The sequence below is a fragment of the Dreissena polymorpha genome, chromosome 2 (assembly GCF_020536995.1).
Source record: "Dreissena polymorpha isolate Duluth1 chromosome 2, UMN_Dpol_1.0, whole genome shotgun sequence".
Taxonomy (NCBI): Eukaryota; Metazoa; Mollusca; class Bivalvia; order Myida; family Dreissenidae; genus Dreissena; species Dreissena polymorpha.
Window position 1 is genome coordinate 4,424,811 of NC_068356.1, and position 125,545 is coordinate 4,550,355.

The 125,545-nt window shown below is 36.9% G+C and overlaps 2 protein-coding genes, 1 long non-coding RNA gene and 1 other non-coding gene across 5 annotated transcripts; 2 read left to right on the forward strand and 2 right to left on the reverse strand.

Moving 5' to 3' along the window:
• Positions 1 to 1,450: 1,450 nt before the first annotated feature.
• Positions 1,451 to 9,634, forward strand: LOC127865670 (uncharacterized). Of its 2 annotated transcripts, XR_008042727.1 has the most exons (3): positions 1,451 to 1,758; positions 2,806 to 3,852; positions 4,337 to 9,634. It is a non-coding gene; the product is annotated as an uncharacterized LOC127865670 (long non-coding RNA). The 2 variants fall into 2 exon arrangements; XR_008042726.1 differs by having other exon boundaries at positions 1,451 to 3,852.
• Positions 9,635 to 10,545: 911 nt separating this feature from the next.
• Positions 10,546 to 43,076, reverse strand: LOC127865532 (mucin-like protein). Its single transcript, XM_052405378.1, has 35 exons — positions 42,933 to 43,076; positions 41,788 to 42,452; positions 41,359 to 41,525; positions 40,569 to 40,805; positions 39,458 to 39,673; positions 35,439 to 35,558; positions 34,779 to 35,072; positions 34,282 to 34,565; positions 33,749 to 33,884; positions 32,341 to 32,448; positions 30,541 to 30,666; positions 30,211 to 30,339; positions 29,361 to 29,489; positions 28,616 to 28,735; positions 28,093 to 28,233; positions 27,397 to 27,525; positions 26,947 to 27,069; positions 26,254 to 26,382; positions 24,933 to 25,055; positions 23,761 to 23,892; positions 23,231 to 23,350; positions 21,934 to 22,071; positions 20,508 to 20,624; positions 20,058 to 20,183; positions 19,812 to 19,943; positions 19,022 to 19,144; positions 18,371 to 18,496; positions 17,914 to 18,039; positions 17,307 to 17,480; positions 16,946 to 17,007; positions 13,617 to 13,729; positions 13,129 to 13,359; positions 12,640 to 12,757; positions 11,701 to 11,807; positions 10,546 to 11,474 (listed from the first exon to the last, which is right to left on the reverse strand). The coding sequence occupies exons 1-35, from the start codon at positions 43,074 to 43,076 to the stop codon at positions 11,234 to 11,236; spliced, it is 5,706 nt and encodes a 1,901-aa protein (XP_052261338.1). The 3' UTR covers positions 10,546 to 11,233.
• Positions 15,142 to 15,213, forward strand: Trnat-cgu (transfer RNA threonine (anticodon CGU)). The gene has a single exon. It is a non-coding gene; the product is annotated as a tRNA-Thr (tRNA).
• Positions 43,077 to 43,221: 145 nt separating the features above from the next.
• LOC127865533 (serine-rich adhesin for platelets-like) lies at positions 43,222 to 49,132 on the reverse strand. The gene is made up of 3 exons (XM_052405379.1): positions 44,993 to 49,132; positions 43,639 to 43,815; positions 43,222 to 43,248 (listed from the first exon to the last, which is right to left on the reverse strand). Exons 1-3 carry the CDS (start codon positions 49,130 to 49,132, stop codon positions 43,222 to 43,224), a joined length of 4,344 nt encoding a protein of 1,447 aa, XP_052261339.1.
• Between the last annotated feature and the right edge of the window lie 76,413 nt (positions 49,133 to 125,545).

Genomic DNA, 125,545 nt, shown 5'->3' on the forward strand with positions numbered 1-125,545 from the left:
CGGATGACTTTGTAGTGGACAAGGTAAATCCTGATAAGACTACGCGGATGACTTTGTAGTGGACAGGGTTAATCCTGACAAGGATGCACAGATGACTTTGTAGTGGACAGGGTAAATCCTGACAAGACTACGCGGATGACTTTGTAGTGGACAGGGTTAATCCTGACAAGACTACGCGGATGACTGTAGTGGACAGGGTAAATCCTGACAAGACTACGTGGATGACTTTGTATTGGAAAAGGTAAATCCTGACAAGACTACCCGGATGACTTTGTAGTGGACAGGGTAAATCCTGACAAGACTACGTGGATGACTGTAGTGGACAGGGTTAATCCTGACAAGACTACGCAGATGACTGTAGTGGACAGGGTAAATCCTGACAAGACTATGCGGATGACTGTAGTGGACAGGGTAAATCCTGACAAGACTACGCGGATGACTTTGTAGTGGACAGGGTAAATCCTTATAAGACTATGCGGATTACTGTAGTGGACAAGGTTAATCCTGACAATACTACGCAGATGACTGTGTAGTGGACAGGGTAAATCCTGACAAGACTGTGTGGGTGACTTTGTAGTGGACAGGGACAGGGTTAATCCTGACAAGACTACATGGATGACTTTGTAGTGGACAAGGTAAATCATGACAAGACTATGGGATGACTTTGTAGTGGACAAGGTAAATCCTGACAAGACTATGCGGATGACTTTGTTGTGGACAGGGTAAATCCTGACAAGACTACGCAGATGTCTTTGTAGTGGACAGGGTTAATCCTGACAAGGATGCACGGATGACTTTGTAGTGGACAAGGTAAATCCTGACAAAACTATGTGGATGACTTTGTTGTGGGCAGGGTAAATCCTGACAAGACTTTGCGGATTACTGTAGAGGACAAGGTTAATCCTGACAAGACTACACGAATGACTGTAGTGGACAAGGTTAATCCTGACAAGACTACGTGCATGACTTTGTAGTGGACAAGGTTAATCCTGACAAGACTACGCAGATGACTGTAGTGGACAGGGTAAATCCTGACAAGACTGCGTGGATGACTTTGTAGTGGACAAGGTTAATCCTGACAAGGATGCACGGATGACTTTGTAGTGGACAGGGTAAATCCTGACAAGACTACGCGGATGACTTTGTAGTGGACAGGGTTAATCCTGACAAGACTTTGCGGATGACTTTGTAGTGGACAAGGTAAATCCTGACAAGACTACACGGATGACTTTGTAGTGGACAAGGTTAATCCTGACGAGACTATGCTGATGACTTTGTAGTGGACAAGGTAAATCCTGACAAGACTACCCGGATGACTTTGTAGTGGACAGGGTAAATCCTGACAAGACTACGTGGATGACTGTAGTGGACAGGGTTCATCCTGACAAGACTACGCAGATGACTGTAGTGGACAGGGTAAATCCTGACAAGACTACGCGGATGACTGTAGTGGACAGGGTAAATCCTGACAAGACTACGTGGATGACTTTGTATTGGAAAAGGTAAATCCTGACAAGACTACCCGGATGACTTTGTAGTGGACAGGGTAAATCCTGACAAGACTACGTGGATGACTGTAGTGGACAGGGTTAATCCTGACAAGACTACGCAGATGACTGTAGTGGACAGGGTAAATCCTGACAAGACTATGCGGATGACTGTAGTGGACAGGGTAAATCCTGACAAGACTACGCGGATGACTTTGTAGTGGACAGAGTAAATCCTTACAAGACTATGCGGATTACTGTAGTGGACAAGGTTAATCCTGACAATACTACGCAGATGACTGTGTAGTGGACAGGGTAAATCCTGACAAGACTGTGTGGGTGACTTTGTAGTGGACAGGGACAGGGTTAATCCTGACAAGACTACATGGATGACTTTGTAGTGGACAAGGTAAATCATGACAAGACTATGGGATGACTTTGTAGTGGACAAGGTAAATCCTGACAAGACTATGCGGATGACTTTGTTGTGGACAGGGTAAATCCTGACAAGACTACGCAGATGTCTTTGTAGTGGACAGGGTTAATCCTGACAAGGATGCACGGATGACTTTGTAGTGGACAAGGTAAATCCTGACAAAACTATGTGGATGACTTTGTTGTGGGCAGGGTAAATCCTGACAAGACTTTGCGGATTACTGTAGAGGACAAGGTTAATCCTGACAAGACTACACGAATGACTGTAGTGGACAAGGTTAATCCTGACAAGACTACGTGCATGACTTTGTAGTGGACAAGGTTAATCCTGACAAGACTACGCAGATGACTGTAGTGGACAGGGTAAATCCTGACAAGACTGCGTGGATGACTTTGTAGTGGACAAGGTTAATCCTGACAAGGATGCACGGATGACTTTGTAGTGGACAGGGTAAATCCTGACAAGACTACGCGGATGACTTTGTAGTGGACAGGGTTAATCCTGACAAGACTTTGCGGATGACTTTGTAGTGGACAAGGTAAATCCTGACAAGACTACACGGATGACTTTGTAGTGGACAAGGTTAATCCTGACGAGACTATGCTGATGACTTTGTAGTGGACAAGGTAAATCCTGACAAGACTACCCGGATGACTTTGTAGTGGACAGGGTAAATCCTGACAAGACTACGTGGATGACTGTAGTGGACAGGGTTCATCCTGACAAGACTACGCAGATGACTGTAGTGGACAGGGTAAATCCTGACAAGACTACGCGGATGACTGTAGTGGACAGGGTAAATCCTGACAAGACTACGCGGATGACTTTGTAGTGGACAGGGTAAATCCTTACAAGACTATGCGGATTACTGTAGTTGACAAGGTTAATCCTGACAATACTACGCAGATGACTGTGTAGTGGACAGGGTAAATCCTGACAAGACTGTGTGGATGACTTTGTAGTGGACAGGGACAGGGTAAATCCTGACAAGACTACATGGATGACTTTGTAGTGGACAAGGTAAATCATGACAAGACTATGGGATGACTTTGTAGTGGACAAGGTAAATCCTGACAAGACTATGCGGATGACTTAGTAGTGGACAGGGTAAATCCTGACAAGACTACACAGATGTCTTTGTAGTGGACAGGGTTAATCCTGACAAGGATGCACGGATGACTTTGTAGTGGACAAGGTAAATCCTGACAAAACTATGTGGATGACTTTGTTGTGGGCAGGGTAAATCCTGACAAGACTTTGCGGATTACTGTAGAGGACAAGGTTAATCCTGACAAGACTACACGAATGACTGTAGTGGACAAGGTTAATCCTGACAAGACTACGTGCATGACTTTGTAGTGGACAAGGTTAATCCTGACAAGACTACGCAGATGACTGTAGTGGACAGGGTAAATCCTGACAAGACTGCGTGGATGACTTTGTAGTGGACAAGGTTAATCCTGACAAGGATGCACGGATGACTTTGTAGTGGACAGGGTAAATCCTGACAAGACTACGCGGATGACTTTGTAGTGGACAGGGTTAATCCTGACAAGACTTTGCGGATGACTTTGTAGTGGACAAGGTAAATCCTGACAAGACTACACGGATGACTTTGTAGTGGACAAGGTTAATCCTGACGAGACTATGCTGATGACTTTGTAGTGGACAAGGTAAATCCTGACAAGACTACCCGGATGACTTTGTAGTGGACAGGGTAAATCCTGACAAGACTACGTGGATGACTGTAGTGGACAGGGTTCATCCTGACAAGACTACGCAGATGACTGTAGTGGACAGGGTAAATCCTGACAAGACTACGCGGATGACTGTAGTGGACAGGGTAAATCCTGACAAGACTACGCGGATGACTTTGTAGTGGACAGGGTAAATCCTTACAAGACTATGCGGATTACTGTAGTTGACAAGGTTAATCCTGACAATACTACGCAGATGACTGTGTAGTGGACAGGGTAAATCCTGACAATACTGTGTGGATGACTTTGTAGTGGACAGGGACAGGGTAAATCCTGACAAGACTACATGGATGACTTTGTAGTGGACAAGGTAAATCATGACAAGACTATGGGATGACTTTGTAGTGGACAAGGTAAATCCTGACAAGACTATGCGGATAACTTAGTAGTGGACAGGGTAAATCCTGACAAGACTACACAGATGACTTTGTAGTGGACAGGGTTAATCCTGACAAGGATGCACGGATGACTTTGTAGTGGACAAGGTAAATCCTGACAAAACTATGTGGATGACTTTGTAGTGGGCAGGGTAAATCCTTACAAGACTATGCGGATTACTGTAGTGGACAAGGTTAATCCTGACAAGACTACGCGGATGACTGTAGTGGACAAGGTTAATCCTGACAAGACTACGTGGATGACTTTGTATTGGCAAGGTTAATCCTGACAAGACTACGCAGATGACTGTAGTGGACAGGGTAAATCCTGACAAGACTGCGTGGATGACTTTGTAGTGGAAAGGGACAGGGTAAATCCTGACAAGACTACGTGGATGACTTTGTATTTGACAAGGTTAATCCTGACAATACTACGCAGATGACTGTAGTTGACAGGGTAAATCTGTAAAAGACTACGTGGATGACTTTGTAGTGGACAGGGTAAATCCTGACAAGACTATGCAGATGACTTTGTAGTGGACAGGGTTAATCCTGACAAGACTACGCGGATGGCTGTAGTGGACAGAGTAAATCCTGACAAGACTATGTGGATGACTTTGTAGTGGACAAGGTAAATCCTGACAAGACTACCCGGATGACTTTGTAGTGGACAAGGTTAATCCTGACAAGACTAGGCAGATGACTAGTGGACAGGGTAAATCCTGACAAGACTATGTGGATGACTTTGTAGTGGACAAGGTAAATCCTGACAAGACTACCCGGATGACTTTGTAGTGGACAGGGTAAATCCTGACAAGACTACGTGGATGACTGTAGTGGACAGGGTTAATCCTGACAAGACTACGCGGATGACTGTAGTGGACAGGGTAAATCCTGACAAGACTACGTGGATGACTGTAGTGGACAGGGTAAATCCTGACAAGACTACGCGGATGACTTTGTAGTGGACAGGGTAAATCCTTACAAGACTATGCGGATTACTGTAGTGGACAAGGTTAATCCTGACATTACTACGCAGATGACTGTGTAGTGGACATGGTAAATCCTGACAAGACTGCGTGGATGACTTTGTAGTGGACAGGGACAGGGTAAATCCTGACAAGACCACGTGGATAACTTTGTAGTGGACAAGGTAAATCCTGACAAGACTATGGGATGACTTTGTAGTGGACAAGGTAAATCCTGACAAGACTATGCAGATGACTGTAGTGGACAGGGTAAGTCCTGACAAGACTGCGTGGATGACTTTGTAGTGGACAGGGACAGGGTAAATCCTGACAAGACTACGTGGATGACTTTGTAGTGGACAAGGTTAATCCTGACAATACTACGCAGATGACTGTAGTGGACAGGGTAAATCTGTACAAGACTACGTGGATGACTTTGTTGTGGACAGGGTAAATCCTGACAAGACTATGCAGATGACTTTGTAGTGGACAAGGTAAATCATGACAAGACTTCGGGATGACTTTGTAGTGGAGAAGGTAAATCCTGACAAGACTATGCGGATGACTTTGTAGTGGACAGGGTAAATCTTGACAAGACTACACGGATGACTTTGTAGTGGACAGGGTAAATCCTGACGAGACTATGTGGATGACTTTGACGTGGAAAAGGTTAATCCTGACAAGACTACGCGGATGACTTTGAAGTGGACACGGTTGGTTAATCCTGACAAGACTAGGCGGATGACTTTGTAGTGGACAAGGTAAATCCTGACGACTACGGGGATTACTCTGTAGTGGACAGGGTAAATCCTGACAAGACTACGCGGATGACTTTGTAGTGGACAGGGTTAATCCTGACAAGACTACGTGGATGACTTTGTAGTGGACAGGGTTAATCCTGACAAGACTACATGGATGACTTTGTAGTGGACAGGGTAAATCCTGACAAGACTACGTGGATGACTTTGTAGTTGACAAGGTAAATCCTGACAAGGCGACGAGGATGACTTTGTAGTGGACAAGGTTAATCCTGACAAGACTAGGCAGATGACTAGTGGACAGGGTAAATCCTGACAAGACTATGTGGATGACTTTGTAGTTGACAAGGTAAATCCTGACAAGGCGACGAGGATGACTTTGTAGTGGACAGGGTTAATCCTGACAAGACTACATGGATGACTTTGTAGTGGACAGGGTAAATCCTGACAAGACTACGTGGATGACTTTGTAGTTGACAAGGTAAATCCTGACAAGGCGACGAGGATGACTTTGTAGTGGACAAGGTTAATCCTGACAAGACTAGGCAGATGACTAGTGGACAAGGTAAATCCTGACAAGACTACCCGGATGACTTTGTAGTGGACAGGGTAAATCCTGACAAGACTATGTGAATGACTGTAGTGGACAGGGTTAATCCTGACAAGACTACGCGGATGACTGTAGTGGACAGGGTAAATCCTGACAAGACTACGTGGATGACTGTAGTGGACAGGGTAAATCCTGACAAGACTACGCGGATGACTTTGTAGTGGACAGGGTAAATCCTTACAAGACTATGCGGATTACTGTAGTGGACAAGGTTAATCCTGACATTACTACGCAGATGACTGTGTAGTGGACATGGTAAATCCTGACAAGACTGCATGGATGACTTTGTAGTGGACAGGGACAGGGTAAATCCTGACAAGACCACATGGATAACTTTGTAGTGGACAAGGTAAATCCTGACAAGACTATGGGATGACTTTGTAGTGGACAAGGTAAATCCTGACAAGACTATGCAGATGACTGTAGTGGACAGGGTAAGTCCTGACAAGACTGCGTGGATGACTTTGTAGTGGACAGGGACAGGGTAAATCCTGACAAGACTACGTGGATGACTTTGTAGTGGACAAGGTTAATCCTGACAATACTACGCAGATGACTGTAGTGGACAGGGTAAATCTGTACAAGACTACGTGGATGACTTTGTTGTGGACAGGGTAAATCCTGACAAGACTATGCAGATGACTTTGTAGTGGACAAGGTAAATCATGACAAGACTTCGGGATGACTTTGTAGTGGAGAAGGTAAATCCTGACAAGACTATGCGGATGACTTTGTAGTGGACAGGGTAAATCTTGACAAGACTACACGGATGACTTTGTAGTGGACAGGGTAAATCCTGACGAGACTATGTGGATGACTTTGACGTGGAAAAGGTTAATCCTGACAAGACTACGCGGATGACTTTGAAGTGGACACGGTTGGTTAATCCTGACAAGACTAGGCAGATGACTTTGTAGTGGACAAGGTAAATCCTGACGACTACGGGGATTACTCTGTAGTGGACAGGGTAAATCCTGACAAGACTACGCGGATGACTTTGTAGTGGACAGGGTTAATCCTGACAAGACTACGTGGATGACTTTGTAGTGGACAGGGTTAATCCTGACAAGACTACATGGATGACTTTGTAGTGGACAGGGTAAATCCTGACAAGACTACGTGGATGACTGTAGTTGACAAGGTAAATCCTGACAAGGCGACGAGGATGACTTTGTAGTGGACAGGGTTAATCCTGACAAGACTAGGCGGATGACTGTAGTGGACAGGGTAAATCCTGACAAGACAACGTGGATGACTTTGTAGTTGACAAGGTAAATCCTGACAAGACTACGTGGATGACTTTGTTGTGGACAGGGTAAATCCTGACAAGACTATGCAGATGACTTTGTAGTGGACAGGGTAAATCCTGACAAGACTACGTGGATGACTCTGTAGTTGACAAGGTAAATCCTGACAAGACTACGGGGATTACTCTGTAGTGGACAGGGTAAATCCTGACAAGACTACATGGATGACTGTAGTGAACAAGGTAAATCCTGACAAGACTACGGGGATTACTCTGTAGTGGACATGTTAAATCTTGACAAGACTACGTGGATGACTGTGTAGTGGACAGGGTTTATCCTGACAAGACTACGCGGATGACTGTATTGGACAGGGTAAATCCTGACAAGACTACGCGGATGACTGTTTAGTGGACAGGGTTAATCCTGACAAGACTACGCGGATGACTGTAGTGGACAAGGTAAATCCTGGCAAGACTACACAGATGACTTTGTAGTGGACAAGGTTAATCCTGACAAGACTATGCGGATGACTTTGTAGTGGAGAAGGTTAATCCTGACAAGACTAGGCGGATGACTAGTGGACAGGGTATATCCTGACAAGACTACCTGGATGACTTTGTAGTGGACAGGGAAAATCCTGACAAGACTACGCGGATGACTTTGACGTGGACAAGGTAAATCCTGACAAGACTACGTGGATGGCTTTGTAGTGGACTGGGTAAATCCTGACAAGACTACGTGGATGACTTTGTAGTGGACAAGGTTAATCCTGACAAGACTACGTGGATGACTTTGTAGTGGACAAGGTTAATCCTGACAAGACTGTGCGGATGACTTTGTAGTGGACAAGGTAAATCCTGACAAGACTATGCAGATGACTTTGTAGTGGACTGGGTAAATCCTGACAAGACTATGCAGATGACTTTGTAGTGGACAAGGTTAATCCTGACAAGACTATGCGGATGACTTTGTAGTGGACAAGGTAAATCCTGACAAGACTATGTGGATTACTTTGTAGTGGACAAGGTTAATCCTGACAAGACTATGCGGATGACTTTGTAGTGGACAAGGTAAATCCTGACAATACTATGTGGATTACTTTGTAGTGGACAAGGTAAATCCTGACAAGACTATGTGGATTACTTTGTAGTGAACACGATTAATGCTGACAAGACTTTGTGGATTACTTTGTAGTGGACAAGATTAATGCTGACAAGGATGCGCAGACCTGGTGGGTCTGGAGCTACACTGGCCGCATATGGGGTATAAAACATATTTTGTCATGATTTATATATTTTAAAATACTAATGTGATTTGTATGTGTGCAGTATGGAATTCAATCAAAGAAAATAATGGTTTACAATATGTATGCTGTACATTTAAAGTATTTCATAAGGAATGACAAGAAACTCTTTATTATTTATTTTGAAATTTATTGTACCAAATATTATTTATAAACAAATTATTTTATACATTTTAAACTTAAACAGAAAAGTAAATTAGATTTGTGTTCATGCAACTTTGGGTCGTAAAATTATGCAAACTGTTTTTTTTAATGTATTGATATTCAAATACACATTGATTACTGGTAGATACATGCAACAACAATGGACGGACCTGCAATATATCACTTGTTTTGATTAGGTAACAAACAATACTGGTATATAAAATACAACAATCATTATAAAAAATCAAAAGCATACAAAGAATCCAGTATTAACAAGAGATTTCCAAGCAATATTGTCCCCTACCGGTGAAACTCCACCATTGTCAGATTTTTTTTTATCTTTTTATATGTGTTGCCATAGCAACCACAATTCTTGACGTATGAACAAAATGAAATGGTGTGCATAATTTCCATATTGCCATCTATCCATGTTTCAAGTTTCATGAAATAATATGAAGAACTTTTAAAGTTATCGCAGAATCAAGAAAAGTGTGACAGACAGACTGACTGACTGACAGACGGAGTGCAAACCATACAAGTCCCCTCCGGTGAAGGGGACAAAAAGATATGTTATATTTAAATATCACAATAAAGGTTACAGTTAAGGCCATGTCACAAACATCACCCAGGTATAAGAACGAAATGATATACCTGTAGATTGGGATGTACAGATGTAAGTTAAATGTTATTGATCACGCTTGTCAAACATAATACATGAGATATGTTGTTGAAGACGATTTTGATATCATTAATTGCAAATGCATCAACTGAAACTTAGTTGTCTTAGTTTTTAAATCAGGCATGGTGGCCTTTTTATCCTTTGTTTACCATCACAATGCTCAGCGTTCCATAATCAAAGCACTAAAAAAACATGATCTACATATGTATATACACTAGGTCACTCTGCAACACAATCACCATTTTTCTATTGCCCTTACCTATTTGCTTCATTATTTATGTCAGTACTTCTTACAAGCACATTTACAGATTTTTCAACTTTAAATTAGTTTTTTTTTTAAATCCACGATTTTTCCGTTTGTGTTTTTTTTTTTATTCCGTGCTTTTGACCTTCAAACCCACTTAAATAATCCCCAGATCTGTAGTTGCCCTATTCACACACCCATACTACTTACCAATGAATATAATATATGCATAATTTGACAAATCAATGTAAGGCTTCTGAAAACGGTTCTTTGTTGCTTGGATGGATTAGAGTTGCAGTTATTTGTTAGTTTGTAGTAGTTTCGGTGAATGGCCTTAAAGTGACGGTAACTATACTTATTCGCATGCGAAATATTAAGAAAAAAACATAACATCTATTTTGTGCAAAAATGCACTTGTCATTCGCTAAGTATTACAAAATGTACAGAAGACAAGAGATGTATTTGTCAGAAACACAATGCCCCCTTCTGCGCCGCTTTGAAGCCATATATTTGACCTTGAAGGATGACCATGACCTTTCATCACCCAAAATGTGTAACTCCATGAGATATACATGCATGTCAAACATCAAGTTGCTATCTGAAGCGACATAGAAGTTATGAGCATTTTTCGAAACCTAAATGCAAAGTGTGACGGAAAGACAGACGGACGGTCCGATCACTATATGCCCTCGTTCGGGGCATAAACATAGGGGAAGTTTGTAAACCTCTACGACGTAGCACTTGATTCAACGTTATTAAATGACATTACGAAACTTTTAACGTTTACAAAGATCACGCATACCCCAGGTTTTTAAATGTGCAAAATTTAATGTTTTACGTAATGAGACGTTCTCAATTCAAATCCATTATGTTTGTCAAGGTGTCCCCATTCGATTGCGTTTGATGTTTGTTTAGTGTTTTCAATAACGATTGATTCGCAGAATAATGCATGCGTTCTTCCTAAGGATGATATGATTATATCGTTTTAGCAGTATTGCACATATTTAATATATCATTTGATTATATTATTGCACACGTCGAAATATTCCATACACATTGATTGTACAATATCATATAACACTCGTGACATTACCACGTTAGTTTTTAAAATTGCAAGTTGCGTAGCTTAGCTGATCTTATAATCATACACATATGTGTTACATCGACTATGGCCCTCCAGACATTTTTGGTTGGACCGCGGATAAATTGCATTTTCCCGCGGTCTACACGTGCGACAAGTAGGGGTCGTCAACCGGCGCTATTGTCAGCACTCGGTTATCCGGCGGATTCTGACTGCGCCGCCTATTTTCGAAGTCTGCCTTACCCCTCATCGCGCCCTCGTCGCCGATATATCCGATCACCTGGGGTGGCGGCGGCGTTCGAGTCTGGTGCCCGTTTGGATGGTTGTTTAATGAGGCCGCTTGCACGCTGACGGGATTGACTCGGTTTTGGTCGGCCTTTTGACTAAATACAAAAAAACGTTCTTCAAGCATGTATGTTTGTGGTTTTTTATGTTTTTGTAAACGAACATTTCCATCACCACATGCTTTTTTCTGACAAACGAGTGCTTATAAAACCAAGAAACAAACGAACGTCTTTAGGGCTTTTGATATAATCATGCCAATAAACTGATAATACATGTAATTTAAGATACATAAAATGTGAAGTATCCAACGGAGATTCAACGTACGCTTTGATGACCAGGACAACTATAAGCACAATTAGTGCGGCACCGATGACCGATCCCACCACGGCTAACACTATCACCAAGTCCGATGGCCGCTTCGACCCGTCTCCCTGTAAGAGAGCATCAGATTCTTTCAGAATTTCAGAGGTAACTATTTTCAAAAAGTTCGTTATAAAGGTGTTGCACGGGGTATCGCGAATTGTCGTTTTGTAAGAAAACATGTTAGGGTTTGAATCGGCTATTGCCAATGTTTATAGTAGCACCATAAATGGCGTCTATATTTTGTAACAATTAAAGTTGTTAACTGTTTGAATTTTTAGACGAGTATTAATACTTTAATTTACTGCGTTCACTCCCATTGCGACTGTAAGACAGAGTATATAGAGAGTTATAACGACACGTCAATGTAAGTCACGGAAGTTGGAATCTTTTCCTCTAACTATTTATTAAAAGAAGAACTGTTTTCACGAATCTTTTATTATTATATACGTGTCTAACATATATATAAGCGCCGCGCTCGATCAAAGTTATGTTTGTATACATTATATAAAATATATCATCTTATGAATTTCGTATTCCATTATTCTACAACAACACAAACATAAAAACGCAAATTTATCAATGCCTTCACAAACAATGCGCTCGCATAAACACAATAATATGAGCCGCGTTCTGAGAAAACTGGGCATAATGCATGTGCGTAAAGTGTCGTCCTAGATTAGCCTGTGCAGTCCGCACAGGCTTATCAGGGACGACACTTTCCGCCTTAATTGTATTTTTGCTAAGAAGAGACTTCATTAAAACGAAAAATGTCATAAAAGTGGAAAGTGTCGTCCCTGATTAGCCTGTGCGGACTGCACAGGCCAATCTGGGACGACACTTTACGCACATGCATTATGCCCAGTTTTCTCAGAACACGGCCCATATATGCAAGTATCTCACCTTTGAATCTGGTTGACCATCGTCTATGACAGCAACCGCCACGAACGTAATGCTTGATGACGCCGTACCCAGCATAACTGTCGCTTGCGTTATGAAAGTGCTCAGGATAACACTTTGCCTAGGAAATGTGAAAGAAAAGTGTAATAATTGTATGAACATCATTTATAATCACTGGTTTCATCATAGTTTCGTAATGGTAATATACCGAAATTTTCACAGTATAATAAGTGCTACGTATCTATATGAGTTCGTAACGGGATTAATGGCTCATTGTTAAAATATATATATAGGGCTAACACATTGCATAATTTGCAAACTCGCTACACATTAATAAGTCAGACTTCCCATGGACAGAAGCGCTTTCATTCCGGTGTCACAGAGAGCTGCTTTTTGGTACTATGATAAAATGAGAAGCGCTTATTAAAAAGGGGGCTTTAACTCGCTCGATTGTTATATTACTACTAACTGATGCACCTGTAATTTACTTACTGCGCCTGGAACAATGACAGAAGTGTAGCCTGTGACATGAGGCTCTCTATGCTGTTCAGCGTGATCTGCCGTCGCTTCCTACCTCCGGCACTGCCGCTGGCGCACAGGGAATTGTTTGAGGAGTATTTGGCGACGAAGTACACGATCAGGTTGTTGTCGCCGTCGAGCGTCGGGTAGCCATTGCTGATTATGACGTCTTTGTCGCTCATGAATAGCATGCTTGAAGTAGGGCTAGAACAGACAGCACGAATATTTAGTTGTTTGTTTGTCTTCAGTGTATGGAATTGTATTACTAAATTTTGAAATTATAAAGGTAATGTAGACACAGCCACAGGAACTTTTTTCATTACTTATTATGTGAGACTCGTGGCACGTATGTGTTCAGATGTGATTGATGCAGTAGCGCACCTTGAAATATTTTGTTGGTGGTGCAGGTTTACGTAAACAAGCCGCTATACTCAAACATCGATTCATCGTATAGAACTCACGTATATCTTAACGTGTTTTGGCAACAGACTCTCGCATTAGTCTCGCTCGCCCTGCAAAACGTGTTCAGACCCGAGGCAACGCTATCTTGGAATTGGACCTTCAGGTTGTTGAACTGAAATTTAAATAGAAAATTATAATCATTCTATTAACCCGTGTATGCCTAGTGGACTCTCCCATCCTTCTAGATTGAATCATTTTATTTCCAAAATTAGGGATGTCTAGTATATTTATTTCTATATTTATAATATTTCTTACAGAAATTCCTTTGAGCAAACAGCGCAGACCCTGATGAGACGCCGCATCATGCGGCGTCTCATCTGGGTATACGCTGTTTGCTAAGGCCTTTTTTCTAGACGTTATGCATAAATGGGTTACACATTCACGCGTCAGAAGCGCGTATATAGCTATTATAACAAATACTGAGGATAAACTTGTAGTGACAAGTTTTCAAGAAAATGACACACTTTTCTAAACACACGTTGTTTTTTTACTATAGTCATAAATAAATTATATGTTGTTTTTGTTTTATACAAAGTCTTGTTGGACTGAAATTTCCACTCAAAATATTACCATAACAGTGCAACATTCACAAGCGGCTATCGCGTAGCCATGGTAACATTTACTGAACCCCATAATTCTTCTTGAATGATTTGATCTTTTATGAGTACATACGACCTAGAGGGTAAGTAATTAACTCACTGTAACTAGGAGTCTGATTATTGCAAATAACCTTTATTCGAATTACCAATACATTTAATTTATTCCATTTTATATTGAATTAAAACAGAACTTTCATTAACTTTTGAAAACTAGAAATGAATGTTTAATATGGCTATGATTATGATTTTGATAAGTTTGTACTTAAACATGCACATTAAAATGCTTATAACATTTATCATTACAGGCAATAATATAATTTCGGTCATGATTTCACTGAAAAGTTGTGTTTTTTTTCAAACCTACTAGTTAAAAGTAAATTTCCAGAAGACATCATATACTGTAATAGCCCAAAGACCTTTAAATACATTTATTTTATAGATCATTGAATAGCCTGATAGCAATATCGCATACATTTATTGTCATTAAATCTACTTTAATGCATCAGAAATTTCACATAAGCAATCAATTAAATAATGAGAAAGCATATATTATATTCATCAGCTGTAACATGTGGTTAAAAAACAAAACATTAATAATTTAAATAATTTGCGAGCAAATTTTCTGTTTTTCACTTTCGATTTTCAACTACATGCATATTTAGATAAATGACGTAATTTCCGGTATCGGTGTTAATTGATGACAAACGTAAGTCCTAATTGAAGTGATTTACGTGTATGTTGTAAGCAGGTACATAGGCAGGCAGGTAAGTAAGAAAGCAAGTTGTTGTTTAAACAACCATTTAACCAATAATAGTAATCATACAGGAACAACACATCTACACATTTTCCGAAATCAAAACAGCGTATTGGAAAATTTATAAAGCAAGCAGGAATAAGTATTTACTATCTTCGTCGCACATTGACAGCCTCTATAGCTCAGTGGTAGAGCACTGGTCTCGTAAACCAGGGGTCGTGAGTTCAAACCTCACTGGAGGCACAAGGTTTTCCCATCCTTTTCTTTTGAAGCACATTTTAAACTTAATGCCAATTAATTAATCAATATGCATTTCACACAGTTCTGTAATTATGCGCGTTTCAGATAATTCTATTTTACGCCACCTTCTTTAATTCTACACAATGAAAATTTATCGCATGCGATATTATTTCCACTAAGTAGTTTTTAGCGATAGATGCATAGTCTTCAAAATGTAATGACCAATATTTGAAAAGATGATATTCTGTTTGACTTATCATTAATATATGCTTAAAACATTTTAATTGTTATGCAGTTTAAGTATTAATATAGTAACAAACAAAAAAATCCGGTAGTTTTCTGCATAAGTTTCGTTGAAATTATTTAATAAAGCTAATTGGCAATGAAACACTTGGGGTTTAATGGTCAGTAATCATAAAGTGAAATGAAATTAAACATGTTTGTAAAAGGAAATGGACTGAGTGGTGTCATAACTAACGAGCAATTGAAACATGTCTTCAAAATAGTTTTTGACATTCCACCATTAACCTGCATACCATGCATACAGTGGGTTTCAACTAGAAGTAGAATATTGTGTACAGACTCACTTATGTATCAAATGAAACCGTTAAAGAGTAATATGTGTACTTTTGGCCATTAGTTCGAATAAACTATTTCTCATCATTTCTTACTGTGCAAAATTGGTCCAAGCTTGATTTAGATATTTAAAGAAGCCTTATTTTATTAATAATAGTTATGCAACATAAATTGATTAGAAGGCATTGATATTGGGTAACGAATTCTTTAATGTCTCGAATTTGAAAAGTACATATTCACGTGTAAAAAAGGTAACAGAATACTAATCTACACTGGTCATGTAAATTATGTTACTGTTGTATACAAAATATACGACTTATTTAAACTTTCAGAAAAGGAAACGACCGATTTGTCGCTGGTAAAATTAATACAGCCACTAGATGCGAATGCACGCTTGTCTTGAAAATAAAAAGAGATTAAAAAAAACTAGTTCTACATAAACAGTGCATGGTAAAGTGTCATATGTGTGTATCAAAACGCAGGTCTGTTAACATTCGGAGTCAGGTCGCCGCTGTTGTATTCGCCATAAGTTTTGCGTTGGCCACAGTCATACCTACCAATACATTACTTTTCTCCACCATGACGCGACTTTTCTCCACAATAATTGCGGTTATCAAAATATTTTGATATGTTATGCGAAAAAAGCGCTATCAAGCTAATTTACTACCAGTCTTGCAAACATATTTACTACTTCTAGTTTCTGGTAAAATAAACACATGATGCGGTATCAAGCATCGACACAGTCTAATCACGGCGCCTTCAGAAAAGCACCTGATACAAAATAAAGACGTTGGTCGATCTGATTGGATATCTAGTTCTTATCGAATGCTTTTAGCTTTTGTGAGAACACACGTACATCTCAAACCCCGGAGGGTCAATAGCTGGGAGTTGATTTATTGCAACTAATTCAAGTAAGTGGGTATCATTGGGTATGAATTTTACCGGGATGCCTCTGTAGAAAGACAAACACAATATCGAATACACATACCTGCTAATTTATAATGCGTTTGATGCTCAAAAGAACTACTTTGCAACATATTTAACCGTGCGGATAGGTCACAGGTATTGTAGCATGCTTTTATGTCATTATTTTCATTACTTTTTTTTAAATGAAAGCAATTGATCAATTTAAATTAGCGGTATAACACTGGACCCTTACCTGGTCGATGGTAAGCCCTTTTATTGTCAAATCGAGGCCGTGTTGTTGTTCTTGTACGGAAACTAAAATTATATATAAGTATATATAAAGATCCTTAGTTGAAACAATATGTAAATAAAATATGATTCTGCACAAACCGGTGTACATAAGTTTCAAATATAATAGACAATGAAACAGACACAAATGCTAAATGTCGTATGTATAACGAAAAAATCCGAGTTGATGAAATATCACACAAGCGAATACAAACAATTCCTTTTAGTGTGTAACAACTTTTGCCGACCGTATATGCACAGACACGTATGTGATACTTACTTGCGCAGGGATCGAATGTGCACACACACACATATGTGATACTTACTTGCGCAAGGATCCAATGTGCATGTCTTAGTTTCCGAAGTGTCTCCAGTACAGGGAGCCCCGCTCCCCTCCCGGGTGGGATTTGTGCACGTGCGCGTTCGTGACGTCACACCTGAGCCGCACGTGACTGAGCATATGTTCCACAAGGACCACTGGGTGAAGCCGCCGTTCCGATCTGTGAAAACATTTATTTTCCTCTTTATACACTTTGCTCGAAATATGTAAGTAAAAGCTCGACTAAAACTTTTGATAAGAAAACAACATTAAACATTTAATCCTAATTAAACATTAATTGCTTTTCCCTAACTTTTAGATTAGTTTAACTATAAAGTTTGATTAAAGGTTAGGTGACGGAACAAACGCGCACATGATTTGTTTTGTGCATTTGATTAAAATTATCATATATAAAATATTTTCACATTTTTTTATGATTGTACAACGTCTATGAAAATTCTAGCTTTGAAAGTTAAAATTATTTCAAAATATTGATCAATAATAATGGGCGTTACATTCGATCCGTGATGGTCATTTGCTTAGTATATTAGATCACGACGTTATAACTAAAATTTAGCTTAAATGTTTGCAGTCATGAAGCCGGTTTAACTTACCGACGCATTCGTTGTTGGCGCCCTTGGTATAACCGTCGGAACATGAGCACATATAGCCACCGGCGGTGTTGGTGCAGACGCTGTGGTTGCTGCCACACGGGTTTGAAGGCGAGCACTCATTCACGTCTATAATGCACAGGGTAAAGGGTGATACAATGGTTGCATTTCAACAGCGATAAAGCAGCAACTATCACCAACAAATGAAATTCCTTCGTTATCATGCAGCGTAATTTGACATATAAATCATACATGTAAGAGAACCTAGTTTAACTTTTTTCGATCCGTAAATATAAAGTTAATTTATCGTGATATTTCAGGCGTTTACGGATAATCTATTATATGACAAACGATTATAATGTTAAATTAAGGTAGAATGTCATACGCATATATCTTATTGCCCGATATATTTAAGGAAATTATTTAAAAATGAAACATCTATCCCCGTTGTAATACCTACCGACACACGTATATCCATTTGCGGCCAGTACGTAGCCACCCACACAGACGCACGTGTCATTGCCCGAGACCTTGGCGCAGGATTGCGAACAAAGGGTCGTTAAGTTGCTAGAACACGCAACCTCCACTGGAAGAGATGATCATGGTTGGCAATAGGCGTTCAAATTAACCCATTTATGCCTAGTGGACTCTCCCATCCTTCTAAATTGGACCAATTTATTTCCAAAATTAGGGCTGTCTAGTATATTTATTTCTATATTTAGAATATTTCTTACATAAATTCCCTTAAGCAAACAGCGCAGACCCTGATGAGACGCCGCATCATGCGGCGTCTCATCTGGGTCTACGCTGTTTGCCAAGGCCTTTTTTCTAGACGCTAGTCATAAATGGGTTAAGCTTAGTTTCAAAATAATTACATACAAGTATTGGTTTAGACAGTCATTTTTCAAGCGTAACACAGCGAGGCATTTATACGTGATATGCACGACAGTGATGTAACGTTATTCACATCAATGTTAGTCCTATACTAGGTTTTTAATTACATGATAAGATATAATATATCCTCTACAGTAACATGAAAAGGAAAGTACAATATTCACAGATTGCCATAAATGTGCAAGGATTACGCTTTGTGCCCGTGTGTAGACCTTACCTATACAGGAACGCTGGTCCCCTGCTAACCGGAAGCCAGACTTACACGTGCAGGTAAAACTCCCTGCAGTGTTTGTGCACGAGTGCCCACATCCGTGCGTTCCCGTCGTACATTCGTTAACATCTGAAAGGGTCAAATTTATTTAAATAACACTAACAATGAAAAAGGTCACTCCTTAATTGGTATTTTCTAACAAAATTGTAATTATAAGTATGGCTCGATTGGTCATTGTCGTCTCGGGTACTACTTACATGTACCCAGGGTACTCTTAATTATACTTACATGTACCCCGGGTACGGTAAATATACTTAAACGTACCCGGGAATTTTAACGCTAACTCGGTCGTTGTCGGCTATTTTTCACTATCGTAACTCATACTCAAAAGTATGTGTATGCATTTTTTAAAAGAGAAGTTTGTTTATGATATGCAAAACCGTCTAACGGTAATACGTAGCGCGGTTTACGACATCGGATTTTTTAAGGACTACAACTCGGGTACAGTCTAATATCGACCGGGTACTTTCAAGTATATTTACCGTACCCGGGGTACATGTAAGTATAGTTAAGAGTACCTGGGGTACGTGTAAGTAGTACCCGAGCCGACAATGACCAATCTAGCATAAGTATGCCCTTTACATTTATTAGATGTTTTGTTTGCAGAACAGATTCGATATACACGAATGAGCAAAAAATTTAATTCTTTCTTTTCATAGATTTTTAGTCAGAAATCAATACAGAAAATCAAAATCAAGAAAGCCCTTCACAAAAATACAAATCTGCTGATACCTACCAACACACGATTGCTGATTGGGTCCCAGCGCAAACCCAACTGCGCATGCGCACGTGTAACTTCCCGCAGTGTTGGTGCAAGTGCCGACGCTGGTATCACACGCATGCGTGCCGAGAGCACATTCGTTAATCTCTGTCAATTGAAACAAAATGAATATATGAACCTTTTTAATCGTTTTACTACCTCAAACATGATTACCTTTGATATCCATTGATGAATTAAAAACTGTAATCTTTGTACAGTTACCTGTGCACGTTTCACCGTTTCCTTGGTAGCCAGGCTTGCACTGACACGAGTATGAACCCTGTGTATTCGTGCACGTGGCAAATGTTGCGTGACACGCGTGTGTCCCAGCAGTACACTCGTTGATGTCTGAAAAATTAACGTCACGTGGACATTAAGTGTAAAGCTGCAAAAGACCTACTTGTATAACTTATATAAATAATGGTACAAGAATGATGTAGCATTGAGCTTTCTCTTGAATTTTAAACTATACATTCACTGACCCTTTTCTTGTTTATATTTAAACAGTTTGCTATCGTTTGCTATCGTTAGGAAAACTCGTTAAAATAATCACAATAAATGTTTCAGCGTGACGATAATCGATTTAAGAATAAACCAATTAATGAAAAAATAAAATTATTTAATGTAATGACATTTAAAGAGACTATAACATGTGTCTATGACTTCACTCACCCGTGCACGTGCCCGCAACGCTGGTGAAGCCAGTCTTACACGTGCATGTGTACCCAGGGTCTTGGTCTTGACAGTCGGCGTTTACGGCGCACGGGCTGTTCAAGCACTCGTCTATATCTACAGAACAACAACAACAACTCATCCCGTAAAGAGTAGTGTGAAACAGGTAAAAAACAATAGATGTACTCATGATTGCAAGATTTAGTTAAAAAGCATTCCAGCTATTGTTTACGGATTAATTTCCGTTCAGCTAAAAACGCAATACGCATGATATTGTGTGTAAATTTGTTTAACCACAAAGCAAACAAGCAAATTCGTTGAATTAATATCCCCCGCCAATATGCTTCTGGACACAATAGTGTTATATTTGACACTCAAAAAAGCATTTTTTCAAGATACAAAGGGCCATCACTCCGTTATTAACAGATGGTGTACAATGCCATTTGGCGTGCATCATCCTCTTATCCATATATATACTCATACCAAGTTTCAATGAAATCAGCTAAAGCACTTACAAGATATGGCTCCGGACACACAAAAAAGCATTTTTTCAAGATACAAAGGGCCATAACTCCGCTATTAACAGACGGTGTACAATGCCATTTGGCGTGCATCATCCTCTTATCAATTAATATACTCATACCAAGTTTCAATGAAATCCGCCAAAGCACTTCCAAGATATGTCCGGACACATAAGTGCCGGACGGACGGAAAGACGGACGGAAGGACGGGCAACGCCAAAACAATATCCCTCCGCCTATGGCGGGGGATAATAATATCCAATTGTCATGATGTGATAAAATTGGCGACTTATTTAAATATGTATTTGTATTGCAGACGTATTTGACTGTGTCCGACAAGCATATTTAGGCATATTGTAAATGAGTAATACATTTTAGGCAGGTCACAGGTGGTATTGGCCTAGTGGGCGATAATACGCTAATGTGAGGTAGGAAAACATAAATGTCTTGTTTAACATAAAAACATAAATACGCACAAGTAAGCAATCTTATAAGTCGATGATTAAAAAAAAATAATTTAGTTCTATTTTCAAAGCGTTTACGGTCTCATTCACATTTATTTTGTTTCTAAGTGATAAGTAAAGATAGCATCACTAAACATAACTCTTTAGATTAAGATTACATAAGCATATCGTGCTTTCGGTGTATTTTTGTCTCGTTATCTACTGTGTGAATGCTGTACATCAAAATTTCATGCCACCCTCAATTATGAGCTGGTCATTTGTAAAACCGGGGTCAATGCATGTGCGTAACGTGTCCGCACAAGCTAATCTGGGAAGACACTTCCGCCAATGGGGGTTTTTCACTCGGAACATAATTCCTTTAAACGAAAAATGAAAAGCGGCAAGTGTAGTTCCAGAATAGACTGTGTTGATTGATCAAATGGTGAAACTTATAACGCTTACTGACGCATCTGGCTTCCTCAACCTTGCGGTACTTGTCGCTTTTACAGACGCACGTGTAACCCCCGACTGTGTTCTGACAGATGACGTTGTTTGAGACAGGGCACAGCGTCGAGCCGGAGACGGCACATTCGTTGATATCTTAAACACGAGAAATGAGATATTTAGTTTTAAACTTTAACCCATTAATGCCTAGCGTCTATAAAAAGGCCTTGGCAAACAGCGTAGACCCAGATGAGACGCCGCATGATGCGGCGTCTCATCAGGGTCTGCGCTGTTTGCTTAACGGTATTTCGGTAAGAAATATTCTAAATATAGAAATATACTAGACATCCCTAATTTTGGAAATTAATTGATCCAATTTAGAAAGATGGGGGAGTCCATAGGCACAAATGGGTTAAACATATGGATTTCTAGAACTATTTCATAGAATGCATTACCTGCGTAGAACCATTACTTGGTATCTTACGAAAGGATAATAGAAACGCTTTCCGAGTGAGTACCTCCTGATTGCTAGGCCGACACCATGTCTACAGGTAAAATTATTTGGATGTCTGGCGAATTACTGCTAAGGTTTACAAGAGTGTTTTTTTATGTCACTAACATAAAAACAGAGAAAAATAAGGGTTAAACATGTCAAAAATCGTGTTTACGAAGAGGAGCTATTTAGTATCACTTCAATAGGATTTCAAATGACAGAATTCTTTAAAAGTTCTTCAGTCGACGTGTGAAGCAAATATGATATAATATCAGCATGGAATACCAAAATAGAAGGTTTGCGTCGGAACGAAAAAATAGGGTCCATTCGGGTCAGGAGAAACACACGTTTTGGCCCCTAAGAGGGAAAACTATTTGAGCGTGATATTGTTTTTTTTCCCCGCGTCAATTGCTTGTACTAGTATTGGGAATTAGTCACACGTCACAAAATATTGAAGATACTAAATTTGACCCGAGGACAATTTTCGCTCGTTGTTGTCAACCTGAGAAGTGACGATGAACAATTCAAACGAGTGGTTCTACGAAAATGGCGTGTATCCGGACAGCTCTATGGAATGATATAACTAAATTTCAATCCGAACCAAAAATGTGTAAAAACGAGTATGCGTTATTGTTGTACGTTCTTATATGGAACATAAACGCACCATACACTACCATGAGGTAGCTATTTGTTTCCTTAATAAATTGTTGACTCTACATGTATATATCCACGTGTTGTTTTTGAACTGCTCAATCGGATAACGTTTATTTACTAGGCCGAGACAAGATCATCAAATTAAAGATATAAGCGAGCCATGTTTACCTGAGCACATGGCCCCATCCGTGTTCAGCTGGTAACCCTTCTCACACGTGCACGTGTCAATTCCGCCAATCCGGTTACACGTGTATGCGCACTCGTTGCTTGAGGCACACACGTGGATCGCTAATACACAAACATTTCACTGAATTCACTCGAACATAAACATTCCGAAGCATATACGTCAACATAATTTTGTAAACCACATCAACAACAGAACACGAATTTTAATTCAATTTAGATTTAGTTTTACAAATATGTTACAAATATGATATTGCAATGTTTCGGTGTGAGGCAATACAAAAAGAAAATATACTTCCTTCACATATATCGTTCTAGACATAATTATTGATGACACAAAATACCAAAGAATAAATTAAAATATAACTTTTGAAAGAAAAAAACAAACCACGAAAACAAAATAAAACAACATTAACGCATAGTATTGATGTTTGTCTGTATTAAATAAATACCATATACACGAATTTTCTAGCCTGAAATGCATGCGCAGTTTTGAATATCACAGCAGGTCTTACATTGACAAGTGAAGCCATCCGCCTTGAGTTCGAAGTCCATCGGGCACGTGCACGTGAACTTTCCCGCGGTGTTCGTGCAGTAGGTGTTGTTATAGCATCCGTTGGTAGAGGAGGAGGCGCACTCGTTCACGTCTGTTACGTGAAAATGAGAGTCGCTCTTAGAAAAGGGGGTTAAAGGCATGTGCGAAACGTGTCGTCCCAGGTTATCCTGTGTATTCGACACAGGCTTATCAAGGACGACACTTTTCGCCTTGATTTTCGTCTGGAAAAGTATTACTTTAAACGAAAAAAAACACGGAAAGTGTCATCCCTGATAAGCATGTCGAACTCACAGACAAAGCTGGGACGACACTTTACGCACATGCATTAAACCCCTTTTCAAAGAGCGCGGCTCAAATGTTATGGGAAAGTGTCACGTTGTATATAGCAGGAGAACAACGATTGCAAATATACTAGTATATCAAAAACATATCATTTAAATTCAAACACGGCATGCGGGTTGTTTTCTTGTGCAATATCGACTTCATGAATTTATTCCATAGAAAAAAAAATTGATTTAAAACAAATAATACTCAAATGCTTGGACGTAAAAAATATGTCCTTTTGAGCTCAGCTTTAAGTAATGCCGATATATCCTTTTGAGATCACCTTTGAGTAATGCCGATAAACATATGTCCTTTTGAGCTCAGCTTTAAGTAATGCCGATTTAACCAAAATAAAAAAGAAATAATTTTTTTTTTTTAGAGTAGCTTTCTCAATGAGATTTTAACCTTTAACGAATGCTGAATATTTTACCATTACATATAACACAATTATTAAATCTTAACACTGAATTGTCTTATTTGAGAGATATCAAATCAAACACTGGCTACCTGTCTAATTTTAGAAATGCATGGGATACGTTTTGTAAGTTCGATATATTTCTTAAATTCGTTTACTGTTATTTACCTTTTAAACTTTAAATGCGCATTTTTTTATTAAACCAAATTACTCTCTTAACACGTATATCCTTTAAAAGAGTTATTTTCCATAATATTATACCAGGCTAAGTTCAAGGAATGCAGGAAATCACATAGCATATCATAACATATGATGTCACGTAAAACTATTGCTGCGCTCATTTGTAACGCATGTAGTGAATTTAACGTCTCGCCTAAACAATTAAAACGTACCGTTACACGCACGTCCGTCTGCGTTAAGCACGTAACCTTGACCACAGTAACACGAGTGCCCGCCGATGGTGTTTGTGCAGCCCTGGGCGCACCCGCCATTGGTCGTGTCGCACTCGTTTAAGTCTACAATCACAAGAACGGTTAGTCACGTATACTTAACCACCTGCTTCTTCTCCGGGCAAAAAAGAAATGTTCAGTTGTTTCCACTAGACTTGCCAGAAAAAGGTAGAAGGTCGTCTAAATTTTTCTAACGTTACATTTTTTTTACGATTCCCCACTTAAATACGAATATGCATCGGCATGCAGAATTTTTTCAGATCTGTATTTACAATCTTTTTTTAATTGTTTTTTTTTTATTCATAGCTAATTAAACAAATAAGACTGAGTGTACCAGAAATTATCAGAAACGTTAACTTAGTGAATATTATCCAATTTAGTTAAAATGATCCATATGATCCACTCAACCAGGAAAAAAAGTTTAGGGTTATAACCAAAAATAAGGTCGGTCATCGGTCGGTAAGTGAAAACAAACTACCGGGACTTATTTAACGCCCAAACAATGACCGATATGTGTAACTAGATATCTTTATGAGTCACTAGGTATCTATGAGGAACTAGATATCTATATGAGTCACTAAATATCTTTATGAGTCACTAGATATCTGTATGAGACACACGATATCTATATGAGTCACTATATATCTATATGAGTCAACATATATCTAAATGAGTCACTAGATATCAATATGCGTAACTAGATATCTATATGAGTCACACTATATCTATATGAGTCACTATGTATCTGTATAAGTAACTAGATATCTGTATGAGTCACTAGGTATCTTTAAGAGTCACTAGATATCTGTATGAGTCACTAGATATCTAACTGAGTTACTAGATATCTATATGAGTCACTATATATCTATGAGTTACTAAATATCTATATAAGTCACTATATATCGATATGAGTCACTAGATATCTATATGAGTCACTAGATTTCTTTTGGGTCACTAGATTTCTTATGGATCACTAGATATCTATATGAGTCATTAATATCTTATTGGTCACTAGATATTTGTATGATTTCGCCACTAACTTCAACACCGTGTACATTTAAAACGCAAAATAAACATTGTATCAAAAATGAGGACAATTAAACTATAAGTACATTTATTTGAACTCCAGCCGTTACTAGCCACTTAGCATTGTAGATACATATGCGAAATAAAGAGACTTCTGTGCAAAAACGAAACGCGTGTAATTTAATAAATATCGATCTTGTGTGGTGTTTTATCGAAAGTTGAATGTTGTCTTGCTTACCGACGCACGTATACCCGTTCCCGGTGTAACCAGCAGCGCACGCACATGTGTAACCCCCGTCCGTGTCCGTACATACACCGTATTTAACGTCACAGTTGTTTGTGGAGTTGTTGGAACACTCGTTGATGTCTAAAACCGAGAACACCGTGGTTGAAAATGCACCACTTTATTCAAGTAGCGGTTTTGCAAACCTGAATGAGATAAGCGCATTGTTGCTAAGTATTGCTCTCTTCACATAACATACGTTAAAACACGTGGCACAGATTATAATACTTAAACGTAATTGTTATAGTTTTTTTTCAAGTTATCACTAAGCTATTGCCTTTCACATGTTTCATTATTGGATTCAAACAATAAGTAGAATATCCATACACGTATAAAATTTAATTCAATACGATATGAATAACAGACAGGCAATTCCCTTAGTTCTTGGATATGGAGAGATTTTATTGCAACAACTAATATGCAGTTAACAGTCAAATGTTAACCGATAAGAGTGGAAACCGCTGCTGGATATTATTTTGCTGGAACCGTTAAGTTTAATGTCTGAACACTTAATCAGGCCAATTACACGAACATAAAATATACATAAATACATTTCAAATACTAAAAATTGAGATATCATTTAACTTACTGTATATTTGTTTGAGATTGCGCCGAGTTTACTTTATCGTAATCCTTAATGATACTCACTCAGACATCCGGTTCCATTGAAAAACAGAAAGCCTGTCGAGCACGTGCAGGCGAAACTTCCGGGATTGTTGACGCACGTGGCATTACCACAGCTATGCGTGCCTGTCGTGCATTCGTTGATGTCTGGAAAAGTCGGTGTTCACAAATATAGATTGTCTAATATTTGCATGTACGCTAACGGTCAATCAGTTTTTAAAAATAAGTTGCTGTGCTTTTGTTAAAGCCTGTATATGTTTTCATTCGTTTTGTCGTGTCGATTAGCATCACGTCGTATCATATTTTTTATTGAGTAACATCTAAGTCATTTATTGCTTACAATAGGTAGAAACATGTTATTTTTATATATCAAACAAACACAAATAAAAACACAAAATTGTTGCACTCGATATTGCCCTAGATATTCTTACGAATGTATTTCTTTTCCAAACTTCATTTACATTCGCCGTTTACCTTCACAGACACGTGTAGATCCTGACGAGAACTTGAACCCAGCCTTGCACGTGCACGTGTATCCGCCTACAGTGTTAGCACACGTGGCACTCTGACACGCATGCGTGCCAGTTGTGCACTCGTTGATATCTGCAAGGTTGGACATGAACACATCATCGATCAGATGAAATTCGTCCGAATGGGTTTAGTCCGAAAGCGATATAAATTGGTGACCTGTATTTGTCTCTACAATTTCCTTGCGGAATTGTCGCGCACTGCTCTCATCGTACATACATACACCGATACAGATGAGACAGAGATTTACTGGAACAACATTAACCCATTAATGCCTAGTGGACTCTCCCATCCTTCTAAATTGGATCAATTTATTTCCAAAATTAGGGATGTCTAGTATATTTATTTCTATATTTATAATATTTCTTACAGAAATTCCTTTAAGCAAACAGCGCAGACCCCGATGAGACGCCGCATCATGCGGCGTCTCATCAGGGTCTACGCTTTTTGCCGAGGCCTTTTTTCTAGACGCTAGGCATAAATGTGTTAATTTTAAGACTTTATGAGATTCCACATGCATTAAATAGTTTTTCTACATGCCGAGCGAGTAAATTAAGTTCTTGAATACGATATAATACTCGTTATTTTCAGCTAACATATACTGATATTGAGCATTTGTTAAAATATACATGAGGTATCTACCTTCGCACATTTTCTGTGCGTTGAGCGAATATCCGGTGTGACATACGCAGACGACCTCGCCGTTGTTAACCGCGCACGTGGATATGGAGCTGTTACCGCCGTTACAGTTGTTCGCCTGCTCAGTGGAACAAGCGGTGGACGCTAAAGAATTTATAGTAGGTGTAGACCAAATAAGACATTTTTTCAAACGGCTATTTAATAATTGAATCAGCAAAATGTAAGTAATATTTTTACTGTTGTTACTGTATCTTACACTACTTTTATTTAACCTTTGTGTAGACACTTTGCGATTCATGCAATATTTGAAAACACAGTGAAGAAGTGTTAAATGCGGTCACAGCATCCATCTTATTTCAATTCTATAGAAGTTAAACTACAAAAAGCTCATTGATACGAAAAGTTTATCTGTTTTTAGCAAATGGCGAAAAGAGTGGCGAAAGCCAACCATTTTTCTAGCAGTGACCTTGTGATAATCAGTTGGGGAGAATTTAAACGCCGACCACTATCCAGCAGAGCAACTCACGTGCACACGTTTTTTGGTCGCTATTGAGCACGAAGCCCGCCTGACAGGAGCACATGAATGTGTTCAGTCCGTCGACGCAGACCTGGGAGCAGTCTCCGGACAGCTTGCAGTCGTCAATATCTGGAACAGCGTGGTGAACGTTAGTTAAGGTTTCTATCAGAGGTCTTTCGTTAACGTTAATGATTGAGCAAACATGGCGAGTAACAGGTATGTAACGATTTAACAGTGTTCACATTCTAAATTTGACAACATATTATAAGTGTTCTACGAATAAGATCAAATTGGACAGTTTCTAAACGTCATGTGGCCTTCTTTCTGACATATGTATTGAATGCTCTTCGAGTGTACAAACAACGTGCTTTTTACGGGTCTTCGTCAGAATAGGCAATTATAAATCAAACATCTTTATTTTCGGGATTTTCAAATAGAAGTACGTTTGTCATCAGATTTTTGTACAGATTTATGTATCGTAATTTGAATATTAACTTATTATGTTGTCCCAAAATAGCATTTTGATGGATACTCAAGCGTATGTAGAACAGCGCGAAATAGACGCTGCAACTTTTTATAATACTAAACTTTCCTCTTTCAGCGGGGTTTAAGTCTCGCGGAATACGAACTCATACGACTGGGACCGAGACAGCCGTGCGTGTGTGTTGCATATTAAGAAGAAAAATATGTATGAATTAGTGTATGTTACATGTACAGTTAATTTTAAATGATGTACGCAACTATGTATACTCACTTTCGCATTTGCCGGATACGCTGTTGTACTGGTACCCGGCGTCACACGGGCACGTGAAAGATCCCTCGTTGTTCGTGCATGTACTGTTATCGGGGCACGGTTTCGAGAGGCTCGTGCACTCGTTTACATCTGCAAGCAGAAGGCTCCGGGGTAGAAGGAAAACGAAATTCACAATACTTGTGACACAGATGACTGATCAAACTTGACGTAAATAAAAATCGCATTTGCAATAAAATGAAATACGAATGATATTTGTCATGCATTAATGCGTGCAAACGCTAAATGTCGTACTATTCTTTCAATAGCATGCTTAAAGGCCCTGATCGGATGTTATTAACCCATGTATGCCTAGCGTCTAGAAAAAAGGCATTGGCAAACAGCGTCTCATGAGGGCCTGCGTTGTTTGCTTAAAGGAATTGCTGTAAGAAATATTCTTAATATAGAAATAAATATACTAGACATCCCTAATTTTGGAAATAAATTGATCCAATTTAGAAGGATGGGAGATCCACCAGGCATAAATGGGTTAAAATATTGTTTCGTAACCATTTTTTCATAATCTACACGTAGATTTTTCACCGCGCAGACTGTTATTATTTCGGTTTTTGTGTATAAGAAATCGATCGATTTTATGAGTGATCGTATGTGTTCCCGAGAATTCAGTTTTTGTCGTTAAGGAAAACAAATGACACAAAGTGTTTCAACCTTTTCAAAAAGGGATGACAGTTTCTGACGTAAATAGTATTTTTATGTACAAAAATGGCGATTTTCTGTTTAAAAAATGCCGTAAAAAGATGAAGTTCACACCAGTTCAACTGTTGTGTTATGACCGAAATAAGTATCCGTATACCTGCACACTCCCCAGAGATCCCGGTGCCAGAATATCCGGTTTTACACGTGCAATTGAAGCTCCCCACGGTGTTCGTACACGTGGCGGCGCTGTCACAGTCGTCCTCGTTCAGGGCGCATTCATCATAATCTGTAAAATAGACGTTCATTTGAATTATTTTGAGAGTTACACATTAATTAAAAATGTTTTTTTTAGTTCGATTGCATGTAGACAAAACTTTTTAGTCCGTTTCACGCGAAATACCAGTACCGGTACTTGGTAGTGTCTCTTCATCAACTTTCTTGGTTGCTCGATATCTAGCTCGAATTACACACTGTCTCAGTCTCTTACCCAGGCATGTTTTCAGGTCCGGCTGCAGCATGTATCCCGAGTTACACGAGCACGTGTAGCTACCCACTTTGTTCGTGCAGATCTGATCACACACTTTCGGCGTTGTTTGCAAGCATTCGTCGACATCTGAAATAGCATTATCGTGTTCATGACATATACAAAAACAAATAATATCATCGTCATAAGCGCAGCCGTCATGTCGAACGCTACCATCATTTCAAACACATCATCATCATCATCATCATCATCATCATCATCATCATCATCATCAAAATCATCATCATCATCATCATCATCATCAAAATCATCATCATCATCATCATCATCATCATCATCATCATCTCCATCGTCATCATCATCAGCAACAGCAGCAGCAGCATCGAATATATCATCATCTTCAAAGCTACTCCAAAATGCATGTTGTTGAGTAATCGGTTCAGGGAAAATGCCATTTTGTCATTAGAGCTCATCTTTAATTATTGAAAAGCAAACTAACCAATGTGTTTCCACGAATGATGTTCTACAAATTGTTATATAGCTAGCATTACCTAAAATTCAGTAATCTTCTTGAAAGATAGCGTAAGTTAACGAGACAACAGGCAACTGCTTTAAAACACGTATACCTTATAATCTACCGAATGGTACAATTCTACCAGAATCGACTGACAATCGATCCTTTCAATTAAACATAACCCTAAACCTAGGTAGTTACAAGTCCCAAGTGGATGGATAATTTGTGTTCACGAGTCCTCACTGTACGCAATTAGGCCTTACAACATCGGCAGCGAGATTTCAAACGGTTTGTTCGTCTGTAAAGGCTACACCTCACTAAGTTATCGAAAGCGCCCCTATTATTTACGGGAAGTCTCGTCACGAAATGAGGAGATAGGAACGACCGTTTCCCGATATCAATGGGGTATTTTATTAAATCATTTATCATGATACGAATCTGCTATCAACGGTTATGAACACGCACTTTTTTCTGTCTTGCGACAAATGCAGAATTGTCGTTCCACACAGAACCCGCATAGTGAGCGTTACAAGATAATGCGAGTAGAACATTTAATTATTAAAAAACATTACAAACAAAAATTGTACCCAACGTGAATCATTTCTTTTATTCAGAGCAGAAACCTACACGGTCGAACATTTAAAGTACCGAAACACCGATTCTTTGACAGTACAAGTGCAGTTCAGTCAGCAACATTTTTTTCTGCATGTTTATCTTTGATAATAAGATGATTTAACAATTGTATCAGCACTCGAACCAACTACAGCATCACGTTGAATAAACTGTTTAAGTATCGTTTCTATGAACTAACGCATCAGCTTAACCGAACCGATGGTCATTTACGCTGATTGTTGGACACAGGCTGGCCCGTGTGTTCCTGTTACCGCGGTGACATCTATTTTTAACTGTTGGCGTATATGTACACATTTATTTACTCAAACCGATAAGTGTGACAAACTAAAAAACATATGAATAAACTTATCAACTATCCTTATTCATCCGTATTGATGTTATTTTAAACTATTATTAAATATTTAATTATTTTCTTGAAAAAAATCTTGGTTTGTTACGTGGAAAATGATTGGTTGAAAATTGACCCAAACAAATAAATGTAACGGCAGGCATAAAATATACCAACAGTCATAATTTGTCATCGCTTTGACAAAATTGTTACCGCAGTGACAAAATAGATATCAGTTACAATTTTGTCACCGCGGTGATATTTATTTTTAGCTGTTGGCGTATTTGTACTTTTGACCCAAATGGTACGGCATATACCAAACCCTTACCCTGACAGTCCTGCCCGTTCCCTTGCAGTCCCAGGGGACACGAGTCGCACTTGAAACCCGCAGGCTGGGAGCTCAGGAGACCTGCCGGCACGTCCGTGCACTTCACACCTACAATATAACAGGGCTGCACATTCTTCAGGGTACAGGATCACGTGACTTTGTGGGGTTCCCAATTGAACTTTAATGGATGTAAACACCGGTAGGTGTGCTTTTTTTCCAAATAACTTTTTTAACATTTTTCTCAAGAATTTAACTTCCGGGGGAAGGGCTTAAAAGACGACAGCTTTTATGGTGCTCATGGCAATGAGAAATACATTAACATTACTTGATAAGACTGTGTTGTTTGCCAAAAATTCAATGTGCACAGCATTGAAGTACACGGCTATGCAGCACGCGACGCGAAATTTTGGCACCTATTTCAGACGTATAAAAGGATTTATTCTTAAATCTTAAGATATCGAGACAAACTGCAAGAAAAACTGTCGTTTATGAACTTAACATTTTTTCAAATGTATTTCAATAACTTGAGATTGTGTCTACATTCTTTCCAGCCCGTCTGTGAACCACTGAAAACCCCGTTAATCCTGCACCCTGTAAGTGATCATCATGTTTTACTTTGCTGCATTCAGGATCTGGGTTTCTGTTTGCGTGACATATTTCGAAGTTTAAACATAACTAATAGAATTTTGTATTATCAATAAAACTGTAATCATCAGGATGTGTATTTACGTGTAGATTTTTTTAAATTTTCTTTAAGGAGTGAGATACATTTCGAACCAACACTTCTCTTTTTCTAACATTTTTTACGAGGACGATCGGTCAATACACAGTATAGATAACGGATAGAAATATTGATTGAATCCTGCGGAAAACAAATGCTACAGCACTGTTATATTTTAATCAAAGCTGGTGCATTTCACAGAGTGTTTTGATCGAAAACAGAATTAAATTCAGAAATCACAAACAACAATTTGTTTTAAAGCACACATAACGCCGCACTGATTTTTTACAGGCGGCTTAATTGTACATGTGTGTAACACGAATTTTTAAAACAAACACTGGAAAGTTAGATATTAAACAATTATCAGATAATATTTAAATGAGTGTTTGCACTGCGAAAACCAATTTTTCTTGTTCTTGTGTATAAACGTTATTTCGTATGCGTCTATCCCCATCTATTTATGCACACATCTACTCTCATCTAGTAAAAAATAGTCATATTAAAACAGTATATATACCGAACGCAACAAAGCACAATTTCACTTTTACATAGACATACATCGTTAACCCTCACAAGTGCTATCGCCCTCGCTAGGAGGCGAGAAAACTTCCCCACTCGAACACGAAAAGCCCCGCGTACCCCACGCCTACCCCGCCTACCCATCGTCTGATAAGTCACACCATTCACCTGTATAGCACGGGTTCTCCTTGCAACCGTCTTTGTCCTTCTCACAGAAGGCTCCCTCCCAGGCGGCCGGGCAGTTGCACGGCACCACGGTGAACTGGGTGGTGGTAGTAACGTTAAAGTCACAAACGCCGGCGTTCTGGAAATGTAAAGTAACAGCATTATTAAGACTTCACTTTTTAATGACTTTTCGTGTTATGTTTGATAAAACGCGTAAATTATGTGATTCCAAGCTCGCATAACTACTGTTACTGCTGTGAATGATGATGCTATTGGTGTGGGTGATCATAATCATAGTGGGGTGATGATGTATGGTGATGATGATTGTCAATATGGTTGTGATGCAAATGATAAAGAAAACGGTATTGTTATTTTTGGTGATGTTATACATTTTACGTGCATCTCAACGTAACATCGATGCCGCATGTGTGTCTTTGTAGTTATTCAATATAATACTGTTCCTTTTACACATGTTTGTATATAAGTATATAATATAGGTGGTAAGATTGTTAACTGTGAGTGCGAGTGATTCATACCTTACAAGCGCAGTATTTTATTTTCGGTTCCCAAAGTGTTATAGCGGTGCCGTCAGAAGCTGAAATCGTTATCGAAAATGGGTGAGTAGCCGGTACAGAGGCTAACGTGACGGCGCCTGTACTAGAATTAACAGCCAGACCGGCGACACTTCCGTTTACTACCGCGAACGTGACAGCGTCGCCGTTGCTATCAATGACGTTGAGTGTTCTGATCGCTACTGCCAACGCGCCTTCCGTAAGTTCTAGCGTTACGTCACCGTTGGTTATTTGTGGCGGGAAATTGGCTGAATCGGAAAGGTAAATACAAAATGACTAATTTATAAAATCCAAGGATAATAGGGCAGGGTATTTTATTGATATTAAGCGTAATATTATAAATGCACGAACATTATCTTGGTATGTTGTACTGTCTTTTACGAGTATATGAAGTTATACACTATAAATCATAATACATGTTTACATGTTATAATTTCAACCCGTGAGTTGAAACTGCATACCCAACGCTGTTTGCTCCTCCGTCACCTTCTGGATATTGTTCGCCGTGTTCTGTGCAAGGGTCGCGTCTTTCAGCACGGCGAAATCGAAGTAGCATTCCCGCCTTGCCGACGGGTCAGGGTCGGTCTGCGCTGTCTTGTAGCAAATGTTCTGAGCGTTAGTGCGCTCGGTCGCGTTTGGAAACATGATTTCGAGGTTGGGGTTGAAGAACTTTGGTGTGAAACTGTCGTCTTTCATGCTGGCCCACGTCTCGCCCGTTTTGTAAGTGAACAGAGATTCTGCCTCCGAAATTTTCCCTAGACGTAAAGAAGGATGAGGTATTGATACAGATACAATTCATCAAATCAATATGTTCTGAGTAATTATGTCGAGGTTACACAATTGTACGCGTTTTTATGCCGAGAACACAAATTGCACGAGTTATTATGAGTGTAACACAAATTGTTCGAATTATTCTGTCGAGGACACGAACTGCAAGAGGTGTTCTTTAGAGACTATGAAATGCAATTGCAATAATATCAATTCCACTAGTAACATGAGTTATTATTTGAAGGTTACGATAGCACGAGTTAATTTGTCAGAACCACATAATGCTCGAGTTTCCAGGTTACTTATTATTGCGTGGCAACAGGTTTCGCTAGCTTTTGTATTGTTGCACTTACATAGGTTTCCGTATTGTTCGAAGATCTGCTGTTCGGTGAAGGCGGATGAGTTACCCAGACTGGTACCATCCGGTTTGATGAACTCGTCATTCTTGTTTCCGTTGAAGTTGCCCATAAGACCTGTGATTTAAACCCATTTAATATACTACTACATTGAAATAGAAAGTCAACGTGATCATATCAGATTTTTGGGCTCTGCCTCAAAACTAGTCACGGCTGTAAAATATTGACCAACGAGCATGTTTGATGGACTTAAAATTTGATCGTAATTCACAAATTATTTTAATTGATCCGCATCATGCGAAAATGGACGTTGTGCGTTTTGTGGCCAAATAAGCTCAGGATTGTCAAGTCTGTGCATTAGCTCAGTCTAATCAGGACCTACCCGGTCCGCTGAGACCACGAAACCTTACCTGAGTTATGCACAAGCTTGTCTGAAGTTACACAGGCCGCATATTAGTCCAAATAATTAGACGTAAGCTACCCCGCTTACGTCTAAACGGCTACCGTCGTTTTCCTATAGCAAATTGAGTTCACTTTAAACTTCAGTTTTTCTCGTTAAATCTTTGCTAATGCATAAAATTATCATTAATTAGAGATAAATGTGTGCGAATACCTCTTAAATGTGTAAAAATTGTGCTTTAAACCACTTGTGTACATTTTTAAAAATAAACATACACAACACACGAAATGTGTTTGTCGTTTATAGAATTACATTGAATTATCTTGAACGAAATTATTTTTTGAATAGGTTACACATAACCAATTGTTGTTGTACAACAAACCACATCACTTTTTAGCTTTCTGTACTCTTTAATTAAATGGAACCTATATGTGTGTGTTAAAACTACCAGTTGTATCACGGGGTGTATATTGTTAGGAGATGAATCGAGTATTTGACCCTTACTGTAGTAAATTCAATCTTATGCAAAAACTATTCATCCGATTTTATTGTTTTATACGTTATCTTGGTGCTTATTGATTCCTCTTTCAAAAAATATACGTTTTAGTATATTCCCGTTGTTATTATTGGATTTATAGCGAGATAAACTCAAGAAATACACATTTTATGTTTTACCAACGCGCGTTTTACCGTATTGTGGCTATCGATCTTGTACAATTAGCGTACAGCGAAGCGCCGAGGTTATACATTTTGATGTACCCACTCACGTCTTTTGTTGAATTATAGTTTCATTTCTCAGCCGATTTTGACAAATTATATATCATTAGAAAGCTTACGTTACGTAGTAAACAGATATATAAATATATATTAAGTTTTTCTTCTGATTTCGACAGCCCGGCGAGTTATAACTTTAACTTTTGCAAATATCATACCGTTTTGGAGTTTTAGAATCTAGATTTACGGTTGACATGTTCGTACTTAATACCAATTTGTAGCGTTCTTCTGATTTCGACAGCCCGGCGAGTTATAACTTTAACTTTTGCAAATATCATACCGTTTTGGAGTTTTAGAATCTAGATTTACGGTTGATATGTTCGTACTTACCAATTTGTAGCGTTTATATTTGGAGTTCAGTTTTAAAAATTACATCTTGCTCAGAAGAATAGAATTCTGTATACGATAGAAAAAAAATTGTTTAAAAACGAAAGAAATTAAGGAATGAAGGCGGAAGAAAGTAGCGCGCGTTCCTAACGCACTGAACTGATGCTACGGTCTTGGCGATTATGCTTTTGTTTAGAAAACGGCCATTGCATTTCCTTTGCCATGATTATTATATTTTTTATGGAATATATTGTAGTATTTTGTTCACGAAACATATCAATAAAGCTTATTATAAATAAATCTTAATAAATTAACGATTTCAGCTCTTGTTTATAACACAGAAAGGGTGTTAAATTTATGATGAAACAGCGTATATAGCGGACCCTCTCGATTTTATTCGGCTTTGCATGCATACTTGAAATAAAATGGGTGTCAAAAACATTCATCGTTTGCTGTTAATTATCAACGAGGGAATTATGTATAATTATATGCAATGTTATTTACCTTAAATTATCAATTTATTAAAGATTCTTGAAAATCACGGTCGGTGTTACGCGGGTCATTTCGTATTTTGACATCAGGGCATCATGTCCAACTATTCAAAATCAGATTTTTTTTCACTGGGACGATGACGGCTTAGATTTAGACAGGCAGACAGATAGTTTATTCAGACTTATACAACAGTACATCGTCTTCAACTCAAATATATAAATTATTTTTAGACGAATTGTTAGGTGATTACACATATAGCAGTGATGATTCTGAGAATGTTGCCATGTTTCTTATCCGTGTAATCTAGAGTCCGTGGTTTGAGCATTTTTATCGCGGTGTTCAATAAAAGATATCTCAATAATCTTGTTTATTGATAGATCTGTGGTTTTATTGCCCCTGTGTTCAGCACAAACCAATAAATTGTCTCGTTATGATCAGATACTGTGCCGACCAATACTAAATAACACTATGGTGTCATACGCCACAGCAGGGACCTATACTTGTGATCATGGAGTCTAAGTGCAAGACTTAAAAAAGTATGTAGTTTTGCTTGCGGTTGTTAAAGCCAAAACGGGGCTTCCCAGCTGGCACAGCTGCTGATATTCAGATCTGAATACTTAAACTAATTAAGACCTTATTCTTAACCGTTGCGCGTTTTACGATATCGGATTTTAGGCGGGAATACAACTTAGTGAAACTATTCAATTTCTTATACAACATTAAGCATATTAACAGTTATTGAAATTAACAATATCAGCGACATATTTTTAAAGACTAAACACCTTTTCAAGTATCGAATTTAACATGTCAATAAAATATATTAATACCAAAAAAGGTTTCATTTAATATTATTCACATTAAACCTTAAAATGAAAGTGTCGCTTTAACTATTTTCCGTGTCTTATTAAGCCGCGAATCGTTTGCTAAAAACAGTTAACAAAAAGGGCTACACGTTCTAATTCTTAATGAAATACAAAAATAAGTATAACATAATTAATAACGTCCATAAACACACACAGCAAGATCAAAGTTTTAATGAGAAACTAATATGACATTCCACGTAAATTATTATTTTCGTCTAAATCGAATACTATATATTGAAAAACAATGTATTTATAACCGACCAATGAGGTAACATTATGCAACTTTCAATTTACACAGTGCTATATGGCAACAATATGGAATTTGAACAGTGGTAGTGTTTTAAGGACTGGACTATCATTACTTGTAAGTTTGTATAAACATTTTTCTAATGCAATTAGTAAAATAATGTTTATATTTTATGTTTAATAATTTATTGCATGATTATTCTGTGCTGTTATATGAATTTGATGCCGTTAAAGCTTCCGACATGAATTCATGTCGGAACGATGCTATTGCAAAATGACGTTAAACGATATGAGATCGATGTTAATCGACCTCATATTTATAGGAGTAGCCGCATATAGCATAATACCCAATATTGCATCGCGCGGCTCTTATATAAGGTTAAGACAAAGATGAATCTAAAGAATGATTGCAGTCTGATATTTGATGGTACCCAATGCTATTGAGTACAATGTAGCCATTGGTTTATAGGTAGATTTGTCACAATTGACTTTTTTCGTCACAAAAACGTAGTTGTTTATATAATGACATTTATCACAATCGCAATAACCCAGGTATCGCAATCAAAACGAACATAAATATCCGTGAGACCATATGTTTACGTGTCGAAACAATTAGTTTTATGGGTGTAATTTGCATGATAATCAGAAAGGTTTGAACAAAGGTTATCGATGTATTGATGAATCTTTTTAAATAGTCGTCTCGATAAATTGAATTATTCAGAAGCATCAAAGGATTGTGAAGATGTATCTGCTGTAAAACAAGGTTTTCGGTTGCATGCAACTTAAGGAAAAGCAGACTATCAAACCGGACGTACTACACCCCATTAAAATGGACTGGTCACATCGATTTTTTTTTATAAATAAAATGCAAAGATCACACTAAACCTCGCTATAACAGCTAACTGTGCTCTAACCTTTCACTTTGCCGCTCCAGTCTGACGTGAGAGCCATGGAGAGGCTGAGGAGACCGGAAGTAGGATTTGCGTTCACGACAATGCCGGAGTAGAACACCATCCGGAACGTATCGGTGCCGTCGACAATGGCCTTCTCCAGGATGACTTGCGCATATCCCTTGCCGTTGGGGTACTGCGAAAAATCTATGGTCTCCTCCGAGCCGTTTATGTAAATGACTGTAATGTTAAAAAAAATGATTAAATTGAATACAGTTCCTATATTCTACCGTCTTGTTTCATTATATGCTTTCAAACCCAGTGTAACACAATGTTTTATTAAAATTAGCTTCCCAACTTGTGTGAGTATTTAGTAAGAAAATTATTAAAATCACTGGGGCGAATCTCTGTTTAATAAATAACACTCAGGCGCGGTAGGGCCACATTTGAATTGTCAGTTTTAGTCCAAAATGATCGATTCTTAAAGGGTCCTTTTCACAGATTTTGGCATTTTTTAACTTATTCATTAAATGCTTTATATCGATAAATGTAAACATTGGATCGTAAAAGCTCCAGTAAAAAATCAAGAATAAAATTAAAAAAAGGAAAAGAACATTGCCCGGACCAGGTTTCGAACCAGTGACCCCTGGAGTCCTGCCAGAGTACTGAAGTAAAAACGCTCTAGCCTACTGAGCTATTCCGCCGAGTACATACATGTGAAGTATTTTATACCTTATATAAGCAATCTTCGTAGTTTCACAAAATTTAACGACAAAAACAGAACTCTCCAAATTATTCAATCGTTTCGCGTTGCAACGCTTTATAATTTTGAGGTTTTAAAATCGTCAAAAGATGCATATAATGGCTATATTAGACCATGGTAAATGTTCATTATTACTGTTTCCTCACAAATATCATAACTAAAACGAAAATTTGCGAATCTGAAACAACTTTTTTCAATTTTGTCAATTTACCAAAGCGTGAAAAGATCCCTTTAATGATTAATGGGAAAATTACAAACGATATCGTAACGCATAACAAACGGTCAGCGTAGCACTCAAGATGGACGATAAAAACACAAAAGCTACCTTGTTTTTATATGAAAAGTTGTCGTTAATTGTGTACGTGTACCGACCTATGCCTGTTCCGTCTTCGTTCACTCGGAACTCCACCCTTGTGCCATCGGGCTTCTGTTTTGCAGCCACGGAAACTATGATGGTAGCGTCGCTCTCCGCGCCGTCGACGACAGCCCGGGCGGCGCGCCCTTGAAGCTCGAACATGTCGCCGCGCAAGAGAACGTATTCCCCATGACCATTAAACGTGTACTTGAAGCCGTCTAGCGTGGTGATATGGGGGTCGCCTTCACCGCCGCCTAAATGACGGTTTAGTGAAATACTCATTGGTCAGTAAGATACGATATGATATTCACACGTACACTTGTTTGCCGTTATTTTTCATGGCATGTTAAACATTTAGTGTTTTCTAGTTTTCTATAGAAATTTGTGAGTTTATAATAATAAAAAAAAAACGTGGACTCACACTTCACCTCGGACAACACGTATTAGAGATTACTTAAACACGTCTAAGCGCATAAGGATTTGCGATACATGTTTAGGAATCCCAGAATGAAAATTAAATTAAAAATCGTAGCTTGATAAAGGACAAACACTCGGGTATATATGAGCCTCGCTCTGTGAAAATGGTGTCTTTCCAGATTATGCTGTAGATACCGCACAGGCGAATCAGGGACGACACTTTCCGCCTTAACTGGATTTTTGCTTAGAAGAGACTTTCTTTAAACGAAAAATATTTTAAAAGCAGAAAGTGTTGTCCCTGATTAGCCGGTGCAGGACGACACTACATAACACGCATTAAACCCCATTTAGACAGAGTGAGGCTCATATGTAATGTTGGCCAATCCTTACCTGCCCCTCCGGCGACGAACGTTGACCCGTCACACGGTGGCCTCTTAGCGAGATACATGTCGCAGACCTTCTGCGTGGTCAGCCCGTCACCCGTGCGGCAACAGTCGCTATATGCTGCCTGCTCCGCAACGTAGTCGGCGTCGGAACTGGAGCGGCCTCGGTACAGGCTGTGACAACAAGGCGGTGGAATTGGGTAAAGGTTTAAGTTGCGGTTTCACTAACGTTTTTATAAATTTTTATCATTAAGCTGTTAAGTGGAATCGTGTAGTTTCAAACTCAGTCAACGTACAATGGGATAGACTTCGATTTATTATGCTTAGTGAAATCTACTATTTTGTTCGTCATAATTCTTGATGAACTTGGAAAATAATAATATCCTTATACCGATTTTACAAAAATGTGTTTGGTATACACAAGGCTACGACATACCTGTACAGATTACTTCCGTTCACCAGTTTATACAAGGACTTGTCAATCAAGGTGCCTGCGTTTGCCTTTCCGGGTAATAAGTACCCGCAGTTCATTCCTTCGTGTGACTTTGTTCCAGGCATGAAGAAAAACTCATAATCTCCTACCACCGTTCGCGTGAATCTCGACGGGGCTACCATCTGGGCTTTTGTAGCAGGGCATCTTTGCGCCAATTTACTATCGTTTATTGCCGCAGCAGAAGACAGCCACGATTTGCAGCTCAAGGCCGGATGAAACGTCACAGTGTTCAAAACAAACACAAAAATGCCACGACGCCCGTATGCCGGAACACTTCCGTCTGCATCGCCATATGATATGGACCCTGATGCTTTGCGCATTTGGAAGAGCGCAGCGGCATCGGTGCCAAAACCGCTGTAAATCTGGTAAACGTTTTGAATCCTCTCGATTTTGCTCTTGTTGCTGATCTGACCGTACGATAGCTGTGAGTAATCGTACGTGTACTTATCAGTCGGCCCGCAATACATGGCAACACGCGCCACGTACTCGTTGTTACTTCCAGGAACGCCGGACATCGGCACGGTCCACTGCATGCCGTCGTCTTCATACACTGTGACGTAATACGTCGTTTTGTAGTCCGTGGCTAGAATTGCTTGAAACGTCACAGTCTGAAATAAAATGTAAATCACATAGCATACATAGCATCATTTAAAATTATTATGACTTTAGAAAGACATTTCTAACGTTGACGGACACATTTATTTAAACATATATTTTATGAATATGACGTTTGCGCAGACTACGATTGAGAGATGGTTTTATTTAAACATACCATTATGTAGTGCTATACTGTTGATGAATTGTCCTACCGGTACTTTATAACGTAATCGATACACGCTTCCATTTAAAGTAGTAGTGTTTGCGCAGGTACAGTAATTCAGATGTTCACGATATGTTCTACTAAACAGGTAACCAGTAAATACTAATACCAATATAATTTTAATATAACTATAGATAATCCACCTGAATTGCGGTTTCGTAGAATACAACATCCAACAGTCAACTCATGTGATACAACCGAACGGAATACCACGGCCATGTTATATTCCCCCATTTATTTTAATCTTAAATGTTCACTGTAACCCTACCTCTGGGCTAGACGTTGAGTACTTGAGCTTGTTCCACGTGGCGATGAACGCGTACTGAGGACTGAACGACGCCGGGTAGTATTTGGCGAATACTGACTTGACGGTGTTTAGGATCGCAACGTCCGTCGCTGACCCCGACGCCATTACGGCTTTGGTGTATACCCCGGAGTCCTGTTAGAGAAATAACGGACAAGTAATGTGAAGGTTGTGGATCAGTAGAGAATATAACTGTATGTTCTGCTTTACCCCGCCAAGAAAACTTGACAGTTGAGTTTATGAGGATTGTGCGTCATACATTGGATGAGCCTTTCCAGGACTGCATCATATTGGCAGGTGTGACACTATAAACATTTCACTGTCAGTCTCTTGTGAAAGCGACGAGGTTATTAGTGAATATGTAGATAGGGCTCGAACTGACCAGCCTGTACTGTTAAGAAAGTGTTACATTTTGACCCGAACCCGGTGTATATAGATTTTTTATGAACGGATGTCCATCGCTAAACATAATACATGGATATTAAATGTAGCAATTGATTTGAAAAGTGATGTTCTGTTACTAAACACAACTGACAAATGAAACATCACTATACTTTACCATAAACAAGTAGAAGTGTTTTCAATAATAATTGCCGAACATACCAAATCACAGGTAAGAATTGATTCTCACAATATATCCTTAATAACTCGGACTGATAATATTACTCACGGTATCAGCAGTTGAGATTTTCATGTTGGCCCAGTACGGCGACAGGACACACAGGTCGTAGGCGCCTAGAATCGGCGCTGTCCCCGCAGCCGGCGGGTTGGTGTACCGGTACCTGACTCCGCTGTCGGCGGTCTCCTCAGTGATGGTCGACAAGACCACATTGCCAGACTTCGTGACCTTAATCGAGGATAAAATTTATAACAAAACACGTATTTTTGTTTGGTAGATCGGTATTGTTTATACTATATGCTCATTGGTGTTTTAACCCATTTATGCCTAGTGGACTCTCCCATCCTTGTAAATTGGATCAATTCATTTCCAACTTAAGGGATGTCTAGTATATTTATTTCTATATTGAGAATATTTCTTACAGAAATTCCTTTAAGCAAACAGCGCCGACCCTGATGAGACGCCGCATTATGCGGCGTCTCATCTGGGTCTACGCTGTTTGCCAAGGCCTTTTTTTTCTAGACGCTATGCATAAATGGATTAACTTTAACACACTATGCATTTGCACTTACTGGCCAAGAGATTGACATGGAGGCTTATGCTCATCGCTTTATGTCTTTCCATAAACTGTAACCTGTTAATGATAAGGTGAAATCCCCAATATTATCATAAAATAGTGTTAAACTTTTGATTTATAACCTAAATATGATTATTTTTATCACCAACAACGAATATTGTTTAATTTTTATATACATGTTTAAGACAATCTGACATTTTGTTCAGTCTGGCTGTATACATAATCCTTAATAACCCTCTGTACTCGACTAAAGCTACTGTAAGGCCGACAACGGTTACCGGGTCATTTGAAGAACCGACAACGAGATAAACTATAATATATATTTTAAGATTGTAAAAACATTTTGCTTGTCAAAAGATACAATTTTTTTTAAATATCTTCATATTTGACAACATTGTGTGCTTTTGATTCAACGATTTAAAAAGCAATGAACAAATGGACGATAACCGCTGTAGACCTTGCCCTCCCTTGCCGTAGACATTTCCATAATATTTGTATAATCCATGTTGACCTCATCTTTTTCATGACCATACCCCTAGAAACTAAGATATACAGAGTCAATACGTAAGTATTTATCGTTAAATAAATCTGAATGGGAAATCCCAATGCTTATTTTATATTTAATTCGCCTTTGTGCACAAGAACAGTAAACATGCTCCAAAAACCAAAACAATAACGCTCCTTGACGAATTTCTGCTAGAATACGATGGGGGGGGGGGGTTGTTAATAGGTAAATTTAGTTAATGTGTAATAAACGAATTCACACGATACCGTCATAGTAAGCAATAACACATTCTCACACGCACTCAACACAGATCCGGTACTTACGTATACAGATTGAGCGTAGGAACCTCCTTCGAGGGGCACAGCAATCTCCAAGTAGTTGTAGGAGCTGTAGTTGGCCGTGTTGGAAACTTTAGTGTGTGTATCGAACGGAATGAGTCTTATCTCTGTATGAGCGGCTGTAGTTGTGGCGGTCGCTGTAGTTGTAGCGGCTGGTGTAGTTGTCGCGGCTGATGTAGTTGTAGCGGCTGATGTAGTTGTAACGGCTGCTGTAGTTGTAGCGGCTGCTGTAGTTGTAGCGGCTGCTGTAGTTGTAGCGGCTGCTGTAGTTGTAGCGGCTGCTGTAGTTGTAGCGGCTGCTGTAGTTGTAGCACCTGTGGTTGTAGTAGCGGTTGCAGTTGTAGTGACGTCGGTAGTTGATGAAGCAGTAGCTGTTGTAGAGGCGGCTGTACTTGTAGGTACGGCTGTAGTTGTAGTATCGGCTACTGTCGTAGTAGTGGTAGCAGCTGGTGTAGTTGTGGTATCGGCTGTAATTGTAGTAATGGCTATAGTTGTGGTATCTGCTGCTGTTGTAGTAGCGGCTGTAGTTGTTGCTGCAGTCGTGGCATCGGCTGCGGTTGTAGTAGCAGCTGCAGTTGTGGCTGTAGTTGATGTATCGACTGCTGTTGTTGTAGCGGCTGTAGTTGTAGTATCGGCAACTGTTGTAGAAGCGGTGGTAGTTGTGGTATCAGCTGCTGTTGTAGAAGCGTAGGTAGATGTGGTATCGGCTGCTGTTAAAGAAGCGGTGGTAGTTGTGGTATCGGCTACTGTTGTAGAAACGATGGTAGTTGCGGTATCGGCTACTGTTGTAGAAGCGGTGGTAGTTGTGGTATCGGCTGCTGTTGAAGAAGCGGTGGTAGGTGTGGTATCGGCTACTGTTGTAGAAGCGGTGGTTATTGTGGAATCGGCTACTGTTGTAGAAGCGGTGGAGGTTGTGGTATCGGCTACCGTTGTAGAAGCGGTGGTAGTTGTGGTATCGGCTACTGTTGTAGAAGCGGTGGTAGTTGTGGTATCGGCTACTGTTGTAGAAGCGGTGGTAGTTGTGGTATCGGCTGTTGTTGTAGAAGCGATGGTAGTTGTGGTATCGGCTGCTGTTGTAGAAGCGGTGGAAGTTGTGGTATCGGCTACTGTTGTAGAAGCGGTTGTAGTTGTGGTATCGGCTGCTGTTGTAGAAGCGGTGGTAGTTGTGGTATCGGCTACTGGTGTAGAAGCGGTGGAAGTTGTTGTATCGGCTACTGTTGTAGAAGCGGTGGTAGTTGTGGTATCGACTGCTGTTGTAGAAGCGGTGGTAGTTGTGATATCGGCTACTGTTGTAGAAGCGGTGGTAGTTGTGGTATCGGCTACTGTTGTAGAAGCGGTGGTAGTTGTGGTATCGGCTACTGTTGTAGAAGCGGTGGTAGTTGTGGTATCGGCTACTGTTGTAGAAGCGGTGGTAGTTGTGGTATCGGCTACTGTTGTAGTAGCCGCTGTAGTTGTGGTATCGGCTATTGTTGTAGAAGCGGTGGTAGTTGTGGTATCGGCTGCTGTTGTAGTAGCCGCTGTAGTTGTGGTATCGGCTACTGTTGTAGAAGCGGTGGTAGTTGTGGTATCGGCTGCTGTTGTAGAAGCGGCGGTAGTTGTGGTATCGGCTACTGCTGTAGAAGCGGCTATAGTTGTGCTATCGGCTGCTGTTGTAGAAGCGGTGGTAGGTGTGGTATCGGCTACTGTTGTAGAAGCGGTGGTAGTCGTGGTATCGGCTACTGTTGTAAAAGCGGTGGTAGTTGTGGTATCGGCTGTTGTTGTAGAAGCGATGGTAGTTGTGGTATCGGCTGCTGTTGTAGAAGCGGTGGAAGTCGTGGTATCGGCTACTGTTGTAGAAGCGGTGGTAGATGTGGTATCGGCTGCTATTGTAGAAGCGGTGGTTGTTGTGGTATCGGCTACCGTTGTAGAAGCGGTTGAAGTTGTGGTATCGGCTACTGTTGTAGAAGCGGTGGTAGTTGTGGTATCGGCTACTGTTGTAGAAGCGGTGGTAGTTGTGATATCGGCTACTGTTGTAGAAGCGGTGGTAGTTGTGGTATCGGCTACTGTTGTAGAAGCGGTGGTAGTTGTGGTTTCGGCTACTGTTGTAGAAGCGGTGGTAGTTGTGGTATCGGCTACTGTTGTAGTAGCCGCTGTAGTTGTGGTATCGGCTACTGTTGTAGAAGCGGTGGTTGTTGTGGTATCGGCTGCTGTTGTAGTAGCCGCTGTAGTTGTGGTATCGGCTACTGTTGTAGAAGCGGGGGTAGTTGTGGTATCGGCTGCTGTTGTAGAAGCGGCGGTAGTTGTGGTATCGGCTACTGCTGTAGAAGCGGCTATAGTTGTGCTATCGGCTACTGTTGTAGAAGCGGTGGTAGTTGTGGTATCGGCTGCTGTTGTTGAAGCGGTGGAAGTTGTGGTATCGGCTACTGTTGTCGAAGCGGTGGTAGTTGTGGTATCGGCTACTGTTGTAGAAGCGGTGGTAGTAGTGATATCGGCTACTGTTGTAGAAGTGGTGGTAGTTGTGGTATCGGCTACTGTTGTAGAAGCGGTGGTAGTTGTGGTTTCGGCTACTGTTGTAGAAGCGGTGGTAGTTGTGGTATCGGCTACTGTTGTAGTAGCCGCTGTAGTTGTGGTATCGGCTTCTGTTGTAGAAGCGGTGGTTGTTGTGGTATCGGCTGATGTTGTAGTAGCCGCTGTAGTTGTGGTATCGGCTACTGTTGTAGAAGCGGGGGTAGTTGTGGTATCGGCTGCTGTTGTAGAAGCGGCGGTAGTTGTGGTATCGGCTACTGCTGTAGAAGCGGCTATAGTTGTGCTATCGGCTACTGTTGTAGAAGCGGTGGTAGTTGTGGTATCGGCTGCTGTTGTAGAAGCGGTGGTAATTGTGGTATCGGCTGCTGTTGTTGAAGCGGTGGAAGTTGTGGTATCGGCTACTGTTGTCGAAGCGGTGGTAGTTGTGGTATCGGCTACTGTTGTAGAAGCGGTGGTAGTAGTGATATCGGCTACTGTTGTAGAAGTGGTGGTAGTTGTGGTATCGGCTACTGTTGTAGAAGCGGTGGTAGTTGTGGTATCGGCTACTGTTGTAGAAGCGGTGGTAGTTGTGGTATCGGCTACTGTTGTAGAAGCGGTGGTAGTTGTGGTATCGGCTACTGTTGTAGAAGCGATGGTAGTTGTTGTTTCGGCTACTTGTGTAGTAACGGCTGTAGTTGTGGTATCGGCTACTGTTGTAGAAGCGGTGGTAGTTGTGGTATCGGCTACTGTTGTAGAAGCGGTGGTAGTTGTGGTATCTGCTGCTGTTGTAGTAGCCGCTGTAGTTGTGGTATCGGATACTGTTGTAGAAGCGGTGGTAGTTGTGGTATCGGCTGCTGTTGTAGAAACGGCTATAGTTGTGGTATCGGCTACTGTTGAAGAAGCGGCTATAGTCGTGGTATCGGCTTCTGTTGTCGAAGCGGTGGTTGTTGTATCGGCTGCTGTTGTAGATGCGGTGGTAGTTGTGATATCGGCTACTGTTGTAGAAGCGGTGGTAGTTGTGGTATCGGCTACTGTTGTAGAAGCGGTGGTAGTTGTGGTATCGGCTGCTGTTGTAGAAGCGGTGGAAGTTGTGGTATCGGCTATTGTTGTAGAAGCGGTGGTAGTTGTGGTATCGGCTACTGTTGTAGAAGCGGTGGTAGTTGGGGTATCGGCTACTGGTGTAGTAACGGCTGCAGTTGTGGTATCGGCTGCTGTTGTAGAAGCGGTGGTAGTTGTGGTATCGGCTAATGTTGTAGAAGCGGTGGTAGTTGTGGTATCGGCTGCTGTTGTAGAAGCGGTGGTAGTTGTGGTATCGGCTATTGTTGAAGAAGCTGTTGTAGTTGTGGCATCGGCTACTGTTGTAGAAGCGGTGACAGTTGTGGTATCGGCTGCTGTTGTAGTAGCCGCTGTAGTTGTGGTATCGGTTACTGTTGAAGAAGCCGCTGTAGTTGTGGTAGCCGCTGTGGTTGTGGTATCGGCTACTGTTGTAGAAGCCGCTGTAGTTGTGGTAGCCGCTGTAGTTGTGGTATCGGTTGCTGTTGTGGTAGCGGCTTCTGTTGTAGTATCGGCTGTATTTGTTGTAGCAGTTGTTGTTGCGGCTATTAGACAACTTTGTAGACCACTAAGTATGCCTAGTGCCATCAGTATTTTCTATAAAAGTAAGTGATTAAATGCGATTTTGAAATGCATGTTGAAGTTAGGGTTTATTGTTAAAATGTATTTGAAAACATACATTTATGGTACAATTCACAATAATTTCGATTGTCAGGCATAGCGTTTTATGAAATAGTACTGTCTTAGACTCGTTATTTTGGCAATATAAGAGAAACTGATTAAAAATAGATATTAATTTTATAAATAAATTACAAACTAAAGTTAAACACAATGTTTTTGGAACGAGCTATAATCGATGAACCGCATAAACATTTTACTGAACGGTAATAATTCTACCCATCATCGTTTTAAAATAGTGCGATTTCGATCTTATAAGTTTTCTAAAGAGCAGACTGTACTTATAGCTAAAACGACACATTATTATTTTTTACTGATAGTTTAAGGCGCCAAACTTACAGAAAACATCCCATGTAAAGATAATACACTCATGTTAATAGAATTAACCAGTAGCATTAGCAAATCTCATTTGAAAACTGGAGTTTATTTTTTCTGTTCAGGTGTATGTGTGAATAAACACGATGGAACATGGATTGTTGTTTGTCATCCATCCGGTTTCTTTCGTGTACATGTTTTTTTTTATAGAAAGCACCGTGTATTTGTTTACCCGTATCGAAAACAAAGTCCGTGTGTCAACAGATTAAATATTCTTCGTACGTAAGTAACATGTGGAGATCATTCTCCTCTATGTTAATTATGCATGACCTATTTCGGGAAGCACCTTATTGTTGATCATTTGATTTGCTCCAGCACGCGATAAACGGGATGTGCCTTGCACGCTAAAGCAATTAAGGACATTGTTACGGGAAAGCAGATAGCAACTTGTTGGTTAATTACAAACACCTTATTTTGACATCAGCACATTCCTATATCACACGAGTATTTGCATTTTGACAAAAAAGTGACAACTTTATTTTTCATGACAATTAGAAAGGGAAAACCCATTACACCTCATTGATGATTGATCACTACATACGATGGGTTTACACATGGGCTGGAGCGTTAAGATTTTTTTTCAAATATCTCAAGTTATTGAAATACATTTGCAAAAATCTTAAGTGCATAAAAGACAGTTTTGTTTGCAGTTTGTGCCGAAATCTTAACGTATAAAATAATCATTGAGTACGTCTGTAATCAGTGACAAAATTTCAAGTTGCTTGAAGAATAACCGAGCAGTACACAATGAATTTTTTAACAAGAGCACAGGCTAAGTAAATAAAGTAATTCTGATGCATTTAACATGGCCGTAAGCAGAATACAAATCTGTCTTTATGCACTCGTTGCGTCTTTATGCACTCGTTGCGATTCGTAAGAATTTGTTTTAAAAGTTATTTGAAATAAAGCACCACTTACAGGTGTGTTTTCATACATTAACGCTGAATTGGAGACCCCACACAGTCACGCGATCCTGCACCATGCATTATGTCATCGCCAAACATACATTGCGTGTGTTTTGCTACTGTTTCTATTTTCGTTTGCAAATATGCTGATTATCATTTGGCAAAAAGCAATGTGTAAACAATGTGTGTATTGATGTTGACGTAATTTTGAACATAATTTTGGATACAAATGGAGCTAGTTAAACAATATAAGCTTACTTATACAACATAAAGTGCATTGAAATTGAATTCTGCCCAAATGTTCATGCTAAACAATAAGGAATAAAAACTGTATAATCCAGACAGTCGTCAAAAATGAAGCTTAAATACTCATGATATCACTGTCGATAAAAAAGTATATTCTTGCGTCAACGAAACACCTTTTCTGCTGTAAATCATAATCTACATCACATTTCAAGAGTTACTACAAAATTAAACAGTCCAATCGATACCTAGTGATTAATAATGTATTGTGTTTGATACCATAGTAACTAGCAGATTTCTTTCCGCATACTATTTAGCTTAGTCGTCGTGCCAACGACCAATACAGAAAATTGGTGGGTTTTCTGTTGGTCTAACGAATATATTAAGGACAGTGCACGACCGTAAATATGCCCCGAGATAAAGTCATATGTTTATGAATTTATAAATTCCGTATTATTGAATAAAACTACAATAATACTACCATAAACATATATTCGCATTTAGACCATGTTTGGACTAATTGAAAAATCAGCAACAAAAAAACAGTAACATGTATTAAAAAGTAAAAACAAAAACCTCATAAATATTAGAAAATTACATTAAAAATTGCGAGTGGCTTTTAACGTTGGTTCAACGTTAGTTGTAGGATAGAACTTAATTACATAAGTATGCCAGCTAAACGATTTCGTACAATATGAAAATGACTTATTTACTTATATGTTTTTTTTTTCACTTGTCCCATGTCCGGACAGAGTACCAAGAGCTTTTTGAAGCATGCCTCATATATAAGGCTCATCTATTATTTTCCAACCCTTGACAGCGTTCCAAACGAATGCTAATTGGTGTCAGCTAATCTTTTGTCAGATTTACAACTTTCCTAGACTTAACCCTTTGCATGCTGGGAAATTTGTCGCCTGCTAAAATGTCTTCTGCTGAATTTCTAAAATCAGCATTTTCTTCGTGTTTTTTTTTAAAGAATACTATCAGAATAGCAATGGCGTCTCATCTGGATCCAAACTGTTTTGCAAAGGCCCTCAAAATTTGGTTCCAGCACTGAAATAGTTAATATGATGATTGATGTGAAGTTAACACTTTGGAGTGGTTTGACAACGAATGTTCTGAATAGCGCATCCGCTATTTACAAATGCTGAACATATTTAATTACAAGAAATATGTAACAATCGTCTTCAATTCCTGAACTGTAAAAGCTATAACGAAACGCTCGTAATTAATTAGAAACAAAGTTTATAAACAAAAATTATATAAGCCGTTTATTCTTGGGGAGATTAATTTAACAATGAAATCATTAAAGTGTAATATTGATTCTATCTTAAATGAATTAATTGTTGAATACCTTAATATTTTAGGGTTTCAAATAAACGATTTTTTAAAAACCGTATCCTTAGCTCTGGCTTTAATTTGTAAAATGGACCGAGTATATTATTATTTCCATTCACGTCCTTTAGAAATTAACTATTATCGGGCTGTTACAATTTTAAGTTGTTTGAGTAAATTCTCTCCATAGTGGACGCTATGTCTGTATGTATGACATTAGTTCATAAATATCTTAGCCATTATAAAAGGTTGTATGCTGTTTATGTGGAAATGACGCAATACTTTGATACAATTTACAAAATGTTTGTGCTTGAATTTTTTAATGTTGGATTGATAGTAAATTTATTAAAATTATCAACGACAAGAAACTTTTAAATAATCTTAATGTTGCAGTTTTGTTTAGGCAGGGTCAGATAATGTCACCGTAATTATTTTCTTTGTTTATTGAAAATTTAGAATGGTTTTTACTCGAAAGTTTATTATCAGTATTGAATATTGATGCGTATTGATGACGTTGCACACATTGTATTGCTGTTTTCTAATAAAATGGTCATCACAGGCAAATTCCTTCCCGAAGTACCGGTACACAGATTATTTGTATCTTGTATTTAGTCGCTATTATTTTTGAAGATTGAGCGTCAACATTGACGCTATAGACCACACTCGTACGAACAATTGACGGACATTGACGGGCAATCGATAGAAGTAGCTGAGAATTGTGATAACTTAGGAACGTTTTTTGTTATACTGGTAATTATAGTCTTAACCAAGATGATATATTTGGGAAGGCGGCCATTTATTGGCTTTTTTCCATCAGTTGTATCTTGTAGTAAATAGTTGAATTATTTAAAGCTTAACAACATGTTAGAGCGACCAAAAACTTTGTTCAAGTGTTTTTTTTTCCAGTTACCGGATGTTCCCGCCTCTTCTAGCTATGTTTACCTGCGTGGCTTACTCACACATATGAGTCTTGTTCTGAGAAAACTGCATGTGCGTAAAGTGTCATCCCAGATTAGCATGTGCAGTCCGCACAGGCTAATCAGGAACGACACTTTCCGCCTAAACTTGATTTTCGGTAAGGAAGGACTTCATTGAAACTAAAAATACAATAAAAGCGGAAAGTGTCGTCCCTGATTAACCTGTGCGGACTGCACATGCTATTCTGGGACGACACTTTACGCACATGCATTAAGCCAAGTTTTCTCAGAACATGGCTCATATATTTGGTAAGGCGGCCATCCATTGGTCTTTTCCATCAGTTGTATATTGTAGTAAATAGTTGAATAATTTAAAGCTTTGCAACATGTTAAAGCGACCAAAAACCTTGTTCAAGTGTTTTTTTCCAGTTACCGGATGTTCCCGCCTCTTCTAGCTATGTTTCCCTGCATGGCTTACTCACACATATGAAAGCGATTTCCTACATGAGTTCAACTAAACAGTTTTCCAGTTGAGTGTTACGACATATTTTAATTAGTTTTGTGTTTTCAATGACATCACCCTTATGATTGCACCATGACCGAATAGTGTGACGCCTGTTGGGTGAGACAAATGTAACTTTTTGTGAATGGTAATTTATTCTCTTTAAACTTCTGCCATTAAGGAAGGTCTTGGAACGTAACAATTTATTTCCGTTCAGTTCATTAACTACATCATGTTCGTGAGAAAAGCAATAAAACGCCTCTGGTTGACAACGGATCCTTTGGAACGTTTTGTTTGATACTAAGACAATTACATGTTAATTTAAATTCCTCCTATAATTGCTCTCTGTAATAATTATTTAATGTGTAGCTGGCCCTCCCGTCGAGCTCTACTTTATATCACAAGATACATAGTTGACAATGATCTGTCTAACATAGGAAAATACATTCAATTCAGGAATCGTTTAAGAATACACTATTTGTTACTTTTCGGATTGGTGTTAAGCAAGCATCCCGGAAAAAATGTTTTTCTTTAATGTATTTTAAGAACTTGTGCAAGATTGCATGCAATATTCAAAGCGCTGAAGGCACTGTAGGTGTTCGCTGTTGTAAAATATCGTCCTTGATTAGCTTGTGCGCATTGCACAGGCTAATCAGTATGCACAGGCTAATCTTATTTGACATGCATTAAGCCCCGTTTTCCCTGAAATCAACCAATGTGTACAGATTTCAATGATACACACTAGACTGGCCAATCTTGTCTTACAAGCTGTGAAACACTATTAGTCCTCTATATAAACCCTCTGCAGTGTATCAGTGGTGAACTATAAACAGGCAAATGTGGTGGTTATCTTTTCTAAAAGACGCTTTATATAGCATTTGTCGTCTGCTGCAACAGGCGGTGGTTGTCTTTCCATTACGTACCTAAGGCTTCTAAGCACATACTAATTTGCACAATATGGTCTGTAACATTAATGTGAGCTAATGCTCACACTAAAAACGCACATTACCATTACTTATTAAAATTAATAGGGTGCACATGAACCTTTTTGTGGGAAAGAGCAATGAATATCCGATGGGAATGGTGAAAGAAAAATATCATTTTTAACACGCCTTTTCTTTTAAGAGAACTCTGGTTTAAAAAAAGAGAAGAAACAAGACAAGACCTACTTTGCAAAACGTGATTGTTTAATACCCATTAGAAGCACTCCACAGAACATAATCCAAATGTACATACCGGTATATGTTAAGCATGATCTAAAGTGTGATATGTATTCTGTTAGATATGTAGATATTGCCAACTTATCACATATTGTTTGATCATATGGCATAAGAGTGTTATAATTTAAAGTTATACTCAAAGTGGTGTATTTCATAACAACGCAGAATACATTAAAAATGACACAAACGTGATATGAACACACGAATATAGCATTTGTTATCGTGCAAACGTTTTTATTCGGATTTACTGTTATTGTTTTTTCATATTTTAAGAGCAATATCAATATATACCCATCAGATGCTTTCATGACTTGAACAACAGTATTTCCAGTAAAAAATCGATTTGATTGTACAACTGTTTTGTATTCCTTTCATGTTAACAAGCAATTGCCATCCTCTTTCAATTGTCTCTCGATCGGGTTGCTATGGAAATTAGAAGCGGGTGCTAAAACACCTGGTCGCCAGTGTAATTGGAAATTGGGTGGACTATATTAACTAAGAAGAGATATAGAATATCAATAAAGATATTGAGGTCATTAAAAGCCGGCGCTTGTCACGTACATTGATGTAGTAGTGTCGCAATTCTTTGATCTTCAATATCGACGTTTTTGTTATGACGTTCTATAGTAATCATTCGGGAAGAGAAATGCGGCCCCTGTGCCTATAACACAACTTTCACATTGCAAGCCATCTATCCTTTTTTCTCCGCATTGCTCCGATTTATGACATTTGTTTGTTTGTTATTAGGAAAGTTGGTTTTCAATAAAGTCCTCGTCGCACTTCCAAAATAAAATTGTGAGTTTCAATCCTTTATCTTTGCAAAATAGCATCCTGACTTAGAGACGTGAGAAATTCTTACCTATTAATTAGCATAGGTTTAAGAAACCTACACTAACCGATTGCAATTATTTATATATTATCGCCTGTGTGTGATGTCAAGCTATAAAGCAGATATTTTAAATTTATAATTGAATTATCATGACCTTTTTTTACTATTTTTTTCTTCAATCTATTAAATTAAATTAAAAGATATTGGTAAAAAGTAAACCAATGAATATATATGAGTCGCGTTCTGAGAAAACTGGGCTTAATGCATGTGCGTAAAGTGCCGTTCCAGATTAGCCTATGCAGTCCACACAGGCTGATCAAGAACCACACTTTCCGCTTGTATGACATTTTTCGTTTAAATAAAGTCTCTTTTTAGCAAAAATCAAACTTAGGCGGAAAGTGTCGTCCCTGATTAGCCTGTGCGGACTGCATAGGCTAATCTGGGACGACACTTTACACACATGCATTAAGGTCAGTTCTCTCAGAATACGACCCCATAACAAATATGCGAACAATAACCCTGACAAAAAATTAAATCTAGAATATTGAAGCAATACGTGATTTAAACCGAACAATGACGTCATAAACTAACGACTCTTTAATATGTTATCAATATTTAACATTTATAAAAATGTGGATGTCACAAACGAACTTTGTATGATGAATTAAAAATCATTTAATCATTGACGCATATTTTAACTGTAATAAGTGTCAAATTGAAACCAACGCGTGAGTGTGTTTACATGATACAACATTTATTTGATACTTAAAGTGATCGACCAATTATAGAATTTTAATAAATAATGCACGTTGTTTTCGTTCAAATTGTGCACAGTGAGCCCTTATTAGAAAATACTTCATAAAACAACTGAAGTCTTAAAGTTTATTTTATATTATGGGCCATTTGTAACTATATTCTAGCAAAAGAACTGGCTCATGTAAATACACACCTCTAACTTGTTTGACACTGTTTAATATATCCGACCCATGAGTAGCATAAAATGCGTGTTTTTTCTCAATGCAATGGCTTGCATCATGAGCGCGTTTGTTTTTGCTTATATAAAATAAACACAACGTTCTTAAGAACAATAATTTGTGTATGTATGTGTACATCAATACACTACAAACATTCAGTTATTAACGCAGATTATTAATAAATATATCATGCTTATTGATAAATACTATATCGTTGCAATGGGCGAGTTCTTCAATTTATTATCTGGTCAGTTCTTTTTAATGTTTCATACTTAAATGATACTTTCGATCGCAAACAAGTACGTGCATAGCTTTTGATTAAATATAAAAGTATTTTAGTAAATATCTCACTTTTTATATACCTTTTGAAATGTTATACAGGCTAACATACTTTGTGGCAGTTTTATTGTTTCTGTAACCGAATATTTCCGTCATATCTACTTCAATATTAGCAATAAGATCATGGTTTTAACAGTGAAGAAAATTGCGACTCTGAAAGCGATATTGTAAATAATTCAAGCGAAAAGTACCTTTATAACTCTCGAATCAATAATGAATTCATAATCATTCAATGTTTCAAATTAATTAGCATGCATGCGCTGCTATGCATAATGAACATGATCTACTCTTTACAATTATTTTATTAGGGATAGTAATAGCAATAATTCATCTCTGTGGCGTCATTGTTAGAAAAACAGAACAGCAGAACAAATAGGACACGGAATTCTAGTCAATTATTTAATCAACAATTTTAATTATTCTTTTGAAACTAATCAACGCTTAAAAGACCAATTTATCCATAATTTGCGCGATACAAATAATAACCAACCGCCAGTATAATACGATAGAATGTTTAAGACTGAATTCGCGTATGAAACATATTTAGATTGCATCAATACTAAAAATCACCTTAAAGATTTATCAAGGTTAAGACTTAGCGCCCATAAATTGGAAATAGAGACTGGTAGTTATATAATAACATACCAAGAAATCAACGCACATGTAGACTATGTAACACAAATGCTGTTGACTCCGAGTAACACTGCTTTTTTAACTTGCCAAATCTATAAAGATCTACGAACAAAATATTGTATTCGCTCAAACTGGCCAAAACTGGCTACTTTTTACTTTTAGATTATCATATCAAGATTTACTTCAAGATTTATATATATTTTGTATGATCACGAGTGAATTAAAAACGACATTCCATCGAATCCAACAAATTTTATTTTCATTTTATGCTTTTTTGGTGAATTAACAAACAAACAAAGTACTTATAGACTTCGACATGATAAAATGTGTTCGTACTCGTAAATAGAGTTTTATGAGTCCGTTGCTTTATAAAAATTACGTTATGCTATTTATTAACAATTCATATTTTTATGCAAACCATATGCAAAATACGTGAATTGCTTCATTCACACATCCATCAGTCGTAATAGAATGCTGCTCTTTTACGTGGGCTATGTTTAATTATCAACACTGTATCAAGTCGCATACTTCGGCTTAATACTTCGGAAACAATTATGTAATTCAATACTCATGTTGTGTGGCATTAGTAGAAATAGTCATATATACGTTTTGCTAAATTAACTATTGGAATTATTTTATTTAATTCAAGACCACAATGCGATATTCTAGAGAAAATGGTCACATGATCACAGTATGCGTCGGCTCGATAACTGCATATCTCGGGCCGAAATCCATATCTCGAAATTGACAATTATTGTCGGCTCTCCTTGTTCAGCGATTAATCTCTAAATGCACACACGCAAATGATACTCGCTAAAGAGGACATGCAGATACAAAGTGTAGTTTTTTTTTTAAATTGAGTGTTTTTTTCGCACAGCGGTCTTACCCAGGTATTGACATTTATCAATAATATCCCATGAAAGTTTGATAAATTTTCCCGCCATTAGGTCCGAATGAATAAATATACAGTATATATTTGTATTTGTTGAAATACGCATACTGAGCACAATAAAAATACATACAATAATGTATTATTTTATTCACATTTGTTCATGCGACACATAAGTATAGCCTGGATTACAATGTGTCAATGACACTACGTGGACGGGTCAGGCACGGACAAAAATTCGCCGAACAACAACCTGTGATGGGGAATTTTAACCGATGTTAATAAACGTTTGCAGCAGTAAACTTTGTAAGCGCTTATAACTCATCCATTTATAAAGTTTAACCCATTTACGCCTAGTGGACTCTCACATCCTTTTAAATTGGATTAATTTATTTCCAAAACGAGGGATGTCTAGTATATTTATTTCTATATTTAGAATATTTCTAACAGAAATTCCTTTAAGCAAACAGCGCAGACCCTGATAAGACGCCGCATCATGCGGCGTCTCATCTGGGTCTACGCTGTTTGCCAAGGCCTTTTTCATAGACGCTAGGCGTAAATGGGTCAAAGTAAGTGTTATTGAATTTAATGTTAATAATCGTAATACTACTTATCATTTAAATCATGGTTTTAATATGTATATACATAATTACTTGTTAATATGAGTCGCGTTCTAAGAAAACTGGGCTTAATGCTTGTACGTAAAGTGTCATCCTAGATCCAGTTCGCACAGGCTAATCAGGGACGACATTTTCCGTGTTTATGACATTTTTCGTTTAAATGAAGTCTCTTTTAAGCAAAAATCCAATTTACGCGGAAAGTGTCGTCCCTGATTAGCCTGTGCGGCCGGCACAGGCTAATCTGGGACGATACTTTACGCTCATGCATTATGCCCAGTTTTCTCAGAACACGACACATATTAATGTTTAGGTATTGTTTCTACCTTGCATGTTACAAGATATCTCTTGAGCGTGAAAATAAAAGTTATTGATTGGATAAACTATATGATGTCGTCCACCTGCACTACAGACATAACATTATTTGTTCATGCTGCATTGTAAAATTAAGTTAGTAAAACAAAGTGTAATAAGTGTATATTCTAAAACCTAAGCCAATAAGTTGTATTTATATTTAGATTTTACATTTGGCCTGTTTTATTTAAGATATTATACGCACATGTTTTGTTAAATTTTCAAGATATGATTGAGATCATTATGTAACAATACATCTGAACATCTGAGATACTTTACATAACCAGCATTTCATTTTTAGGATACATTTCCGATTTCCCTGAGCGAGACTCGTATAAAAACATCAATTGGGTCGCGTTCTGAGAAAACTGGGCATAATGCATCTGCGTAATGCGTCGTTCCAGATTAGCCTGTGCAGTCCGCACAGACTAATCAGGGACGACACTTTCCGCCTTAACTGGAATTTCGTGTAGAAGAGACTTTCTTCAAAGGAAAAATACCATAAAGCGGAAAGTGTCGTCCCTGATTAGCCTTTGCGGGCTGCAATGGCTAATCTGGAATGAAACTTTACGAACATGCATTAAGCCCCGTTTTCTCATATATAAACATCACATAATCGGACAAATCGCCATCAACGTATTGTCCAGTGATTTTGATCGAAATAAACAAACATATGCACTTATTATAAGTATAGTATAGTATTATAGGATGCGACTATTACATTTTTTTATTACAGGAACAATAGTTGCAAAACTATTAAATGAGGAATTTATTATCTGAAACTCCAAGTCGGTTGATTGAAAGGAAGCGATTCCTTTTGCGGTTTGAAGTGTAACGAATTTCTTCTCTCACATTTTTGTTATTTTTTTTCTCCCAAAAATGATCATGGCATGACAGGATAACTAATCGGAAACAATAATTGTATTGTTCTATAAATCAGGAAGTACAGTTTAAAACTCGGAATTATCAGCTATCCTTAATTAGGAGAAAAATGTGTTTTATACATGTTCATTGCATTATTGGGTTTGATAATGACTTTTTTTGAGAAATTAATATTTTGTTGAAAGCAGAACATAATATATTGTACTTACCGTGCACCGCATTTTTGCTTTCCGGCCAATGTATTTCCCTTGATAAGGCAGTTCTAACCCTGACTGTAAGTGTACGATAGCGTACAAGAATAACGCTGTTTCACAAACAATATTTTGTATTTTATCGTTTATTTTTCCGTGTTCACAATGTTATTCGGTCATCTCCCACTGTTTAAAGAACCTATCACAGTTTCCAGATGTGTCACACTCTCATGAAATCTCGATAATTCTTTTGTCCGTCCTTGATTGTATTATCTGTATTTCACACCTATTATAACAAATAAAACCTAAAAAGGTAATCAGTCAAACATATTTTAACATATTACATTAGTATAATTCTTAAATTAATTCAGTACACTACTCTAGGCAAAGACTAGTTCACAAGAGATTATTCTACAGTATTAAACGTTCTCATCCCCTCGTTGATAATTACGGAAACAATAATCTTAGTTGTATACCCGCCTTAAAACACCAATATGCATGTCAGATTGCGACCGCTTGCGGTAACAAAAAGACAGCGGTAACAGATTAATTGATTGTTTTCGCATCCAATATTTTTATTATACCGTTCCGCGTGGTGAAAATGATGTCATTTTCCGGAAATGAACATTGGCCAATAATAAAGCAATACAAATCGACAAAGTACGAACACAGCGGAATAGGCTAATCCGGCTCAATTTACTGCGCTGTAGCCATGGGAATCTGCATATAGCAGAATATACAATTTCCACGATCCAACACTAAAATATTGATTGGACAATCTGCTATAACATGTGTCATCATTTCATGGGTATTGCTATTTGTTTTCGTTATTATTACCGACATTTCGTAACAGAAAGCAACACATGTCCGACTTGGGAACGTGTGTTATGTCTTGAAATACGCATCCCATTTTCTAATAAATATGCGAATTATGATTGGTTGACATCTGAAGTAAAAATATAAACTTTATAAATTCTAAAAAAAACGATGCTTTTATAATCCTTTATTATATTATTGTTATACATAATATAAATATTAATTATTAATAAATAAATAAATAAATAAATTAATAAATAAATCAAACGACAAAGTTTACCTTTAAATCATCAATAGAAACTGTTGCAGTTTCGGATTCTTAGGAAGAGCTGAAGAACGCATTGTTTTATATCGATTCTCAACCAGAAATAACTATTAACTAAGGCAATGGTCCTGAATAATGTAGTACAAGTCAGTACCCGTAGAAACGATAAGATGGGATTCTGTCCTCGTTGGTCGATAAGGTACGGTTTATGGCATCTATCCATGGCGACAGTGTTTTGTACGTTTCCTTGTTACGTGGTAAAAACATTTTTCGCCATCCGGTTATTTAACCGTTTGGATGCATTTTGGAGAACACCGTTTTTATATGCATGGTACATGCGAATTAATACATGTAGTTGTATTAAGATTAGGACCGATATAAACAATGGAAAATACCGATCTGAATTGTGAATTAAATGTTTTTTTCGCATATTAAAGTATTTGTTCTTAACGTGTGTGTTATAAATACGATTTGTTATTTTCTTACAAAATCTCAACTTTAGTATTCGAATAAGAACTTGAACGGCGGTGACCATAGCAGCAATTTCTGCCAATTATATGCTGTTAAAACGAGGATTCTCAAAATGTTATTGCAAAAACTTCATGTTTAGGTTGATTGGATTATTTTGTTTTTGACTAAAATAGGAAATGTCGATATATATTTGTTTGCACATGTCCTGCATACATTAGACCAAACACGGCACCGCTTAAGACTGTTACTTCCAACGTTCCATGTTTTTGAGTGTCATATCTGCGAACCATTGTTTGTTTGTTCGGGCAAACCTATCCATACGGACATAACAATAATGTTCATCCTTTTTACACAACTGTAGACAGTGATCAGCCCCATACATTGTGTTTCAATTAAAATCAATACACATAAATCACAACTGTATTTGTTTTCAGCAAGCGTTTTAAATGCATTTAATTGTAAGCTTGATTCTCCACTGGGAGAAGGCATCACATCTGTACCAAGCTTCCTAAAAATCGTGATCCCGCGCGAAAGTCTGATATGAGGCCATAACATGCAAATCACGGTACATTAGCTTCATTTAGCAGTCACCGGAAACACTGCAGTACAAGGTCGTTCTGTGGATGAATTCCAGTTTCACTCCTCATCTGATTGGATTGTCGGAAACATCAGTCGATGTATTGATCAGTGGGTTTCCAAACCCATAAAACACCGGGGGCGGGTGGCAGGGCATTATGACATAACCTCATACGAGAAAATCATTATGGTTATCATTGACAGCACACATTACATTCTTTTCGAACGTATATATAATTAATGGAAGCCTCGTATTTTATCGTGAACTGTAGCATTCATACAATTGTTGTACATATTCGATTATATAGACATTTAATTCCACCTTGTACATTGATAAATATCGTACGTACATTTTATTTAAATACAATGTAATTACCGCAGTTTTGTATGGCTTTGAACACTCACCACATGCATTACTTGCTATTTAGTTTCCTTTCTTCAGTAAGCATTAGAAAAAATCGAATTCCAAAGTTGGTATATTAAATTTTCTTTATTACGATAATATTTGAAACATATGATTATACAGTTTTTTAACAAAAGTATAACAGAAGTTTATGAAAATATGAGCACACATTACACAAAAATACATCAGAAGATACATTATAGAAGGGGCTATATAGTACACAGCAACCTTTTTTTATAAAAGTAAGTGAGAGAATAATGACAATAAATACAACTAGTAAGACACGCGTTAAATACTTGAGCATAGGGAAAACATAAAGCAAACATTTGTTTCCATTTTTAGAAGTTATACAACAGATAAGACTAATTTTTAAACATTGGGCTTTGTGAGAAAAGACAATATTTAAATGTAAAGAAAAACGCTCGAACAGCACGAGGTACAGAAACACTGTTTTAATATGTGTTTAACACTTTGCATGCTGAGAAATTTGTCGTCTGCTAAAATGTCGAATTTGTAAAATGAGCATTTTCTTCGATTTTTTTGAAGAATATTATCAGAATAGCAAACAGTTTGGATCCTGATGAGACGCCACGTTCAATACAGTATATATATTTAACTTCATAACTAGCCTTATATCGTTTGTGATCCCTGTCGCTCTGTTTGCTGTCGGTTATACGCTCGTGCCCTTAGAGAGCGCAAATACCGGAATCTACTTGTATCACACTGGCGCCAGAATTCGATTCTCCACTAAACCATATAAGCAGACTTTTGTTTCGCACGAGATATTAAACCGAAGTAAAGTGTTTTGTATTATACTTTAAAAGTGTATGTAAAGGTCTAGAGTCGTATTGAACGGGACATCTTCAGTATTCCCCAGTATACACATAACCCAAATAAATACATTTATTTACGTTATTAATTCTTTATGTATAACGAAAACCACTCCCTTAATAAATGCCTTTTAACAGTTAACAATATTGCTGATAACTTATAACGCAGGAAGCGTTAAACATATTTCTTTATTTTTCATGTTAAGCCAGTATTTGGGTGTTTTCTTATACGAACCCCTTGTTGTGGGTGTGTTAACATGGTGATCTGTATATAAAACCCTGCATTTAAGAACACACGTTTTTCAATTGTAAGCCATGCATAACTCATTTTTGCGAAATATAATATCAGCTATGTTTTATATCGAAATCATACATGAGAAAAAACAGTATTTCCGTGCATGGATAGGTAACACTACGATATAGCATGATGAGGAAGACACCAGCAGTTAGGTACGCTTCGCTCTGCTAATCTTTGAATTAAATTGCTGATTACTGATGAACATGATTTTAATTCTTAATTTGTTGAATTTTCAAATGTAACAGAACCTCTATAATTTATAAGAAGAACTTAAATATTATAGTAGTTTCACGTAAACACTTTAAATATTTAGGACTTTATGTAAGATTTAGACATTTAATTTATATCATAAACTGAACATATAAATACAGTTAATAATGCACGTATAAAGTTGTATTATATGATCTGAAAATTGTTTCCTTTCGTGTATTATTCCAATTATTATTATCAAAACACACAGTTCTTTTTTGCACAATAAAACATTTGTATTGCTAAAATGATTGTTGACATGTAGCATTTCGAGCGAGATTAGCAGCAAAAGATTATAAGGTTTGGATACATGCTTTATTAATTCTTAAAATTCTTGTAGTGATGTCGTTGCTTTTTTATTCTCGATAGAGTGAAGGAACATAGACTGTCAATTTAAAAGAAAGTCAAACATATTCGTGGGTCGATAAAATAAAGTTTTCTTTCTTTAAATTATATTGCTTATTTTTATTGGATTGTATGTTTCGATTGTTTATATCTGTTACACACATTTAAACAGCTAAAACGGAGAAATATTCCGTGCCATATGGATATCACAGATAAAGACATAGATTATGACAAAACAGATGGTACGGTAATACACACGAAACACAATATCGTGCTATTGTGATTGTAATGATTATGCGACCGTCTCCAATCCATACAGACGGAACACAATGATAACTGAACACTTGGAAAGCGGGGCGACCGTCTCCAATCCATACAGACGGAACAAAATGAAAACTGAACACTTGGAAAGCGGGTGCGAAAAACAAACAACGATATTTTAAAACAGTTATTGATTTCTGTTATTTGAAGGCATAACAATTAATGTCTTAACACAATATCTTGTTCCGTTTACTGCCAATAAAATGCCAACATGCCAAGGCTTGATATATGGCCATTAGAATCGCACGGGGCTATCACCGCTTTAAAGAATCCACATCAATACCAAATTTGTTTTGATTCACCGAAACATACCATTATAATGATTGATGTACCACTGACTCAAACAATACAACTAAAGCACTAAGCAGAGAACTGCTCATTATTTGCTACTCCTTCTTTTTACATATTAATGTTAGTTTTATGCTTTTGCGTTATTTATTAATAAAACAACAACTACTCAACGCATACGTCGGTGTTCACCCTAACTTAATTTTTATAAATAAATATATTCGCATATTTTATTAGTATGTCTTTTTCTTGCTTTTTGTCAATGTTGCAAATTTGATTGTTGCCTACTTATTTGAATACGACAATTTAACGTTATGCTTTGATCAATATAGTTTGCAATAATATATATTTCAGTTTAAATAAAAAAAATGAATGTGTTTAATATTTTATTATTTTGTTTTACTGGCTTTCGGTTGATGTCTCAAATGTGATAGTTAAATACGTATTTTATACCGTAATTATGTGTCTGTGTAAATATAAATATAATGTGTAATAATATGTAATGTAGTTTCTTATGTATTCATGTAAGTGCATGGTTTTCATTGCTTTTTGTCAATATATTGAATCTGATTGTAAAATAATTATCACACTTATTGTGACCATTGTAATGGTTTGCTAATTATCATTGTTGTTGGTATATATATATATATATATATATATATATATATATATATATATATATATATATATATATAGTTATATATATAGTTATATAAGTAAAATGTAATAATCCAGATTGTGAATATTATATAATAAAAGTAAAACACGTGTCTGGGATTTTAAATATATATTGATTTAGCCAACGCGTTTCGCATAGCTCATCAGGGCATAATACAATATATTACAACGTCAAAATGTCATGGAGATAACGTCATATCAATTATGACGTCATAACGTCAATAAATATTAAATGAAATTTAATTTGGGTTTAAATACATGTATAAAATGTTGTTCTTTTGCTAACCTAGCTGAAATATTGTTCGAAAATAGCTTATAAAATGGAAATATTTTAAATTTTGGTTCATTATGTGAACATTCATCTAAATGTTTACTTAAAGGCATCTGTCTTGTTGAGGGGTCTCGCATTTGTTGTTCATGGACAGATCGCCTATTTCTAAGTTTATCGCCAGTTTGGCCTATATAATATTGTTTGCATCCATTGCATAATAATACATAAATCACATTTTGTATATCACATGACATATTAGTTTTTATTTTGAACATTTTGCCATTAAAATCAAAAGAATTCCCTTCAATAATATAACCACACAGGGCGCATCTAGAGTCATTACATTTGGATACTCTTGGTTCTTGAGATGAAAAGTAAGATTTGGTTAACAGACGTTTTAAATTAGGTGGCTGTCGCTTACATTTTATTATCTTCTGATTTGAAATTATTTTATTCATAACCGGGTCTGTTTGTAAAATGTCAATGTTGTTTTTTAATACGCCAAACAGTTCTTTATTTTTTTGATTTTGTGTTGAAATAAATGGAATTATATTACTCTTGTCTTTTTGTGTTGATTTTGAAAGTAATTCATGTTTAGGGATGGAAAGTGCTTTTTTAATACCTGTATTTATAATAGATTGTGGATATTTTCTTTGAATAAGTGAATGCTTAAGTTCATTTAAACGTTTTAGTTTAAGTTTATCATTCGAAACTATGGTGCAGATCCGTTTCGCTAAAGTGAAAGGAATATTTATCTTTGTGTGTTTATTATGACACGAGGTAAAATTAAGATATTGTTTAGAATCAGTTTCTTTGTAATATATATCAGTATTAATTTCAGTATTGTTTTTTATAATCAATATATCAAGAAATGGTAACTCGAGTGTGCTTGTTTGCTTTGTAAACTTGATATCCGAATGTAAGTTGTTTAAAATAGTATAAAAGTTTTGAAGTTCATGGGGAAATTTTGTCCAGAAAATAAAGCAATCGTCTAGAAATCTTTTCCAAAATGTTTTTATAAAAGAAAGAAATTCATCATTATAAATTGATCCAATTCTTGCATATAGTTTTTGTTCTAAAAATCCCACTACCAATGTAGCGTATGTTGGCGCGAATTTAGTACCCATTGCAGTCCCTTTAGATTGGTTGTAGTACTTATCATCAAAATTGAAGTTATTATTTTCAAGTATTATTTTTATGCCTGACACTAAACATAACATATCATTAAAAGAAAGAAAAGCTATAGATTTATTAGCAGAAGACAAATCCATAACTATTAAAGAAGCAGATAAGGGTGACGGAATTGTTATAATGAATACAGACTTTTATAGAAGAAAATTATTAGCAATATTAAATGACGTTGAATATTATAAACAAATCCCTGATAATGGTAGTCAAATAACACTTTCAAAAATACGCAATTTACTAAAGGAAAATAATAAACTAACTAAACAGGAAAATGATTTCTTAGTAAAATTCGAATGGAAAACAAGCCTATTTTATGGTCTTCCAAAAATTCATAAAAGTAAAATCATTCAGGATGCAATTAAACACAGCAATTCAGAATATATAGAGTTAATGGATCCAGACGATTGAAACTTTCGCCCAATAGTCGCTGGAACTAACTGTGAAACAAGTCGTTTAAGTTCTTTATTGGATATCTTGTTAAAACCGTTTGTAAAATATGTCAATAGCAATATAACAAATAACATAGATTTCCTAAAACATATACCTTCACAAGTTCCAGAGTCAAGTACATTAGTATCATTTGATGTAATTAATTTATATTCTAATATACCGCATACTCTTGGTTTAGAAGCTATTGATTATTGGCTTCAAAAATATCCAGATTCGGTTAATGAAAGGTTTTCGCAACGGTTTATAAAAGAAGGCATAAAAATAATACTTGAAAATAATAACTTCAATTTTGATGATAAGTACTACAACCAATCTAAAGGGACTGCAATGGGTACTAAATTCGCGCCAACATACGCTACATTGGTAGTGGGATTTTTAGAACAAAAACTATATGCAAGAATTGGATCAATTTATAATGATGAATTTCTTTCTTTTATAAAAACATTTTGGAAAAGATTTCTAGACGATTGCTTTATTTTCTGGACAAAATTTCCCCATGAACTTCAAAACTTTTATACTATTTTAAACAACTTACATTCGGATATCAAGTTTACAATGCAAACAAGCACACTCGAGTTACCATTTCTTGATATATTGATTATAAAAAACAATACTGAAATTAATACTGATATATATTACAAAGAAACTGATTCTAAACAATATCTTAATTTTACCTCGTGTCATAATAAACACACAAAGATAAATATTCCTTTCACTTTAGCAAAACGGATCTGCACCATAGTTTCGAATGATAAACTTAAACTAAAACGTTTAAATGAACTTAAGCATTCACTTATTCAAAGAAAATATCCACAATCTATTATAAATACAGGTATTAAAAAAAGCACTTTCCATCCCTAAACATGAATTACTTTCAAAATCAACACAAAAAGACAAGAGTAATATAATTCCATTTATTTCAACACAAAATCCAAAAAATAAAGAACTGTTTGGCGTATTAAAAAACAACATTGACATTTTACAAACAGACCCGGTTATGAATAAAATAATTTCAAATCAGAAGATAATAAAATGTAAGCGACAGCCACCTAATTTAAAACGTCTGTTAACCAAATCTTACTTTTCATCTCAAGAACCAAGAGTATCCAAATGTAATGACTCTAGATGCGCCCTGTGTGGTTATATTATTGAAGGGAATTCTTTTGATTTTAATGGCAAAATGTTCAAAATAAAAACTAATATGTCATGTGATATACAAAATGTGATTTATGTATTATTATGCAATGGATGCAAACAATATTATATAGGCCAAACTGGCGATAAACTTAGAAATAGGCGATCTGTCCATGAACAACAAATGCGAGACCCCTCAACAAGACAGATGCCTTTAAGTAAACATTTAGATGAATGTTCACATAATGAACCAAAATTTAAAATATTTCCATTTTATAAGCTATTTTCGAACAATACTTCAGCTAGGTTAGCAAAAGAACAACATTTTATACATGTATTTAAACCCAAATTAAATTTCATTTAATATTTATTGACGTTATGACGTCATAATTGATATGACGTTATCTCCATGACATTTTGACGTTGTAATATATTGTATTATGCCCTGATGAGCTATGTGAAACGCGTTGGCTTAATCAATATATATTTAAAATCCCAGACACGTGTTTTTACTTGTATATATATATATATATATATATATATATATATATATATATATACCAATACATAGTGCCAGTTACGCGGTCTCTGTAGTTTTCAGACTGTACTTACGAGGTCAATATAAAAAACGGGGTCTATATACAACCCCGCAATCTAGGCTCCTTTAATTACTATGAGGGGGGTGTAGGGGAGGTAATACAATCAAATCTCACAATAAGGTCTTAAATCGAAAACCACAATCAGGTCTGAAATTGAAATTGTATATACCTCGCAAATAAGTTCGCTATATATTTCCTTGTATAAGACGTTAAATAAATGACGTATTTATATACAATAATAATAGTAGGTACCCCTATATACCTTAATTCGTGTTTATATCGGATAAAAAAGGGTATGGAGATACATGTATTTAAAGTGGGAACCCCATAACCTATTTCTAAATCAGAGACCCCGTAACTGGCCATATGTGTGAATATATATATATATATATATATATATATATATATATATATATATATATATATATATATATATATATATATATATATATATATATATATATATATATATATATATATATATATGAGATACACTGTACCTTAAATTACCTTAAATTACTAAGTAGGGGGGGTAGGGGAGGTAATGGGTCCGTGTACGGTCCGTGTATATACCGTCTTTTCCTTTTTCATTTAACATTCGAAACAACGAAACACGAAAATCAACGCATATAAGTTCATATTCCGATTTTCTAATAACCGAAACTTAAACAAAATACGAAAACAAAATTAACTTCTTTATATCGTTTTTCGTTGTACTTATTATAAAACAAAAAACGAAATTGATATCCCTGATCATATTTTGTTTCAATTCATATGACAAAAATTAATGTTTGAAAATTGGAACGGATTGTTTGATCTCGTTAACCGTTCTTGGTTTTAAAAAACGGTATACGAAAAACGAAAAACGAGTGGCGTTTGCGGGATGTGCTGCTGTCTTGGGGAGGTAACTCTTTAGTGGTTTTTTGCGCGTATTTTTCAACCTTACATGAGACTTAATCACTTATTTCCATCAGCATGACTTCCTACGTGCTTTTTTCGTGGAGGTAAAGACACGCCCGTAAGGGACAGCGACGTGGATATTTTCAGTTGTTTTTCCAGGTATTGTATTTTTCCAATTTGAAATGATCATAATCTTGACATCGAAAGGTTTTTCAACGTACCGGTATTTCATGCTGATCCAGCCGATTAGATAGGGCTATAATTAGCCTCTTATGACACTTCTTGTTCTTTGCCCCTATGCTATGTAAGTTCAGTACTTATTTTACACAAAAAAAAAACAAATTCGTTTTAATCCTATTATCATTGGGGAGTTCCTTACATTTTAAGAGCTGCAATACCCCGTCCACTGAGTCCCGTATTCCGCATGACAATTTAAGGACACAATAATCGGCGGCGGCTGCTAAAATGTCCCTATGTTTTACTTTTAACGTCACCTTGCATAATAGAATAAATAAAAAAATGTGTTAATCTTATGGAACGGTAAAGTGCAAGGTGTCTAATATATAATTTCCAATTCGTTTGATTAATAACAAATACATGTTGCATTTAACAACTGCATTAGATATGTTTGATATGTCTAGTGATTTTAGCTCTAAGACAAGAGTTATAACCAAACACCTTATATGAAACCGCTTTGCACTTGCAGAAAATGAAATTAACTTAAATATAATTTATAAATTTTCCAATTTAATAACTTATTAAACAACATATTTAATGTTCCTGAAAGAGCGCCCAATATATAGTTAATGCTATCAAGATATATACATTCCAATGATATTATAACGCCGCTTAATATTTTTTCCTTTAAACGTTACTTAAAGAAGGCGAATAGCATGCGTCACGCCTATAGAATCTACTTGCACTCGTTGAAATATTTCGTTTAAGACCTTGGTTGTCTCCTAAAATGAAACTCGAATGCCATTATAGAAAAGTGTTTACATTTGTAACAATACGTGTATGATTTGCTGAGTCAATGATATATATGAAGAGCGCGCCATCAAGCGTTCGCTTGCATGATCTGTTAAAGTACATTTATTAGTCGAAAAGTGTATTATTTTATTCGTTTTATACACATCCAGTTAATTTTAACAGTCCTTCAAAAATTGGACAAAATCTGTACACCAAACAAAAAATAAATAAAAAAATTAGTAACAACGTCAGAGTTGTAACTTATAAAATAAAATCCATTGACATAATGAACTATACTTAGCGTTGATTATTCTGTTATTTGAATGATGTGTTCTCAAAGAGTTTCAAAAAAAAAAATAATTGTTATAAGCAAATTTTCTTTATTCTATAAAGGGAGAACCAAATATAATCAATTAATCATGCTGATAAAATTTAAAAAGAACTCAGTGCGTGAACCGATAGCTTTATAACAACATAAATTAATACATTCGGGGCCAGTGTCGCAGCCTACATTTGCAATTTGTTGCAAATCACTGGTTGGATGCAAGAACTGCATGTACACCTGGTATGAGAGCCCACCGCCAGCCAGTTACCCGAAGTGTATGAGCCAGGACGGCACACGACGTGCCATGACAGGGCTTTATGAGGCCGTGCATGCTCTTAAGAATAATTCACCATACTAATTGAATGTACATGTGTTTATGTTTAGCAATAATGTGGATTTTTTATTTCATTTCTAAAACAGATATGAATACAGTGTAGTAAATAATTCGATTTTTGTTTATTACTTGAAGAGAAAGGCTACGCCGAACAAAGATAGTGTATTGTGCAATGATTACTGTTATACATTAAATCAAAATGAAATGACTTGAAACAAAAGCAAGCATGTATATTGGTATATAACTTTACTGTTCATTATTCCATTAGACTAGCCAAAAAGGCTGTGCCAAGACTCGTCTATTCTTCCTCTATAATACATGTAATAGTGAACATTTTATTATTCAAAAATAATAGTTTCAAAGGGAGGAAACTGCGCACTAAGATTTATCATGAGTTATCATCCAAATAAAGCTGTGCAGCGCCCCTCGTTTTCCGTTTTCCGTGTATCGTTTTATCAAATCAAGAACGATAAATGAGAGCAGGCGCATTGTTTCAATTTTCAAATATTGATTTTTTTTTTAATTTTAAATCGAAACGAAATAAGAATAGACATACACGTGTCGTGTTTTGTTTTGTAATTAGTAAAACGAAAAACGTTATACGGTCCGTGAACATACCGTCTTTTCGTTTTTCGTTTTGCATTCGACAACACGAAACACGAAAATAAACGCATATTAGTTCATATTCCGATTTTCTTATAACCGAAACAAATACAAAAAACAAAGAACAAATCGACCTATTTATAACGTTTTTCGTTTTACTAATTACAAAACACTAAAGAGTTACCTCCCCAAGACAGCAGCACATCCCGCAAACGCCACTCGTTTTTCGTTTTTCGTATACCGTTTTTTAAAACCAAGAACGGTTAACGAGATCAAACAATCCGTTCCAATTTTCAAACATTAATTTTTGTCATATGAATTGAAACAAAATATGATCAGGGATATCAATTTCGTTTTTTGTTTTATAATAAGTACAACGAAAAACGATATAAAGAAGTTAATTTTGTTTTCGTATTTTGTTTAAGTTTCGGTTACTAGAAAATCGGAATATGAACTTATATGCGTTGATTTTCGTGTTTCGTTGTTTCGAATGTTAAATGAAAAAGGAAAAGACGGTATATACACGGACCGGGAACCTCGAATTCGAACTAAGCAGCTACGCATGTGCCTATTCCTCCCAGGAATGGCCTTGACAACTCGTCCCACAGGCTACTGTCCCTTCCGTAACTTGTCTTCAGCAACAAGCACTACATCTCCTTCGTGAAGATCTGTGAGTTCGCTCTGCCTTTTTTGTTTTATGTGCAGTAGTGGTAAGTATTCCAGCATCCAGTATCGCCAGACTACATCTGCTAGGTAATGAATATGTTTCCACCAAGGTAAGTAAGAATCTTCCTTCTTGGATTTCCCTCTCGGAAGGCAAGCATTCGATCTCATGAGCAGAATCATGTTTGGTACAAGGGCCGGTGGGTCTTTGGGATCATTACTCACACGCCTCATAGGCCTATCGTTGAGAATTTGCTCTGCTTCAGCCATCAATGTAGCCTAGAGAATGCTACGAGTTTACCGTATTAGCCGCGCCCAGACACCGTCCCTGTGCCTTGCATAATAATGGTTGAAATGCCAGTCAATGTGATGTTGTAACATGTATTCATTGATGGGCGACTGGTTCCACTTAGTAAGAGCCTCACGAAGGTCTCTATCGCCGCTAACGATATTTGTTCCGTTGTCAATAAATACCTTCTCCGCGATCCGACATCATCTTTTAAACCGTTGAAATGCTGCAACGAACCAGTTAGTTGTCAGACAAAGAGCAACTTCAATGTGAATTGCGCGAGTAGTTAGGCACTCGAATAGGCATTCGTATCTCTTCACGTATGATCGGCCATGGCTCACATTCAGCGGTCCAAAGAAGTCAACTCCTGCAGTAGTGAATGCTGGATTTTCTGGGGTCGTCTGCTCCGGAAGTATTGAATCAGTGGGCTGTGTTGCTTTCTATAAACGAAGTAGTCCTTAAGTAAACTTTTTTTTACTGTACTTGGACCGCGTAAAATCCAAAATCAAAATCAAGAGGCGAGTACCTGCTGATCACCGACGTGACCATTTAGCTCGTGATAATTCTTAACCCATTATGCCGAGTGGACTCTCCAATCCTTCTTAGATGAATCAAGTTATTTCCAAAATTAGGGATGTCTTGTACATTTATTTCTATATTAAGGATTTTTCTTTCTTTTATGCAAACAGCGCAGACCCTGATGAGACGCCGCATAATGTGGCGTCTCATCTGGGTCTACGCTGTTTGCCAAGGCCTTGCCAAGGCTTAAAAAAATGCGGCGTTTCATCTGGGTCTACGCTGTTTGCCAAGGCCTTTTTTCATGACGCTTGGCATAAATGGGTTAATGATGAACATAGTCAACCAACGACTCAAAAACGGACAAATCTGCTTTGTATTTACAGCAACTTAAATAAGTTATTATCTAATGAGTTTTAAACCGAATAAACATGAAAACACATAGTTATGGCTGCATTTTCAAAAGTACAAACGGAACAAAATTCTAGTCACATAAAGCTAGTTAATAGTTTTGATATATAACTCTGAATTACTATGAATAAGTGAGGCTAGTGTAGTTAGTTTGTCTGTTATCTTCTTTATGTAGATTTTATTTTGCGAACGACGTTAAGCAGTTTATTGGTAAAACCTCGAGTTTATATACGTTTATCAGTAGGTCTATACAATTATGATGAAGGGAAGATATCAAATGACTTGTCAATTCATCCTGACGGGAGTATCTTACCTTGAATAAAAGTGGTTTTAAATGTTGACTTACCAAACATATCGTCGACTTAAAATTCGATTAAGCTTATAGCATCCAAAACATTCAGATATTTAATTCTTAAAATTAGCTTCTTCTTTAAGTTATTTTTGAAATGAAAAGCGGTAACATCTCAGCATTGAAGATATAAATCAATATATGCAAAATTAAACTCATGGGAAGCATCGATAAAAGAAAGACCTAATATTAATTTATGAAAAGAAACAGTATATGCTGCATCGATAACTATATTATTAAAACTAACAAAACGCAATCAAAACACTGTAATATAAAAGCTAAACATTCTGGTTAACCTCTTCTTTTGAATTATTTTCAAATATTAAAAAATCAAAAACTGTTTATTTGATACCAGGAGCAAAAATAGAATATACTGATAATCTAAGCAAAGGTTAAATCAAATCAATGTTTAGGCCACAGATTGGTGGCAATTTAAGCCGAAGTTTGTTTCCCGTCACGTTACTTTATCAATACTATCGAACCGTAATTAAATAATGTATGTTCACATTTTCATACAATGAAGATTCGCACTTTACACATTTTTGCTCTAGACTCTAATATTGACAATTCTAACGAAGAAATTTTATCAAACCATACCTCATATGAAAATACCAATTAGTCTCTATTACATCAGATGAGTATATGATACATTCAAGAGTTACACATAAGGCAAAGCACCAGGCCCTGATAGAATTGATAATCAAATTTAACGTGAATCTATGCGCCAGTAAAAAATCTCCGATTTGCGATCGTTTAAATGTCAGCTTTGCCCAATGTCAAATTCCAGCCGCATAGAAATAAGGCAAACATAAGTGAAGTTTTTAATAAGATGATCAATCACTTGTTTCGAATTATCGACCTATCCGGACATCTGGAGTCAGTCGGGTCAAGGTTACTGTTACATACCTATCCGGACTTCAGCAGCCAGTCTGGTCAAGGTTACTGTTCAGATCTATTCGGGTTTCTGGAACCAGTCGGGTCAAGGTTACTATTACTGACCTATCCGGACATCTGGAGCCAGTCGGGTCAAGGTTACTGTTATATACCTATCCGGGCATCTGGAGCCAGTCGAGTCAAGGCTACTGTTACAGACCTATCCGGACATCTGGAGCCAGTCGGGTCAAGGTTACTGTTATATACCTATCCAGACATCAGCAGCCAGTCTGGTCAAGGTTACTGTTACAGACCTATTCGGGTTTCTGGAACCAGTCGGGTCGAGGTTACTGTTACAGACCTTCTGGACATCTGGAGCCAGTCGGGTCAAGGTTACTGTTACGGACCTATTCGGGTTTCTGGAGCCAGTCTGGTCAAGGTTACTGTTACAGACCTATTCGGGTTTCTGGAACCAGTCGGGTCAAGGTTACTGTTACAGACCTATCTGAACATCTGGAGCCAGTCGGGCCAAGGTTACTGTTACATACCTATCCGAACATCTGGAGCCAGTCGGGTCAAGGTTACTGTTACATACCTATCCGGACATCTGGAGCCAGTCGGGTCAAGGTTACTTTTACATACCTATCCGGACATCAGGAGCCAGTCGGGTAAAGGTAACTGGGAGCCAGTCGGGTCAAGGTTACTGTTACAGACCTATCCAGACATCTGGGTAAAATGTTGTTACGTCTTTTACGGGGCCCGGTGATTGCAGTTCTGTATTTTTGACTATTGTAGATTTTGGATGTTTGTGTGTTTGTTTGTGTGCTTAAATACTTTTAAAGCTTCGCATGTTTTTCTAGAAAAAGAAAATATAATATTGACATTATGATAATTGTGTTTGTTGATATGAAACCTATTTTAAAATATTTAAACAGCGCCCTGTCCGTTCCCACAATTTAGTATGAGTATGTTTAACGACGGGTGCAATATAGCACTATAACTAGTTCAGGAATAAATAATTAAGATATTTATGTATTGTTTTGTCAGACTGGCAAGAATTTTAAATAGGATAAAATAAATATAGGATCTGGAACGAGTTGTCATTTCATACCATATTTTATTAAACAAGTTCAGGGACTTTGTTAGTAAGCGAGCCTTTGGCGAGCTTACTAACGAATTTCCTGGACAAGTTTAATAAAATATGGTATGATATGACAACGAGTGTTGATCAGGTCTTTTTTATCACATGCGTTTAAATGAGCAAATTAAAAAAAAATACGCAAACATAATGATAAATCCCGAATGTTGTTAACATTTCGTGACGTCATTTGACGTTGCAATGTCATTTCAGCAAAATAACAAAATGCGATTGGTCAATAAACGAAAAATAAGCCAATGAAAACCCTTATTTTTTTATATTTCACATGTGTAATATTATATCAATATAACATGGCTGACAGGTTGACAGTAAGTTTGTCTCTTGAGGTAAAACTATCAACCAAGGCGAAGCCGAGGTTGACAGTATTTTTCCGAAAGTTGACAAATTTACTGTCACCCTGTCAGACATGTAATATTTATTTTATTATACCGAACAAACTATTCAAACATGAACAATTCATATGAACCATGAACAATTTTAATTTTCATTAATTGTATTTAAATTCAGCAATGAACAACCATTAATATGTTGAGTGGGTCAGATTTTCGGGCCGAGCAAAATAAACTTCGCTTTATTCGGAACCGACCTAGTAATCGATTTATCCCATCAATTTTCTTAGTCGTCAATTGACCTTTCGACAGCGAGAGTGAAGCCACGCCCCCCGATTTCAAGGGAGGTCACTCCGCCGAAGTCCGTCATAAAACTGGCTACGCGAATCGGTACGTTGGAAGATATTCACAAAGATTTCGGTCCAAATTACATGAAATGTTTCTATTGCTATCATGTTTTATTTAAAATGTGTTAAATGTAATGTATCAAATAGGTGTTTAGCTCCCCTCAAAGATATAGTACCAGAAAGGCCGTTTACCAAAAAGGCTTCCCAAAAAGTCCGCATCAGTGAACCAAAAACGCCTCATGGTATACCAGAAAGGCCATACAATATTTTTATTATCATTGAATAGTTATGCTGAATATAATTATCATATCTATGAAATAGTCATAACTTTTTTATAAGTCTACTTAAAAGTCGTTAATCTATAGTCAAAGTCGGCCAATTATCGCAAATTATCACATACCGTATGCATTGTCGTTTGTCGCAATACTTTTCATTGAGTAATAGATGTTTCAGTTTTTTAATTAAAAGCCGTTAATTTTGCAACCGATGGCAATATTGCAAATGTGGCAAAGGTAAGTAAATTTATTATATAAGAAGACAAAGAACGTTATATTGAAATCCGATATAACACATATCTATAATGCGTTTGGTCAAAATGACCCATGAGCATTGTTATAATCGTGTAACATAGTCAATGTCGTCAAAAAAGTAACATACACAATATATTATTAATTTCCTCTTAAACTATTTTTTGCAATGTTTAAAATATAAGAAGTTGAAAGAATTTTCATGTACAAAAAAAAACTCGCTAATCAGACTGGCTATCAAAGTGTCAAGGGTCATTCACAGTTTGCGGCATCTGTTTTGATAACGGATTAGTAGAAAGCCCACATATAGTGTAAAATGACATTTATTGGCAACTATTGATAATTACATGCGCATTTTAAAATAGTTTCTTAACTTTTAACGATATACAACTAGCTACATTAAATTCGGAAGATTTAAACCGAAAGAAATAAAAATGCTCTATTTTATGTGATATTATTAAAAATTATAACTGATTGTCTTTATTATTACGCATTTCATTAGCATTAATAATCTAGTTAGCAAAGTTTAGAATATTTTTTTATTAGCCGACTGCATTAGAATGTCAAATTTATTTAACGTTAGCCACCTTTGAAAATATGGTTTTAAATGTTCCTTTCTAATTTCTCTATATAGAGGAAAAACAAGTAAAAAGTGATACTCGTTTTCTATAGCGTGTCCGGTGCAAAACTTACATATTCTATTTTCGCGTAGTATCTTATTATGACGACCTTAGAACAAACGTCGAGGTGTTTTGCTTTCGGGCGATAGCTTAATATGTTGAGATTAAGCTGTTCGTTGAGACGACTACAAAGACGAATCCAACGTTTGCATTTTTTAAGATTAGTACCCGGTTAATGGAACGGAAAAAACGTAGTTCCATCTTTTAACCGTTCTGGATACATTGTGTCTGAATAACAAGTGCCATAACAGCACCTTTTAACCATTTTCTTTGTTTAAAACACAGCATTACGTATAAGCTTATGTGACGAACAACGGCGAGTTTGACGGACAAAATGGCGGATAGAAACGGGCCTAATCTATGCAGTAATCTGATTGGTTAATAAGCCTGTCAATCAATCGGCTGTCGAAAGGTCAATTATTTCTTAAAAAATATATTACCGAACCAGCATTCCGTATTTTATTTTCATCACTTGATTACGCAATTTATGACGTACTCGTGTGACGTCATTTCGGTGGCGAAACATTTTGGGACCACAATATGGACGTGGTGGTTTTTTAACAGTAAAATATTTGTTTAAAGAATCGAACGAATCCAAAACGTATTTCGGATTGCGTGTTTGTCATGCATAACTTCTTAAGAACAGACACTGGAAGTGTATATCATTGTAACTAAGCATTGGATTTAAGATACCATTGAGGAAAGCGTGTTGTTTACTAATTAGATTTTTTATGACTCCTGCCAAAGCTTAAATAATGGCATTAATCTATTCTACAGCACAGTTTCAGCTGCAATCGATATTTTAATTATCCACCACAACGGGCATGCAAAACTGCGTACTGCGCATGCGCGAATGGGACAGTAAAATGTTCGGACATTCCGCACGTGATTGCTAAGGCAGCTGGATACAGTATTTTTTGGCCAATACATTTTTTCACGCTGGTGGCACGTGATTGCCAAGGTAGCGGGCGACAGTATTTTTTGGACAGTAAATTTTTTCCCGCTGGGTCTGACAGTATTTCTATGTCACGATGGCCTATGGGAGTTTAGCATTGTGAATAAAAGTGAGGTATAATAAAAAAATAAATATGTAATGGTTGTATTACATGAAAAACAGGGTATAGCATGTGATAATATCCATTATTTATCAGTATGAAAACTAAAATTAAGCGTCGTGGAGAAACACTCCAAACTAAGCACGTTGACCTATTTATTTTGACGGTACCATACGTATGTGTTTCGAAGGTTTAACCCTTTGCATGCTAAGAAAATTTGTCGTCTGCTAAAATGTCGTCTGCTGAATGTCTAAAATAGCAAATAGCAAAGGTCTTCAAAATTCGGTTCCAGCACTGAAAGAGTTAACTTTCGCATGGCTAGATTCTTAATATCAAAGTTGAAACCATGTGAGAATGCTCAGGTTGGTTGTTCGCTACGCTGGATGTATATGGCATATGACCCATTTCTTTATGATGCAGCTCAAGTGATGAGATTGGTGGTTGTTCGCCGTCTATTGTCACCATATAATAGCTTGTTTTTTACTTTTGTTTTTGAGAATGGAATGTTCAGACAAACAATAAATACTAAATAAATACTTTACTCGTAAACAAAAATGATGGGATAAATATTAAAGATTTATGATTTAGATTTTCAAGCCTCGCTAAATTAACATATCTGTTTTCAACACAAGCCTTTCATTTATTTGAACGACCTCTCCACCCTAGCCTCTTACTGTTTTAAGTCGGTGAAATGTTTGTTGCCGGCACAATAACGCGCATTTACTGGTTAACAAACTAACCTGGAAAATGATTATTTTAGCTGACCGGTGCGAGGAGATTGCAATTATTTAAAAAAACAATTACCACATCAAAAAGATTTGTACACTTGGAGACTTTTCTAACGCATCACTTAATCATTTCAATATACAAATGTAGCTACCTTATTTTTGAACAGATTGTGTTGAAATTTGGACCAAGAATAAATCAACTTATATCTGAGAATTCCTGAAAATTTAATTGAAATTGAAAAACAACAAATATTAAACTTAACGAATTAAAAACGTCACTTCAAAAGTCAAATTCGCAAACTCGTACAATTTTAAATAATAACAATGTGAAAAGTAAAACGCTCAAACTTACACGTCTTAATAACTGACCGGCTTGCAACATGCCGATTGAGCCGTTGCGCTCCTGAATATTCATACGAGCCATATTTTTTTTATATTAATGTTATGTTTTTCTTTTGTAAAAACTCACATAGAATGATGAAATTGAAATTAAATGAATAACATGTATATCGCGTTTTACTACACTTGGTGACTTTTCTAACGTAACACTATTAAAACTTACATATCTCAGAAATAAGAAAATATTTTTATTTAAAATTGCACAAGTGACCATTTGACTGCATTATGTGCAAGCTAACGATAAAATCATTCATCCGTGACGATTGGTCGCTTTAGCAAGTGGTGAAGGTAGCCTGCAAAAAGCAAAGTGCGCGATTGCGCTGCTGAATATTCATACGAGCTATATTGTTTTGTAAATTAATTTTATGTTTTCCTTATGTAAGAACCCACCTAAAATAACTTTATTGTAATAAAACAAGAATTACATCGCGTTTCACCATTTCCACATGCACAAATATGGAACCACACCAACCCCACGTGCTAAAGCGTCCAATCGTCGCGGATTAATGATTGTATTGGGAGCTTGCATAGAATGTAGTCGAATGATCGTATGTAAAATTTTAAATCAATTTCTCTACTCATAACTGAGATATTCAAGTTTGAGAACTGATGCATTAGAAAAGACCCCAAGTGTATTAAAAAATATACCAAAAACCGAAACCTGAAGAATATAGAATATAGATGTGAAAGGTTAGGATAATACATATTTGGAATGTTACATGTCATTGTGGTTATCTACAATTATTGTTCAAATTGACCATTCAAAACTATCACACCCTGACAGTCACATGGTCTACATTAGCTTATAACACGTATAGAACAAAGTCCTCTGCCAAGTTAGCAAAGATCATGTCACCTGTGTCCCATAAAAGCCACATATACAGGTCACATGTTTAATACATTCCAAAGTTACTTACACATTAAATGCTCTTTAACGAAAAATCTCAGATAGTTGATATTTGATGCATATTTGATAGTTAGCAACTATAGTTTTTTTCCATATGGAAGCTACTTTTTCGAGAGTCCAATGCCCAATTATGGAAACAAACTCCTTGTATTTTATAGAGGCTTATACCATAAGTGTCCGTGTTTCATGTGGCTTTCGTGCTAAAGACATCCCTTAAATAGAGCTTTCATTGTGGTTGAACATTCAATACTTTAGATCTTTCTTCGCAGTGAAATATTCTTTACAATAGAGTTGTCATTGCGGTAGTACATTAAATTTGTTAGTATATTTCTGCTTGTCGTGGTTTTAAATTTATTTGATCTGGTATTTGGGTTATTCTGTATAAAAGACTTCTGTGAAAACTCTGAAAATGGGAAAATAAAACACATCAATGCACAAATAAGATAAGATAATTAAACAATTAATTATACATAAAATGTACTAATTGTATTATATAAACATTTCCGATGTTTACTTTGCAAACAGTGTGTTGTTTTCAATTATCAACAATTTTCCAGTGAATATGTATGTGCATTTTTTTTTATAGAACTCCTAAAGGAACACAATGTGCATCTTAAGCATGGAGTAAAATTCTACTGTTCCAATAGTGTAATTATTATTTTTTTAAATAATGAACTAAGGAATTGACACTAGTCGATGTTTCTTTAAAAAAAATATTGTGCTCATTCATTCGAACTGATTCAATGTTATATTTAACATTATCTTTAAGGCCATAAGGAACGTAAAACTATAGTCATGTATAGAGTCGTAAAGCATACCCCTACAACTAAGAGAAAACTATACACGTTCTAAAGTAACGATTTGCTAATCAGCAGTATTACATATTAGCAAAAAATCATTTTAAACAGATCAATAATGTTACATATCATTATCAATTAAATAATAGATCTAAAGTATCAGCTAATTTATCGCGAGTTATATGTCATCTAAAAATAAACACATGTTAAGCCCTTGATAAGGGTAAATATCTTTGCTAATTACGTTAGAATCTTAAAACACTAAGCGTTTGATTAGTATTACTGTTAATAACCCATTTATGCCTAGCGTCTAGAAAAAAGGCCTTGGCAAATAGCGTAGACCCAGATGAGACGCCGCATAATGCGGCGTCTCATCTGGGTCTGCGCTTTTTGCTTAAGCGAATTTCTGTAAGAAATATTCTAATTATAGAAATAAAGATACTAGACATCCATAATTTTGGAAATAAATTGGTCTAATTTAGAAGAATGGGCGAGTCCACTAGGCATAAATGGGTTAAAATAACGTATAGGGAAAAGGGCCATATCAATACAACTTATCGACCATTTACCAGTCCAACATTAGACCTATCGCTACCAGCGAACGCTCAAATGGTCACCCTTAGGCGATATAGAAATGTAATATTTACCATAATTTATAGAGCTACTTAACGACTTAAAGGCTCGCCGTAGCCCTCATATATCGCTAAATTGGTAAGTTGTTTTATAATGAAAAATATATAATTGCATCTTAAAAGCTCCAGTAAAAAAACTAGAATAAGATTAAGAAAAAAAAGAGTAACTCTCAACTGGACTCTAACCCCTGACTCCTGGAGTAAAAGTCTATCGCTTAAACCACTCGGCCATCCGTCCTCATACCATAACTGTTTTATTTTTTACTTTATATAAGCAGTTCTCGTAGTATCACAAAATATAACGACAACAACAGAGCTCTCCAAATTATTTAATCGTTTTGCGTTGCAACGCTTTATAATTTTCAGGTTTTTAAATCGTCAAAAGATGCATATAACGGATAATTTAGAGCATGGTAAATGTTTAGTGTTACAGCTTCCTCGCATATATCATAACTACAACGAAAATTTGCGTATCTGAAACATTTTTTTTTAATTTTGTCAATTAACCAAAACGTGAAAAGGCCCCTTTAAATCTGTAATTGGTTTAGTAAACAATTTGTATTATTCCTCATTTCATGAATTGTAATTAGTTTAGATATTCTTCAGATTATTTTTTCCTAAACCGTAAAGCTGAATATTGCAATTCACGAGTCATTCACACAGTCATACCAGTTAAATGAGTCTTATTCAACTCGCGCCTCCAAGAGTAATTTAAGAACCAGAAAGTGAAACCATTCAATTGGGCCGTGCTCTGTGAAAAAGGGGTTTAATACATGTGTCCGCACAGAGTGTCGTCCCTGATTAGCCTTTGCGGACTGCACAGGTTAATCTGGAACAACACTTTACGCACATGCATTTAACCCCCTTTTCACAGAGTACGGCCTATTTATATAAAGCTTTTGTTTTGCGCTGTGCGGACAATCATTTTACAGATCTATACCCCGGGATATAAATAAATTCGAAGTTGCATGTACATTAAGATATTTAAAAGTCGAAATGTCACGTGCCTATATTTACGCTTGTCCTTCATTGATGTATTTTATCACTATACAACAACGTAATTGGACTGTATACGAGATTTTTTATTTGTTCTCTCCTCATATTCAGCTTGCTTATTTATCGATTAAATTGATATGTGTATGCATTTATGTAACATTTAGAAGTGTGAAACTTTTGATCATGAATGACGTAGCACAAACGGAATTTCACAGCAAATATTGTTATTGTGTGGCCCCAAATGCAATCTCAAGCAATGTCTGCATGTACGTTACATTCACTAAATATAATTGCGAAATACTGCCATCCAAAATATAGTAATTGAGATAATTCGTTTTTCTAGTTTCAGTTGCAATAATATTGACCCCACTAATGATCCCAAATACAAGCCAGGGCCTAATAAGCAAGTATGGTACCCACACTAACAGTTTCATTGATTTAAGCAAAGACCTATCAATATACATTGATAGGTCTTTGATTTAAGTAAGTACGCAAGGGTTGTCTTCTGCTAAATTGAAGGTCGGAGTTGTGACCCGTGGTCAGTGATCATATGAAATGAACAATAATACATATTGATATTACAATTGGAAATTGTAGTAAATACTACACTATTGAATTCTTGCAAATGCAAACCTTATGTTTTCGCCAACGATGGAAAATTGGTGAGTGGTTTACTTCGGTCTTAGCTATTAAAAAAACAGGTCGTGCATAATGTTCCTATCGACAAGAAAGCTGCTTTGCTTTATTGAATATTATTAAGTTGTCATTGAAGCGCTTCATTGATTTAATTTAATCATATGCACATTCTTAATAGGGAAAAATGAACTGAAATTATGGGTACTTATTTACTTGAACGATTTAACAATTATCACCGTTTTAATGAGATGAGTTTTTCTTCAATGCTGTTGACATCTTATAGAACACTATTTAGCAATCTTACATTAAATGTACCTGGATAAATGATTAAGTAAAAGACTGTTAATCTTGATGTGCCTTTATTTGTTTTGTTTTTGATCAACTTGGTCCGGTTGTGTATATTTACTACGCCTTGTTAGTAATAAAAACACCTTTACATATGCGTTAAGTGTTGTTACGCATTTAGTTTTTATTTATGTTCATTTAAGAGGAAACTATGATTTCTAAAAAAAGGAAAAAGTTCCTGTTATTAAATCAAAGCGCCCTAGGCGCTGAAGGCCTGGGGCTAGATTTAGGGTGCTTGGTAAGAAGTGTAGTGACTAAACTGAAGTAAATGAGTTTTGGACAAAAATAAAGTAAATCCAATCATGAACCACAAAGTTAGAGCATGGTCCAGCCTTGTCAGTATGGACTAAACAGGCGAAATTGAGCAAGTATTGTAAGTTTGAAGAGGATATCTTTGATAGTCTTTGCGGAAATTGACATTACAGACAACTAAACAAACGCGGACGCCGTCTACCTTTGTTCTATAAGTCGAGCTAAAAAGGGAGATATTAATTAAGTTGTGTGACTGGTAGACTATTTTCAGTCAATATAATGACAATGATAGCATTTTGAAAGGTAAGTGCTAATGATAATGAAATGTTTGAAAATGGTTTTGAGATCAATCTGAAGGCAGGGCAAAGTTACCAATACCATCGTAATAAATGAACAAGTACTTAGTGCTGAGATCAATTTAATGAACACAATGTTTCAACAACCTGTAGAACATGGAAGATAATTGTTTTTAGCATCAAAGCTTAATATAACTTGACATAATGAACTAACTAATAATCTAGCTCTACAAAATGATTTTAAAATGTTTGGAACAAGAATGGTATCATGCAATTTTCGTTCTTTTGTGTGAGTATTAACATATGTACTGTAAATGTACAAGGGCTAAAAAACAAAGATAACTGCACAAAAAGTTTCAAATGGTTGGACAAAAAAAGGTTATATAAGTCTTTTTTATACAGGAAAGTCACCTAAAACATACCTAAGAAAAAACATTGAAAAGTGGTTGGGACGGAGATATTTATCTTAGCGGACAACATACCAATAAACAATGCATCGCTTGTCTGAGTAAAAGTCATAGAGGAATAACAGTGGATTACTTGAACGTAATAATGATTGGCAGACAAGCAAGTACAGATATAACAAGGGCTGTTTGTAAAACATGCATGCCCCCCATATGGGCTGTCCGTTGTAGTGGCAGCCATTGTGTGAATACGTTTTTTGTCACTGTTACCTTGACCTTTGACCTAGTTACCTGAAAATCAATAGGGGTCATCTGCGAGTCGCGATCAATGTACCTATGAAGTGTCATGATCCTGACAAAAGCGTTCTTGAGTTATCATTCGAAAATCATTTTACTATTTCGGGTCACCGTGACCTTGACCTTGTGACCTCAAAATCAATAGGGGTCATCTGGGAGTCATGATCAATCTACCTGTGAAGTTTCATGATCCTAGGCATATGCGTTATTGAGTTATCATCCAAAAACCATTTTAGTATTTCGGGTGACCTTGACCTAGTGACCTCAAAATCAATAGGGGTCGTCTGCAAGTCATGATCAATCTACCCATGAAGTTTCATGATCCTAGGCATATGCATTCTTGAGTTATCATTCAAAAACCATTTTACTCTTTCGGGTCACCGTGACCTTTGACCTAGTGACCTCAAAATCAATAGGGGTCATCTGCGAGTCATGATCTATGTACCTATGAAGTTTCATGATCCTAGGCCCAAGCGTTTTTGAGTTATCGTCTAAGACAACCACCTGGTGGACGGACGGACTGACCGACATGAGGAAAGCAATATACCCTCTCTTCTTCGAAGAGGGGAATAAAAATACACGGAACACAATTAACATTAATGAACGTTTATGGTCCGAACATAGATAGTCGGAGAGGATTTCAATATTGTTTTTAACCCATTATTAGAGATAAAAGAAATGGAAATCTTTAAAGTACCTTGGGCTATTTCAGGTTGTATTTCATGCAGTTAAAGTTCAACTACAGAGTGATCAGTCATAAATCCTGGTTTTATGTTGCATGTGTCGATAATGTTGCAAATAGACTCGCATATTAAAAAAAATCTTACTCCAAAATATTGCTGGTTTTGTGTTTGAGTGGCAGGTGAATTTTCTTTCATTATGATTAACTGTATGCCATATGTTTATGAAATTGTAGTTTCCAATTATGCTATTCAAAATGTTCCTTTTTTTTTTTTATAAAAGTAAATAATAGCTTTTGAAAAATACACAATATGAAACACAAATATAACAGGTAATAACCAATACAATTTAAGATAACAAAGACGCAAATCCAAACACCTTATAGGAAATAATTAAAGGCAAGATACTTAACACAACAATAAGATGCACGTCATTTAAAACAAGAGGGCCGTTAGGCCCTAAGGCATAGTACTTCGAGCACGGGCACAGCATGTTGAACACAATGAAAACAATACAAAATACTGTGCAAACATTTTAAAACGTAGAAACAAACACAAAACTATACACTGACTAGTAGTTAATGGCAAAGACGTAACAAATCAAAGTCAAATGATAGAAGAAGCTTATTTTTCGAAACACTAAACGAAAGAAACTGCCACGACCAATGGCGGCCATGTTTTTTATTCAACTGGAACCATTTTCGAACTCTTTTAAGATTTTATAGGGAAACATGTTGTGAGGATCTAAAAATGTGACTTCTAGAGTGTTATGAAGGTTTTACTGTAGCCATTTAAGGAAAAACTGCCACGCCACCTGGCAGCCATGTTTTTCAACCAATTAGTCCATATTCGAACTCGATCAAAATATCATTAGAACAAATGTTATGACTAAGTCATGAAGATTGGACAATAAATTTGACTTCTACAGTGTGAACAAGTTTTACTATAGCCTTAATAGGAAAACTGCCCCGCCCCCTGGCGGCCATGTTTTTCTTCCAACGGAATCATTTTTGAAATTGTCAAAGATTTGATTGGAACACATGTTCTGACCAAGTTTCATGATGATTGGACAAAAAATGTAACTTCTACAGTCTTAAACAAGGTTTTACAATAGCCATATTAGGAAAACTGCCACGCCCCTTGGCACCCAGGTTTTTCAACAATAAGAAGCATTTTCGAACTTGTCCAAGATATTAATGGGACACATGTTCTGACCAAGTTTCACGAAGATTGGACAATAAATATGACCTCTTAAGTGTTAACAAGGTAAATGTTGACGCTGCACGACAGACGACACACAAAAGGCAATCACAAAAGCTCACCATGAGCACGTTGTGCTCAGGTAAGCTAAAAAAAAAAGAAACACACAAACTTGAAAATGAAGCCATAAAAGTCATTGAAGCACTTGAAAAACAGATGCATAAAAGAAACACAAATTATACCACCTCCATTGAAGATGGAAATTTTCACACACCAAAAAAATAATGGAAGGAATTTATCACACACACCTCAACGGCATATTAATTTGAGCATGGGCACAGCATGTTGAACACAATGAAAACAATACAAAATACTGTGCAAACATTTTAAAACGTAGTAGCAAACTCAAAACTATACACAGACTAGTAGTTAATGGCAAAGACATAACAAATAAAAGTCAAATTATAGGAGAAGCCTATTTTGCGGAAAACTATAAACGAAAGAATGTTGAAAAAAACAACCTGTTTAATATAACACATTATGCTTTAAAGGAAAAGATAACAATGATGTGAAGGATTACAAACTGAATATGAATATTGACAAGCTCGTTTAAAAATGCCAAATAACAAAAGTCCGGAATCTGATGGCATCACTATTGAGTGTTATAAAATATTTTGGAACAATATTTAAACACATTTAACATTTTCACTAAATTATTCATATAACAACGGAGGAGTAACCACTCAAAAAGCAAAGTGCTATTGATAATGAAATGTTTATAAATTGTACCGAGATCAATCTAAATAAAGGCAGGGCAGAGTTACCAATACCATCGAAAAAAAAGAACAAGTATTTAGTGCTGAGATCAATTTAATGAATACAATGCATCAACAACTTGGAGAACATGGAAGTTGATGGTTTTAAACATCAAAGCTTAATATAACTTTGCATAATGAAGTATTAACTAACAAGGGCTGTTTGTAAAACATGCATCCCCCCATACGGGCTTTCCGTTGTAGTGGCAGCCATTGTGTGAATACGATTTTTGTCACTGTGACCTTGACCTTTGACCTGAAAATCAATAGGGGTCATCTGCGGGTCACGATTAATGTACCTATGAAGTGTCATGATTCTAGGCAAAAGCGTTCTCGAGTTATCATACGAAAATCATTTTCCTATTTCGGGTGACCGTGACCTTGGACCTTGTGACCTCAAAATCAATAGGGGTCATCTGCAAGTCATGATCAATCTACCTATGAAGTTTCATGATCCTAGGCGTAAACGTTCTTGAGTTATCATCCTTAACCATTTTACTATTTCGGGTCACCTTGACCTAGTGACCTCAAAATCAATAGGGGTCATCTGCGAGTCATGATCAATCTACCCATGAAGTTTCATGATCCTAGGCGTATGCGTTCTTGAGTTATCATCCGGAAACCATTTTACTATTTCGGGTCACCGTGACCTTGACCTTCGACCTAGTGACCTCAAAATCAATAGGGGTCATCTGCAAGTCATGATCAATCTACCCATGAAGTTTCATGATCCTAGGCGTATGCGTTCTTGAGTTATCATTCAAAAACCATTTTACTATTTCTGGTCACCGTGACATTGACCTTTGACCTAGTGACCTCAAAATCAATAGGGGTCATCTGCAAGTCATGATCAATGTACCTATGAAGTTTCATGATCCTAGGCCCAAGGGTTCTCGAGTTATCGTCTGACAACCACGTGGTGGACAGACAGACCGACCGACCGACATGAGCAAAGCAATATACCCCCTCTTCTTCGAAGGGGGGCATAATAATCTAGTTCTACAAAATGATTTTTAAATGTTTGGAACAAGAATAGCATCATGTAATTCTCTGTCTTTTGTATGAGTATTAATAGCAACTCGAAATCGAACCTATGGGCATTTGGTCCCGCGGACAAATTAATTGCGTAGGAGTGTGAGTCATTTCAGCGTTGGATTGTTATTGCATGCCTATTATCAGCGAATGTTCAAACGGTTCATTTCAATCGTGAGTGTAGCAAGTCGAAATCGAACCTATGGGCATTTGGTCCCGATGTAGACATTATGCTTCAAAACATTGAAATCGTATTTCAATTTTGCAACCGTAAAGGTCGACCGTTTACATTTTATGAAAGCACTCATGCAGCTGCTATTAACTCCCTTTCCAAAGCTACTCTTAATAGAGCCTAGTGGTATTATGGTTAAGGATAGGATGATGAATATTGCTATTGAGCAGCGAGTAGTATTCGTGTTATAACCAAAGCCGGGACTTGCACCCAGATTTCTTCTCCCTCGAAGAAGGAAAAGCGTTCTGCTTTGAACTACTGTGGTTGTATAAACACGTTTCATACAAGCTACATGATCAAGAGGTGTCACTCAGCGTTTGTACGGGCTTGTGACCGTTCTTTTCACAGCGAAATGAAAAGAGCCGCTTTACCACCTTGCGATATGCAATACGGACTAGCATACTAGCAAACCATATAGCCTTTACTTTTGCCATGCATTAACAAAGAAACATTGGCCTTTCGGCGATGGCTAAACCTCAGAAATCCCATTCAAATAAATATTTTTCACATTTTGCAGAAATGTTCTGTTGCATAATTTCTCAAAAATATCCTAAATCAGATAATATACAATAACACGTGGACATCTGTTCCAGTATCTTGCAAGACGAATAACTATAAGTGGAGCTGTAACATAGCACAACCTTAGATATGCTACGGCCTTCCAACTGTGTTATTTTACCAAATATGTTAGATTGATCAGACACGACAGATTTTCATACCAACTACACGTGAACAAAACACGTTCGTATCAAACTGCAAAATTGCATTGTAGTGTTTGCAGACCACCTGCTGCTGAGAATTGTCTTCTACTATACAATACATACCAATCATGACTACATCTCACGACCAAATCAACAACGCAAGCTAGCGACAACCTCATCTGTGGTGCTAACATAGAGATATATTATAGCGTATGTTTAACCCGTTTTTGTCGTGATACGAATTCGCATGTGCCCGTTGAGAGCATGTGTTTGTGCCTACTGATTTGAAACATCAACACCTTTACTATACATTGCTACACACCAATCTCGACTACATTTCACAATCAAAACAAACATACAAGCTAGCTAGCGACAAGCTAAAACGTTTTAGCAGCGTTGAAGCGACACTGCTTTCCAAAATATTCAAGCAGGTGTATGAATGTGCTTACAGGTCTGTAACATTGATGCTACTATACTATATATTACATCTCACAACCAAATCATAGCGTTGAAGCGATACTGCTTTTCAAAATATTCAAGCAGTTGTGTAACTTACTGGCGTTTCAAAATGAGAACATTCGAGTTGTTGAGATTCAAATACGGTTGTAGACTGTAGTGGAGCGAAAGGTTTTTAATTGGAATTGCTTTGCACTATTTCAAAGTTAGTCATAAAACTGCGTTTATAGTTTTTATCAATTGTGCTAGCAATTCTGAGGATGTCATGAAAGTCGCTCAAATCGATGTATATATCATTTTTTCATCATCAACTCATCAACTTTCTATCAACTCAAATAGAAATAATCACTTAACGTTATGTGTATTGTGTTTTTGTTCGTATTTTCTACATGCGAAATATGAAGCCTAAATACTGATAAATGTTTATTTTGATGTTTCTCATTGAAAGACAAGCTATACCTATCGTCGTGCAAAATGTGTATGCAGTTAAAAGCGAGTAACTGCTTTGAGTTTACGAGTCGCCTTATGTAAGTCTCAACACGAGTAGTTCGTTAGGCGCAATTAATGTTCAACGCAACATTGAGTAGCATAGTTTGTGTCCATATGGCAAATATCTAATAACGTTGAGAGTCATTCATATACTTTTATTTATCATGTTCCCTCAAATAAAAGTTTGAAAGTTTTTTGCTTTGTACGATTGAAAGCTAGTGGTGTCACTCGGCGTTTTCACGGACTTGTGACCGTTCCTCTTGTGCTCAGACAAGAGAAGTCGCCTTCCCACCCAGCCTAGCAGACTTTGTGCATTGAAGCACTTAATAGAAATGTTATTGCTCGGTCATCGGTCAGGTTCGGTCAACGCGTGCCTGCGTTTCTGAGAGAGCCAGATTAAGATATTTCGTGTCACCGTACGAAAATACCATGGTGTCGCATAGCAAAGCACAGGCATGTCACCATGCGTGCCTACCACCCTTCCAACAGCGCAACAATGTGGTGTTGAAAGGATTCCCAGATAGTGTCGAAAGTATTGACGGTCATAACGGGGACGAGTTGCTTTATAGCGCCTCATTTCGTATTGACTTGCAACCCCGCCCTAGACCGCTACACAGCTAACTGGGCAGGACTCCATCTGACTATCAATCTCAGCGATCATAGTTTTGAAAAACGTCTGCTTTTTAATTGTTGGTATTTGGTACTTGGAGTCTCTTGTGCCAAAGTAGAGACTAACTTTTTGTTTAAAGATGAAGCAATCATTAACTGGTTGGTAGTCTTAACAGTGCGTCAAGATAAGCACCGTGAAAACATTTTAGCACCGAAATACCGAGGTGTTCACCCCCAAGTGCTATCAGTGCGCTTCACACTTGTGGAGTCTTAAACCCCTCGGCCGCCCAAACACAGTTAATGACTGTTAATGTTTATTTTTTGTTTGATTTTGGTATTGCATAGTTTAAACACAAACAAATACATCAATACATCAATATTGCTGGCCAGCGCAATAAAACAAGGAAAAAAAGGTAGGAGAACAATCTCCTTTAGTTTTCATGTAAAAACATAAACATAAACATACACACTGTCAACACTTGCCACTTGCAACACCGAGTTCGTTTCAGTGCAGAATGTACACATTTTTCGATCGACACATATTCGCAATGTTACATGGATTCACAAAGTTACATGGATTCACAAAGTTGCACTGATGTCCATACGCGGGCCAATGTTCGAGTTATCGGTGCGATGGACCCACGGTTTTGTCGCAGCTGTACGCCACACGTATGTATTGACTACTCGGTGTCCACATCAAGGTTTGTATATTGGCACTGAAAATAGAAAAGCAAATTGTGTTAAACAGTAAACGATGAAAGTAAACAGCCTGAAATGATAAAAACATGCATGTGTAATATACCATGTATCAAATAAAATAGTAAACACAAACTGCTAAAGAAAAACACACAACTCTACCAACTGTTTAACTGATACTTACTTTTTTGTTTTGTGTTGCATGTTCAGGCGCCTTTCTGTCACTGCTCGTCTAGCAGTACAGCTGAAATGAAATAGAAAGCATGATCAGAAACTTTCATTGTAATTGTACAACTTACAATTTATGTGCACAATTTTACATTTAAGTATAACATACAGTAAAACAATTTCAACTAATACTCACTTTTTTGTTGTGTTGTTTCCACAAAGGCGCCTTGTTGTCACTGCTCGCCTGGTAGTAAAGCTGACTCGTCAAGTAGTAGAGAACACTCGTCTAGCAGTAAAGCTGAAATGAAATCGAAAGCATGATTAGAAACTTTTGAATGTGTTTGTACAGATTACAATTTATAAACACAATATTGAACTGTAACAGTAAACATGAAACAGATAACAATTTTACTTACCTATGTTGTCTTCGCTGAAATACAAAAGTCATGTTCATAGCAATCATAGCATATTAACACACAATGAATACAACTCAAAACTTTTAGTAAGAAACTCAGTACTTACTTTGTATTTTGTATCCAATCCCTCTGCGGGCAATCTTCTTCAGTCCACAATCGAGCTGAAATCAAGACTCAATGCATACATGTAAATTTTGCCAAATAACAAACAGAACTGTGAACCAAAACTTTAACTAAACAAAACTAACTTTTCAACTGTAATGGTACTCACCTCTGGCAACTGAAATCATACAGACATTTTGCATAGCACAATACATTTTTAGTTTGAAGATAAGAATGATTTATGAACATTTTACTTACACAAAGCATAAATATAAAAGACATGCTATGATGAAAAAAACAATATGTATACAAAATTATACATAAAGAAACACACTATACTTACCATTGCTGACCTGAAATTGAAAAAAGCACATTTTGTATAGCAGAATACAAGTCATCAAAACAGTTCAATATGAAAATTAAAGAAAGTTAGTGTACTTACCACAGCTATACTGAAATGAAAAAAACATTTAGCAATGCATAGCAGTATACAAATCATCAAAACAGTTCAATATGAATTTATAGAAAGTAAGTGTACTTACCACAGGCTACTGAAATGAAAAACAGACATTTTGCATAGCAGTATACAAGTCATCAAAACAGTTCAATATGAAAATTAAAGAAGGCAATTGTACTTACCACAGGCAACTGAAATGAAAAAAACACATTTTGTATAGCAGAATACAAGTCACCAAAACAGTTCAATATGAAAAAGAAAAGAAAGTTAGTGTACTTACCACAGCCACACTGAAATGAAAAATATATTAAGCATTGCATAGCAGGATACAAGTCATCAAAACATTTCAATATGAAATTATACAAAGTTAGTGTACTTACCACAGGATACTGAAATGAAAAACAGACATTTTACAATGCAGAATACAGGTCATAAAAACAGTTCAATATTAAATTATAGAAAGTTTGTGTACTTACCACAGCCATACTGGAATGAAAAAAACATTTAGCAATGCATAATAATCAAGACTTACCTAGCTGATCTTGAATCTTTCTCTGTTTCTCAACTTCTCAGTAGTCCAAAAGTCTGCTCTGTAACGACCCACCATTTCAATCTGAAAAATAGTTAAGCATAACAAGGCACAAAACAAACCAAAAGAGTTGTTTACTTACCTCATATTTTGTGCAGAGTTTTAACATCCAATTTTCTTCTTGAAAACTGTATTCGTCTCTTTTTTGACCCACTGTCGAACAGTCACAGCAATGTTAGTCTGAAACATAGAAGGGCATAACAACATTACATACAAACCAGTATATTTGTTTTGACTTACCTCGTGGCTAGAGTCGAGACACAGCTGCTGAATTTCTTTTCTGTCACAAGCTGTCAAATCATCTCTGCAACATCTCTGCAATTGAAACCTGAAACAGAGTAAAACAGAAAAACATTTTGTATACAATATAGTAAACGCTTACCTTGTTATCGGCCTGAGTTGCAGCAGTGATTTTTTCTTGAAATCTTCTTCTTTTCCCTCACTGCATGAGAGACCTGAAAAATAGCATGCAGTGCAAAACACATGAGTTAAATAAAACCAAAATTTTGTTTCTACTTACCTTGCTTCTGTAGAGTTGAATCACAGTAGTAGAATTCCTTCTTCAAACACATTTCTCTGTCTACACCAGGAACTTGAATCTGAAACAGAGAAAAGCATCACATCATATTGTACAACTCAAGTGCATTCATTCAATGCTTACCTACTTTCTGTTGAGTTGTTTCACAGCAGCTGAAATCCTTATTCACTGTTGGCACTGCTATGAGACCATTTCTGCATGTGAAATCTGAAACAGAGCAAAGCAAAGTATGCATGGCAAAAATCAAAAGAACAATTGTAACACTTACCCTGTTTGCAAGTCCCATTCACTTTCTCAGCAATGTTCCTCTTCTTGAATCGTCTTCGTCGCTGACTACAAGTACACCTGAAACATAGCATGCACAAAACATACCATATAAAAACAAAATACAAGTGTTCATACTAAAATGAAACACACTTACCTTTCTGCGTTGCTCAGCTCTGTTCGACTGTCAACTCTTCATGTCATGTCATACCTGAAACGAACTAAATCAAAACATGCATAGCACACTATCATTGATGAATCATTGATAAAATATTGAAACAAGTGTATGCTTCATAGCTCTGTGTATTTTTCACTTTAAATCACAGACAACTGGCGATCACAAAAGTAAAGACATTTTTGTACTACTCAAACATTAAGCTCACATTCACGAACACCAACCGACAGAGTTGTTATAGAGTGATAATCCCTAAAACTGTAAAAAAGAATCGAAATCAGTTTTCATTAATCATGGTTTATTGAAACAAATGTATACTACAATACTCACCACAGCTCCCTGAAATGAAATAGAAATGTTAACAGCATGCAAACAAATGTTAACCAATATCAAATCATCTATAGTAAATATCAACAAAAGCATTTTGATACACATAGTAAGTGTTCACCATCATAGTACATCATCAGTTAGTTCGACATCCCACGGTTGCTCAAGTGTAAGTACTGGCTAGCATTTACCCTTTTCAGTAAACCGTCACACATCAGCATTTTTAGACACAAGTGCTGATAGATTCAACCCTTGTTATCATCTTTCACAGACTTCTATGAGTAAACAACTGAAAAATATAAAACGTTTGTACTCACTGTTTGGCAGCTCCAAGAAACACGTCTGTACTGCTTGCCATCTGGACATCAACTGAAACAAAACATCTTCAAACACACATACATTTTAAACGTTTTTGAACAAAAATCAACACAGAGCAGAGCTAAGCTGCAGCAGTTAATCTTTCTTAAAATTGAATTCTCCATCTCTGCATAGCACACATGAAAAATAGCATAAGTTTACCATCACATTACAGCAGTACAAACTAAAACAAAAATTTGATCGACTTACCTTGCTTCTGTAGAGTTGAGTAACAGACGTGGAAATCTTCTTCCATGTGTAAACCAGTGACTCGAATCTGAAATAAAGTAAAGAACACATTGTACAACTCAAATCAATGAATTAAAACTTACCTTACTTTTGATGAATTGTGTCTCAGCAGTTGAAATCCTGTTTAATTTCTGCATGTGAAATCTGAAACAGAGCAAAGCACGCATGTTACAAATTAAACAAACACAAGTGTTACACTTACCCTGTTTGCAAGTCCCAATCACTTTCTCAACAATGTTCCTCTTCTTGATTCGTCTTCGTCGCTGTCAGCAAGTACACCTGAAACATAAAAGCATGCACAAAACATCCCATATAACAACTATTTTGTACTTACCATATGAGTGCTTTTCTGTTCAGGTCAGCTTGAAAACCCATCACTGCCATCAGCATCTGAAAAATAGTACATCACAAACAAACAAACAAACATAACATATCATAAAAACAGTTTAACACAACAGATATGAGAGCTCTCGCAACCACGTCTGTTCTGTTCGACTGTCCAAAAGCAAGTGACAGTACTTCAATTCACTAACATTGAGAAATTCTAAACTTACCTTCAAGGCTTGTTGAGTAGCTCCAAAAACAAGACTGCTTGGCTCCACTGTTCACTCCAACTGTCATATCATTACTGGATAAGCACTCCTGAAATGTATTAAAACAAAACATGCATAGAACAAACATTCAGTCAAAAGTACTTACCTTTCACTTTGTCACTGCCCTGTGCTCAACTCCAGTCAGCATGACATCTCTGCTTGAAAGTCTGAAACATATAAAAACATGCAATGCAAAACAAACATAGTTACTTACCTTCTAGCATATTGTTGGAGCTCCAGAAAACACGACTGTTCACTCCAGCTGCCAGACTTGAACTGCCAGCACACATCTGAAAATCTGAACAAAGCATTCATGTTCATACTTTACTAGCCGTACAATTAAAGTTACTGACATACTCATCATCCAAAATAGAGTACACGAAAAGCTAGCTAGGTTTACCTCTGTTCATGTGTAATACACCAAATGAAACCATGATGATAAAGTAACTCACTTTATCTCTTCTTTTGTCAAAATACAAGTGTTCATAGTGGAATGAAACAGACTTACCTTTTCGTTTCCCAGCTCTGTTCAAATCATGTCAGGTTTTCATCTCATGTCAAATCTGAAACGAACTAAATCAAAACATGCATAGTATACAATCATTGATAAAATTTCGAAACATTTGTATGCTTCATAGCTCTGTGTATTTTCACTTTACAGATCACGGACAGCTGGCGACCACAAAAGCGAAAACATTTTTGTACTACTCAAACATTGCTGTATTAAGCTCACACTCATGAACACCAACCGACAGAGTTGCTATAGACTTATAATCCCTAAAACTGTACAATAAGAATCAAAAGCAGTTTTCAGTCATAATCTTTTATTGAATTCTATACATATGCACTACAATCTACAGTACTCACCACAGCACCCTGAAATGAAATAGAAATGTTACAGCATGCAAATACAATTTAAGCAATATCATATCATTTATCTACTATGTTTGCAAATTTTTTTCAATCATATGTTCGTTTCCCCAAAGAAGCTCATATTCTGTTCCACCATCATACACCATCATCGCTAATCACAACATATCGACACTATATCAGTACTGAGTAATTTCTACCCAACGCATTACACTTCTATACAAGTAAACCTGTACAAAACGAATCGAAATCAGTTTTCATTCATCATGATTTATTGAAACAAATTTATACTACAATACTCACCACAGCCCCCTGAAATGAAATAGAAATGTTACAGCATGCAAATACAATTTAATCAATATCATACATATCAACAAAAGCGATTCAATACATTGTCATTTAATATTTTTGCAACATTTTTCCATCATATGTTCGCTTCCTCAAAATAGCTCAATGAATATTCTGTTCCACCATCATCCACTATTATCGCTCATCACAACATATCGACACTGTATCAGCACTGAGTAATTTCTACCCAACACATTACAACCATCATACATCATCACGCAACTTGTAAACAGTAAAACGAAAAAAATTTGTACTCACGTTTTTTGTAGACAGCAGCTCGATGAACACGTCCGCACAGCTCGACATCTGAACTTCAACTGACAGTCAATCGCTTGACACCACAACATAAATTTAATTATTCACAACAGTCAGGGCTTAAAAAAACACGTCCGATCAGTCCGATGTCAAAACTTAAAGTGAAGTCAAGTCGCTCACAAAAATTCGTTGTCAGTCAGTACTAAACGTTCAAAAGTTATCATCGCATGAGAGCATGATTTCATTTCACAACGCAAGTAAAAGTCAAGCCGTCATCTCATGACAATACCCTAACACTGCAGTCCACCAGTAATTCCATAACCCGAGTACCAAGTCGCTATTCTATAACGCGAAGTCAATTTAACTCTCAAAGTACAAGTCAGTTAAACTCAAAACTTTTCATCAATAGTCAGAGCTCACGAAAGTACGTCCGTCTTTGTCAAAGTCTTTCATTGAACTAAGATTAAGTCAATGTAAAAAAAAGAGCGCATAAAAAACACGTCCGTAACGGTCAATTTCAAAGTCGCAACTGAGCGTTCTTTGCCAGCCCAGTTCAATTTATACTGAGTACGACGTCGAGAGCTTCGAAAAACACGTCCGAACCCTTCAACGACCAAACGAAGAATGACAGAAAAGCACATGGAAAATGTTTATTCTTCATGATTTGAGTTACGATCGAATGTGTATTTGATGACAAATCTAAAAATCATACTTACCATGCAAAAATCCTACAAATATTGACTTTGTGATGATATTTTTTCATGACCATACAAGCCGAAATATTCACACTCACAGCTTGAATGGGCATACAAATTGATAAGCATGAGTCCGTACAATCCATCCAGTATTTCCTTCGAGTTAAAGCAAATCCATGGTCTTTAGGTCTCAAATTTTGTTATGAGGCGTACTCAACGCAGATTTTTAGAGTCAATGTTAAAACGACAAAAGGCGAGTATATAAAAAAATCTAGTCAAACATAGATTTACTAACCTATCATTCTGAAATAATCCTAGATCATATCAAATATGTGAGTAATCCATCAAAATATTTATTACTGAACATTTAACATCAGCACAAAATATTCCCGTATACCCATTTAGTTTTCTACATAGCCTGAACAATTCAATATTTATTTTCAATTCCGAGAACTCAAATGTTTTCATGACGTTCGACTGACGAAAGCAGCTCGATATGATTTCGCACTAACTTTATTAAAGAGCAACTATCGCGCTGTGATTTTTTCAACTGTGTTTTGTGATTTGTACTAGTACAACGAAGATATAGAAAATAAATATCAAACCACATATATCAAAATGTTCAGCACACTGGCGCCTACACAATGATATACAAATAGTATGGTTATGTGTACAATTGTTCTTGAAAATTTGAAATATCGAGAAAATTTGCGTTAAAATCAAAATTTCATAACTCGCGCGTTCGATTTTGTATACACAAATAGTACCAGTATGAGCGCATCGAAATTTCGGTTCATCTGGTGAAAATTTTATGGAATTTGGACAACTGGTTCTATAGATATTGCACTTAAACCACTGTCAAAGAAACACAATTTTCTATCGTCGATATGTAAACACCCCTTTAAGTTGAAAGATGAGTTTCATTGAAATGACGTCGTCGATTTGCACTGACAACGAAGGGTCAAAATTACGATTCATGAAATGTGTGTTTGTTTTTATATGGTTTTCTGCCCGTATTATTGCAGCGTTCCACAGAAGTATCAAGTATATTATACCAAAATGCACAGAAAAGAATTCCTTATCGAATGGTACAAAACAAATAGTGTACTATTGTGAACGATTTACTTTTTTCTTCATATCAACCCAAGTTTGGCCAATAAACAGAAATTTTGACATATATCCACTTATCTACTTGCAAAATATTTAAACTCTTATTGTTCCTCTCTGATTGCTGGTTATGGCAGTGAAAATTTCATCGAAATGCGTTCACGCGTTATTGTGACAGTTAAAATAAACCGCTTCGATACAAACACAGTTTTATCAACTATTCGCTATCTAACGACGTTCGGTTTAACTCGATACTTTAAAGTTCAAAATTTCTATAAGCACGAATGCGTTTTCTCTCAGCAGTATTCTTGTAATTAGACCTATTGTGGAGTATCATACATCAAAATGTGCAGAACAGAATTCCTTATCGAATGGTATCAATTGTTTTATACTTGTCTTAAATGGGAATTTTTTTTCTTGTCAGCGAAGTGATTTTCATGCGAAAAACTAAGAATTTCTACCAAATGCGAATATGTTAGCAAAAAATGATCCCCACAAAACTTGTTGCTATTATCGTGTTTCATATTAATGCGAAAATGTTATGTTGATCGGTCAAATGGTTGGGAGGAAACGCGAAGTTAAACTTTGTACGAAATCACTGTTCTATTCGCAGAGAGTTTTCGACGTTGAGTCAAAATGTAAAGTTAAAGACAGAAATGCGTTTAGTACGAAATCGTTATCGCACTGTATTTTTGTTGTGTCTAAACATACGGTAAAGTGTAATATATAAAAATGCGTGGAATCGAATTTCCTACAAGCTAGTACCAAAATAACGATAAATGCTCATTACACAAAAAAGTTTTCTTGTTAGCGAATTTTGCAAAGTTGAATATCTGATACAATAAGTCGTGTGAGAACAATATAGGTGAAACAAAAATTGTAGCTATCATGCGGTTAAATATTGTGGTGAAAATTTCATCTGAATATCATGAGGCGTTCTCGAAAGAATTGAGTTAAACCGATGCATTTTAAACTCCTTTCCCTCGCTTGTTTACATGCATATGAATGACGTTGTAAAAAATCTAAAGTTAAAGACAGAAATGCGTTTAGTACGAAATCGTTATCGCACTGTATTTTTGTTGTGTCTAAACATACGGTAAAGTGTAATATATAAAAATGCGTGGAATCGAATTTCCTACAAGCTAGTACCAAAATAACGATAAATGCTCATTACACAAAAAAGTTTTCTTGTTAGCGAGTTTTGCAAAGTAGAATATCTGACACAATGAGTCGTGTGAGAACAATATAGGCGAAACAAAAATTGTAGCTATCATATGATGCAATACTGTGGTGAAAAAATCATCTAAATATCAAGAGACGCTATCGAGCAAAATGAGTTAAACCGATGCAACTTAAACTCTTTCCCCGCTTGTTTACATGCATAGAAATGCAATGACGTTGAAAAAAAATCTAAAGTTAAAGACAGAAATGCGTTTATGACAAAATCGTTATCGGACTGTTTTATTGTTGTGTTATGATATATAGCTAAGTGTTATACATCAAAATGCGTGGAATTGAATTTCCAACAGAATCATACCAAACTAAAGATGAATGCTCTTAACGCAAAAAAGTTTTCTTGTTAGCGAATTTTTTAATGTTGAATATCTTATGCAATGAGTCGTGTGAGAACAATATAGGCGAGACAAAAATTGTAGCTATCATAGGATTACATATTATGGTGAAAATTTCATCAGGATATCATGAGACGTTTTCGAGCAAATTGAGTTAAACCGATGTAACTTAACATCTTGTTTCGTTTGTTTACATGGATAAAAGACGACGTTGTAAAAATCTAAAGTTAAAGACAGAAATGCGTTTATGACAAAATCGTTATCGGACTGTTTTATTGTTGTGTTATGATATATAGCTAAGTGTTATACATCAAAATGCGTGGAATTGAATTTCCAACAGAATCATACCAAACTAAAGATGAATGCTCTTAACGCAAAAAAGTTTTCTTGTTAGCGAGTTTTGCAAAGTAAAATATCTGACACAATGAGTCGTGTGAGAACAATATAGGCGAAACAAAAATTGTAGCTATCATATGATGCAATACTGTGGTGAAAAAATCATCTAAATATCAAGAGACGCTATCGAGCAAAATGAGTTAAACCGATGCAACTTAAACTTTTTCCCCGCTTGTTTACATGCATAGAAATGCAATGACGTTGAAAAAAAATCTAAAGTTAAAGACAGAAATGCGTTTATGACAAAATCGTTATCGGACTGTTTTATTGTTGTGTTATGATATATAGCTAAGTGTTATACATCAAAATGCGTGGAATTGAATTTCCAACAGAATCATACCAAACTAAAGATGAATGCTCTTAACGCAAAAAAGTTTTCTTGTTAGCGAGTTTTGCAAAGTAAAATATCTGACACAATGAGTCGTGTGAGAACAATATAGGCGAAACAAAAATTGTAGCTATCATATGATGCAATACTGTGGTGAAAAAATCATCTAAATATCAAGAGACGCTATCGAGCAAATTGAGTTAAACCGATGTAACTGAAACTTTTCCCTCGCTTGTTTTCATGCATAGAAATGCAATGACGTTGTAAAAATCTAAAGTTAAAGACAGAAATGCGTTTAGTACAAAATCGTTATATCGCTGTATTTTTTGTGTGTTTAGACATACGATTAAGTGGAATACATCAAAATGCGTGGAATCGAATTTCCTACAAGCTAGTACCAAAATAACGATAAATGCTCTTTACACAAAAAAGTTTTCTTGTTAGCGAATTTTGCAAAATTGAATATCTGACACAATGAGTCGTGTGAGAACAATATAGGCGAAACAAAAAATGAAGCTATCATATGATACAATACTGTGGTGAAAAAATCATTTAAATATCATGAGACGTTTGCGAAAGAATTGAGTTAAACCGATGTAACTGAAACTTTTCCCTCGCTTGTTTACATTGATAGAAATGCAATGACGTTGTAAAAAATCTAAAGTTAAAGACAGAAATGCGTTTTGTACGAAATCGTTATCGGACTGTTTTATTGTTGTGTTATGATATATAGTTAAGTGTTATACATCAAAATGCGTGGAATTGAATTTCTAACAGAATCATACCAAACTAAAGATGAATGCTCTTAACGCAAAAAAGTTTTCTTGTTAGCGAGTTTTGCAAAGTAGAATATCTGACACAATGTGTCGTGTGAGAACAATATAGGCGAAACAAAAAATGTAGCTATCATGCGATTGAATATTGTTTTGAAATTTTCATCTCGAAATCATGAGGCGTTCTCGAAAGAATTGAGTTAAACCTCTTGGTAAGATATTGCACCCAAGCCAAGGTTGTTTACATGGATAGAAATGACGTTCGAGCTACAGTACATGTTTCGTGCTTTAAAAAGTGTATTCGTGATTATAGGCAAAATGGTTTTCGGCTAGTCTTGATCAAGCGATACAATAGACATACAAGCATGTCATATCAAAATATGTGGAATTACATGCTCTTCATTTTGATATCAGTTTTGTTTCAAAAAGCGATAGAATGAAAAAGTTTTCTTGTTGCGAACGTTTTCAAAGTGATTTTTATCACATAAGCATGTATGTTGGAACAAAAATATCAATAGAAAAGTTGTAGCTATCAATAAGCTGGGCATTGTACTTTAAATTTGATAGTGATGACTTGAACAGTTCCGGAGAAATTTGACTTAAACCTCGGTGTACGATATTTTACTCAAGGTTGTTTACATAAAGCGAAATGACGTACTACATGTAATGAATTTGTGCGCGATGCGATTTAAAGAAAAATATCAATGTTGCGTTTAACTCGTGTTCAATCGAAATGTTTCACATACATACAAAGTGATATACACCAAATTCTTCAGAAAACAATTCCCTATTCAGCGGTACATATTTTGTTTATGAAAACGAAAAGGCAAAAAAGTTTTCTTCATACACAAGATTTCGGACAGATATTTTACATGGAAGCATATATTTCAGGGCAAACTAATCAGTACGTAATTGTAGCATATAGCCATCTGTGTACTGTACTGAAAATTTCATATTGATATTTTGAGTGGTTTCAAAGAAAATGCACTTAAACCTCGTTGTACGATATTGCACCAAGGTTGTTTACATGAAGCGAAATTACGTAGATCTACTGCACGTCATGAATTTTGACTCGATGCCGATGTCAAGAAAAATATCAATGTTTCGTTTAACTTCCTACGTATTTAATCGAAATGATTCACATACATGCAAAGTGGTATACACCAAATTCTTCAGAAAACAATTCCTTATTCAACTGTACATATTTCGTTTAGCAAAACGAAAAGGCAAAAAAGTTTTCTTCATACAAACGGTATTTTCGACCATAAACTTGCACTTTTGTCCAAGAAGCATTAACAAAAGAATACAACGTATGGAACAATCATTGTGGAGCTTTCTTAGTTGAATATCATAGTCAAAATTTGATCCCAATATCTGCATAGGTTGTTGAGAAATGTACAGTTAAACTTTCTCGCAAATACTCATCTATCCGTGTACTTTAATTTGAAATGACGTTCGATATTATCTGCACTTTATGACCTCGCTGTACTGGGTGTAATTTCTCGTGCGATGCTGGTAGATATTTGATGAAGTATTGGATTGGAAATTTTAGCGTTGTGAAATTATTACAGCAAAAAGTTGTACTAGCGAGATATTGTGATTTGAAAAATACTCCACTGCACTGTTGCGTTGAAATTTGATCATAGTACATTTCGCAAAAATATTCATAAAAGTTCATATCAAATAACAGCTGTTAGGTATTAACTCATTTTTCACACACACAATTTTATTTTGTCGAGATGAAGAATTGCGAATGAGCAAAATGCTAAGTAAACGTATATGGCTGGAATTTTCACTAACGCATAAGCTTTGTCGAAACTTGTGATACGTATCGAGTACTTGAGTTAGATATTCTCTGCGTACTTTTGTTGTAACATTCGACGTTTTGTATTCTAACAGTATGAGCGCAACATTTGGTACATGAATAACGAAATCGGGTCGTCTATTTTGAATAGTTACTTCGTGCTTAATGTACAATTTACAGTCGTCGCGTAATGTGGGAAATGTCTTTCTTAGGTAAAGACCTAACTCGCTAACGTACGTTTGATCAAAATCTCTCAGACATGCCACTTTGTTCATCGCTTTTCTCAGATATGAATGTCTACACTTACCACGCGTAAGAAATTTGCTATTCATCTTTATCAAGGACTTTGGTATGTAAGCGCTATGCTTTGTCTATATACTGAAAACGCACCAGCCCGTTGGGTATATAAAGCGACACGGACAGCTATTGTCATCATTCTTGATTTGAGACTCCAAGAGAGTTTATTGACTCGAAATCATGCCGAAATACGCACACCGACTGCCAAAGTTCGAGGACACAGACGCCGCTAGTGGTAGTAGCGAAACGACTGGCAAGGGCAAGCGACATGCTACAAAGCCATACACTCGACCAGAACAATCGGCGTCAATTGATCTAAAGTCGTTCGGCTATCAACTGAACAGACTTGGAAGTCAGGTTACAGCGTTTGTGAACAGCAGCGACTACGCTATGTCAAAGGAAGGTCGCGATGTCTGCAAGAAAATGGTATCGTGTATTCAAAAGGCTTCATCTTATCAGCGAGAAGCGAGCGAACATTTGATTAATGATCAAGAGCGTTTCTTCGAGGATGAGTGGTCTAAACGCGAACGCGCGCTAAAAGAGCAGCATGAACTCGAAACCGATAGGATAATATCGCAGCTCCTATTTGAAAAAGAGCAGGCTTTGGATTCGCTTAGAACAAAACTTCAAGAAGAAAAAGAAGAGGCTATTCGAGCATTGAAAACGTGTACCATATGCTACGATGAGGAAAAAAACAGTACCTTGACAAGGTGTGGGCACACTTTTTGTGAAAACTGCTGCCTGATGATGTTTGATGGAGACTGCGCTATGTGTCGAGCTGACGTTACTGGCTGGGTGCGAATGCTTTTCACTGATTAGATGTTTTGACTGTTTTCATATGTTTGATGTTTGTTGTAAAATAAAATGTTTAAATGCATATGATGTGTATGTTGTTAGTCGAGCAGGTTAGATATAGTTTGAGTGTAAAGTAGAACGTTGAGCTTACGAACAATGTCGTATTGAATTGCAATGGATCGAATGCTAAATATGAGTCATTGTGTAATATAACATCTAGTAGTATGAACATTTTTCGCAATATCCTCCGAAGTAAAGAAACAATAAGATAACTCAAACGTCTTCTATAAAAGCCAGTCTTTTTATTAAAACTCAATCATTCACTCTTGAGTTAGCAAAGCGAAATGACGTCAAAACAACTTGCTGATGTTGGTTTTTGTTTGGATGATGAAAGTCATCCGTTATATCTCACTCCAAGTGAGCTCGACCAAACTTGTCAAAATGTGCACTCTCTTCTCAAAATGACAGACGAAGAAGCTGGCAATCAGTTTAAATCGCGAGAAGACGAAGAAGCTGCGGATTTTTTGGCGCAGCTTGTACATAACAATTCCAACGACTCGTCAGGTTTGACTAGTAAAAAGGATTCGAATAAACGCAAAGCTATTGCCAATAATAACGGCCAAACTGTCAAAAAACCTAAAGGTTCGCGAACGTCAAAACAAGACCCAATGTCAACTGGAAACAAGCAGACTGACTTCGTAGAGCAGTATTTCATAAAACAAGAGAGACTAAAATCGTTGCACGGTAAAGCTCAGATACGAATCAACAATCTTAAAAAAGTATTGCTGACGCTAAAATCTGAAGAAAGTGCCATTGAAAATTCAAGCCAAAAATCTTCCCTTGGACATGCGACAGCGCATATTACGAATGTTATCGAAAGCATCTCAAGTGAACTACAGAGCAGTGGCGAAATCGACTCGTGTCGAATATGCAAAAATGAAGACAATCAACCAACAGTTATAAGCAAGACGTGCGGACACGGGTTTTGCTGTATGAAGTGCATAGTTAAGTATTTGGAATACGTCTACAACAAAAATTCTGGGCAATTGATTTGTCTGAAATGCAGACATCCATACGATAAGAATGCAACATGTCAACTTGGTGCTTGCTATGGCATTATTGGTTGATACTTAGAATGAATAAAATGTATAGAACCTTACAACGTGTTTTGTTTCACATGCTTGATGTTATATGCTTACACGACTTCAGGCTCATATTGGCCTTAAAAAATAGCGGAATGAAAACTCAGATGAACACACGTTATTGTACAAGATTTTGACCCATAACAATTTTTTACATGACGTTCGTTTGACGAAATTTGCTCGATATGATTCCGCACTATAAAAGCGACTACAGCTCTGTTCTTATTTCAACTGCAGTAAGATCAAAATATCATAACTTGCGCATTCGATTTTGTATGAACAAATAGTATCAGTATGAGCGCATCGAAATTTCGGTTAATCTTGTGAAAATTTTATTGAGTTCGGACAACGGGTTATAGAAATATTGCATTTAAACCACTTACAAATAAACACAATTTTCTATTATCGATATGTTAACGCCGCTTTAGTTGGTAGGATGAACTTAAATAAATATTGAAATGACGTTATGAATTTGCACCAAGAACGAACTGTCAAATGCTTTGCCATATGAAAATACCGAAAACTGCCATTTCACACACGTCAGACACACATATCAACTTTCACAAAAAAACTGCAATGTGGAAACATACATTTTTAAAACATGTTGTACTAGTTAATGCTCTCTATAACCGTTAATCCTGTTTCTTTGATAGTGATAGATCAGAAATTAAGATATTGACTAATGCAGCCATTTCACATGTTCATGCCAAAGCCAGGGCTTGAACCTGGATCTTTTTCATCCAGCACATGACTGGAGAAAGCGTTATACATTCTACTACTCTGGCGTTTGAACTGATCAATGCTGGATAGTCACTATGCATAGCAGTCAAAACCTAGCAATCATGATTGTGATCTGATATTCTCTTCAAATACAATACCCCGTTTGACCATGTATATGACATTTGTTCACATACGTTCAAGCAAACATGATATGCCAGTTTTGATTTGAAAACCTCAAGTATCTGTATTATACGTATAGCTAACATATTCTGCAATAAGAAAACAGTTTTACTATCCCAGCCAACACAGTGTTAATACATTTTGGTTGCTTCAATTTGCATTGCATACAAATTAGCTTGGGTAGAGAATGATTATTGTGATCAAATATGTATGTGCAGACCAAAATGCAAAATTTCAAGTGATCATCAAACTGTAAAGTATGATTTGTGTATCAACTTTCACAAATATCTGCAATGTGGAAACATACATTTTGAAAACATGTTGTACTAGTTAATGCTTTCTATAACCATTAATCCTGTGATCAGAACCAAAAATTGACTTGTGGTTGTGCTTGCTGGCTCACACACACTGAAATATGGGTTTGGAATGGCAATCTCTTTTTGCATAAGACCAGTTATGAGAGCCATGCATAAAAATTCTCATGTTCTTATCTATAGATACAAATAAAACAAATCTGAACAAAAAATTGGCTTGTGGTTGTGCTTGCTAGCAGTAATAGGCTCTCGGAATGGCAATCTCTTTTTGAACCAGACCAGTTATGTAAGCCGAGTATGAAAATTCTCATCTTCTTATTCATATAGACAAATAAAACAAATCTGAACAAAAAATTGGCTTGTGGTTGTGCTTGCAAGGTCACACACACACTGTAATATGCGCTCGGAATGGCAATCTCTTTTTGTACCAGACCAGTTATGTAAGCCGAGTATCAAAATTATTGTATTCTTAATCATATAGACGACTAAAACAAATCTGCACAAAAAATTGACTTGTGGTTGTGCTTGCTAGCTCAAGCAGACACTGTAAATTGCATTCAGTGATTTCTCAAATCATATCAGAGCTAGGACTTGAACCTAGATTTCCTTCTGCGAAAGAAGGCGTTCTTCATTGAACCACTCTGAGAATATGAACTGAACATCACTTCACACATAACACACACAATGAGTTTTGTGGACAGACATGAATGTGCTGACAGAAAACCATATTTTTCTAAATTGCATTTATATACTTTTTTTCTCATCATTTGCATCAGAAATCTTATGAGAGCCATGTATAAAAATTCTCATATTCTTATCCATATGCATGAATAAACCAAATCTGAACCAAAACATGGCTTGTGGTTGTGCTCGCTAGCTCAAGCAAACACTGTATGATGCGCTCAGTGAATCACAGTATCACGGCACAACAAACACACACAATGAGTTTTGTGGCCAGACATGAATGTGCTGACAGAAAACCATATTTTTCTAAATAGCCTTTATATACTTTTTTCTCAGCATTTGCATCATACCGGTTATGTTGGATGTGTACTAAAATGTTTATCCCATTTGAGTCGGGATACGGTTTCATTCGTATCGCTCTGATATCAGATTATTACAAATATTTGTATATAAGCAAACGAATTACTGTGTTGCTTTGTATTGTACAGCAATGAAACGCAAACGAGAGGATTTAACACTATGGGATGCTGCAAACGTCCACAAACACAAAAGTATGTGGTATTGGTGGGAGTACATTAGAAGGAAAGATCTAATAAATCATGAGAAAACTGATTGCGATGTAATTCAATTGTTACAGTCTGCAAGTGTCAAAAAGCAAAAGACACATTCAGATGATTTTTTAACGTCTTTCTCGGTTGGAATTCGTCCTACTAAACATCAAAAACAAGTCCTTAACGAAATGCTTCGCGTTTCAAATTATACGTATAATTGGTGCTTGTGGTTAGTAAACGAAAAAGGTATAAGACCACACCAATTTGAGCTACAGAAAATCGTTTGCAAAACCAATGCAAGTGATGTGGATCCGCAGTATAGGATGGAAAATGATGATTGGTTCTTCAACAACAAAATGACTTCAGTGAAAACAACATCATGTAAAAACTTTTTTACATCTTACAAGTCGGCCAAATCATTAAAGTCGAAACTAAAGCGACCAATGCCTGTATCGAACATTGTTCAAGGTTCATTTTGTGTTCGAAAAGTGTTACTACGACATCTTTCAAACAAAGATGTTTCTACAGATAATACAAACATGCTGAACCGATATATATGTATGATACCGGACAATTTTGGAAAGCGGTCTAAACCTAAAGAAAGATTCCTGAAACTTGCTAAACCGATAACAAAAATACCTCCTATTGATCACGACGTTAAAATTGTTAAGCGTGCTGATGGCATGTTTATCATGAATATTCCTTGTGATCTAAAGTATACACGAAGAAATGCATCAAACGATACAATAGATAAACGTGTGTGTGGTATAGATCCTGGCGGTAGAACGTTTGCTACAGTTTATGATCCAATTGATTGTAGTGTTTTTCAAGTTGGCATTAAAGAAGACAAGCAGTATGTGATTAGAAAACTCCACAATAAAATTGATCATGCCCATATGCATTTGACTAAAGCGCAAAACAAAAAGCAACAACAAGCAGCACGTGAACGAATTGTATCACTAAAGAAAACACATTTGAAACTAAAAACGTTTGTTGACGATATTCACCTAAAGCTTTCCTCACATCTCGTCAAAGAATATCAGTACGTTGCACTGGGTAAAATCAATGTAGCGCAACTGGTAAAGACAGACAGACCAAAACCGCTTTCAAAACGAGCCAAAAGGGATTTGCTATCTTGGCAACATTACAGATTTCGCCAAAGGCTAACTCACCGAACCACCAACACCGACTGCATATTGGAGGTTCAAAATGAGGCAAACACTTCGAAGACCTGTGGAGTGTGTGGTGAAAAGGATGACAATCTTGGAAAGAGTGAAACATATTATTGCATTAAGTGCGAATATAACACACACAGAGACGTAAATGGTGCGAGAAACATTTTGCTGAAATCATTGCACATGTTTCCGTTTGAAAAGAAACAACAATAACTCTGTAATAATTAGGTCGATCCATCCTTAATTCGAAAGTTGATTGCTTCGAGACTTTGCGTATGCTTAGTTCGGGGCAATTGTCTGCCGAATGAAATGGGTCAAGCATGAAGTAAAACTATCTTTTCTAGAATAAATGACACCGCATATTCCGCAAAATTCGGCTTGTTGATAAAAATACTCGTCGATGAAAACATAAAACACTTTGTTTACATACAATTGGGGCTTTTGTCGACTTTGTGAAATTTCATGTTTTTGGGAAGGGACATGCATTTCGAGTTTTATGCTGTTGAGTTGAATAACGGCATACTATAAAAGGGCGAATTGATCGTGTTTGAATCATTTCGATTTTTGAAACTGAACGAACAACACGCATAATGAGTGACAGAAAAGCTTGCGAGCAATGGATGTCAAGTGTGGAGAAAAGTGGCAGTTTCCAGGCATGGTTAGAGAGGCAGAATAAGCATCGTGAGAATGAGTCGTTAGCTGGAAACAACAAAGCAGCTTGTAACAGATGGATTAAGAGCATGGGCGAAATGCTGCCAACTGTTTACGACACTACGTTAGTGATTGTGTGTCATACGTGCAAAAACTTTTTTTCGATGGTGAACTTTTGCCGTAGATGCGAGGCCCTCAGCTGTGTGTCATGTACGCGGATCGACGATCGCTGCGAATGGTGTGGCGAAATTCAGGGCTACGGTCAAAACAGAGAAGCGAGGCTTTTGCATCTGTGATGGACTGATCGAGTGGACTATGTGGGCTGATCTAGTGGACTATGTAAACTGTTGTACGTTGTTGTTGCGAAAGATTGAATGTTTGAAATATTGATTGTTGCAGAATAAAATCGTTTGAAACTACATATACATAGTTGTTTGTATTTGCTTTGATTAGAGTTGGATAATATAGTTTGAGAAAACATACGACACTGGGTTATATCAATAACTAACGCAATAGAGAAATCAAACATTCGTGCACACAATAGTAGTTTTTCAACTTTGCGTTTGGTAGTTGCATGAATAAGTATATGTTACTACAAGAATAAGAACAAAACGAATTGAACGGTTCATGATATTTATTTACAACACGATCATACAAAACATACTCATGTGTCTATCAATAGTCTTGTTCCTGGACCCACCATTCGCAAAAACTGGCAATTCGGTGAATGTTTATGGTGTTCCAAGAACGCATCGTCTGTAGATTTCCAATGATACAACACAATGCCACAACGAAAACATTTGCAACGGTCGTGTTGTCCCAAGTAGTACAACCCGCAAGAAGCAAGCTGGTATTTGTTTGGTTGTATTTGGGGAGACCAATGCTCAAACGTTTTCAGTCTATCGATATAGTTTTCCATGTACATACTTGTTTGATACGTGCAGAAAGCGTCGGTATTATCCATGATATGATATGATATTATATTACACATGCAATTGGTTATTTCAACATCTTTATACATTTTTTGTCTCAAAAATACTCTTGGTCAAACGTTACGAGTTTTGTTCTCTTGGCTTTTGAGCTCAACAAAATCCCATTAATGGTTTGAAGTCGTTTTGTGGGATCTTGGTGTGTCCAGCACAAATCATATTTCGGATTGATCAGAATAACCTCAATATCGACATAGTACACAATTTCCGTATCTGTCGCTTTCCAACATTGATCTCGCGTCGAAAATGTAAACTTCACATCTGGATAGAGATCCATGATGTACATTTCGACAGCTTTGTTCCACTTTTCAATATTCAAACGCAACATATGTCGAAAAAATCCCAAATCTTTGAGTTCAACGGCTAGCATTGTTTAGGTGTATAGAGTCAATTTTCAAGTTACTACCTATATAACATTTTCTACCAAACAAACAAACACATGTTAACGTTTCAACAAGTTTATTCAATATTTTGCACATCGACAATTGACAGGCACGCAGTGACAGGTCCAGCATCGGTGCATTCGGTTTATACGTCGCTGTGTTATTTTGCCCACGCTGAGAAAGAATGGAGGACGTTTCGCCACCGCAATTTCGGCATCCCAGTCCTCAGTTTTTGGAGTGACGGTTTCTGAAACAGAACAAGCAAAAGTTAGTTACAGCATTCAACGTTTACAATCAAACCTCCAACACTAACATATGAAATTCTTAACAACATACTTTTTATCTCAGACAGCCTAATCTCCATATCCCAGTCCTCAGTTTTTGGAACCCGGAATGTAGTTGCTGGCACAGACATGTTATCGCTTTGAAGGTTAGATCAAGAATGATTTGATCTACCAGTCATGTAGCGCCTTTTATTTGCAGCGACTCTTTGACAACCACTAACCCAAAGCTGTTGTTACTTGTTTCAGTATACAGAATATTTAGGTTTTTGTTGGCCGTATTGTATTCACAAGAAACGAAGTTGTACTTTGATTGCATCAAACGCTCAATTTCCTCACGAAGTGTCGCTGAGTCATCTTGCTGCGAGACCTCAAGAATGCTTCTCATGCGAAATGAGTCAAGTTGTTTGTTCCAAAAATCAGTAGTGCATTTGGGTACGAGTGTTTGACCATAACGTTTGATTAGACACGAAGCCAGTTTGTCATGCGTATTCTTTGAAAATGTTAGTACTCCAATCATACTTAAGGCTTGTGTCAAGTAATAGCTCGTAGCTGCCATATCTTTGGTACATGTTCTTGAAAAATAAAGGTGACACTGATGAACCTCATTGCCGTAGTTATCTTCGTAATCGGTTTGTTCGCAAAGCAGAAAATCAGACCCATTGCTTTGAGAACCAGTAAACCTGAGCTTCACAAACTGTATGTATTCAGGTTTAGATATATGAATGACAACTTGTTCTAGGTCTGTTTGTGTGAAATCAACAGGCAAAACATGTTTTTCGTTGATAACAATGTAACACGATGAATCAAAATCAAAGTTTTGATTTATGTGTGTTGCTAACAACTCGGGTTGGTTTGATTTGATGAGTGCATGCAATTTGCTTTCGCCTTTCCGTTCGATGCAACGAGCCATATCTGTTTTCAAAACCTACTTTTTCAAGCTTATAACACTAACTTTGTAACATGACGGGTTGTATATAAAGCCATGCAACTTATTCAATGCGTCTCATTTACAATCTGACAACCGAAGCGACAACATGTTCGTCCAAACATTGTGCGAAAAATTCATTCGCGAGAAAAGAAATTTCAATGCGAATGGTCACCAGAAGAAGTACATGTTTAGCGTTACATGTCCTTTCACAGATGTCGAGGGACTGCGTTTTACGTCGATAACGAACAGTCCGTATGACTACTTGAACTACAAGCCAACGCTGGACCATGTGTTTCTCGATGAACCGACACTAGCTGCGTTTAAACGATATGTTGACTTGATGTTTTCTGTTGCCGATGAAAAGATTGATATGTGCTACTTCAAAATATTGAAAAATGTAATACCAGTACATTTCGCAACTCTATACGAGCGCATTAAACAGGGTAGATACATGCAGTCATCTCCAACCGAAAACTACAGACTGCCAATATGCATAATACCAGTGTTGGAGTTGCATGGAATCGAGGAGTTCAGCAAAGTTTATTCTGTGAAATCGACTTGTCTTTCTTTGGAAAGGACTCAGATACGATTGAAGCTGAACACCTACTTTCGAGCAGTCATGACATTACTCGATTGTACGGAAAACGATATCGTGGAAATATTGGTGAAAAAAGGAGTGCTACCGAGTAAAAACTTTCAGCTTGTCAGTACACAGAAAGAGCTCACAATAGGTCTGAAAATTGTGAGAAGCTGTGGTGAAATATACGAAGCGTTGCAAACTGGCATCGAAATGAGAGAGATGAATGCTAACGTATACTCACTGCAACCAAAATATGGATATCCAAATACAAATTTGTGTCAGGCGTTAGAGGTTTTGTTTGTGATGCATCCTTTGTACCGCAAGCACATCAACAGTCTTCACATTGAAACGGAGCTGATCGATGGGGGAAAAGGTAGATTAGTCAATGCTATTCCTAATCGCAAACGCAAATTTGTTGAAGATCCAAAGGATCAGTCGAGTCTCCCCAAAAAGATGCTTTGCAAAACACAAGAACAAACATGGAATGACTTGCCTTGTTCTGATAAGAAGGCGTGTTCGGAGCAAAACGAGATAATCAGTATGTCGGTCGATTTGGCAGTCGTGAAAGAAGAAATCGTGGAAACGTTCACCCCAGAACAAGAGGTACAAGAAAACCCGATGCCCGTAAGCGATATGTTGCCCGAAGAAGACCCATGTAAAGTTTACTTCATCAATCAGTGTCAAAACGAAGAACACGAAGATATGCTCTCTCAAGCGGTTAGAACATGCATTCCCAACATTCACATCCCACCGAACTTTGTCGCATTTTGTGTGTCGAAGGAATTGCTGACAAACGGCCTCGTTTTGTACATTCCTGCAGATTTTGTGTTGTAGTCTGTTGTGTGCAAATTTTTTGTTATATAGCTATTACATGTGTTTTGTTAGATGAATGAAATAAAAACCAGCTATGTTGCGCTTCATACTATTTGTCTTGTTTGTGTCTCTATGTAGCTGTAACGATAACTGCTTCAAGAAATCGCCAGAGCGCGATCTGGGTATATACAATGGTGCATTCTCGATCGTTTCCTATGATGATGCGCTAGACAAGTTACGCAAAATTGTATATATTCCTGAGAGAATGTACACAACGCAATATGATATTCTCGAGGCCATACGAAAAGTCATAAATCAAAATTTGGGCGTGAAAGACAATTATTTGACCATTGATAATCACAGGGACAGGTTTTGTTTCCAAATCAAAGGCAAACTCTTTTTGATTTTGACCCCGAATATAGGTAGGATGCTAGCTACTGATTCTCTATGGCGATTCTTGGTACCAGACAATACATCTAATCATGTTGCAGACATCGAAAAACGCAGTAGCGATAATGATTTCGTTACATCGACAGTTTCAAACGAAATTGACACACACACAAACAGCGAAATGGAAAACACAACGCTTGCTTATATCCCCAACAATGGTTCGACAACCACAAAGGTTAACAAAAAAAGCACGCAAGCAACACTGAGAGTTGCACACGAAAATACCACTAAAACATTAAGTAAAAAACATAACACATCAGTTGTCAATGCCCTTAGCGATGGTTCAACAACCTCAAAGGTTGAAGAAAATAGCGATCTTGGCACATCGATAGTTGCAAACGAAACTAGCACACAACAAAACTACAGTGAAATCCATAACATAACGAGTGGTAATATCACAAATAATGGCTCAACAACCACAAAGGCTAACGAAAATAGCGAAACAGGATCTGTCCTTGTTATAATCGAAGTTGTGTTTTGCATTCTAGCCGTGTTTGCAATCGTTCTTGGACTAATAGGATTTGTGTATAACGTTATAAAAAAAACACAGGAACTAAAATAAATATAAAACACACTTATACAAACGGATTTTGTCATTCTTGATGTTCTAAGCCAACCATGCGGTCGTTTATCATTTTGTGTTTTTTCATTGTTGTCCGCGCAGACACAACAGTTCAAAGCGTTTCTTCTTACGGTTTACAAAACTGTTATTGCAATGTGTGTGATCCGACTAAAAGTATTGGTAAAATATATGATGGATCTTGCTACTTTATCAGTATTGAGCAACAGTTCAAAGTTGGAAACCAGTTTTCAACGAACGTCAATGTACGTAAAACTGTAAACAGCACCGACTATAATGCATACGATGTGGTCATTTTTGGACATAAAAACATTCATCTAAAAACGGTTTTCACTCAAGTAAGCAACGAATTTATTTTAAACAACATCCAAGGTTCTATCAAGATAGCGCTGTTCAACAACAAAGATAGGCCTGCTCAATGCGTTCATTTGTTCAAACGAAAATATTTGGGCATTTCATGCGAAACGGCTAACGTAGCGCTGTTAAAAGCGGATCGAGGAGAGTTTGTGACTGTGTCACCTTTCAATCCGCGTGCGTACAAGACATGTTCATTTGACGAAAACGCAGCAGCGTCGATCACATCACCTAAAACTTGTTTCGTGGTGAATGAAGATGGCCAGTGCTTACCAGCAGTGCTGCAAACAGAAGAAGAGTTGCAAAACGCTTTTGACTATCTGATTAACAGAACGCACGACCCGAAGGTGAATGCAATATCTCAAAATTTGATGTTCAAAATTGACAGTCTGAACGAAACGCTCGAATTGAACGATTACGCGATAGTCTATTCGCGAGTGTCATATGATGAGAACAATACGTGCTTGTATATCGACGTGAATGAAAAATCTATTTCGTATGAAGATTGTACAACAAAACGAACTCTGTGTCAGATTAGAATTCCTGGTATGGGACTGGATTCACCGAGTGACGATGATTCCAAAATAAACAGCTTTTGGGTCTTATTTATTGCACTAACATTTGTGGTTGTTTCTTTGGTTATAGTTATAGTTATTGCGTATGTGTTGCAAGGATTTCAATCTAGACGTTTACAAACTACTACAACAGTTCAAATAACAAGCGCCTAACTCGAGTATAAAACCATTCACGCAAAGTCAGTAGTTGTCATAACGTAAAAAAATGTTCAGCTGTGAGTTTGTGGCTGCGATGGTAGCAAATTACTTGGAATGCAAGCAGTTTGAGGACTCAAATGACACTCTTTGTGACATTGTTGAATGTGTGGTTTTGCTTGTAAATAGAACGGTAACGATGCATGTTCTTACGAAATATGACTTGATAAACTCTTGTGTCGATAAAGACTATTTCGCCGAATTGCTTGAACAAAAGCTGAACAGTGGTTTGAGCTGGGATGTGTTTGTGACTGCATTTGTTTTGTTTGTTGCCGTCGTGCATGAACGATCGAAATACAACCTTGAAGGCTTCTACCACCTGGTCAAGATTCAAGACGTTTTTCGAAAGTATAGACTAAATGACTGGGTTGAAAAACAACCTGGTAAATGGAATGCATTTGTTGATTATTGTAAGCATGTGTGTTGAATAAAAAGTAGAAAACAGAAAAATACGTTTTTGGTTGTTTTATTCATATATTTCATATATACAATCATCACATTCACGGTCGCTCTGTAAACTAAACAATAAATTTGATTCCAACTCTACAAACAAATCGTTTTTATCGAAAATGTCTTTGATACCAATCATATCGATGATTTCCTTACACATAGCACAGCCGTTGGATTTCAGTAAATCATATTTCTTTTCAGTCTCGCCATCTCGATCAGCAATACTGAAAAGCAGTTTCGTTTCATCTAGTGTATCCCTTACTATTAGATCGACATCGCCATAATTATCGTCGTCGACGTTTCCAACAACATCTTCAACAAGATATAAGTACACGCTAAGGTGAACTGTGATTCCAAAGCACGTTAGTTTAATTTCATACTTGAACTCAGGTCTTGGCTCGAAACAAGAATTTGACCAACCCGGTTGAAACGTGTCAGATTTAAACTTATAGAACCTCTTAACTTTGGGCTTTTCAGTTGATGTGATGCTCAAATGCTTCGATACTATTTCCCACAACTGTTTTGCATCAGCTTGTGACTTGATGCGATCATACTTCGAAATTTGCGGACGAGCATACGATGACCATTTTCTGCGGTGAAAATACATGTTTTGAAATGTAACAATTTCCCAACAGACACTTAAATGGTTTGCGATACAGATCGTTACAAAATGTGCATATATAAGCGCTGCGCAAAACGTAAACTGCATTAATTGATGTTTGTGACACTCTTTCTCGGCATATTGCTAACACTATTCATTATCGAAGAACGAAACCCCGATATTTGGACTCGCAAACAGACCAAACCTGACAACGACAAGAAGAAGACATGATTTGTGTTACATTTCTTGCGGCGTTTTGTATTCAAGAACTGCGATGGTGGTTGTCTGTTAGAAAAATACGAATGGAATGCATACAGATAATGGAACAAATTCGTATGGACTTTCGAACAGATTGTTGCTGTGGTCGCAAAGACTGCACCAAACTAATTGCGCGACTTCAACTGGAGAAAGAGCAAGCTGTGAAAGACTCTCGAACTTGTATTGTTTGCCGCATTGAAGAGAAAACCTGTGTGGTAACTGCATGCTGGCACTTGTTTTGCGTAAACTGTTGCTGGCGCATGCATATGAACGGGAACAAATGCGCTGTGTGTAGAACTGAGATGTGGGGTTGGACGCCGATTTATTGGACCGATTAGAAGTTATGACTTTGAGTGTTTTTATTATCGATACATAAACCGTTGAAATGCATTTTATGTGAATAAAAAGTAGAAAACAGAAAAATACGCTTTTGGTTGTCTTATTGCATGAACAAAACAAACACACAAGTTTACTGTTATTGTTCTTTATTAACAACATACAACAAAAATGTACAACACTTATGTCATCACATTTTCTTCTCTGCGCTTTCGACTCAGACTACGACTGAACACCTTTGTAAAGCTTCTCTTCCTAGGACTTGAACGTTTATCATCGTTTTCACTAAGTTCGTTGACTGACTTCGGTTGAAGGTTTTCCTTTGACTCGTTTTCTCTTCTGAGCAATTCGTTATCATACGCGGTTTTTGTTGTGAAATGTAAGAAGTTGTGGAATGCGTTTAAGAAACATCACCACTTCTGTCATGCCTAGGTGCTCAGCGAGTTCGATCATGTTTACCAGGCTAGAGATTGACTGCCAATCCGAGTAATCTAGCGTGGAGACCGTTACATTGGTACTCAGACAGGTTCATGAGAATTTCAAACACGTTCATCAATTCTTGAACACTGTACTTCGGCTGAATCTTGACATGATTTGTCTTAACGTTAGTGAACATTTTCACAATTGCTGCTGGGTATGATCTTTGTTCTTTGCCCACATAAAATACAACCCTGTCTTTGCTTTGTTTAAGCGCCTGAATGAGCTTTGAAGAGATTTCAATACCAATATCGTACTTCAGTTTAGTGAACAAGCGATTCGTGGCTTCGGTGTCAGTGACCCGTTTAATATCTTTAACGTTTATGGTTGACATGGTTGACATGGTTGTGTGTGGGTTGAGTGTTTTTTTTTATAGAAAAACTAACCTTAAATAGATTTTTATCGCAGTTTTCCAAACCGTAATTTGTGATTGTATAGACAGTTGAACATCCACAAAAAGTCATGTTTTTTCTTGAGCTGGGAATCACATCCTATAGTGTTAATCATAACAAGAAAAACATAAACTCCTAAAAGCGAATAAGGACAGAGTGAAGTGTTTCTCGAAGTTTTGTATGTATCGTAAATAAACTTTATGTATGTGGAATTGTTAACCGTACTTTCGTCAAACAGAGAGAAAAAATTGTAAGCTTTAAGTCGGTTGTATCCACAAATAGGATCGCCAAATACTGAATCAAAATGGCTTGTAATTTCGCTAGTTGTCAATTTTTTGAACAACGACATGCGTTCATCGTCTTTGAACTCATTGAGAACCATTGTGACACACGTTTGAATTCCACACCCGAGTTTTGAGTTCATTTCTACTAGCTTGCTTTCGAATATTCGTATTGGTTCTTCATATTCTGTTATGTATTGAAAAATGCATAGCGAGCATTCGTGGTGATGTCTAGAGTACATGGGTGAAAGCAAGTAGGTGTTTTGTGCTAACTGTTCGTCTTCGTCAACAATCAAAACCTCGTCAATATCCATTGATAAGGCAACAAATGTTTACAGTTCATTGATACAATTTATTTACAACATATACAAAAAATGTAACACACACAAGTCAACATAATCATACAATATTGCAACAACGTAGTCATTCGTCATCATCGCTCAATTCTAGATCACTGAGTATAGTCTTTTCCTTTTTCGGTTTCTTTGCAGCTTTCGTTTCACCAGATTTGCGCATTCTTTTAACAGCCAGACCGTTCATAATTTCCTTTTCATCATCGTTTAGCGTATCTGAGATTTCTGTATCGGAGATGTCGATATCGGCATATTTGCGTTTTTCCTCAACATTGGAAGATTTTATTCGCTCTATTAGCGCAAACATGTTTTCGTCTTCCCCAGAACCGAGTATTTTGTTATCACATCAATTGGAATTCGATCGAAAACGTTAGAGCTCACAGTCTTCACAACATCGTCCTGCAGGTTTTTTGTTTTCTTGATGCCCTTTATCAGATTCTGCGTTCTTACTTTGAGGCTTTTGTACTGCGCTAGTTTGGCATCAATCTGTTTTAGTTTTTCTGAAAGTTCTTTTATCTTCAAATAATCGTTAGGCGACAAGAAGACACCTGACTCGACTTCAGAAACCAAATTCCTTTTCACGCCGTGATTGAGTACAGTTTTCGCAAACTGCTGTATTCGTTCTCGGTTGTTCGTTTTTATAGCATAGCTCGAGGTCAACATTGCTTGTGCCATCGTAGAAAGTGATTGCGAGTGTGCTTATTTTGTTAACTGCAGCTATATATATACGCTTTGAAAAATAATGCACGCCTTACTTGTTCATCATTGGCTGGAATAAACGAATGTAGTACGCCTCTTTTGCTTTACGCACATGCTTGTCTCGCTCTGTCTCCAAAACGAATACAGTGTAACGTTCTTTTACATCGCACAAGTGTTTCCCACATTCTATCAAATGATCAGTAGCTCGACAATAGTGCTGTTCTGTTCGAATATGAGAGTTGTGTGTGTGAATGCGTTTTCTCAAATTAACGGTCTCGCCAATATACTCACCGCCGCAAGTGTTGCACTTCAGAACATATATAACATCTTTTGATATACAAGTCAAGTTCTCTCCATCTTCAACAATGTATACAAACCACAATTGAACTGAAAACTATTTCCACTCTTTATTTGAGAACATAAAGTGCAACGCATACCGTTACATGGTTTAACTTTGTAATCCATACAAATTTCGATATTTCGAGATTGTGAATAAAAAATGTGTTTATACGCTTTTTGTTACTGAGACGTGAAGATCAGCTGGTACCGTGAAATTGATTCCGTGTTCCTGCATAGCACAAGTAATGTCAAAACACAACAGTTTTGCGAATTTAGCTGACTGATATGTAGAGTTTTACTAACTTTTGTGAAACAAAACTCGATTGTCAAGTCGAATATGAACACGTTTTCGTCTCCAATATCGTCTAGTATGGTTTCAAAATGCTTTCGAGCAGTTCTTGTTCATTGATCAAAACGCTTGATGCATTTAAAAACGTGGATGGAAAATTCTTGAGTGTACCAATGCTCTCGCGTTCAATGGTATACATGTTGTCATACGAAGTCATTGTGAGTTATGACAATAGCGGATACAAACGCTTTGATATATGTTTAACTCTTTACAACAGTTTCGTTATGCCGAGCTATGCTGTGTAGTACAATTATGAAGCAAATAGCAGCTATCACAAGCACAATGAATCCACCAACACAAACAGCGACAGTTTCCCAAAACGTTAATTTTCTTAGTCCCGGTTCGTCATTCAATGTACTTTTACCCAACAAACCTCGCAAATCGTGGGACTGTGTTTGCATTTTTTTCGATTGAAATGGTCTTTGATCGCATATCGACATACGTGCATTCTTGTCCACTGTTCGTCCTTTTGTTGTACACAATGAAGTGTTCGCTTGTGACAGAACTGTCATCTATATTTTTTATTTGAAACTTTGCCTCACTCATACTTGTGTGCCGTGTTCTGAGTAATGCTAACCAAATATGAAACAACCGTATTATCCAAATCGTAAACACTCGCTATACTTGAGTGCGAACAATTTGCATCAATCCGAAAACATTTGCCATTTTCCGCTTTCACAGCACCAATATCGCAGAACGTGAAATTAGCCAATTGTATTTGTGGTACGCGAATGAAATGACCATTTCTCGCTATAAGCACAGCATTCGTGCTCCTCGGTACAATTCTCAATTTGATACGTATTTCTGAATAACGACATACAAATCTTATCAACAGTTGTTGCCATCTTTGGTGCTGAAGACAGTAAGTCGATATGAGAAGCCTTTTTTCGCGAGAATAACTTCGTTACTCACTGTTTCACTATTTGACTTAGCATCGCACGTTAAAGCCATGATTACGTTCGTTGATAATCAAGAGTGTGTATTCACGAAACGGAGAAAAATGCGTATTAGAGGAAATCTTGAATGATGAATCCAAGTTGATGAAATAGCAACGATTGTTATGTACTTTACGATTGTAGTAGAACGATTACATGTTAGGCAGTAACAATTTTTGCAATCCTACGTAGATACTTCTGCAACGGTCTGCTTGTTGTGCTTAATTCCCATTTTATGCTTGTTGATAGCATCTTGCATATTTGAAATTGTTGGTTAACAATGTTATCGTTTTTAACTGGCAGACTAACGGTGAGTTTTGGCTTGGTAAGAGCATTTTGAATTTTGTGAGAAGTTTGGTTAACAACAGTATTTTTTTAACTGTTGGACTTATCTTTTTTTTGGCTTGTTGGTAGAAGTTTGAATATCGTAAAATTTTTGCTAACGAAAGTATTGGCATTTTGATATCGTGAACTTTTTGGCTTACGATAGTTCAACGATAGGTTTGTTTGTTACTGACAGAACTTTAGTGTTTTTGAAAAAAAAGTCAGAAAAATCGATAATTGGTACATTTTCAGCGCTTTGCTTTTCATCCAAATTATCGTCAGAGTAATCCTCATCAAAGTTATCCTCGTCAGAGTAATCCTCGTCAGATTGATCAAAGTCGAACTTATCATCGATTTTTAAGCGGATCTCACTCATTTCTTGCTCTATTTGTGTAATTGTGTCTCGCAATTCTTTGGACTTAGAAGGGATTATTTCCAAACCTAGATCATATTCTTTGATATACTTGGCGACTGACAAATCATTCATTTTTCTCTTCAATAACGCATTTTTGATTCGTGTTAACGCATGATCCTGTTTCTCGGGACTAGCACCTTCTAAATTCACATCGCACCATGTTCCGAACGTTGTACACAGTTCAGTATTAAATCTGATGAAGGCATGACCGTGCATCCCATTTTGCACAAATTTCACTTCCATCATAGGTCAATGAAAAATTGTACGGAAACAAAGGTATCCAAGCGTGTGTGTAAATCTCAGTAAACACAGATTCTACAAACTCCTGATAGAGTACGTTTTCGGCTCAATTGCAATCTAACTAAAGACTTGGTAAGTCGTAAGTGATAAACATTGATCCCGCTACAAAACCATCAACTACACTGTATACCGGTTTTGAAAACGCTTTTTTCTTGTTCGGACATCTAGATAGACCTATGGATTTGCATTGTTGCTCATGACCTTCTAAACTAAACTCTGGGTTTTGCATCCATTTGTTTGAAAAATTGTAAATTTTCTTTGACATCGTCGTATAATACAAATACTCATAGGTTACGTTTTATCACACATAAAATAACCATTCGTAACGTCAATCGGTGTATTATGTACATGCTTGAAACAAGACGGTTCATAAAATTTGGTTTAGGACGTCCCTAACGCATTTGTATGTAAAACTAAGGGAAAAACAGGGCACCTATATGCACAAACATTACATGACGAGTTTTTGATGCATTGTCA

Coding starts and splice junctions, on each gene's coding strand:
- LOC127865532 (XM_052405378.1), bottom strand. CDS start 43,076: ATGGCGTCGGGGTCAGCGACGGACGTTGCGATCCTAAACACCGTCAAG. Junction 39,674..40,568: donor CGAAGACGGAACAGGCATAG/GTCGGTACACGT, acceptor TTAACATTACAG/TCATTTACATAAACGGCTCG. Junction 19,145..19,811: donor CAATCAGCAATCGTGTGTTG/GTAGGTATCAGC, acceptor TGACCCTTTCAG/ATGTTAACGAATGTACGACG.
- LOC127865533 (XM_052405379.1), bottom strand. CDS start 49,132: ATGGCACTAGGCATACTTAGTGGTCTACAAAGTTGTCTAATAGCCGCA. Junction 43,816..44,992: donor CCTACGCTCAATCTGTATAC/GTAAGTACCGGA, acceptor TCCTCGATTAAG/GTCACGAAGTCTGGCAATGT. Junction 43,249..43,638: donor AAATCTCAACTGCTGATACC/GTGAGTAATATT, acceptor AATATGATGCAG/TCCTGGAAAGGCTCATCCAA.